At 29.5% G+C, this 136,378-nt stretch overlaps 2 protein-coding genes and 1 long non-coding RNA gene across 4 annotated transcripts; 1 reads left to right on the top strand and 2 right to left on the bottom strand.

The window, feature by feature from the left end:
- The first annotated feature begins 33,062 nt into the window (after positions 1-33,062).
- Positions 33,063-114,720, top strand: LOC136980364 (sodium-driven chloride bicarbonate exchanger-like). The gene is given in 26 exon segments (XM_067276463.1): positions 33,063-33,458; positions 39,951-40,057; positions 41,315-41,467; positions 44,410-44,545; positions 44,630-44,790; positions 47,033-47,233; positions 49,097-49,204; positions 71,190-71,344; positions 71,475-71,720; positions 75,474-75,620; positions 78,386-78,480; positions 78,564-78,738; positions 79,985-80,118; positions 80,265-80,442; positions 82,639-82,941; positions 83,017-83,130; positions 84,379-84,540; positions 84,626-84,804; positions 84,889-84,961; positions 85,506-85,556; positions 85,558-85,575; positions 85,833-86,009; positions 90,240-90,380; positions 96,893-96,982; positions 110,842-111,071; positions 114,447-114,720. Coding segments are annotated over 25 exon segments (3,711 nt in total). The 5' UTR covers positions 33,063-33,458; positions 39,951-39,972; the 3' UTR covers positions 114,646-114,720.
- A 1,022-nt stretch (positions 114,721-115,742) lies between these two features.
- On the bottom strand, positions 115,743-116,380 carry LOC136980390 (uncharacterized). Its single transcript, XR_010881550.1, has 2 exons — positions 116,055-116,380; positions 115,743-116,015 (listed from the first exon to the last, which is right to left on the bottom strand). It is a non-coding gene; the product is annotated as an uncharacterized lncRNA (long non-coding RNA).
- Positions 116,381-120,145: 3,765 nt separating this feature from the next.
- LOC136980379 (patched domain-containing protein 3-like) lies at positions 120,146-134,996 on the bottom strand. 2 transcript variants are annotated; one of them, XM_067276490.1, is made up of 6 exons: positions 134,813-134,996; positions 128,269-128,988; positions 124,712-125,009; positions 124,251-124,584; positions 123,767-124,187; positions 120,146-121,330 (listed from the first exon to the last, which is right to left on the bottom strand). In XM_067276490.1, exons 2-4 carry the CDS (start codon positions 128,974-128,976, stop codon positions 124,319-124,321), a joined length of 1,272 nt encoding a protein of 423 aa, XP_067132591.1. In that variant the 5' UTR covers positions 128,977-128,988; positions 134,813-134,996; the 3' UTR covers positions 120,146-121,330; positions 123,767-124,187; positions 124,251-124,318. The 2 variants fall into 2 exon arrangements, with proteins under 2 accessions (XP_067132591.1, XP_067132584.1); XM_067276483.1 differs by having other exon boundaries at positions 134,813-134,988.
- Between the last annotated feature and the right edge of the window lie 1,382 nt (positions 134,997-136,378).

The raw sequence follows: 136,378 nt of genomic DNA, 5'->3' as shown, positions 1-136,378 counted from the left end.
ATACCGTTTCTTATAAATCCAAATGTCGTAATTTTTATATCAAAAATTCAAAATTTGTTGAAAATCTAAAGAAAAGTAAAAGGCAACCGGAAAAAATTGCGCCATAATGCAATTGGGTTCTGTTTGAACGTTCGCTTTTAGGTTAATGTCACACAACTCTCGAGCACGTTGAAGCCATCCTAATGCTCGGATCGATACATATTTGGAAGAGAACTATTAAAAATAGGACGATATGAATATATTTAAAAACAGTATTATATGATGAAAATATCAATCTGTTTCTTTTTTTTTTTCACAATTGTAAGAATACTGTCTAAAATATAACTTATTGTTCAGTATACAGACGAAGGCATTTTCTATCTTTGAGAGTTAACGATGGATGTTTTAATTCTTCAAATACAGTAGAGAACCGAAAATCGGATTCAATTGGGGACTGGGGTTATTCCGATTACGGATTATGTACTAAAAAATATATTAACCTGTCCGATGTTCAAATTTTTCTCCGTTGCGTGTCGCTTCGTGTTGAATTTTCGTCGATTTTAAGCCTAACGAAAATTTTTATAATAATCATCGAGGCTATCGTATCGTTAAAAATTATTTCTGCATTTTGTACAAACAAAATAAATATATTGAAGAATATAAAAACATGAAAATTATACTTTAGAAGTAAATTTAGTATCAAAAACGTTCGATTCGGCACGACACAGTCCGACTGAAAATCGTTCCGATTTCCGGCGATTCCGATCACCGGGGTTCCGATTAACGAGTCTCTACTGTATTTAAAATGAAAACAAGCATGTTCATAAAGAAAACGGATAAAAGAACGGTAGTAAGTCTCGTGAAAAGGGGGAGAAAAGCTACGAATTAGACAATTTTTTTATTAAAAGTCAAAAAATGCGTAACTTTGTGAGGTTTTATTTTTAAAATAACTTATCAGTCAATAAGAGATGGCGGCATACACAATTATTTATGAGATTTTGTTATAAACTATAGTATATGTAAATGAGGATGTTTGTTCGCTATACACTCCTAGACCGTTCGGCCAATTGCTACGAAATTCGGCAGTTGCGTTAACACACTTTTAACGTACGTAATGTCGTACGTACCACCCCATAATATTGATTTAATTTCTATATATCGATTAATTTCTGTCTGCATTTTATTGCTGGCTTTACATGTAACGCCATCTATTAGAAAAAATTAACAAAATAATTAAATTTAATTATGAATATATTTAATATATATTATAACATTAATATATATATATCTTATGGACAAAGTGATTAATATGGGCATTATGAATATTGAACAACAAAATCGGGCTTTGTAATAAATTTGAATAATGTATCAAATTGACCGGTCATTGTGAATACTGTACTGCTATCACCTAGTCGGGAAAAGTGATGATTATCCGACATACGCTAGCCAATTGGCACTCCCATCTGAGTTGCACGTGCGTATTGCGTTTAGTACCGAATTTGGCGGCGGTCGCGATTGTTTGTGCTCTGGATGGATTCCTTCCGGAGGGGAGCCGCCGGCCTCCGATTGTTTAACGTCACTAGTTATTTATTCACGGTAGTTCTTGAACTCACGTATCAATATCTAGTGACGTTAAAACAATCGGCGGCCGGCAGCTCCCTCCGGGAGGAATCCGTCGGGAGCACAAACAGTCGCGACCACCTATTTACCTATGTGCACCATCATGGCGATGGTGCACATAGGTAAATTTTTGCCATTTAATTAATATAGTTAATACTTAGTTTTAAAAGATTACATGTTCTTTTTAAAATACTTTGAAATAATTCACAAAAAGTAAATATTTCTAAATGAAATAAGTGGAGATTTTTAATCAAATTAAAATGTCGCACACAATTTAAAATTCGGTACTAAACGCGATACGCACTCAACGCGATACAATCGGCAACTCGGAGTGTCGATTGGCTAGCGTATGTCCAATGATCACTGCTCAACGTATTATTATCACTTTGCCCGACTAGGTGATAGCAGTATTCATAACGACCGGTCAATTTGATAAATTAATATCACACTGCGCGCCTTCTTTGTCATTACGAATAATGCCTGTTAATCACTTTGTTCATAACATATACACTTGATTACTGCCACAATGATATAGCGCGTCTATTTCGCGCTACATCATCAATGCGACCGGTAGCACGTGCGTCCAGTCGAAAGTGTTACGCAGTGAAAACTACGTAAGTACAGTAAAAACTGCTTAGGCGACCACTTGCATTCGACGGGCACCTGTCAAAACGAGCAAAAATTTCTGGCACGGAATAGTTTATACGTAGAGTCTTCGTATCAGTTATTTGTATTAAACGACTACCTGTGTAACGCGGGCATCGCTTTTTGGTCCGAAACAACGTACAACTGTAATAAGCGACCACTTTCCGCGTCTAAACTCTTGTTCGAACACACTTCGGGCACTTCTCCCACCCTCGAAATTAGGTGTAGGTGTTAATGAATTTGTCTAGCAACAAAGGAAATTCATTTCACTTTGTTCGAAATTGTCCGAGAAATGAAAGAAATGCAAAGCGCTGTCGTTAAAAGATCGGGTTATCAGAGAAAGTGAAAATGGTTTATTACAGCGACAATTGCCGCGAAGTTTAACTGTGGGAAAACGAAATTTATTTTACCGTAGACGGGACCACTTTTTGAAGGAACCGTGGGTGGTCGCCATAGACAGGTTTTACTGTATTTGGTTTTCCACATCTAAAAACTTGGGTATTTTCATTTCTGAATAATACTTTGTCTAATATTTTTTCTCTAAAACTCGCTATTTACGAGGATATACTTCCCACGTAGTCTACAGGCTTACTGATAATGTTCTTAAAATGGGTTTTACCACATACCAGTATATTTTTGAAATTTACGAACGATGATAATCGGGTGTAACAATTACTGTAGCGGGTTCTTTTATAAACCGGGCAACGCCAAGTGTAACAAGCTAGTTGTTTATAAAATAGCAAAAAGCTTAATTTTGAGGGATGTGATGAGGGTTTTTTATAAATTGTAAATGCTAATAACTGTAAAATCTTCATTCAATCCGAGATACGAGGCGTGGAATCTGTTTCTCCCCGCTCCCTTGACCCGTAACCATCAAAATAGCATTAATGCCCCTTACGAACAATCTACAATGCCAAGTTTTGTTTGGCTCCAAATTTACCCCATCCTGTGATATTAAACAAAATAAACACTAATACACACACACATCCATGAAATTTTTTCCCTTTCTTTTTACTTTTTTGAATTTAGGATATCTCGGGACACGGAGATATGCAAAATACTCGGAGGGTCAAATTTGACACGATTGCAATACTTTCCCTTCTTACGCAGACTATAGAGAAAGTAAAATTAAAGTTTTATTTGTTGAATATTTATCAAGTTTTGTTTGAATAAAAGTTAGGCAATGTAAAGAGAATTCGCACTAATGCAGTAGTGTGCTGCAGTTTTTATGATATTAATACACACATCTTTGAAATCAATTAATTATTTTAAACCCTGCCCCGCGCGTACTAAGAGGCCTTTTTTCTCTAATCCTGGTTCGACCAGCACCACGGTGCAACTGCTTATGGGCGAAAACGTTCGGCCTATTGGAGACGTAAAAAATTTCACGAGGTTCCCGATTCGATTTTCAAAATGCCCTCGGCCATCTACCGTTAAAACATATTAGTGCAGTGTTCACAATCACTGACAGCGGACGGCTGCAGTTCACTATGAATTATTAACAGTTCGTGAATATTACATCCCAAGAAACTGTTTGAACCCTAAATTTTAAGAAAGATTAAAGCGAAACATTTTACAAAACAGGTGATATTGAGGTAAAAGTATCAGCAAACGTCGATACCGATGTCTACCAGTAAATTTATATGATTTAATTAGTACTACAATTTGAAATAAAAGTTCATTATCATTATTATTACTACTACTTCTATTTCACTAAAATTACAAACAGGTTGAATAATTAAAAACAGGGATCGATAGGTCCACGAACTCGTATATTGGTCATTTTTGTCACGTTTCTATAATAGTTAACCGTCAACCACATAAAAATTCTACACGCGAAACCTTCAATTCATTCTGGCATTGTAGTGATCGTGACGATAAAAATTCTACTCAAACATTCGAAGAAAACAATTGTCGTTGGATCACTGCGTTTTATAAAAAAATTTTGCGGGTCAACAAGTTATCATATTTTTCGGTACACGTAAATTTTCGAAACGTATTTGTTAATTCGAGAATATCTTCGTTCGGTTAGCAACAAATAAAAGAAAAGCATTCGGCACGAATAAAGGATCGGACGAGACAGAAAAAAGAGATTTTTCTGCAGAAGAACATATTGATCTTCCCGAGTTCAAGAAGGTAAAATCGAATAGAATTGAGAAGGGAGCCTGTATTTGTAATTTGTAATTTAAATTATTAGAAATTAATAACTTTTACATTATGATTTTTTTTAAAATTTTGACTCCTCTGCCGAAGTAAAGCTGACTTTTTTAAACCGTATCCATCGAGGATTCGGACAATCCTACAATGGGGTCGGTGGATAACGAAGAACGGGGTTCGATATATTCGGGATGGACAATCCACGAAAGATCCTTTGGGTTCTTCTCTGCCATTTGATCCCGTGTCCTCCGGAGCGGCGGGCCGAAGCTTTACCCCACACGCGAAGACAACCCGGACAACTGACAACTAAATACGATGAGTTTCCCGTGAAAAAGTCCTCCGAGAAACACCTCCTGGCAGATCGCCCTCGTATTATTGTCTTATCTCGTACAACAATAGAATTGGGCCACAACAACGCGTGGCCGGGTCAGCTAGTTTCTTATAAATTATTTTCTCTAAACGATAATGAGATAATTTCGTCTTTTACTTTTCCGGCTGTTATGTATGCATAACAAGGGAAGGTATAGGAACCGTATCAAATTTGACCTACAGAGTTTTTTTGCAAATCTCCAGAATCCAAAAATGTCAAAGACTATAGCAAAAAATTCGGTGAATATGTATGTATGTATGTGTTGGCGTCTGTTTCGTATATATCTCAGAAAGGGGTAAAGATTAAGAAACGAAATTTGACACTGTGGACTGTATATGAGGGATATTGATGATATTAAATTTTGGTGGTGAAAGGTGGGGAGATAGAGGAGGTTCGTGTATTTCGAGAGGTGTAAGGCTTAATGAAGATTTTATTGCTTATTAACATTTACATTTATTTAAAAATCTCACCCTTATCGTCAAAATTCAGCTTTTTGGCATTTTATAGTAAATAAAAATATAAAACATTTTATAACAAAATCTGATAACAGATGGCGTCACACACAATTTTATTTTTGTTTAATAACAACAACGTTTTTTTTAAATTAAAACTCGTAACAGCCGGGAAAGTTACGCAACTTTCGTTGCTAGATTCTTTTTGTTATGTATTATACAAAATCAAACCCAACTTGATGGTAACAACCAAAACAATATATCAAGAAATAATCCAAATTAGATATACTTTGTCTTTTTTTTAACTGTTTCCGCCTGTGGACACTAAGACGGCGTTTTTTTTTTCAAGCTTATCGTGGGCAGAACCTTGAAAAAACCCACAACAACGGTGAGTTGAGAAAAAGGGATGCACATATCCACTTCCGAAAATTCCCTAGGGGTTTTAGAGTTTTTTCGACCCATCCAGGTTCGAAGTCGAGATACTAGAGAAGTGGGCTGACACCTTAACCGTAAGAGACATACGGCCGGCAATACGTATTAACCAAGTTAATGGAATGTTTATTATTTTTCAGTTTTATGAAAAAGATAAAAAAAAGGCATTGTGTTAAGAGATAAACGATACTTTAAGAATTTTATCAACAAAAAATAAACTTATCCGAAGCATTTCGACTTCAGTAGGTAGACGAATAACAAACTTCACAAACTTTTCTTGATAAATTGAAATTACTAAATAGATAAGTAAGTTGAATTAGATGTGGTCTTCTTTATTGTTTGAAGTTTGAAAATTAAAGACTGTAAAATAGGAATATAACGAAACTATTTTTTAATATTTAAAAATTCGCCGACAAAGATAAATAATTGCAAAATTTTTAAAAATCTCATTCGGAATATATCAGATAATTTAGAAATGTGTTTAACAGCTATTATAAGGAAAATGGAAATAGATATGGGGATATCTTTTACATTACAAAACCTGTCGATTTTCTATTGCGAAACAATTGCTAAATTTCAAAAATTATTTTAAAATTTTTGTTTGTATTTGTCCTTTTTATCTTTCCGAAGGTCGAGCGATAGCAATTCTACAAAAGACGTTATCGAATCATTTAACAATTTCAATTATTAAGCCGCATACAACTTAACCGCTCTGGAGAACAAGAAACGAATCCAAACGAGTGGATAAACTCCGGGAATTTTTGGGGGATGGTTCTGGATACCGTCCATCGCCATTCCGAGTCTCCATTCTGGGCCTGGCCGAAGTCGCGATAGGCGTGATTGAAAAGGAACTCTTTGTGCCCACAGGATAGAAAGAGTAAAAAAAACCCATTAAAGGTTCTATGAAGTTCATAATGGGCGGTCGAGACGTACGAGGGACGGATCGCCCATTAAAAATTTTGGGGTTGCTCGTCCGAATTTGAGTCTAGAATAGCGGGATGACGCCTTTACCGCCTGGGCTATCTGGTCGTCGCGATTAAAAGATCCAATGAAATTGCGATTTAGTGTTTCCACGGCTAGTTTGATTAGCATAAGATTTGATATAATTATAAATACTAAATTAAATTTATCGCATGATTTTATTTCGACATCTAAATCTGTTAAAACTGTTTTTGGCAGCATTTTAACTGATGAAGTCTTTCAAACATGGTAAATCAATTGTTCCAGAGTTTATGAATCAAGCTGTAATGATTGGTTAATGGAAAAAGGCAACGCAACAGATGAACAATATGCTAGGAAATGGGTAACTGTCCCCTATATAGGATCCCTGTGTTTAACCTAATTACGGGTTAAACACGTGAAGAAAATCCGGAAAACTCTACACAGCCAGTCCGTTGGTGAAGCGCAAACCCACAACTAACTTACCAATGTTCGGTGGTTTTATCCACCGAGCCACAATAAAATTTAAAATTTTACTTTGATGTAAATTTGTAAATATTTTTCGTTTTAGTAAGTGGATGTCTAAATTATCTTAGGTCTTTTTCTTATTTTCTTAATGAATGGGGAAAATTCATTGCCATTGAGATTATTTAAAACACGTGTATCATCCGATCCATCATCAGCAGCAATATTTCTCGTTGGCTTCATCGTACATATATTCAATATTGGATATTTCACGTTTATCGCCTATTTCGTTGTTTTATTTGAACTTTGTACGGGACATCTCCAACTGCCAAGTGAATGCCCTGGGCAAGCCAAGTTACTGTTCTGCATACGTTTTGCCGCATACTTTCATGCACACGAATTGATCCAATGTTATATCGATAAAAGATGCCATTGTCCAAATGGAAATTTATATTAAATAGCCCTTATTTTTATAAAAATTCGCTTATTAAGACAAATAACGTTTTTCCTTCAAGCATTTCCCCATCTTTTAGACGTCAGTATCTATAATATTAGTAGCCTGATGGCCGAGGCGGTGAAGGCCTTGGTCTACTGCTCTAGGGAACCCCGAAACCAATCCATCGGTAGATAAACCTCAGGAATTTTACTTTATCATTTATCATCACTGTTCTAATATGTTTCGGTCAGAGCTGTCAATGTACCAAATTACAAATATTACTAAGGATTCTGCAGGGCTGGATGTTGAAGGGTTGCAGCGGATGCGAGGCACCCAGGTACCAAGCTGTATATAGGGCCCCAGAAAAATGGAAATAAATGAAAACGGAAAGAAAGTGAAAATATCAAATGAAGTTAATTGACTACAATTACTGTAAAGCGGAGCAACTCCAGACACCAGCGGGCGGCACATTATCAGCGCGACATTTTTCCAAAGCATAATTTTATAAAAAAATAAAGAAATTAAAATAAAAATTTGACACGAAAACAGTCAGGTTTCGGGCACTAAATTACTAGCTAAAATAATCAGTTTGCATGCTGCACAATACTTTCTCATAAAATTATAAATCGAGTTATTATAACAATATACATCACAAACAACTACTTACTGACATCGTCACAATGCCGAGCTGCAATTTTTAATCATATTCTTAATTTATTTAATTTAAAATATATGCCCCACACCTCAAATTAATAGTGGCTCGCCCCTGTACATCATACTTTTCCTTTAAGAATAGAGTCATCTATTAACTCCTTTCGGGGGAAATTTTAAAATGAAATAACGTGACTTCCTGTTTGCATCGGAAGTTCGTATAAAGTTAATTCGGGCCTCCTTCTCCTAAGGTTTCTATATCTGGTCTCATCTTTCATCTGCTAATTCCGTTCTCGAGATTAAGGAAAGATAAACGGACGGACAGAGGGACGGACGAACAAAGTCTACATTTTTTTCAAATTGTAGCCCAACCGGGAAACTTATCTTTTATTTTATTATTATTATTATTTGTGGTTATATTTTTAATAAAACTACGTTATCTTTTACTTTCCTGGCTTAAATATATAACAGAGGGAAAGTATGGCGATCGGTCCCCTCAGATTTTTACATTTTTGGACTCGGGGGACCTTAAAGCGTCGAGAAAAAAAATTTGTGAGTAATTTCTGTATGTATGGATGTTAGTGTCTGTGTGTAGGAGGGCACAATTCCGTTCATCCTGTTTGAAGCTTAACTCCTGTGTTTTTTGTCGAAAATTTCTGAAATTTTGCAGGGAGGTACCTTTATTAATGGGATTGATTATATTAAATTTTGGTGAGTTAAGGTCGAAGAGATGGGGAGATAAAGAATCCGTCCATTTGTCTTTTATCCCTTCTTAATCTCGAAAACGGAATTAGATAGATGAAAATCAAGACCAGATATGGAAAGCTTAGGAGTAGGAGGTCCCGATTAACCGTATTCGAACTTTTGGTTTGAACTCGAAGTCACGTTATTTCAATTCAAAAGTTTTCTCCTAAACGAATTTAGCTAGACGATCCGCATAACTCCACGGTTAACAGGGAAAGTGTGATGTACAGGGGCGAGACACCACTAAAATTGAGAGCATTGTGACCATGTCACAATAAGTAATTGCTCGTTTTTGTCGGTAAATGGTTAAAGAAGTCAGAATCAGTTTACCTGACAGATTATCGGTAGATTTAACAAACGAGTCGTCATATTTTTGCTTTACGTTTGCATATTCACAAATGAACTCCTTCCCCGAAAAAACGCCAAATTCAAAATTGATAAAACATTAAAAAAATCATTTATTTTAATTTTTTAAAATGTATTTATGTGAATGATTTAAAATCAATTTATTATAAAGTAATTAATTTGTCCAAACTTTCGACACTCTCGTCCATCTTTTCCCTTTGCTTTTACTTCTTTCTTTCTTGAGTTTTGGGGACTTCAGCCACTCGCTTTTATTAGATCCGTGTACTTACGACTCGCTAAGTTACTAGTGGCAGATTTAGGAGCAAATCTCAAGGATGGACTATTTTTAATTTATTTTATAAATAATATATATGAAAACCCGGATGACCGAGAAGGCCGAAGGACTCGGATTGAATCGGATTGATTGGTATAATGCAATGCACCTCACGGGCGATGTGCCAAGAGGGTAGTGCCTCTCGGAAGAACTTTTATGGGAAACTGGTTCCTAGTTACGTATCAGAACCCGAAGAAAGCACGGAGACTCGAACCCACGATTAACTACATTAGTAGTTTTATCCACTCGGTCTACGGTAGGCAGCTGGTGAACTCGAATGGTCGAAATAGCCACGAATATTTCGGGTTGTGGTTGGTCTCCTAGTGTCCACGGGGCGAAAATATACGAACCTATAAATAAGTTTTATTGCTTTAATTAAAATAATATAATAAAATAAAGTACACAAGCTTATAATCTAAGAATGCGACGAGGTTAAAAATTAATTTTAAAAAAAAATCTAAAATATCAACGTATTTAAGCAATGACTATTATATTAATTGTAAAAAATATCGGGAGGGGCAATCGTCCCTCTCAACTTTCGATCCGCTATTGCCCACCACTGGCGCAAATATCGAGTATAACCTGGTTCAATTTTAAACGTTGCCAAATTCTTCCTACAACTTAACTCAAGGATACAGTAGTTTTATCATTATTATATACACGGTACCAACTAAAATAAGATAGATACTATTACTTTGTCTTTCGTAATCAAATTAAACACAAGATAAAATGTCGGAATTTAGAAACTTTCCACGTTCTTACGAAAACAAATGAAATGTTAAGCGTATTGTGACGAGCGTAATGTATGGAGACTATAAGAAATATTTAAAATTTGTAAAACGGAACTACAGATGGCGCTATATTATACCGTAGTGTTAATAAAACACTTATTTTTTAATATGAAATTATGAATTTACAGATAATAAATTGGGAAAATATAATTTAGAATAATATGTTGTTTATGTTACGCAAATCTCTAAAATAATTGTTTTTTTTTTAATTCTTAAATTAAGATTTCACCTTCGTCGCCGACTAGAGTAATAAATGGATACGAAGAAATGTCAATATTTATTTAGGAGAGTTATCAATGAGGAGGATACGAACGATAACTGGAATTTTCACACCTAATGATAGATGATATAAAGACAAACAACGGATGTGACGTATCGCGGAATTTTTTTTTGGTGTCGAAACGTTCGAAATATCGTTAACTGTGTAAATATCGAATGGAAAAGATTGTGAAATTCTTCCAGTATTTTTCATTCAGTGAATATAATGAAAAATTACCCTACTAACCGCTACTCGAAAAACAAATCTTGTCACCATTATTTGCATTTTTACATTCTTAATTTTTGACGGTGGATTTCGAAATTATAAAAGGAAAACCCATTCTTACTAATAATTTGATTGTTATAAATATAATATATAAAATGATTTACCGTCTATTTTAACTTTTAATTATCTCGGCGAAAACGGTAAACTTTTAGTGGGCGTAAAATATGCCGGCGACGGATTAAATTTTCGGGAGGAAAGGTATAAAATTAAAATATATACGACAAAGCATTTCGGAGATTTTAACGGGAGGTTATAATTTTAAACGTGTTTAAAATTGGGAAAAAGATATGACAATCGTGACCTACATTTGTGATATTCTACAGGTTACGGCTGAAAGATATTTTCGACATTTTAAGATAGAAAAAAGGCGTTTAAATGTACTTTATAATGCCGAATACCGAATATTATACTTAGACGCCTATTGCTTTAAATGCACAGGGTCAAATTATGCAAGGGGGTCGCAATGATCTCGTTGCGTAATCCAATAGGCGAAGGGACAAAACTAAAAACTGTAATTTAATTAATGTTTAATAGAATAATGCGGGTCTTTTAATGTATTTTTTGACTCTTCTCGATCTTTTATTGATCTTTTTATTATTATTATTCTTATTCTTTTTCGGCACACTAAACAATTCCAATATGCGGAACCTTAATGCACCAATAAATTTCTAGCTCAGGCCAAAATAAAACTTACTTTTTAAAAGCACGTTTAAAGTTTGTTAAACTCTATTTTTATTTCGGAATTGTCAAAGTTTTTGATTAACATCGTACAAAGTTACTATTTTAGCGAAATTACAAAATATTTAATGAAAAGCTCTTTATATTTTATAACTAAAATTACATTTATCGAAGTAGATCAAATCATGTCTGGGTAATTCGCGGTTAAATATATTTTTAAGCTTATCAAAAAAAATATAAAAAAATCCACTGTAACGTCTTTACCCTTCTGTTATTACAATCCACGTAATTATTTCGAAATGTTCTATTTATTCTCACCCGATCGCTGTTGTTTGCACCAGTAAAAATACAGCTTAGATTAGATGAAAATAAAGATAATTGTATGGTTACGGCTCTTTTTATTTTTAAATTAGGTAAATTAGAATAGGGATTTATAAATATAACACGTTTGAACGTTTCGATATCCTTTTAAAATAAGGATTTTTGAAATGCGTCGGCATTGACGTCATTAAAACTAGCAATGACGTAAGAACAGAGTAACTGTAAAAAACTCTTCGGTCGATAATTTCGTTAGGCGAATGTTTCAAAAATAACACCGATTATTTCTTCATTTTTTCCCCAAATTCTTGCTTCCCGTTCGATTACTTGTAAAACACCGAAGCTAAAACTCCATTAGTATTGAGGTCTATCGGTAATGTGTTCCACCTATTACTTAAGAATTCATTGATTCGATGGGATTTAGGTCAGCGCGTGTGAAGAAGCATGTATCGAACTTTCTACTGACCTCTTTCTTAATTATACCTTTAAATGATATCTACTTAGATCGGGTATAAGCCTAAACTTACCGTAAGTTTTAATTATTATTTGTTTATTTTATTTACTTATAAACGCGATTCGAACTCCGTAGGGAAAGAGTGTGGTAGAGTTTGTTTACGTTTGGATTAAATAGGGAATTCTATTAACGTTTAAAATGTTTGCCCATCTCTTATGACGGATAGTCTGAATTTCGAGGTATATAAATACAGTTTTTTTAAAAAATCATTCCCTAAGAGTTAGCTCGATACGATTTATCTTCACTATTTTAAAAGGGACGTTCTTTGATTTATGTAATGTACTTATCTTTCCCGGTTCTTTACGTTATTACTATAGATTAGTTTTATAAATACAAATATATATACGTAAATTTATTTGGTTTATTACTCCTCGATTTAAAAAAGAAGGTTAATTTCGGAAATATTTATCCGAAAAACTGCTAGAAAAATTGTATAAGGAGAATGTCAGTTCAACGACACTACTGAATAGAAAATAAGACATAAGTCTATTCGTGTACGACTGTGATTTATTGCTTTATCGTGATGCAATATCTGCTATTCGTCTTATTTAGTTAATAATATTGAGTAGATTTGAAATACGTTTAAATATTCGACATTAAAAAGGGTATTAATGAAATGTTTCCTTCTTCAGTTCGTCATCATTTTATTATTTTATCTTCTCGTTTATTTTCATCCCTTAAAAAAACTATTAATTATTAACAAAATTCTTTAATCGAGTCTTATTAAAGCATTAAAAGTTATTATGCAGAATGTGTTATTTAGTATTGAACTAATTCTTGGCATCCGTCGAGAGGTTGAAGAAATATCGATCAAGTGGAAAATTGATAAATCTCCAGCGTTATATATAACCAATCATATCAATCAATAAAACTGTGTACTGCATAGGGATGACGCAAGCGAGCCATTTTCTAATTTAAAGCAATTCTCCTCATTGCATTAAACAATTTGCATATCCTGGTGAACAGAATAAATTTAATAAAATATGAATACATTAAAAACACATTAGGCTTACATATTCACAAATAAAATCGTGCAGTCTGTTATATTTTATTAGTATTATTGGCTTAACAATAGGTTACGTTTCGTAGAAACTCGCGGAATTTTATCTTCCTTTTAAACGTCGAATATATATATATATATATATAAATATATATATATATATATATATCGCGATTTTTAATTATCAAAAGATAAAAACCAACGTAATTTTACTATCAAATATTATAAATAATGTGATTAATTATAATTTATTGCATAAAATACTTATCTAATTAATACGTAAATGACTTGGTCACCTCGAAGAATTGTATTTCGTAATCGATTTGTATATTCAGACAAATAATCCTCTATTCCGTATTAAATCATTGTATTACGTAGTACACGGCGATTAATATTTATTCTAAAACAGTAAATGTTGTATATATTATATACTTTTATCAGATAATAAACCGTAAAAAGACGTCGATTTAAATACAGAATGTCTCGGTTATAACAATTAAAATATTTAATAAATGAAGTTAATTAATTTTATAAATATTTAGAATGAAAAAATATAAAAATTTTCTTCCTTTTGGATCGTATTTAAATCAAATATTATATTAAAACACGAGTCTTTTAATGTATTTTAACGAATTTAACACTCGTTGTAGTTTTTATATTTAAAAGAAAAATAACAATTTGGGATTTAATTTGGACAAATGTCAACCATTCGGTGCCCGACAATATCAGCACTTTGCCAAAAATTTTTCACCACAAAGTTTTAAAGGTGTGCAGATGTCAAGGCTTTCGCATATTTATAAATTATTCATATTAGAAACGGGCATTTTAATGATAAAAAAGCGCTTCTTATTAAGTACTAGCTTTAATAAATACTTAATAGATGTAATTAAATATTTATTTAAACTAACATTTTAATTATAATTATAATGTTGTAAGAATAAGCATGGAAAAGCGGAACGAGCCGAAAATATTAATACGAACACAAACTTAGGTAAATTATAATTAAATTTGTGAACGAAACGTGTTCTTTCATTAATTTATAGTTTACGAAACGTGTTCGAATGATATATTTTTTGTTAAATAATAAAAGAGTTATATAAGCTTTTATGTTAATTAGAAATGAGAGTGCGAGAAGAATGAAGAACGTGAAAAACAAGAGATTTTTTAACCTTCGATTTTAATTTAGTGAAAAACTCGAATGGAAAAATAAAATAAATATTAGTTTAAAATGTAGAAAAGATCCGAATTACATGTACACACTTCCATCGTACACAACCTAAACGGGTAGATTTTGTAAATATTTCAAAGAAACAAACACGTGTTTTGTAAATTGATCCTCTCTTCAAAAATGTAGTCGTCTACTCGAAAGAAATTTGAATACACTTAAAAATCGATAATTCAGATATTTAAAAACAAATGAAAACTTAAACACCAAAAGCAATTAAGGAATAAACGACGTTAATGCCATCATTTCGGAACAATTAAGGATTAGACGTAAATAATTCGCATTAGACGTAAATAATTAAAATTTTCGAAATCGCTTATTGCAACGTCATTTCAAAATTTTTTGGAAAATAATTTATTTTGTAAATAATTAACAAGCGAAACTTTTCTTATTTAAAAACACGTTCTAAATTCCTAATAAATAGGAGAACGTTGTTATCGATACGTATTGCGCCAATAGATTCTATATGGAAATTCGGTCTCGTAATGAAAAATTTTCACTCATTTTATACGTAAAAAATTCGAAATTTTCATATTCTATCGAATAAATTATATAAATAATATTTTTTTAAATCAAATTAGATCAACATAATTTAGTTTAAGGGAACAATAAAATTAGGATAAATCATTTCGCTCTATATATAGAAAGTCCCACTGACCATGTTTTCTTGACCTATATTGTGCCTGTGTCCAGTTACATTTAAATCCTGCACGCTGTAGAATTTACGAATTCGACTAATATTCACACCGTAAAAAAGCCAAAAATCGGTAGAAACGCCCTTGCCGAATTTAGACTTTAATACATTGTAAAACTGTAGATAAATTTTTTATCGTAGAAATATTAACGGTTTTTTATAGAATTTAATCATAAAACAAAGCGATTAAAAACGTATTCATTTTGGTTAAAATATTTCCTTTATATGCAATATATATATATCAATTTTTATTTCTGACCAGTCATGCAATTTTTGTACCAGATCATTATGGTTTACTCTTATATAATGAGTGCTAGTAACAGAAAGTTCGGTTAATGTTACCCTAGGTATACAAAATGGCGGCTCGTCTTCGACAGGGAACAGTGGGGTCGCACGTTCTAACCTAACCTAACCTATTCTAATAAATTACCATAATTATTAACAACCAAATTATTAGAATAGGTTAGGTTAGAACGTGCGTCCCCACTGTTTCCTGTCTTCTGATTGAGGGAATCGGAGACGAGCAGCCATTTTGTATACCTAGGGTAACATTAACCGAAAGTTCTGTATCTCCATTATATATTATTATTAAGAGGCGTGTAAAAATAATTATACTCATAAGATAATCTTATCTGTTTCCATTTAAAATTTCTTTTAAATTCATTTAACCGGAGAGTTTAAAATCAATACGATAGCTACGTTTTATGTTCCCGTAGGTTTGACTATTATTTTAACTTAAATAATAATAATAATAATTAAGTAAATTTTTTAATACGTAATTTTTGAAATTTAATCATGAATTAAAATACGGTAAAAACCCGTGTAAACCGGAATCCGATTTGGCAGGTTTCCTCTTTACTCGGGTTCCGTTTTAGACAGGTTTTACTGTAATATCAAATGCGTTTATAGTGTAAATCGTTTATAAAATTGGCATTTATTGAAAAATAATTTTTTAAATTTATATTTTTTTCTTGACTTAATTCGAATGTTATGTATAAATATATCTTATCGCTCTGTGGATTTACCTTGGTAATTGTTGTTTTCTTTCTTTCAGATAACAACCGTATTAATGTTTAAATTTATTAGCGGTATTTATTGTTATGACAACATAATCTTCTTGTTTTGATAGACTTCTATTTCCAGATTTTTATTATGGAAGATAATATTTTAAAAATAAATCTCGACTTAAATAATTATAATGTATTATTCATTCTAATTATTAGGAATTATATTCGTTTAACCGTTAATTAGCTTAAGTATGTTGCTAATTTTAGGATTTTATACAATGCATCGGATTTATTTATACGTTAAAAATAATGTAATTGAAAAATATTCAATTGCGGAGCATTAAGAGGGCAGTTTTCCGTCCCCATTGTGGGACTATGACGGGGGCGACTGGGCGGTGAGGAACGGGGCCCCATATAATCGGACCATATCTGAGGTCTCCCCAAGCGATAAGCCGATGTCTTAACGATCTCTGCCAATAATACGATCTTGAAAATAATACATAAACCTTCTTTTAAAGTGAAGACTTAACTTAAAATTGTCACGGGAAATGGCGGCACCGGAATCGATAAATTGTCACGAAATTTTCGTTGCGAATAATCTATATTGGGAATAAGGGGTTTCGCCTCCTTATTCCCAATATATACTAGCGAAGCACGGCAAGCGGAGGTGGACCACCCGCGACTGGGGGGGGACGTAGAAACGATGGCATCGGAAATTCATAAATCGTTAAGAAATTTGGGCGAAGTCCGTGGGGACAAAGCGATCGGGGAAGCCCCTAGTATAAAAGTAATCTAATTTGGATCGCATCATTTATCAAGTCTTAAATATTACTTTTATTGACTGTTCGCCATTATTATTACCTAGTATCAAACCATAATATTTAAAGTAAAAAAAAAATGATAAAAGTAACTTTTCAATGTAAAAACAAAAGAAAAATACCGGAGAAAGCTTTAAAAATTCTATAATCTGGAAATCAATAGGTAAATTAACATGATTTTAGTCGGGTAATTTACTATAAGGTAGGATAATGTTTCTCTACTCTCATAAAACCGTATCACGAGAGTACATTCTACAATTATTTACTCCACAGCTTTAAATACATTTATTTTAAAAAAACTGCTGGTATTTCTTATAATGATTTTTAAATTAAGAAGTTTTGGCAATTAAGTTATATAAGCGGGCACAGTTTATTACTCGGACGAGTACGGGACCAAAAATACCTCTCTTGGGAGTTTCTATGACAACGGCGACGGTCAATCAGACCATACACGTGTCTATCGTGTCAATAGTGAATTTGTTCGGGTAACGGGGACATTCTAGAAAAATCGACGATTAGTAATTACACGAGCACGTGTTTTTTAAGAAAAAATCAATTTTCCAACATTAAGAAGTGTGGCGATCAAAAATAATTTAAAAACTTTCTTTACTCTTTCTGTCACGAGTATACGTTGCCGTATTCCTAATTTAGATTCTGTAAGGGATATCACACCGACTGTCTGCTAGGTTTAGCAGATTTACTCGCGATAAATCTCTTAACTGTTCGACTCATACTATAATCTATTACACACGCTTTCGTACATTGAGTTATATATAGGTAAATATATTCTTCTTTGTCTAATATATACACATTGGCGTAATGAAAATTTATAGGAAGATGCGAATAGATCTACGCATCCTTTTTCTACAGATATTTTACTATTTGAGAATTAAATATTGATTGGAGGTTAAAATTTAATTACCTCGCTTCCTCGGTAGTGAATCTATATATACGTCACGCAACGATTGAGAATTTCACCCCATTATAAGGAACAATAGCCGCTGTTTGATTTACGAAGGTTGAAATTACTCCAAGTGTGATGATATATATATTTTAAATAATTTTTTAAAATATACTTTATTGATGTGTGAAGGACAAGTGTAATGAAAACTCACGCCATCTAGTTAAAACGTCGGTAATTGGTAACCCGGAAGAGGCACGGGATTAAACGGAGAAGAAAAATATTTTTATGTTTACGTTTATAAAATTCCTAATGATTAGTTTACGAATTTATTTAAAATAGAAATTTTTTCCGTCTTGAATTATATTGCGTGATTTATTTGGCAAGTTTGTATTGAATAATTATAGTTCCTATCACGTGCTTCCTCGTGAACAAAAGTACACGTTTTATTGGAATAATGCCACAGCAATGAGCGACTTCATTTTAAATTTAAAAAAATGCCATAAGAAAGAAAGTAAAAAGTGCCAACAAAAGGTAAAAGGAACACACAAGAAACATGTAAACAATAAAAACTTATTTTTCGAAGGACCAATTTTCTTCTTTTACGTCATTATTAATTCTTGAATACGGAAAAATGAATTATTTTATATTTAAATTATCGTACAGAAAAGAAATTGTTTTGGCAAAAATTCAACCATTTTCATTATTTTTTTTTTTTTAAATTAGTGACTAGAAACACGTGCTTTTTTCGGATGTTTTGTTCGGGCTGGGAGTAAAATGTTTACGAAAGTTTTACAATGTATAAATATTTATTTTAATATGTTTTTATTATTTATATACATCGAAGTAGCTGTTTTTGCGAAATAATAATCTTTATTGTAAATATATTCATTAAGTATATGTAAAATAGTGTTTTTTTTTTCAATCAAAACTACTATTAAATTTTTAAATTGGATGATATAAATAGTTATAAACTATAAATATATATTTATATTTAATATTAAAAATTTTTTAAATATATCAATGTAGTATTGAATGAAAAATAATTAAATTGTGTCTTTTTACCTCGACCCGTAGGTTAGTACATAAATTTAAGAATGTTTACCTATAATTTATGTTAATTTATGTTAAATCTTTAAATTTTGTACGATTTTATTATAATTGAAGTCCTTGACTCGAATCTATAGCATAATTTTGCTTCTCACACTTTTAGTAATGCTTGATTGGAATTATTGCGAATTATATACGGTGGTCAAACTGCAGTTTAATTACAATAATTAAATATACGGGAATACGTATCCATTATATAAAATACAACGTCAATAGAGAATGCGGCTCTTGTATTTCTGATAGGATATAACCTAACCTATTCTAATAAATTACCATAATTATTAGCAACTAAATTATTAGAATAGGTTAGGTTAGAACGTGTGTCCCCACTGTTTCCTTTCTTCTGTTTGCTGGAATCAGAGACGAGCCGCCATTTTGGAACCGTAGGTAACATTAACCCATTTGTTATATACATACGTTTGTAGACTTATTATTTTGTAATTGAAAATAAAAATTTAAATATATCTATATATTAAAATTCAACTACCGTACTTGTTTACTTTAAAACTTGCATAAATTACAAACGTAATATTTAAAGTATTAATTATTCTGTATATCGATGTGTCACGTTTTCATAATCGTCATTTTAAATGTTTTCGTGATGACTTAAATATACGATAAAATAAACGTTATTAAATCAAAAATAATAGATTTGAACCTATTATTTTTGATTCGAAGAAGAACGAGACAATACATTGCAATTTAAAAATTTGACATAAATCTGCAAAGAATGGCGAATCAATAGCCGAAATGACTTAGAGGAAAAGATAAAAATTATGGCTTCAATCAACAGAAGGCAGAAAACATTTATAAATTGAAGTATAAAATTGCATTAATATAACTATTAAATCCCGCTTTACGAATAATTAATTCCTCCCGGCGTAAAATCACTAAAAGGATCTTTATTTCCTACTCATTATAGTAGTGAAGAACGGGATTAATATTATAGGGCCGCATTACCACCAAGACTGGGATTAGAGCTCGAGTCTGTCTTACCTCTTCGGCCATCCGGTTGCCCAATCATTAAGTAATTTAAAAATATCTGCAAGAAGACAAAAGTTTGAACCTATAAATAAATCGACGAGACAAGAAAAAAGCGTCATTCTAATCATATAAAATATAAATACGACTACGCGAAATGCGCTTTATAAATGTAATTACATCGATTGATAAAACAGATTATAATATATTTTCATTATTTAAAACCATAAAAATGCGCTGGGTGGAAACAAGAATTTATTAAAAGTTCCTTACGTATTTTATTAGATTAATACGTTTGGGATATTAATGTCAACACGGAGAATACATTTACGCGAAAGAAAATGAATTAGGGACGAAGGTGTTAAAAGAATCAATTTTTTGTGTTCGCAAACTACAGAATAATTGTGATCGTTATATTCTCTTCATTAAATTTCACAACAAAATCAGTCTGTTATTCCGTCTGAAGGACTTTAACCCCAGACACGATGTTTAGACGAATATTCTGTCATTACTTGAAGTATAGCTTATCTTCGCAGGTGGAGAAAATACAGAGAAATTTATTCTCATTAATACTCTTTATCTTTATAACAATTTTAACATAGATTTAACTGTTAATACATTTCCACTAATACAGCAATTACAACAAATAACCATTTAGAATTAATTAAAAAAAAAAGAAGAAAAGTATTTCAAATTTAACGAAGTGCGCAGAATATTTAACAAAACACGTGCTATTTGTTAATTCTTTTAAATAATATCCTGTTAATGTACGTTACAAATACGTCACACGTTAATAAACAAGATTAAAGTGACGTCGTTTCGAAATTACGATTTAGGTCTACTTAAATTTAAAAAACTGTAGTATCAGTTAATTAGTTTATTAGCTGGGATTATTAATAATTCTTTATTTTTAAAAATGAGTTTTCTTCCCTCGAATCAATTTTTTTTTCTTTAATTTTAAAATGCGATTTTTCAAATTTATACGCTGCAGATTTAACAAATTTCATATCACTTGGCAACTGAACTTTTATACTTTAAATTGATTTTATCTATCGACGTCACCGAGTTTACCAATATTCTCGAGTGTAATATTTTTTCTTACAGGAGACGTTACCAAGTTTTAATAATACTCTCAGGTGGCAGACTACATGCTAAAGTACTTTTTAACAGCGAAGATCAGATTAAACATGTAAAAATATATATATATATATATATTATAAAATCAACTTTAGGGGAATAATTTTGAATTTCTGATAATCAACGGCTCTTTAATTTTAATATAAATTTCGAAAAAAACAAGGTTTTATTCTCGTTATACGATGTAATTAGTAAATTAAATACGATTTTTATAGCGTATTAACTGATAAATTTGCTTTTTGCATTACTTAATTAATGGCTTTAATGATTACATCGATAATACTTAAAAATAAAATACGGTTCGACACGAAATAAGATGTAAATTGTAAAAAGCAAGCGCGCAAACTATTAATTATTTTTTTATATTTTCCTTTAATTTATCTATCTTCTGCCTATAATAAAATTATAAGTTAGAAATTTTATGTTTCCAACAACTCGCAATAAGGAGTTTATGAGAATAGAAGCTCTGTTCGTAATCATTTATTATATTATATAACCCAAGAGCACACCTCATAATACCTTTTATTAGTGCAGACTTCATTTTGGGTTAACAGTTGTAGGTCAACGAAAGCTTCCTGGAGAACCGTGACCAATTAATTTGGCGATAAACTTCCTACTGTAACGTAGGTATTTATTGTAAAAGACTAATTACAAAGATTTAATGCGTAGTCCTACGCTATTTTGTAAATTACTTTTAAAATGAATTAGGACACGGCGTAAATTGAAAATTTATATTTATACACGTTATATTGCTTTTATTTATCTATTTATTTGCCTATTTAACATTTTAAAACAAAAGAGAAACTTAATGCTTTTTAAATTGAAACATATATTTAAAAAAAAGGTTTAGTATAAAGAACAATTGTTTTATTTCCGAATTATTTAATAAAATAAATTCAGTTTTCACGTCTTACTAGTCAATAAAATGTGATGAGAAGGACAAAGAGATTCGCTCGCATTTGCGAGAGATTAAGGACAGATGTCCGCTACGAAAGAATTTCCTCGCCTAAGGCTTCTTATTAATAACCTTGAAATTATTTTATGTTAGACGAAAGAATGAATAATAGCCTATCACATTTTACTGAGAAACAAAGAAATACAGTAGAGGGAAAGTCGATATTCGAAAACGTTATTTACACAGCCGTATATTGATTTCTACCGCCTTTTAATGCGTAATCCAGATTTTATTTATACGACTTCTTTTAATGTTATTATGCCTACGACTTTCTAGAAATATCGACTCAATTCCAATATTTGTTATCAAATATAATTATCTCCGAGAAAAAAAAGATTCTACACTTTATAATTAATTTGCCAATAAAATACATCATTTATTATCTTTTGTAATATTACACCGACTTTATAATCGATTCTAGTAACCTATTTTTATTTAAAATATTTATTTATCATTCTTACGTACAGAAACTTTAAACTACTAAGGCCAAAACTTCGTTAGTCATCGTCATCACCGGGAAAAATATTTCCTAATAATTGAATATTGTTTGTTATATTATTAAAAACCGATGATTCCGAGCCGAGCGATAACAAAACAAACGTATAATACGGTGATTATTACGGGTGTTTTCTTCTTAATACAGTATAATAATTTATATATATTTGACGAGGCATTAAGGGTGAAATATTTTCCGTTCGACAGTCGAAACTTTTTCCTTTATATCACTTTCGACAGGGCTATAATTTATTTAGCAACTTATCAATTAATGCTAAGATAATGAAAGCACGCATTAAAAAAATATTTACTTTGGTGTTTGGCTTCATTTATCCTCCAAATAAGATAAGAATTATTTCTTTACTTCACTCTAACGATAAAATTTGTAGAAAATGTACAGTTTTAATGCCATAAAATTTGAATAATAATACGTTAAAATGGCGCATTTTCTCGTACGTATGCCGAGAAGTTAAATTAATATTTAGATTTATATCACCTCATTTATTATTTTTAAAATGATTCGCTTCCTTTTGTGTTTGCGTAATCTTTCTATCAGTTGTATTGACGCAATAATGTGAACGGAAAAATATTTCGTGTTATGGAAGCATTACGTAATTACAACCGATTGTAAAATGCCAAATGACTTCAAAATTCAACAGATGGCATTCATAATTAATGATTATAAAAGAATTTTTAATAAATTCGTTTGTAGGTATAAGTATTTAACAGCGCGAGGAAACAGTCTCGGGCAGTTTACTGTGTGTAAGAAGTAAAAATGATGTAAAATTGCGATAATTATTATAAATAGACTTTTGAAACCATTGCCAAAGCCATATACTATAAAATAAGAATGGCTAATACACGCGGGTCTATTGGATTTCGGCACAGTTTGAAAAACAAACAAGGTAAGGCTCGTACTGTTCGATTTGAATTAACAGTTAGATGTGTTAGTTCTTTAGTTTTGATCTCGTTAAAGAAAATTTACTTGTTTTTTACAATGGCGAATACAGTAGATTTAAATTTCAAGGTAATAATAATTTATTATTTTTAGAAAGTAAGTGCGTAAATCTATAAATGAAAAAGAATTGAATAATTTAGCCCAAAGCGTAAATGATGAAAATAAATATTTAAAACACGTAAAATTTTCTCGCTCGATATTATATTAATTCTAACTTAAATTACGAAAATAAAAGCTATTTTATTATTTTAATATACGATTATTTATATTCTTCTAAAATATTAACACAGAAAGGCAATTTAAATTCATTACCGATACTATTACGTACCAGAAACAAATAGCTAATGTGTTTTATAACTAAATTTTAAAGTTCGGCCGTACAGATATATTTTATCTAATATAAACTTTCTTTTTGGGAAGTTCTAAAGTTAAATTTTGATCAAATCGCATTATTTTTATCGGAGAAATCGATAAAAAACCATTGGTGAAAAGAGGTAAACGACTAAATTGTTTCGAGAACTCGGAATTTAAAATGAACTTCACAATGCAATTTGCGTGGATTGTGCGAGGAAAAAGAATCTCCCGTTCTTAAATTTTAAAAGCTGATAGAAATTCGATTATCAGTTTGTATTTTATCATCGTAAAAAAATTTTTTGTATAAAAATGATTATCAGATTAGAACAGAGAATGGAAAAAAAAATACTAGGCGATTGCCGTTTTACTGTTTAAAATCCATATTTTTCTGTAAAGATGCGACTATCAAATTATTATTTTTATTTATTGTTTTAGAAATCGAATTTGCTCTATGATAACCCATATACCGATATCAATCGATGATGGTTCTATTTTTAATTTTATGCCGTTAATTGAACCTTGTTTGATTATTTCGCCGATTAAAATCTTGTTTAGTTTTCATCTAGTGAAATAAACTTGCGGACTTACCACGAGACAAAATAGTTTCGAGTTATACATTCAAAATCCTGTTTTTACGCCTTTTTTTACCCCGAGAAATACATTTTACTTTTAAAAGATTCGTATTATAAGACAATACGATATAAACATTAATTACGTCTATGTATAGACGTGATTTTGGTCTTACAGAGGGATTTAATCGTACATTATATATAAATTTATAAATCTAAGAAATACGCGCATAGATTAAACGAAATTCTATTTAAATTATGTGATATCAACACTACACGAGCCATTTTAGAACACACAATAGAGAAATACAATGCGTTAAAGATATCTATTTCCATTCTATGCCATTGAATACGTCTGTTACCGCTAAATTACGAATATCATAATAATTTTGTCTGCGGTATTATACATATTTAAAATATATTATGTAAGAGAACTTGTAAAATAATGCGCCTTTGTATAACAGAATAAAAATTAATATTGAACACTAAGGAATTAGCCTTAATATTAATTGCTATATTAACTGATAAATATAGTCACTCTTTTACTACATAAATTTACTTTAATTTTCTTTGTTTATTATTTTATATTTTGAATATTGTGATTACAAAAGCGTAAATCACAGCTTTATATAATAAATGTTTTCCCAAAAATGCACTTGTTGCTTACTTACAACTTGTTAGTCTGACAGTGTCCAGCTGTATAATGAATCGTCGATTCTTGTTCTAATGCAACGAATTCGGATGAAAATGCAAATTTCATCAGAAAATACGACATAATTTCAACAGGTTGAATAAAAATCTTATTATATTTTACATCGATTTAAACTCGATAAATCAATCACTAGAATTGATTTATACTTAATAAATCATTCGAATTTCATTTATTTACACGAATTAAAATTTATAGTATTAATTCGTTGTAATAAAATTTCTGGTTAATGTAACCCTTGGTGCCAAGATGGCGGCTCGTCTCTGATTCCAGCCGGGAAACAGTGAGATGCACGTTCTAACCTAACCTAACCTATTCTAATAATTTGGTTGCTAATAATTATGGTAATTTATTAGAATAGGATAGGTTAAGTTAGAACATGCGTCCCCCTGTTTCCTGGCTGGAATCAGAGGCGAGCCGCCATCTTGGCACCGAGAGTTACATTAACTAAATTTCTCTGTAAGTAAATTAGATTGATTTAGGGGACATCTTAGTTAAGGGGGTTAATTTACCCAAAATTTTACAAAAATAAAACACAAGAGCCAAGTTTTAATTTGCCATCACCGGTAATTTATTAGTTAGTTTGACTTGTCCTTTCTTTGCCCGCACTTTGACCACTGTTTTGCCCAAATTTGGGAAATCAGTCGTTTTCTTTTTCTCCCGTACGAACTATTATAATAAATTGAATCTACCTTTATAAACAACTATTACTATTTATTTATGTTTTTATATCGACCTAAATATTAAATGTTACCTAGAATAAATCTACACCGTGTTTATATAATAATAATAAATTTAAAACTTAACGTCGAATCATAGTAATTAAGTTGGCTATTTATGTCAAAAACACGTAACAATATATTTTTCTCTGGCGTGTTTCTTTATTCGGTAGTTAATCCCCTATTGTATTTACGAGTTATAACGAGAATAAATGATGGATGAAAAGTTTCTAAAGTTAAAATTTGAACACAAGAAAGAGGAAAATAAATTTTATCGTTTCTTATATAAATAAAATATCGTAGAATTTCGACATAATTATACACTATTACAAAATGAAAATGTACCGTATTCACTTTGAATATTGTTTAGTATTTAAATTGAAAAATCATTGGCTCGGCATGAAATTATTCACGATTTAATACCCGTAACATCACAATTGCACGGTCATTTTGTCACCTTCTATACCACAATACGGTAATTATTAATTTTTCTTTCGTGTATATATCTGTTAATGTTACCTTAGGTGCCAAGATGGCGGCTCGTCTCTGATTCCAGCCAGGAAACAGGGGGACGCACATTCTAACCTAACCTAACCTAATAAATTACCGTAAGTATTAGCAACCAAATTATTAGAATAGGTTAGGTTAGGTTAGAACGTTCGTCCCACTGTTTTCTCGCTGGAATCAGAGACGAGCCGCCATCTTGGCACCTAAGGTAACATTAACCTCTGTTTCTAATAGATATATATTTTGCTATACGAAGCTATTAAACTATTATTCAGTATGCTCTTTCATCGATATGATTTTAATGACAGCATAACTCTTTCGTGTATTATTTATTGATACTGAAATTTTCTATCGATAAAAATTAATGTTTATGTGACGGATATAATATCGAAATCTGACCCGGTATCCACATTTCTCTTAAATCAATCAATAAAAAATGATAACTGTTACCATTCCTGCAGTAAACATTCGACAGTTTCGTACCATCACGTGATTCTCATGTAACATTCGACAGGCACGTGTTCTGCAATTCCTTCTGAAACACTTGCTGGATGCATTGCACCTTATTTTACTTGTAAAGGTTCATTTTTAAGTATAAAAAAAGGGATTAATTTATTTTTAAAATAAGGTAAGTTTAACGTTCAGTATTTTTAAAAAATTTAAACTTTTTCTAATAATATAATCGCGTAATTACATTTTATACCGACTTTCTGTTATAAGTATTAAGTAACTTCTTTATACTTATTGAATGATTTACATAATTGAAATAATATTTAATAAAATTTTGTATTAATTTAAATAAAGTATTATTTAAAATCAATAAATTAATATTTTTAGACTTTTTAGGTCGTCCTTGAAAAATAATAAATAATTAATTTAGACTACAGATATCATTTTCATGTAGAAAAACAATAAAAATCATTACTTTTTTCCCGTAATATAATGATTACATTTAGTATCCACTCGCAAATTAATTAAAAATACTAAAAATTAATAAATTTGACACGTACTTATTATCTTAAGCGTGGTAATTGTACTTCCTTTAAATCACGTGTTATATAAAAATATAATAATTTTTATATTCTAAGGATTGCTGATGATAAACTTTCGAAATATTGAATACGTCAGCTCATTTTTACCTTCGAAATTGAAAGTAAAATGCAAGAAATAAATTAATATTCACTCGAATGTTGTAGCAATGATAATTCATCGACAAATAAATTTCTTACGAAGATTATAATTATAATATTTATTTATAAACGTGATTACGAACAAGAGCCGAACATCACTCGAGTCTATATTAAAAAAAATTTTAAATAATTATACATTTTTTAATTTGTTATTTTAAACACCTGACCCGTTTTATAATACGGTACTAGACCTACTAATAGTATAGAATTTATGTTGTTTGTAATAACAATTGTTATGCAATGGAAGTTTGTAAAGTACGGTTCGTGTTTAACGTTTCATTATCATATTACTTTGTATTATTTATCAATAAATAGATTTAAAATTTACATGCTTTTATTTCGATTTTTTAAAAAAACGGTTAATGTTACCTATGGTTTCAAAATGGCGACTCGTCTCTGATTCCAGCAAACAGAAGAAAGGAAACAGCGGGGACACACGTTCTAACCTAACTTATTCTAATAAATTACCATAATTATTACCAGCCAAATTATTAGAATAGCTTAGGTTAGAACGTGTGTCCCCGCTGTTTCCTTTCTTCTGTTTGCTGGAATCAGAGACGAGCCGCCATTTTGGAACCGTAGGTAACATTAACCAAAAAATCCAATAAAATTTAGTTACTTTACTGTTTTAATAATGTATATGCTTGCGTGAAGTTACGTTATCTGAAAAGTTTTTAAAGTGTCTGTACATCTTTTACAGTATAATTTATGTTCATCAAATTAGGTTAACGTAGATACACCAATTAAATTACTCTGCGAGAGTTAGATCCTTTTTTTTTTATCGCTAATACATGTATATTTATATGAATGATTTTTCGTAATTCGAATTTTTAATCAAATAACTATTGCAGAGCGTTGAGTAAACCTTCTGGTATCGAATTTTACTCTGCAGATACATGATTTGTAAGATAATTCATTCAGAATATAGGTCATTTAAAATTTCGATGGAGTATCGAATCGCTCCAATATAATAATCTTCTGAAGTTTTTATAAATAAGCTGAGATTTTACTAATAGAAAGGAATAAAAAAGGGGCTAAGTTCTCTTCTAAGATGATCATCTTTTATGCCAATTATAAAAATATTTCCTCTGGTTTTGGTTTGTTGAAAAAATACCAGACTAAACATTTATATTTGAAAACTTGGGTGGTTTTCTAACTTATTATTAACGGAAATTTGTGATAGTAATTTACAAATTGACTTGGAAAATAATGTATATTATTAGAATGCGTGTTTTAAATCTTTAATATATTTATAAAAATTAAATTACCAACAGGATTTAACAAAGGTTGTCGTTCGAACAGCCAATAGAGGTTAAATCTTTGTTTTTCTGTCAACGTTGTAATTAGTTTTATTTAAACTTACGAGAAGCAATTTCGATTATTTTTCATACAAAAGAAATCAAAATATCGTTTGTTTACGTATGCTAATATTTATATTAATATCTTTTTTGGTTTATGAATATAATAGCCTAATAATAATAACAATCATAAACTTATCTGAAGCCGAAGATACGTACAATCAATTTATAAGGGATTTTAGGAGGCTTATCCGTATAACAGAACGTGAACTAAGCATTTTTGCATCCCTCGAAAAGATTAAATCGCGGCTTTAACCCCTTTTATTATTCTGAAGTTTGCGGTGCCAACGAACTTATCTCGCTTACCTCATCCTGTTTCCGGTTCTATCTTATGAAACTCTTCAGAATTCCGATATGAAATGTAAACGAGAATTATTAATTGTAATAGTTTATATTATGTTAATAATTAGCAATTTCGTATATTTCAAAATATCGAAAACTTTTTTCGTTCCCGTAAAATTACTTTTACGGTAATATTTTAATTTATTGTACCGCATACCACATACTGTACAGTACAGTACATCGTATGGCAGCATACGAGTTTCAATGTCGGACATGCTTTCTCTCCCTTGTATTTTAAAGTGGGACTTTCCGATAGAAGTTACTCTCTCTCTCTCTCCGAAATAAATTTTTAAGCTATGGCGCCGACGTGATATTACAACTAATTATTAAATCTTTGCGCCAAACTCGAAAGACTTGATTTCGTTTTCTTAGAATTTGTTTTTCTGCAATTTATAGCGAGGTTTTTTATAAATAATTTTCGTCGTCCTTCCTTCTATTCGTCTGTCAACAAAACACGATAAGTTTCCAATCCTCTTTTATGTTAAATAGATCTTTCACTTCGTAATTAAATCTTATGAAATAAATATTGTTACGATACGAATACAATCTGCGAAATTGTATATCTACTATTGCAATATCTTATCATTTATTGAATAAACATCGCCATTGGTTAAATGTTACAAATGATGTTTTCACTTTTTTAAAAAACAAATATTTTCCTTGTAAATGTGACTTATATACTATACACATTATAAAGAATCTCTATAAACACATAAATGGAAATTTTTTCGGAATTAACCCGGGGAAACAAATTAAAAAAGATAAGAATTCGTTATTACGGGGTATAATCCGAAATTGTATGCATTTTGTACACGAAAATGAAATAGAAAAATCATTTCTGTAAATAGCCGATTGCATTATTGCTATTTATAATAATCAACTTCCCTTCCTTAGTTTCTTCCTAACACGCAATATTCGTATAAAAACAGTATTTATACAAATAGGAAATGTTTTACAAAAACAGAGATGTCGAAATTTCGAGTGAAATATTTGTTTCAAAGTACAGTATAATTCTTGTTAAATGTGCTTTGACTGGTTTTGAAATAACATTTCTGTATATGCACCTGTCTATGCCACCGACTCTACGTATAGAACTGATTTAATGCACTCGATTAAAATAACCTTTATACAGAAAAACAATTTTTAAATAAAATTCCCTCATATATTTATCTTCACGCGTAGCACTTATTTAGTTCGAATGACTCGTGTCTTAGTGGCATATAAATCAATATATACAGTCATTCAGTTTAATAAATAAATAAACTAACACAGAGCATAACTGAATAAGTGCATAAGTTATCTCCGCGACTGTATACTTGTCACACTGTTAACAATACAATCGCTGTTAAGTAAATCGTAAAACAATTTATATAATAATGGCACTTACTAGTTTCGTTTATTTTTCATTGTCATATACTTATTGTTAATGTTTTCGTAACAGTAATTTCATTTTAGTGTATTTCTATTCATTTTATTATTAAATGAAAAATTATTTGATAAATATTACCTTAGCTATCGATTACAGATAAATCCTACAATGTATATTATGAATCATTGTATTAATATGAATTATTTTTATCGAGTGACACCGTCAATTTATTATTATTCTGAGACAAATTCGTATATAACGGGTTGGGCGCCAGAATTTTTAAAAACGATCGATTATTTATTGTGACACGTCACAATGCCCGGCTGCAATTTTTAATCATATTTTTTTAAATTTATTTAATTTAAAATATATTCTCTCCACCTCAAATTAGTACTGGCTTGCCCCTGTACATCATACTTTTCCTGTTAGCAATAGAGTCGTGCCGGTCATCTATCTAACTCCTTTCAAAGAGAAACATTTGAATTAAAATAACGCAATTTTGAGTCAAACTCGAACATTTCTATATAGTTGATCGGATCCTTCTACCTCTAAGCTTTCCATATCTGGTCTCAAGTTTCATCTCTCTAACTTCTTTCTGAAATTAAGGAAGGACGGACAGACGACAGTGGGAATGTGTCTACAATTTTTTCAAATTGCAGTCCAATCATTTCTCTTAATTGATAGTGTCTGTGATACACTCTATGTAGAAATTTTCGAACTTAATTTACTAATAAACTCTAATTTAGAAATCTTTTATAAATTGAAGCATTGTTTTATCAAATATAAAATTCTTAAACACTAATGAATGTATACAACAATCGTAACTAAATTTGTAACGCTCACTTCTAATTATTATTATTAAAATAATACATTTTGAATGTTACTATAACTATTATTATTATTTTTTTTAACTGAACAACTATTATTCCTAGTAGTTACAAAAGTATGTTATTAACCAATTCCTGTTGAGCTTTTCGATAAGTTTGACTAGTATAACCTGTTTTCAAGTTCGTTTTTAAAAAAATTTTGCCGGGATTTAATCCTATTTTATACCGAATTATTTTGAAACTTTCCTTCTTGTTTTCGTAGAAAAATATTAAAATTCCACATCTTATTTTAAATTTCTAAAAAGTGGGGGAAAAGAATAGACTATTTGCTACATTAAAGCGATCGAGAATTACGAATTATCGAGCCGCTTGCTTTTAAATAATTTAAGAACGAACAACACACGAAACCTGTATAAACCGCTTGCAAAGAGCACGCAGTATATTGACAATTAAGCTTATAATTTATGAATAATACTGCAACGTTCGGTAGTAAATGAGAACATAATTCGTAATGTGTAGTATATTATATTTATGTATAAATAATTTATGATATTAAATACTCTTATCTGTTTCATGTGAAGTAACGAAAGAACAAGTATATCAGTTTGGTATACTGCAGTTATACGGACACATCCTTCGGGGAAGGAATGGAAGATTTTGACGTTTATCTCGTGTATCATAATTGACCGTTAAACTGATTATTTGAGATTTAATAATCTCGAATAAATTGAGATTGTTATGAAAACTGTATTATCGTGTAAAGATAAAAAATAAAAATCTAAAAATATTCTCTCGTCTCTCCATTAAATCATTTTGTTTTCAACGTACTCTACCTTATCAAAAAAATAAAAAAAAGCCGTTGTAATATCTACAGATTATGAAATAATTACGTATTATTTCTATCTGTTTTATATACTTTCCATTTAAGATAAAGAATTAATTTAAATGAAAACAAAGAGGGAGCATTTTCCAAAAATGTTAAAGACGTAAGCATTAATCCCATTGGAGAATGGAAGGATAATTAATTAAAAATTATTTTTTCGTAGCCATTTTATAGAAAATAAATTATACGGTGGAGTTTCCGTTCTATATAATATATACCCGCTGTTAAACGGGACAGTAAAGGATTTTTATAACGTCCCGATTTTAAATTCATTTAAAATTTATATAATATATTTAATACATGGAATTAAGAACCGGTAGCTGTTTTCCGGTTCTATCGAGTAATTCGGGATTGTTCTCCTCTACAGCTGGCGAGTCTCTACATCCGGGCAGAAGTGACATTATAGTGTGACGCGTGCGACACGTCGATTTTGGATTGGACGCGATGTGGCGTCATACTTGGCTCGTTGCCACGGACCAATGGAAAGACACTGCAGTGGAAAGGTAATCGTTGGTGTGCGCGCACAAGTGCCTGGGTGCATGCGCCGAGTCTATAACTAGATAATACCGTTATGCAGTCTACAACCGGTAAAGGAAGCTACGACACGCGTCTGTGTCAAATGCCGTTCGTTATAGTGTTAATACAAAAGCAATAATAATAATAATAATAATACCGTTCTGTCGAGTGGATAACAGACCGGAAGTGTCTTTTTAAACATGTGGATACGAATAAGATCGTCGGTGATCGTGGTAGACGACAGTCTGTCGAATTAAGCCTAACCGCATCACCGAGTCCTCTAATGAAAATCCAAGAACGAACATTATGGTGGAGTGGATAGACTTTTGTGCCATTTCTCATTAACACAATCATTTGTTTTTTCTTTCAAATTTTTTAAAACATCTCATCTATACATCGTCGACTGAGCTAGGTTTCCTTGTGAGTATCCGTTTGTTTCCTCTATTTTCCGGTTTTATCCCTATGTCTTCCTCTCTCTCTACTTTCTACTCACTGGAATACGTCAAAATTTATATAATTTCGCGTGCCATTTTTTATATGGGATAATATCAATTTTCGCTATTTTTTTTACCGGAAGGATACAAACAATTTTTAAGATCTTTGGGTCAGTGGATCGACCGTATTCTTATCGATCTTCAATACTTTTTGGCTATTTGCCACAGACAGAGAGAGTGAGACATCTTCAAGGTCCTCGACGATTTTTATTTTAATTGAAAGCAAATAAATAAATAATAATAATTGGTTCCAATTACGTTTATCCGCGCTTTTAGTGCTAGATTAGTATTCTCTGTAATGATTAATTAAAATAACACATAACAAACAATACACTAAAAGAGAATAACACGATAATACATTTACACACGTGGATAAATGGAAAAACATACCGGCCATATTTTAAACAAGCAATAATAGAGTGACATTAATGACACCCAATCGGGTCGATTATCAAAAAATGTATTCGTATTCACAAACTTATGTTATTGTATAAGCACATATTATCTATAAATGAATGATAAATAGTTCTCGGATATATCGATAAAGATATATGGGTAATGAATAAATACAACGATCAATACATCGAACAGATAGATATAATACTTACAATATATAATTGATTTGTATAGTTCATAAAACAGGTGCTCTATGAACTATACAACTATGTTGTATAGTTTATAAAGCCCAATTAAAATGGGTGGTAAAATACTTTGAGAAGTCGTAATCCGAGTTTGTATCTAATGGGATCAGAAAATGTCATCAAAACATCTCTCTCAATATTTATGTAACGAAACAAACAGTTAAGTAAATATAAATACGACAATCAATTTATTGAGTCACTTAATATTGGAGGTCAGACTAAATAAATTTTGGTACGGTTTTGATTACGAAAAGATGTCGAGTAATTAATTAAATGAAAAAATTTATTAGCATCCACAAAGTAGGTAATCATTAGCTAGGAATTTCATAAAATAAAGTAATATTCTGGTTGTATAACATTATTAAAACTTTTATTTTTGACATTCACTCGAACTCGCACTATCTGACTTTTGCTTTTCATGCCATTTTGACTGAAATAACTTCCTGGCTATCTGCCAGTACGATGTCTGCTGCTATTTTATGAATGGTTGGCTCCGAATACGTACAACCTTTCTATTGGTCGACTAATATTTATGCCAGCTGTCAAATTACACACCGAATATTGTTATATATTTTAGCAGTTGTATTGATCTACTAAGTTTTTATCCACCATCTAATGGAACTTTTCCCTACTTTTTACACTTAAGAATATTATACTAAAACAGTTAAAGTTAACCAGATTTCAAGTTTATGAAATATGGCAATATTAACAGCGATGTAACTGTTAATAGCGACGAACACAAATTTAGTCTTCCATTTTATATTTTACTTCCTAGTATATTAACATATAAATAATACAGTAATTGTAATTAGCGAAAAAAAATATATCACTAGGCCTATATATTAAAGTCGGATATTTTTTATATTATTGCCAATAACTTCTTCTCATTTAAAAAATAAACATATTATTATTATTATTATTTGAATTTAATTTGATTAAAATAAATGAATAAATCAAAATTTCAACGCTGTTTTCTGTTGTTAATTTTAGAAGGCATTAAATTTTCCAAAATGTTCTTTACAGCAAACAAACAAAAATGAAGTAAATCTATGCTATTTTTGGAAGACATATTCCTCTAAAATAATCAAGAATATGTATATTTAATTTCGCTTTTTAAGAACTATATTTAGTCGTTGACAGATCTTTTTGTATTGTTCTATTGTAAAAATACAAATCACTATACGTTGTAAGTTTTGATATGCCCGATTCTCGTCTTTTAATTTTTAAATATAATAACTAGACTTTTAAGAGTGTCTTTGTTTCTGCCGAATGATATAATACGGATGTTTTAAAGGCTTTTACGACCAGCCACATCGAGAAGGGTCATCGCGTCCAATTACGGTTGTTTAAAGTCTTTAAATTATACCGATGAAATTGTTATTTATAGCTCTGTTTCTTTTCCAAGCTCCAGTTTAGATTCGTTGCTTCCACCCTTTCGTATATTTTTAACAATTTTTGAAATTTTTACAAGAAATATTTTCATTATTTATTTTTTTAATATATTCAAATTCTACTAAGATGATATATTTATTAGTATATTTATTTAATTTTGTCGAGTTGTATATATATTTAAAAGACGAATTAATAATAATTTAAAGTAGGCTTTAAATGACTACGTTCTCATTGTCAGTCAGTCACGTGATTTGACGGCTTAACAGTGATGTCATTCGTCTTACATACTCGAATGTTAATCATTGTTCTCGCGTGTATAAACGAGATGATCTACATTCGTAGACTTCGACGTCATTGCAAAAACGAAAGAGAACGTTGTAAAAAAATCTTTTTAATGGTCCTATTTGGATATTTAATCCAATTAAAATTTTTAATCTTCTTACTCGACAAGATTATTCTAAATATTCCTTCTCGCACGAGATTATTTGCAGATTTATTTGTATTATTTCTAATTTGCATATTAATTTTCATTTAGTTTAAAATCGATACTTTTAGATGACGTAGTAAGTTAAACGTGCATTAAATTGTGAAGCTGTACGAAACTTGCTCTCAATTCGATCGCTATCTCCCCCACTCCATTTATTTGACCCTATAACCCGAGATACGTGTGATTTGCTATTATTGAAGAAAGTATTTTGGGAAAGTCACTTTTTATATCAGTAAAAGGAAGAAAAATTTCAAATTATCAATGAATTATATGGCATTTCTCTATGTATTTACTGTAATTCTACCATATTCAAATCTACTTATTTTGCTACAATACGTTTTATGCGAGAAATTTTTATATAATCCCGTATAAAATGTATTATACTAATTTAAGTATGCATTATTCAATTTTATTCCGTACGAACTATAAAATAAAATCGTATAATGAAATACAGGATCGAATTTATTACTTTAAAATAATTGTAAATAATATGCTTAACGTTTATATATATATATATGTATATAACCACAATACATATGAGGAAGTGTCGTTTATTTTTCGTGTTTGTGTAGAGTTGTCTGCTTACACGTTGATGAAATATTTACAAGAATAATTGCCAGTGACTTATTTGATTTTTCATATAGTTTTACGTAGGAAACATAACAGGCAAATAGAAAAAATGATCGAGAGATATCGATAAATCTAACATAATTGTTTTCTGTAAAATCTTTAACGGTTTCCGCCGACGTCGATTATAGAAAATCACGTGACTATGCCGCAGTAGTTTGTGATCGATGGATATACGGATCATGCGCACTACTTTCGAAACGTCCGCATAGGACACCGTCACCTTCAGTTTTACAAAAGTCGGATTATTTTCTATTGTAAAGGATATGCAATATCTAAATAAAAGTCATTTCAAAGTCGAAACGTATGATTTAACTTCCCCATTTAAGTGTTAATATTAACGTTGAATTAATTCCTTAATTTGGAGAAGCTCTGGAAAAAAAGAAAAATAAATTACGCTAGCATTGGTAACAATGGGTCAAACGTTATTGAGACCACGGTCACAACCCAATTTTAGCGGTATTAAACGAATGCGGATAACCGAAAGGAGGCCGCGACATTAATGACCAAGATAAAAAATACAAATTTTCTTTATTATCTAACGTTTTTATTTTACGATTGCCAGATTCTGCTTAAGTATTAATCTCGTATTATTATACTTAAAAATTTTTATTGGAAAATATAATAAAAAAAAAAACAAAAAGGTCTTTTCCTCAATGCATGGCTGCAAGCGGTGAAGTGCATTTATACTATAACTTCGAGTCAGATCAACAAATAGGTTTGTAAAAAGTTAGCGATCTTGGAACCGTTTGAAGATTCGTTCTTAGAATCGCTGGGATGGATTGTAACGAGACAAACGCCAGGTGGAATGTTTGGCAGGAGGTCTGGCAGACGACCTTGAACTCAATGAACACGTCCCTCTCGGTTCAATCTGTTACAATGGATGAAACCTGTCGTTATAGGTAATTTTCTGATTGGTCGATAGATAACAAAACATTTGTCGGTTTTATAAATCACTTGCCAGGACTTACTAGGAAGTGGACGGAAGTTATCGATCTTTGTAGTCGAACACAACAATGGATCGATATGGTACGAGACGCATTTACAAAACCGAACTGTCTTCCGGTATAAAGTCTCCCCATTTATAAGATGGCCTAGAGTCGCCTACGCCGCAGTTAGTGTTTCTATGGTAACTTTCGCCCTCTCGGATGTCTCTCTCTCTTTCTCTCTCAATGCGACAAGTGCCGTTCACACATGTTAACGTCACATCGACGTCAAGTTAGTAGCCCTTTGTGACGTCATACTTATACCGTCCATTTTTACGTTCGAATAATAGGTTTTTCTCTGCAATTACGAAATCGTGTGCTTTCCAGAAAAAGAAATATATTGAATCCGTCTTCAAATAATTGTCGTTATTGTGTTTTGAATGGGAAGGTTCTTTGTGTCGTTCTATAAAAAAATCTTTTAATAACGACAAAATACTTTCGAAATTTCAAACTCGTTGGATTGAATATGAAACTATTTAAAGAAGTATTATATACAGACTTCGCAGTTTATTTAAGAAGAATTTTATTGAATATTGACTGTGGAAAAAATAAACACTGTATTTTTTATGAACGTAAATTATTCACTACAATATTAATTTCAGACTGTCAGTAATGACTAACAGCGAGCGATAAACTGATAGTGAATGGGGACGTACTTCGATATTATATAATACGAAATCGTACTTTGATATGTTTTAAACTTTCGTCATCGAGACAAATTTCCCCCTCTTTCTTTAACGTCATTAATGAAACTTTCGTCATATCAATAACTGATAAGATTTTACTCTGAAATATCTGAATGAGTAATTTCATAGAAATAGTTAATAGGAAAGACTCTCATTCATTACAATTTCTTAGAGATGAAAACAGGAAATGAGATTAGAACAGGAAATGACGTTGTGCTACTTCTAAGGAACGGTGCGTGAAAAAGAGGGAATATCTTATATTTCGATTATTAACGTTCGTCATTAATTTATTAAGCGTCGTTATCGACGTGGAAAAAGTAGGTTCGTTTATGGGATAATTACACCGATTTAAATATAATAGTTAACAATAGTAACTATACGTTTAATTTACATATTTTCGACCTTGAGTGACGTTACGCACCTGTTGTATAGTAGTATTTGATATTTGTGAGTTGTACGACGAATATAAGTTACACGAGTGTTTCCATACGGAAGAACATCCGATATCGAGTAAAAATACTAATCGAGTATTTTAATTTAAAAATGTTTTACAAGTTTGTGGCCACACAAAATAGCATATTTATATCTTTTTATGTATAGTTATCAATTAAATATTCGCTAATCTTTACGCTACTACTGTATATCGTGCCATTAGCTTTAACAATATTTTATTTTTATGTTTTATGTTCGATTGTGTTCTCCCACAATACTTCCACTCGGCCGAAATGGGGCATTCCGGTAGTTTTCTCGTAATTCCCGGCCAATTGAATCGGTTCCAAAGGAAGAAAATTTTTTTTCCTCATTCGTGTATATTAATATGACTTTACTTTGTAAAGTTCAATTACAAAATATCCTTTTTCTTTATAAAATTTATTAAATGATTTTTAAACACAGTCGAGAAGTACAAAAATGAAATGAAAGATGGAGAATATAACGACTTTCCTTATTTTATTTACCGAACGACTTTTTAAAACTTATTTTATTATATTAATTACTTAGATTTTAGAATCGATAATTTTAAAATAATAATTAATATTTTCGTTTGGAATAATTTTTTTTTTTTTAAACAAAATTTTTAGAACGAAAGAGCGCCACTCTGTATCGATTTTTGCATTTAAGAACTCGGAGTTTCGGCTTGTAGAAATGTATCGAACGAAAGGGCAGCATATTTTGACGACATCGCTTATGCGTGGGTACGATTTGAAAATATATTAACACCTTATTGGTTAAAAAAAAGACGACAAGAAATACGTCGAATATATACAGTATTCTTAATTTGAAACGTACGACTATTTTGTTATTGAAAGTGGTGGAAATGTTTATTTTTAATGCATTATTTTCATAAAGCACGTAAAGTAGGGACGGTTGCCAGGAATTCCGACAGTCGTGGCAAGTGTACGTAACGTGTAAAATGTTCCGCTACCTGCTTATGTATTGCGTGATGGCCGTCTATCACTGCCTCGACTTAAACTTCTGTATCCGAAGAAGTGACGCAATCTTCTTTCCAGGACGTGACGTCGTCAGTCCCTCTGGCGGCGTAATGTCCATGTGCTCATCTACGTATTCTTAATTGACTATTTCTTCTGGTTTCCTTGGCAGGCCAGGTCACAATTCCCAAGTGATGGAACCTTCTGCGCCAGACGAAGCGCCTAGAGATCCCGGAGCTTTGATTACCCATCCTAGTTACACAGACCAGGATTTCGAGGGTAAGTTCTTTGTTTTAATTTATATTCCTGTGTTTATTACGCGTTTCGTACACGTGGTTTTATCGGAAGCTAATCATTTTTTTTTACATCAATACTTTCTTTAATGTAATATATATATTTATATATAATAACAATTAATTTTTTTTTCATACTTCCTTTTATTATTTTAAGGAAGTCGCGACTTTTTTTTCTTTTTTCTTTTTTAAATTTTGAAATAGAAACGGGAATTCACTGCGATGACTTATTATTTCGGTTTCTGTTTTATGTAAAAATTTTATGACAATTAACAAAAAGCCCTGGAAAATTTGGATATATTTTAAAATGAATCTTGGAAATATTAATACCTAATGTATTTATATTTATTTGATTTTAAAGGTTTTGAGGGTCTTGACATAAAAAAAAACAAAAAATTAAATGAAAATGAATTGGATCCTTTAATTATTCATATATGGCTATAATAGACAAATGCTTATTACTGTATTTGAACTGTTGACTAGCTACAATGTTTTGAATTAAATTTAAAATATATTTTAATTTTTAACAGTTAAATTTATTACAATTTAAGTTAATTGAAAAATTTTTATAAATTATTTTTAAATCATTATGTATAGAAAAATAAAAAAAAAATTTTTTTTCTTTTTACTTGTTAATGAATTTTCTAAGATTTAATTTTTATAAAATATATTATTAGAACTGTTTTAGTTTTAAAAAAATTACATTCAATATTCTTTATATAAAAAAAACTATTTTATTTAATCTTTTTGATCCAATTATATTAAATTTATTAAGGTAAAATAGTATTAATTTTAACATTATCTAAATATTTCAACAATTTTTAGTAAGAAAAGTTTCAGCAGTTTTTCAGTATCAATAGTATCTTGTATTTCTTTTAAATTTATCTTTTCATAAAGATGGAGAATTCAAGAATTTCAGGAATTATCTTTAGAAAACTTCGATTGTTGATCTATTAGTTTATTTACTTGAATCTTAAAATAATAATGTTCTTAAGTTAGATATAAATAATTTATATTTTTGGTTGTTGTTTTTATTTAAATTCCTGTGAAAAATAAATTAAACAAAAACAAATTTGTTTTCCAAATTTTAAATATTTTGATATATTAAATAAAAATCAAATATATGTAAGCAAATATTATATTTATGAATCTGTATATTTTATTTCTATTTAGACAAAATTAAATGAGAAATCAATATTTAGATGGGATGCAGTGTTTACTAATATTTATCGTAATTTTGTAGGTCACAGAGCTCACACCGTATACGTAGGCTTGCACGTTCCCGGTTATCGTAGGAGGAGTCATCATCGTCGCCATCATCGTCACCATAAAAATGGTCAAAAGAAACGAGAAGATGGGACTACCGCAGATTACAACAATGAATTCCATAAGCCAGGTTAGATTTTATTTGAAGAATAATTATTTATTGTTGATAACTTTTCCTAAATAACTAAAAGTTGTAAATAAGAAGATTGGTATTGAAATTAAATACTGTTTATTTCATTACCTGTTTAAATTGTTAGAATAGTCATTAAGATAAGAAGTATATTAAGTTTTTGATAATTTCATAAAATACTATATAATAGTGGAATCCACTTACTGATACTGTACTAATAACTGTACTGATAAATGATTGACAAAAATTTTTGTAATAAGTGGCTTCTAGTGTGTAATGTTTATCTTTATTTTTATTTCTTTCAATGAAAATTACATTAGATTTAAAATGTGGTCAAAATCATAATATTAAATTTAATTTCTTATGGAAACATTCAATGTTTATAATTTAAAAATTACGTGAATATAATATTTCGGAAAAATGTGTATTTTAGCAGAATAGTAAATTATAAAAGGATAAAAACATTTCTAAACATTTTTCTAAATAAAAATGAGACAGTAATTTAAATTTTCTGTTAATAGATTCAGTAATATTTTATTACTGAATCTATTAATTTATTCATGCAAATTAATCCTATGACAATTCAAGCATAAGACATTATGAATAATAAGAATAATAAATTTTTATTATAGAACTTACTAAAAATTCTTTAAAGATTAACCAATAGATTAACTTAAAGTTTAAATACAAATCTACTTTTAAGTTGCTTCTGTAAATCAAAATAAACAGTAATTTTATTATTTGGCAAGAAACCATTTTAAAATGTAAGAACACATTATATTAGTATTACTAGCAAATTTTAATTCAAATTTATATCATAAAGCAATAGTCTCAGTTTTTATTGAGTGGCAGAACATTTTGTAAATTTTTTATTAGCTTTTCTTTTCACACAGTTGTAAATGTGTAAAGTAAATTTTTGATTAATTTTTTATGTATATATGGATATTTTACATATCTACATACATAAAGCCCAATTTTTATAAAAAAAATTATATCTAAATTTGTCAAAACAAAAATTATGTATTGCTCAAATAGACTGGTTCCAGAAATAAATTTGATGTCAATACAAAGCGGTCTGATTTGTGAAAGTTGTTGTCAAATCCATTAAATATATTTGTTGATTTATTATGTGCTTTTACCCTAATAGTGAGGAAAAACATAGATAAACTGGATATTTAGAATCAGGAATAATCAGTGAAGAAAATAGAAATAAGTTGATGACCTAATTCAACACAAAACATAGATTATACTATAAAATTATTACAAAAAGCTTCAAAATTTAAATTTGTATAGAATTTAATTTATAAGTATACTGTACTTACTAATGTTATATTTAAAAGGTTTATAGGTTTAAATAATATTTTCTGAGACTTCTCATAGAACAGTGATTCTGAATTTATGTACTTTAACTATTCAACAGCATATCTAATTCAATTAACAGTTTATTGGAAATGCTGTCTAAGTTTGGTAATAATAAAATTAACAGTTTATTGGAAATGCTATCTTTTGGATAATTTGAATTTTTGTATTGTGTACTACAACTTTAAGATAGAATATATTTTATTTAGAAAAATTTTTACGAAAATCGGAATTTATAATGCGTTCCTTAATTCTGTTTTCTCGTTCGTGCAAATTATCTGTCTTAAAGATTAAGATGTAAAAATTTCCATTAAATTCTAGTACTTTTAAGCTTTCAAATTCATTCTTAGGGGTATCAACAGATAGCTATATAAACATACATCAGTTAGATAGCTGTAAGTGTTTGAGGAATTTGGCAAAATAAATTTGTGTGGTATTCTTTAAAGAATTTATTTTGGAATATTTAAAATAAATTTAATATTTGATTTAGAATAATAATAAACAGTTTAAATTCAAATGAAAATCTTATATTGTATAAAATAGTTTAATTCAAAATAAAAATATATTTTTCTAATGCAGTTCATTTTGGAACTAGATAACTTGTATTTTGTTTATGTTGATATTAATAACGTAACTACATTTATTAATATGTCAAATTTCAGTTTCAAATTCTAATATAAAATAATTTTAAAATATTGAATGTTTTCAATTAAACATTATGCTTGTTATATTTTGTATGATATAATTCAGTGAAAATAATTAATGTGGTTGAGGCCAAAGTTTTAAACACGAAAACGTGCACGTCAAATGTTCGGCGCCGCTTTCCTGTAAGCCTAGAAGTTTGACAATGACGTTTGGAAAGTCAGTGGAATCATGCTCGACATTCCAAACACCATTGTCAAACTTCTAGGCTTACAGGAAAGTGGTGCCGAACATCCGACGTACACGTTTTCGCATTTAAAACTTCGGCCTCAACCTCGCTATTATCTTCCAAATAGTTATTAGAATAAATGCTTATATGTAATGTATTTATTAAAATTTATTAATGTAATAATGAATTGTTAATTTAATTGTATAGAACCTTATATATTTTTAAGTTTTTGTTTTATAAAATAGCAATCAATAGAAAAACTAAAACTTCATTTTGAAGTCCAAAATTTTTTATTTTATTATTTGTATAATTTAAAATACAAATATTTTAAACTTTTTAAATGAGCAATGCTTGTATTAAAACAAACTTACATTTTAAATATTTTGAAAACTAAGTATTAAAAATTTTAAAAGTTTTCTTTTTCTTTAAGAGATAGACTATATTACAGACAAATACTGAAAAGTAAAGGTTACACATTACTTAAAAGAAAGGAATTTTATTAATTTTGATGCTTTCTTTATTCAGAAACTAATTCTGAAAGAAATTTTAAAATTAGCAGTATTAATGCTAATGTAGTTATTGTAATTTAGATTACTAGAAAACAAGTACATTTTGTTAAATTGAATTAGATGAAAAATTGAAAGCAAAATTAAAGAAACTGATTGGAAGTTCTTCAATTAGAAAAATTTTAATAAATATAAATTTTTATTAGTTACACCACCAGCAGAGCGTGTTCATTTTATTCTTGGAGAAGACGAAGATGGTACACACGAAGCTCATCCACTATTCAGTGAGATGGAAGAATTACATGGAGATGGAGATGATATGGAATGGAGAGAAACAGCAAGGTTTGTAGATGTAATTTGAAAAAGTTGTAATAATTTATAGTTTTCTATTTAACTGCTGATTTTATATAATTTTTAAATTATTAGATGGATTAAGTTTGAAGAGGACGTCGAAGAAGGCGGTAATCGATGGTCCAAACCACACGTTGCTACCATATCTTTACATTCCTTATTTGAACTCCGAAGTTGTATTTTAAATGGCACAGTTATGTTAGATATGGAAGCACAAAATTTAGAACAAATTGCTGGTAAAGTTTAATTTTATTTAGAAAATTCTTCCAAAAAATTAATAATTGATATAATTTTGCAATATGTAAATTTACAAATTCTAAATTCTAAAAAATTTTGTTCAAACATGATTTTATGAAAAATAGATTTAACATGTAATTGTAATATAGTTTATATACCATGTAAAATAAATTTAAAATGTAATAATGTCTTGGAGTACAAAAACAAATGCTAATAAATTTACACTTCATTGCTGAAATGCCTGTGGCAACTTCACAAATAATTTAGCAAGTTTTGTTATATTATTTGATTTTTTAATATTATGTTTTAGTCTTTGTTTTATTTTTAAGGAATTATTTGTGATTTTATAAAATATATATCACTTGATCAGAGTTTGAAGGAGAGAATTTTTATATGGAATGATCATCAGTTTTACTTGAAGACCTTGTACAGTACTTTAGTTATTAGTCAGTCATTTTTAAGATCTGATATTTAAGTTATATGTTCATTTGAAAAGATGCTCAAGCAGATATATATTTTTATTTAGTTGAGAATTGAATCTATTATCAATATGTACTTCATGTATTATAATTTATAATATATGACTTATTACTTATTAATTTCAAATACACATACACTCACTCATTTGCTATTGCTTTGATTTCAATATGCTGTTGACTACATTATACTATCAATTTAAAGTTGAAAATGCGCACACTTTTTTATTAACCTAAAATAATAAAAATTTATCTTTTATTGCAAATTTTATTATGATTTAAAATGTTAAAATAAGTGAAAACTATATACTTATTTATGCCTCCAGCATTCTTTCTACAATCTTTGAAATAAAAATGAATCATGTATTCAACTGTTGCATTATAAAATAATTCTGTCAAAAAATTTAAAATGTCTGGCAAATAGTCTGACTTTTAATTATATTATCATCTATAACATTATTAATGCATAAAACTGAAATAAGAACAGGATGAACAGATACGATGAAGTTTGCATATTTTGATATAAAGTATTAATATACAATGTATTATGATTTTGGAGACCTTAATAAAATGTGTCTCTTAGGGTAAAGGAAATATGATAACAGTTATTTTCTTTTATAAATAATTCTAAATAATAATATAGATAAGAAAATTGTTTTCATTTATGGAATTATCTTAACAATTATAAGATAAGATCAACCAAAACTTGCATCATGATGATGATGATGATGATAATATAATTACAATAGTATCATTGTTACAAACAGTAGTTAACAGCAAAATGGAAATTGACATATGAACATTATAGCCTATGAGGCAACTTTCATTTAGATGCTTTATCTTGTTTGATATTTATCATATATATAATAATGTGTTGCATTTTTGAGTAAATTGATGCTATCACTACACAATTTTTTAATGCATCTGTTTTTCAATAAGTAGATGCAAAGATATAGCATTTTAATTGGAAATAAAGTAGTTTGATTAAGCAAATTTGAAAGTTAAGGATAATATTCTAATTGGCCTATTTTTGTCATCATATAGTAAATCTTTAGTATTCAAATAGAAATTTTTAAAAACTCATTATTTATTGAGTCAATACTAAATAAAAAACACCTAGTTAAATTATCTTTCCATATCGTGTATAATTTATCATTTAATAACATATTATTTTTCAATCATAAATTTTATATTTGAAAATATATCTTGACATTTGGCTTGTTCTCAATGAAACTGTCAAGGTGAATTGTTATTGTTTGTTAATAAGTTTTGAGAATAATGTCTGAATTTGGTTATTTTAATTTTTAAATAATTTAACAAGTAAGATAATTATAGTGAATTACTTGTGACTTTTTAAACTTAATTATAAGGATAGTTTGTTTAATCATTTGCATTTGAAATATTTTATTAAAATTTTATTATTATACTTGCAAACAATAATAATAAATACCTGTAAATAATAATAATAATAAATACCCGTTTTATTTTAGATAACCACCGATAGACTATTTTATAAATATTTTCATAAAATACAATTCTTGCTAAACTAAAGCAGTTATGATATTGCTAGTAGTAAAGTGAAGTAAATCTTCAATGATTTTAAGACTCGTATTTTGCTTTTTGTTGAAAATGAAAAGTCACGACAAAAGTATTATGAAAAAATTTTGACTATTTTATTTATCAGTAAAAAAAATTTGATTATTTTATATTTTAATCTGTTTTTAAGTTTTTAAATTCTGAAAGTATTATTTTTATTTTTTTGCAGATCTTGTCTTAGAAAATATGGTCAATTCTGGTCAGTTACAAGCCGACTTTAGGGATCGGGTCAAGGAAGCTTTGTTAAGAAGGCATAGACATCAGCACGAAAGGAGGCACGAATGGAGTGAGAAAAGTTCTAGATTACCACTTATTCGCTCATTAGCTGAAATTGGAAGAAATTCTAGTAAAAGCATGTTTGGTTCACATAGTGAGTAAAAACTAACATTCAAACATTAAAAATTTTTTAATGTAAATAAGATATTTTTATCTAAATCTTTAAATAATTATATTAGTTTTTATTTTTTAAATATAATTTTAATACGGTTAAATTGCAAATTTAAATTTACTTTAACGTATTTTGCTTTTAGCAATATGAGCAGTTTAAATTTTTTAATAGCACTCAAGCTCATAATTTGTAATAAAAATTTAATTATTATTTAAAAAATTTAATAATCACAAAGTTGAATTGGCAAATATTTGAAACAGCTTTAAATTAATATAAAAATGGTTGGAGAAAGTTTAAAAATAGTATGTTTTTATGGGAATGATGTAAATTTTAAATTCAATATATTGATAACTTAATTTTTAAAACAAATTTAAATAATAAAAATATTTTTGTTTAGTCTAAATTACATGAAGAATTTAAGTGTAAAAATATTTCACTTAACTCTTGATTGTTTTCTTTTTGGAATCTCTACCATTAATTGAAATTATTTGAAAATATTTTTAATAGTAAAACAAAAAATATATAATTTTTATACACAAATTTATTTTAGTAGAGTGATTACTGATTAAAATATGTTTTAAAATATTGAATTCTCTATAATTAAATAACTTAAATATTATATTTCAAACACCTACATCTACATTTAATAAAAATATATATTATTATTTTTTCTGAAATAATAATAATACTCATTTATTATTATTATGTGTTTCATAGATTTTTGAAAATTTGTTTTAATGAAAAGTTTAGATTAGTCATGCACAATTAATTGTCAAATGGTTTTTGGAAATTCTTGATTTTTATGTTCTGAGAAATGTCTTAATGTGGGGATGTGAAATCTGTCCTTAAACTTTCTCTTTCCATTCTGCATGTTTTATGAATATCTTTTTTGCTATACTCTATAATTGTACATGTTTGTACATTCAGCCAATTTCTTCTTTCACTTTTGTTTATATGTAGGGTCTCCTTCCAATATTTATATAAACATGTATGTTAATATGTATAATGAAAATATCATTTTATTAACTGTTAAAGAAAAGTTAATTTTATCATTCTTATTCATTATTTTAATTGTATGATTATACAAACTCAATATCCTTTCATTTTAAATAATACTATTTCATTATAATCATTATTATTAAAATTTTAAAATTTTATTCACTAAATACTTTCATGATTATTATTAAACATAAATTTATTTATAAATAGGCACAAAAAATTTAAATATGTATTAAAGAAGTTAAAACATTAAGAAATAATTCATCATATATATATATATATATTTCTTTAAAACATTAAAAGAAAAATCACTAAAATTTAAAGTAATTTTTTATATTCAGTATTATATGTATGAAAATAAGTATTGTTTTAACAAACATTTTAAAATTGAAAAATTTGTAACAATGCATAATATATATTATCAATGTAAAATAATTTTAATGCCAATGTAAAAATTGTAATTTTATGCAACATTAAGACATAAAAAAAACAAAAACAAAAATTGACATTCATAATACTGTAGCTATTTCTGATTATTTTCATGGCAATGATTAACACTGCATATTATCTTCTGTTAAATAAGAGAGAATTGGTATTGCAGATATTAACAGAGGATTGCAATACATATGAAAGGTTTTTTTTTTTTTTTTTTTTTTTTTAAATCTTTATACAACACGAAGAATGAAGATCATTGATCCTTCCAATAATTCTTGTGTATTTAAAATAGCTATTTCTAAAACTTTATTTTGTATATATTATTATTGGAAGGAGGCCTTACTTAACAGGTAGGTTTTTCTATTTCCTTTTCCTGCTTATGCTTTGCCTTATTCTGTCCCTTGCCCACAGATTTTTTGGACATAATTGGTGGTGGGGCATCACCCCCTACCACACCCAACGCCCCATCGGCACAAGGGGAATGGAAACCACACTTCAGCAAGTACCTGGCTCTACCTGGTAATCAACCTGCAGATAGGCAGGTTTGCTAGGGAGTCCTTCCTGCTTGTCATTTGTCTTACCCCTTTGGTTAGGGTGCATGTGATTGTAATTCAATTAACAAAGCATGCTGAGGTCAAGTATATTAATATTTATTATTAAGACTGTGTTACCATCAGTGATTACCACTTTATAATAAAATGAGTTTATTTGAAATTCTGTTGAAATCAGAAAGAAGGTATTATTTAGGTTTTAAATTCTTATAAAAATATACTACAGATAAGATTCTCTTTATAAATATATTCACAAATATAAAAACAACAATAATTAACATAAGACTTGAATATAATTAATTCCATAAATTTTAAGGAATTTACTTTTACAAGAACTATCCTATTTTTATCTTTTAAAGGGAATTTTTATAGTTTTATATTTGTGATTTCTAAATTAATTTTTATACCTTCTATCATAAATTAGAAATTTTATTACAAAATTATTATTTTATTTGTAAAACAACATTTAAATATATATTTTGAGTAATTTATGAATAATAATAGGATTCATTTACTGAAGAAACCTTTATATCTGATTTCAAAATTTTTATATATTCATTATAATGTAAATATGTTTAGATTTTGTAAGAAATTATAGTTTAGACGTTTTAAATAATTGATTTAGCATGGTTTTCTTTATTTTAAATTTTTAATTATGTTCATTTTAGATAAATTTATTTTGTGCTTGATATTGTGACAAAATTATTTCCTTGCATGGTTGTTTCTTTTGTCTATCTGGATGTCAAATCTTTCAAATATTTAATGTAATTGAAAATAATAAAGCATGTATTGTTTAGTACAAATTGCATCAGTGGCGGAATTACCAGTAAGAATTATATAAAATGACGATTTGTTTCGTTCCGATACTAAAAAATAGGAGTCGTTTTAATTTTGAATTTTATTTCCGTTATATTTTCCTAATTTTAATTTAAGTAAATGTTTTGAATGTACTGTATATAATATAAGATCATTTAAACAATTTTTATTATGTACATATTTGACAAATAAATTTCTAGTGAAATAATTATGATTTTATAAGATGAAAATAATCATTTAAGTGTTAACAACTTTAAGTTAAGTTATTTATTATTACCAGAATGAGAAGAAAGAAATTTATAAGGAGAAAAAATCGATGCACTTTTATGATTTTTGTTATAAATCTGATGAATGTAATTAAAATTTTATAATTTTAGAATGAATACTAATGTTTAAAGTGTTCTTAATTCAGGAAATCACAATGGTATATTCTAATTAGCTGAATTTGAGATCATTCTTATTTATCAGTATTTTATTGTAAGTCAAGATGTCTGTGCAAAAAATAACTTTAATAGCTAATTTATATTGTTTCTATATAAATATAAATTTTACAATCTGAATCATGTATTAAATTTCTTTCATATAAATTGCTAAAAATGTAGATTTTTAAAATTTATTTTAATTTTGTAAAATGAATTTACTCAAAGTTGAATTATGAAAAACAAAGTTTTTTTAATGATTATATTATTTCAGTTTTTTCAAAAATAAACATAATTGATTTCAAATTAAGAAACTACTTAGTTATTTTAATCACATATTTCTATTAAAATTTTATTACTTATTAAAATTAAGATGGGATATAGAATAATAATAGATAGCTATGATGATGGCAACAATGTCATAGATATATTAATAGTAATAATAAGCTGTGAATGTCATGCTCATCTGGTACTGGTGTCAAGTGCTATGCTGGACTAAAGTCAAAGCATAACTACCAAAACAAGTGTAACATTAATATGTGTTATTGGTATATGCATCAACATCTAGAAACTTCCTAACAATGTGACATGTGTTCAATATTGCTGCTTTCTGTAGTGCCATGTGTGTGTTTTTATTAAGGTTTAATATTCCTTGACTTTTGTGTAGCGTGTGTGGTGCAACACGAGTAGAAGAGAGACAACAGATACAATAAATACCTTATCCATCCTCCACATTTGTCTTCTCTCTTGAGCGAGTGGAGTGTACTTGTTAATTTTCTCAGTGTGAGCAATTTTTATGTTATGAGCATTTGGAAGAGATGTCTATTACATAAGTGATCTTACTGCATTTCTCAATGAGAGTGATGTCAGTTCTATTGTGAAGAATTGTTTTATCTGTAATTTTGGCTTGTCATAGTATATTTTCTGTGTGTCATTTTTTAATACTGCCTGTGGACTATATTTGTAGGGTACTTGGGTGTTTAATAATCTCTTTATGTGAAAGCTCTTAGGCATAAGCAAATAATAAATATAATACACTATATAAATAGTCTGTTTATGCTAAGAGCTTACAACCAGAAGTTATATGTTGTTTTGTTTCTGGCAGTATGTGGCATTTTCTGCAAGAGTCATTTGTTAATGATGTATCCTTCAGGATGTGTTTTCTATAGTTTTTATGTTTATGATCTGATCTTGAATGACAATCATAAACCCCTCAGTCTCTCCAGACAACCCATAGTCATCCAATAGTTTGATGCAGTTTTGTCAAAATGGTCCTGAACCAGATCATAAGTATGCCTATTATGAAATGCCTTTTGGGCCCATGACTGCTTAATGGTGTCTGTTGTTTATGTGTTGAGCAATGTCCATGTGCTCAGAGTGTAAGTTTAAAGGTATGTGGTTACTGTCTGCCAGAGCTATAGTTTTATGTGATCTTGATGTTTTTTGTGGAAAATTCCCAGTGTCAGAATTTGTTTGTAATGCAGGCTGTAACTATATTAGTCAGGCCATGGCCACCTTCTTTATGAGAAAGAGTTAGTCTTTTTACAGATGATTTTGAATGATATTGTTTATGTTTAGTAGTGTTGTTGTTGTTTTCCTTTGGAGTTGCTTGAGATCGGTGTGTCCAGCATATAACTCTAAAATGGGTGTCCAAACTTTTTGCCGCAAGGGCCAGATTGAGATTTAAATACATTTGCGGCGGGCCACATGAATATGTGAATTAAAAAATCTCACTATGACTAAGGTAGCACTGAATTTTATTTTTTACAGTTAATTACAGATACACCAATACTAAACAAACATGGCTAAATTATACATAATTAGAAAATTATTGAAACACCAATTATAAGCAATGATTACAAATGATCATCTGATAAATTTGCCCTGTACTTTGATTTCAGGTACTTTATCCTGGAAAAAGTTTGTTTGCACATATAGGTAGTCCCAAACATAGAAATAAATTTACAAGCAAATTGCTTTAAATTTGGAAACTCTTTTGCATTCAAAAATTTGTAAAAATCGACTAAGTTCTTCCTTGTATTTATCTGTGATTTGATCATTAGCTTGAAGATTAATAATTTCCACTTGAAGCTGACTTGAAACGTCGGTAACGTTGCAGTCAAATGGATTTTGAAACAGCCAAATTTCCTTTGAATTTGTGTCAAGATCAGAAAAATCTCTTTTGAAATTCTTGTTTAAATCCGCGATGACTTACTGCAAATCTGGTTGGAAGTTGTTCATCAGTTTCTGTATTCAATTCTTCACAGCATGGGGAAATAGGTAAAATAATATTCATTCGTTCATCTGACTTTCGAGTAATATCAGCTTTGCCCTGAATGCTTTGATTTGCACGAATAAATCACAAATTAAGTCGTTTTTACCTTGGAGCTTTAAGTTCAAGTTATTCATGTGTGTCACAATATCTGCAAAAAAAGTCAACTTCCAGAGCTACTCGGCAGCCGATAAAAGTGGTTCAAGGTGATTTTTCTCCACAAGAAATACATTAATTTCATTTCTAAGCTTAAAGAACAGCAATAGCACTTTCCACAGCTAAGACATCAAACTGCAGTATAATACAAAAAGTCAGTGGACTCGGATTCAATTTGTTGGAGAAAAGATCGAAAATGGCGATGATTGAGTGCATGTGATCAAATAAAATTTATGATAGAAACAACTGGTTTCAAAATGCAGCTCATATCGACATGTTTTACACATAGTGCTTGTCGATGGATAATACAGTGCAGAAAAAATGGTACTGATGCTCTTGCACCTTCACAAGCTTTTCTAATTTGCCTAACCACACCGATGTTTGCACCAGACATGTTTCTTCCTCCATCAATTGTCACACCTTGGAACCGATTCCAGTCCAAGTTATACTTTGTCAACGTTTTGTGTACTTCTTTGAAGATATCTTCTCTAGTTGTAGTGCTGTGCATGCTGTTAACTGAGGCTAATTCTTGTGTGACATTAAGTTCATCATCAACTTCGCAAACAAAAACTAAAAGTTGTGAGGTGTCACTAACATCAGTTGATTCATCCATCGTGAGAGAATACCGAGTGAAATGCTGTGCTATACCAGTAATCTGGTGGAGAATATGTTTCCAATATCGTCAATTCGACGAGCAACAGTATTACGGGAAAGACTGATCATTTTGAAAAGTTTCAACTTTTCTGTGCACAACTCACCAACAGCTTCCATCATACACTCTTTAACGATGTTTCCATCCATAAAGGGTTTTCCTTCTTTCGCCAATAAATAAGCAATTTTCATGCTAAGGTCAATGCTTCATTTTATGATTTTTGCCTTCCTAAATAAAATTTGCTGAGTACACAAACTACGACACATTGTTTCAAATTTTTCAGTATGCTGCTTGTCCTTAAATTGTGAGCAGGTTGAAGCATGTTTTGTTTCATAATTTCGACATAAATTATATTCCTTCATTACAGCAACAGGGTCATTGCAAATTACACATACAGCTTTGCCATTCTTTGATTGTGATTGCACAAAGTATTTTATTCCCCATTCTTCATTAAAAACGCGGCACTCGTCATCAACTTTTCTTTTTCTTCTTTTCATGTTTAAACCTTAAAATAATATTAAACTTCAAAATAATTAATTTATAATACATTAAATATGAATTTACACATACCAATTTACAAATGAGTCATGCAACAGAACAGATGGCAATTCCGAGGTCAACTACAGAGATGCCACATACAATGCTCTCGATTCTTTCTTTTTTCCCCTCTATTCACTAATACAAAGACAGCCCACAGAATCTGTGTATACGTGTACCTTCGCTATTCGCCTGCCTTCATACCAGTTTGGAAGTTACCAAACAATAGCTCAAAACAATATTTTTACGACTAAATTTAAGTAAAATTTTATATATATATATATTTTTTATTTTTATTATTTTTAAAAATTAAAAATCCTTTTTTTATCAAATATTATTTTTGCATTTTTTTTCAATTTTTCGATATACATTTTTGAAAATCAAATGGGATTTGCATGAAAAAATCAGTATTTTTCAAAATCCTTGATGGGCCAGATAAAATCACCTGCTGGGCCGGGTCTGCCCTGTGGGCTGTAGTTTGGACACCTCTGCTCTAAAAGAATAAGTGAGTATGGACAATATATGTATTAATAGCTTTAATAGTATGTTTTTCATTTAAGTGTGTTCTTAGTACTGCGTGTAATCTGTTCTGGGATTCGAGTGTTAATCTTTTTTTATTTGTGCATGTTCTGTAAGTTTGGCCTGTTTGGAATCCTAAATATTTGTAAAATATTTAAGATTCCAACAGCCCTCTTCCATGGATTTGATATCTCCACTTCTGAGTACAAAGTTTACTTTCCTCAGGACTGCTTTTTCAATGTGGAGTGTTTTGCATTTGTCTAGACCAGTGGTTTTCAACCTTTTTTATCTCACGGCACACTTGAACCTATAATTAAATTTCTGCAGTAAAATTTTCCTCGGAATAAATCACGTGATTTAAAGTTTTGTTTGTAAACATTCTGTTGTCACATTACTTGCCACAACCTAATTCTTTTTGTCTATATTTTTGAGAATTACATAAAACAGTATTGTTGTTCCTTAAAATAGCAGCAGGTTACAACAATAGTTATTTAAATTAATAATTTTCATTTACATAAGAAAAGCAATTAACGTTAAGTCTTAATTTGCATTTAAAAGTGACATGATAATTGCCTTTATAAACTTGCCCAGCGTTCCGCTATTTTCTAAGTTAAAATAATTTGAAGTAAATATGGACAATTATAGATATGTTTTTGATTAAAAGAAAATTTTCATTTTAAATGAAATAAACTAATGTTATGCACATATAATTTTGCTTATGAATATATATTTTCTACTACATTATGTATACATTTATTTATTATAATAATGAAAAATTTGTATAATCAATTTAAAAGAGGTTTTAATTTTGACATGTACACACACTTATTGTTCTTTGGGCTTCTTTCGAAAATAGTTTGTTTAATAACCTTCAAAAATTTTTGCAGCACACCTACGATCCTCATGTGGCACACTGGTTGAAAATCACCAGTCTAGACAAACTCCATTTGTCTAGATTGTATAGTGTGTGTATGTGTGTAGATTGTAAGTGATGATAAAGCTGATTTATTATTATTATTTTAAACTACTTTAAATAGTGTAGAATATTTATTATTAGAATTCACATAATATTAAATTTGATTATAATAATAGATATAGTTATCAATGCTGTTATTATGCACAAGAAATTTACATATATTTGAGATTTATGACAAATTGAAAACTATATAAAGTTGATCTGTATAGTATAGTAGTTGGTATATTTATATACAGTAGTTGGTTTATATTTGAAGACATGTAAAGAAAAATTCATTGGCTTTTGAGATCAAAGTACAGCATTGATTTTAAATAAATTATTGTATCTTTATTATCACTGAATACATTCAATATTTTTGAGAGTTTATTTCATATTCCTATATGAAAATATAGATTCTTGATAATGCTCAGTGAACAAACAAAAGGAGTTTACACCTTTTTTAAAGTTCAACAAAGTCTATTCACCATACGGATAAATTAGTCTTAGTCTTTACTGTTTAAATTCCAAAATTTGAATAAGACACGAAGAAGGATGTTGACCATGTCTGAAAATGTTAGTCTGTATGGTGAATAGATTTTTGCTGAACTTTAAGATGTAATAGTTGTTTTTCAAAAGAAATTTTATTTTCAAATATGTGGATATAAGAATATAGCATTAATAAATCGTTTGTAAATATAGTAATTTGGCGCTAGAGGTAGGCATTAGGCACCATTTCTTTAATCTGGTAATTGTTTGGCTTTAATATAATCATTAGGTTTTGAGATGTTTATATATGTAAATGTACAGGGTGTTTACTTAAACATTTATTCAGATGCAAAAGTGATGTTTCCAATTTTGAATGAGACATCCAACAGCCTCTCTCCAGCATCCAGAGACATAAGAATGCATAAGTTGAGAACTGGGTATAGTCCCATACAATCGCAAGGTGATTTGTATAAATAGGAATGCATCTACAAGCCCCTTATGCTAGCTACTATTAACACAAGACAACTGCATTATACTTGCATTTTTTCTTTCTACATAGTTAAAATCTGTCTATCTCAAACATGTTTATCTCTTTATCTTGAAATTTATTTTTTCTCCTTGTATTTTCGGTTTAAATTTAATATATATATTCCATGTTTATCTCAAATAATTTTCTCCCAAAACCTCTATATCGCAAATTATGGACTGAAGTGTCAATTAAAAATTTAAAGTTCAGTGACTATATTTTGATAGTATGAACCATAGTTCATACTATCAAAATATAGTCACTGAACTTTGAATCATCTCTTGAAATAGATTACATACTAAAATTGCAATTAAAGCCACTTTTCTCTGATTGGCTATGAGTTTGGCTTGCATCTTATTCATTGAAGAAAGTCTATCATGAGAAACTGACAAACTGTTTCTATTAAGCTATGTCAAAATTATTTTATTTATATCTAATACATATGATAATACTATTAAATATGAATATTCTATAATTGAAATAATAAGTACAAATGTTCAAATTATTAAGAATATGGTAGAATTTTCTTGTGATCATTTTGGGACTCACTTATACTAATAACATTAAACAGAGTGACTAAATAAGACTACAATTAGTAGAAACTCTAGGTTTATTAGTTCTGATTGATAATATATGTTAAAACTATTTAAAAAAGGTATGCAGGAATTTGGATACAGTTTGCACTGGATTTTTTTTTATTGCTATCTAGTGGCATAAGGTAAGGACTTTATTGTAGGAACAGTTTTTTTGAATAAAATATCTTTTTCTTTTTCCACATTTCAAATGTATATTTTTACATGGCCAAAGAAATACATCTATTGCATGTCCTGGAATTGAAGCATCCCATTAGCTTTCAGGAGTAATTCATTTTATCTGAAAGTATCTGGCAATTCTAAGTATGTGATAAGTTTGTCCACGTCATATGTTCCCAGTGTATCATCTATGTTACAACAGCATGTTTGACATCTTTATTGGTGATAAAATGATGCTATGATAAGTACTCTTTCAAAGAAGGAAACAAATGAAAATTTATAATCAGATTATATCTTTAATGGACTTTTTTGATACTTGGTATTTATAACAACATTCAAATGAGCTAAAGTGCTGGAAAGTTTGCTTTAACAGTATTCAGGATATGCTTACTTAACAAAAATCTATATATTTTAAAATATCAAATTTAAATAAAGGTTTTAGTTTGAAGTTTGAAAGCACTTAGAATTTTTTAGTATTAAAAGAAAAAAAAGAAACTCCAACAAAAGATATAAATTAAGTTACTTATTTTTATATTACTTATATTATTTTATATGAAATGAAAATCTCTAAATGTCAAATCTGGATAATATATAGAATGGTCCAATGTCTTCCAAAAGAACTTTTGCAACAAATTCTGAATCTACCATTGCATAGAACCATGCATTGTAGCAGAGATAAATCACATACTGCAAAGACAAATTTACTTTCTGCTGATAGCCTTTTGGAGAACCTGTTTAGTTTGATGTAGTATATGTGACATTAATTGTGTATTCATATTTCAGCAATTACATAAATGAGATAACAAAGTTTCAGATGCTAACTAGAACTTTACTAATGGATAATGCCTCATTTATTCATCTATGATAAAGAAGTTTAATATTTTATTACTTGGTATGTTTCATTAGTGAGAAAGTGATATAAAAAGTTGCTTTTCCCTATTTGACAATATTATAGAAAACTGAGACATTATTCTTGTTGCTTTGTTGTTGTCTATTAATATGAAAAACACTCACCTGGCACAGATTTTAAGATGTTATAATGTACTGTGGACTAATACTTTAATGTGAGGATTTATTGAAAAAACTGATACTAATAATAATAGACAGGAAAAAATATAACTGAAGCATAGCAAACTTCTACAATAAATTTCCAAAAAATATATCCATTTGTTTTTATGGTTGATCCTTTACGATTATTGACTGACAGTTTATTAACATGATCTATAGTGCTTATCCTGACCCAATAAAAATAAAACTTTAAGGAAGGAAAAAATTATAAAGATAGAATTGTAGTCTACAGAATGAATGAGATTGGTTGGCCACTTGTATCTGATTTCAGTTTTCCATTACTTCTCAACAGATGTCTACTTTGTTGCATGCCATTGTGAGAGCAACAAAAGTGTCTTCTCTTGGATATTTGTTTTCATATATGGAAGTTCATCAAGGATCAAATACAAAGCAAAAAAAGGAGGCCCCCATATTTTTGCTTTGTATTTCCTCTCCATTTCCTCTCTACTCAAAGCAAAATGCAAAAAAATATCCACTCTGTTCCTCTCTATCAACTCTCTTTTTCTATCTACAGAGCCAAAAAAAAGCTTGATGACTAAAGGTTGTTGTTACACACAGTCCCCAAGAGGAATAACCTGTATGGCTTGTCCTCTTGGTGGAGCAAGAAAACCCTTCTGCAGTAAACTATGTATCGCCTCTTCTCATTTTTTTCACATTCTTCTAATTAAAATGTGTCACCACTAATCTTGTTGCTTTTTTTTCTGTCATAGATAGTTGGACAGTTAATCCATGACAATCAATCTAGCATTTAACCTTATGACAAAGCAAAGGCAAAAAAATAGAAGACAGGTAGAGGGGGAAAAACAGCAAAACGGCCACAATACTGCAATAGGAGTAAAAAAACTATCTTTTTGGTGTTGAGAGATTAAATAAAGACAATATTAAATTTAAAATCAATTATAAGTACTGTACTTTGATGTTTTCATGATAACTCACAACCATATCCTTCAGTAAAAGCAGAAAAAGAATGAAGGAAAAGAATATTTAATGTATGCCTTAGTTTATTGCATTTTATAATATACTGCACAATTCTACAGAAAAAATCAAGGCTAGAAATCAAATGCTTGAAAATACACATCTGAATTATGCATCCATTGGAATAACATCTTCAACAAATGTAGGCCTATTGATTTCATTATTGAAGAGTTGGACTATGTATGAGTACTTCAATCTCCTCCATTACATTGTTTCTATCAGATGTAAATGTTTGCATTATTTAGTATCTTATCTGTGTGTCACACCTTCATTGTATACATCCAAAAATCATTTATGAATATTAGCTGTTAATACTGTATGTCCTTAACCTTTTAAGCTTTTGTGTGAAACCAGTTTTCCAAATGAGTTATCTTGTCGAATTAGTACGGCTATGATCTTTTATGTTAATATTTCCATTCAATTATCAATATTGTAAATTGTGTTAAAATATGTTTTTGTAGGAAGCATTAAATTTGCATCTTACTGTATCATTACTGTATTTATATCAGTGTTAGTCAATTTAACTATAATATTGATAAATTTCAGTGTCTGATTTTTTTCTTTGTTTTTTAGATAGTAAGTGTTGTTAGTTGAATATAAGAATTTATATTCTGAAAATAATATTGATTACTTTTTCAATATATTGCATGCTTATTTTTGTTCTCATTTAAATTATCAATATTGTATTATAAATATATTTTCAATTAAGAAAACAAAATATTTATTATGAAGTCTGTTTTCAAAATGATTCAGATTTTAAAATTTACACTTTGTGGAGATTTGATCTGATATTCCGCCACTGATTTTATATATATAAAAGTTTTCAATTTGCATGATGGTGATAAATGTTTTTTCATTTAAAAAATTCATTTCTCAGAGAATTTTAAATTAATATAGGTGTTTGAAAATAATTTAACTTACATTATTTATATATTTATATATATATTTTTATGTATTCTTTAATTTATTCTTCATAAATTAGTTATAAATACATAAAAGTACTTTTTCTTTTAATTTTATATAAATAAAATATGTGATTTATTATTTATTTATATAAAAATCAAAATTATATTTTCCATGTATTATCTATTATTGTTTAAATATACAATCAATCTGATAAATTCTACTAATCAAATGATACAGGTGGATTCATATTGGACTACAATCAACTAATTAATTAATAAGACATATTAAGTAATTTAGACTAGAGGCAGGTGGATAAGCTGTTATCTTGTGTTAAATGTAAATAATTAGTAATACATAAAGTTAATTTAGAATATTCTAGAAGAAAAGTTAGTTCTCTAGTCCATACTACTTAATACTGTACTATATTAATTAATTAGCCTTATTGTAGCCCAATATGAATCCGGATGTATTGTTTGATCAGTTATTGTTCTTTATTACATCCGAGTTTAATATTTTAAATATGGTTATAATTTATACATCAATTAGTGGAAGTTAGTAACATTAATTTCCATCATAAACTTATTTATATGTCTATCGGAAGCTTAGTATATTTCTTTATACAGCAAAACCTGTAAAAGCTAGAATTGCACGGGACTTTGTCTTAGGCAAGCCAGAAAAAGAAAATGATCATTTCTTCAAAATGTAAACATATTTTATGCAAAGTTTCAATCTATATACAGTATTTGCAATATTTAGATTTGAACTAATAGGATATTATTGTTAATTGTCTACTTGGACTTTACTTATTAATAGGACTTTATACTGATACAGATGATATAATAAAGAAATTTTGTTCTTTCCTGAACTAACTCTCATTACTGTGCCAGTCATTAAACACCAGTATAAAGTCCTATTAATAAGTAAAGTCCAAGTAGACAATTAACAATAACATTAGAATTTAAGGACAGTAAGGCTTTTACAATGAACTAATAGGAATTTATGGCAAAGAATTATAACAGATAGAACCTATGAGACACGTTATAGTGGTGTTATATCTTAGACGGCATATTTTATGGGAGAAAATTAGACAGTAATGATAAAAATAACTACAGTTTTCTGACTTTTGTAACTTAGAACCTTCCTAAGACAATTTTTCACAGGTTTCACTGCAATTTAAATATTCATAATAATTAATGAAATAAATTAATGCAAGATTTATGCTGCATAAAATTATAAATAGGTTACTATTACATTGTACTAATTCAAAAGAAATACTTCCTACATTATTACTGTCAGTTAATTTATAAAAATAATAACGATAATACTAATAAAAACATTTACAAGTAAAATCTATTTATAATTTTAAAAACTCATGTTAAACATTACATTAGTTTAAATTTAACATTTTAACAAAACTGTAATGATGAAAAAAACAAATTTCTTGTTTTTAATTTTGTAATAATGATTCTGATTTTGCATTGTTTTTTCCTAAGATGTTTTAACATAGTACACAAATAACATTACATTAATAATTTTAAAATGCAATTTTAAAGAAAGGTTTATTGTCCATTTTATATATGTATATAATTAGTGTTACCACCCGTCCGGTTTTCACCCGGACAGTCCAGAAATTGACTCACTGTCCGGGTGAACTATTAATTTTGTCCGGGAATTTCGTAGAAATTGTGAAATTACAATGAAACAAAGTTCTTGCAAATATTTTTATAAACTTACACCATTTGAACAACGAAAGACCTCACACTCACTGAAACTCATCTGCCATTCCTCCATGTTACTCTGTTTATGCTGACTTGTGACGCGCAACCTGCCTCTCCACCTTTTTTTTTTTGCTTGTATGTTACTCCTACGCAAGTCCCTAGTCCCTAACTGTAACTGATTTAGAACCGGCATGCACGTTATTCTTCGCATTGTAAAATGACATTGCGCATGCGTCAGGAACTTCTGTTTGAACAAACCTGACCTGCCGTTTGGGTCGGGGATTTTGTAAAGGTGGCAACACTATATATAATTGTCCTGTAAATGTGGATAGTTTTTATTTTGGTTGAAAACTTAGATAAAATATTTGTAGAAACTTTGTTTTAATTAGTTTTTTTATGGCACACAATTTCAAACATGCAGAAATTTAATACATAATTAAATCTAAAACATTAAGAAATTTAATTTAAACATATAGAAATGCATTTAGAATATTTATTATAATATACTTAAATTATAATTATTAAAAAAGGAATACACTAAAAGAAAGAATGACAAGAATGGTATATGCACACAAAATACAGAGTATTAAATACATGAGTAATATCTAAAATTGAACTTATATTTAGAATTTTGAGTAATTATAAGAACAGTAAAGAAAGTTATTAAAATTTCAGTAGTTAAACAAAAAATGTAAATCTAATGATAATTTAAAAAATTCAGATATTATGTCTTTGATAAAATTAATGATTTCAGTAATAACCAAAAGGCAAACCTTTGATTTTAATAAGTATGAATTAACATGAAATAACAAAGATAAATTTTCATTTGTATTAGAACCTCTCTCTAGAAATATATTCTTTCATAAAATTTATATTTGTTCATCATAATCTATGAAGAATAACTGTAGTCATTTATTTATTTAAATAATTCTTAATCACAGTTTTATAAGTATTATTAAATACTATATAAAAATGTCTTTCTTTTTTTATTATAATTTAATTTTTAAACAATGCTTTTTGGATGTATTCTGTTTAGCTATTCAAGTGTGAAGTGAATCAGCATGCTACATTGTGTACGATCTGAGCGAGTGTTGTGCCATTTGGCCAACTGTCAGAAAACATTTTCTGTAAGTGGAGACATTTAGATGCAACCCGAACGTGTGCATTTCTGTTCGGCAGCATGCCGTCTTTAACGGTCAATGTTCTAGGGATGCAAACAATAGTTTCTTCGCTCCTCTTAAATTGCATTGTTGTCCATTATGTCATATTTCTAATTACCACAAAGTGTTATCATTTTTCTCTCACGTATTTAAAATAATGACACTTACTTTCCTAGCTGTTATGTATACATAACAAGTGAAAGTATTAGAATTGTGTCAAATTTGACCATCTGGGAATTTTGCAAATCTCTACATTTTGAGATCCCCGAACACAAAAAAGTCAAAAAACAAATTTCATGCACGTATCTATTTTGTTTAATATCTGAGGATTGGTAAATGATGGATGCTGTTATATTTTAATGGTTAAAGGTTTAGGGCTGAAGAGATAGAGGAGTCATGTGTCATATCTTGAGAGGGATCAGACTTAATGAAGATGTTATTTGTAATTAGCATTTACAGTTTTTTCTTTTTATAAAACTCGTCACTACCCTGAAAATTAAGCTTTTTGCCATTTTATAATAATTAATAATATAGAAAGTTTTTATAATAAAATTTCATAACAGTTGGTGCTACACAATTTTATTTATTATGATTAATAATATAAAAGTTATTTTTTAAACAAAATCACATAACAGCTGGGTAAGTTATACAACTTGTTCTGGATTTTTTAAATTTAAAAAATGCCCATTCCACTTTCATGTGCCAGCAGCATATCAGAAAATCACACCTTGTATCATAATTATACTTAATCTTATTACAGTCCTGAAAAATTTAGTAACAGCATTGCAATGCATTACAAACAGAAAAAAGAAAACGTAGAAGCGGCTTTAAGCCATTTAATATTTAGAGACATTTGAACAAGCCAGCAGCCATCACATTCTGACAGAAACTCAGATTCCATTGTACCTCTGGAAAATCAAAAAAATTACATTCATAAAACAGCACGAATCATCACCACCATGCTCTGGGAAAGATCCAAGCCAGGGAAAGGTACGCTATAAGTAAATAAAGGAAAAATATAGCAATTACCAAGTAGAACTGTATCAGGAAGAATATGCTATACCACTAGCAAATTTACATAGTGTGGTGAAAAAATAGAATTAGGATTATCAAACAGTCACATAGTAAATCTATCATGCAATTTGTTTTGATAATTTTGAGGGTATTCAGTACAGATAACAGCAGACAGGGATCTCCAAGCAGTTTCTATCACATGATCCAAATCATAAAGTTTGTGGATTCCAAAATGGCATGGCATAATGATTGGTTAATTTAAAACAATAAAACTTTTATTTTGTATTCTTTTTTTGCCCTTGTTGCTTTTTAAAAATGCCCTGAAAGATTTATTCCCTCTTCTAATTAGTGCCCTGTTTATAGCTCTCACAAGATTCATGGATATAACATTTCACTTGTTTTCCTCCCAATTTAAAAAGAATTAGAAGAATGCTTTCAAATTCTTTCAATTCACCATGAATCTCCAAACTTACATGTGATACAAATTAAAAGTAATGCAGAAGTAAATAACTGCAATGAGCTGCGGGATGAAGTACAGTACTGCACATGGATCTGTGAACAGAATACATGCTGCTTTTTAGTTAAAATGTTGGAATATCTGAAGTTGTTAATCTTGAGCAATAAAAATCAGCTATGATAAAATTTTCAATTTTATTTGCAAAGAGAATCTTTGGTTTCAAATTTCTAGAAATGGAATTAAAAATTTGAAATCTACTGTTGATTTCAAATAACATATTTTTTTTTTTTTTTGTTTCTGTAGTTTTTACTATCGGAAAAACTTTCCACGACAATGCATTAACGATACGATTAATCACACAAGTAACAGTAAATTAATGAACTTATGCCTGTAATAAAAATTTCATTATGCAAGACTGTTAAAATTTAAATAAAATCCAGCAGGAAAAACCCAAACTCTGATTTTATTTTCGAGTAAAAGATTAAAAATAAAAGTAATAATTATATAGACAAAAGTAATTGTTAATTTTGAATTTATAGCTTCATCCTTTACAACTGGTACATTTTTATTTATGTTGCAATTATTCTTTTGAAGTTAGAGTTAAAACTTTAGCTGTTTCCAAAAATTTAGTTTTGCATAATTTTTGACATGCAGCACAAATTCTAAAAAATGATTTTAAAATTGATGAATTGAAAATGCCGTGATACCAGAAATCTATAGAATATTATTTTGTCAAAAAATTTGACATAATTTCTATGTGATATTATGCTATAATGCAGCGTGTTCACTTTGATTATGCACAGGGATTACTGTGAATGAAAGAAAAACAATTACTGGCAAATCATTTATTTGCTAGTATTACTGCTTAAAAGTAATTTCATTATTTTTTTGTTTTGGTAGTTTTTTTATTTACGAATATAGCATACAAAAATAATCAGCTATTTACTGTAACAAACAAATTATCTAAAAAAAATTAGAAAATAAATAATTACTATTCTAGCATCAAAATATTGTAAAAAAATAATGATGATAATTTTTCATGATTTGTATGTTTCTCATCAAATGAATATGTGCACTATTATGGTGTATTCTGTAATATACTGAAATTAAAGTTTTATAAGCCAAATGATTGCTGTAATGGACATTAGGCATCATCTCTTATTAAATTTAATTAGAATTATTTTATTTAGTAACCCAATTCATTATGGCGATTGGCTTATTGTTAAAGACATCAGGCTTTGAGATGTTCATAGATGTAAATATAATTTTAAATCAGAATATTTAATAGAATTAAAGCTGAAAGAGTTTAAATTACGTGAAAAACTTCTTCGAGCACTCTTCCGGCAATGGGTTTCACTTATGATAAATGTTTTCGGCTTCCTTGAAAGGCCTGCCTCGGGTCTATCAAAGATTCCAAATTTCCTTGTTCTAAATTGGAATGTTAGTTTGTGTGATGATGTGTCTTCTAAAGATTTAAATATTTTAAATCTATAGAAGGCATCAATTTTGCATCATTCAGATATGCAAACAGCCCAGGGTGATGGTAAATTGGAACAATGCCAAATTGGAAAAAGTCCATGAACAATACCTAAGAAGTTTGGAAACCATGGAGGTAGACAAAGCCTGTTTTAAAAGGAATTTTCATAAACCAAAAAGACTGAATCTTTATCTGCTGCCTGGAAATTGTTTTGAAAATCTGAATAAGAATTCTCAACTAAGTATTTTTCATATGCTATCCCTATCAGAAGCATTGAGTCACAATATAAATTATCCTATACACTGACAGAAAATATGTAGTCACAGAAAACTTGGTAGTTACATTGGGTAAAAGTTTACTTAGGTAGTCCCTATTGAGGCACTTACGATCACTTCATCTGAATGAGGAGTTTCACACCACCCCAGAATTGTTGACCCTTTGCACGATATTTGTCTCCGAAGGTCAGTTTTTAACACGTATCAGTCTACTGCCTATTCTACATGCTTTGCATGTAGACGTGCACCTCGGTGCCCAGGTGGGGGCGAGCCCCACACCCCCCTAAAACTAAGTACTATAACATCGACTACTCCACGAACAGTCGAGTGGGATACTCGAAGCCAGCATAGTCACGTAGGCCAAATAATTAAATGCCACAGTCTTGGAAGTACCGCCATAGGGACTACCTTAGTAAACTTCTACCTTAAATTGTTTTCAAAATTTAAAATTTTAAAATCTGTAGAATGCATGTCATCACACAAGCTAACATTCTAATGTAGAACTAGGAAATTTGGAATTTTTGACAGACCTGAGATGGGACAAGGGAGATAAAAATGCTTGTTGTAAGTGAAAAACATTGCTGGAAAGAGCTCAAAAGTGTTTATGCTATTTAATTAGAATTATGAAATTGAACTTAGTGAATGGTAATTATAAAATATTGTTAGTTTGGAATATGAAATATAACATGAATTTATAATTATGAAATTTAAATTTTAAAATGTTTTGATTTTTTACAAAAAGTACTTTAAATTTAAAATTTATATTCAATGTAAATTTTTAATTAAGTAAAGTTGTTTATATTGCTAATTTCTCATGATAGTGAGAATTATATATACATGTTAAATTTGCTGTATCAGAGTCAAGATGTCAGAAAAATCAATAGCAAGAGAAAATGCATATTATTATTAAGTGAACATTTTCAATTTTTTAATAGTGTATTATTTAAATTCCATACTTTTATAGATATAACTCATGGTATATAACCTGTTAACCCACAGAAAATAGATAGAACAGAAATAAAACCTTTTACCTAATCCATCTGATTGTATTATTCTATATGTACAGTATATTGGAATAATAACTAAAAATAAATTGGTTGAGAATAAAATTAAACTATACAAAAATGATATATTTTTGGCATTAAACAATTAATGATTTTATTTTATGCCTATTTTTACACTAGTATACATTTGTTAACAAAAAGTTATGCACCAAGAAGGAGGTGCTGGAATCAAGTGAAACTTTATTAATCTGAATGTAATGATGACGATAAGTGATTACAACATCATAGCAAAACAAAAAACTATTTCCTGTGGAACACTAGTACAATTTAAAGGAACTTTTAATACCTTATAGGACCACCTCTTGCCTGACACTTGTAGCAATATATTGGGAATGGAGGTAATACACTACTGTATGCTATTCTGTTTCAAATTTGCCCACGTGAAATGGCTACTCCAGACTCTTCACACTAACCGGTGGCTGAAACAAATGTCCGATCTGTTCCCACAAATGCTCAATGTACAACAAATCTAGAGACCGGGCATGTCAATGAAGTATGGTGACATGATGGAGATATTCCTAAAAAACTTAGTTGTATGTTACACGATGGAACAGTGTGCTACCCAACAGTAAAGATGGGATTGAAGTGGTCCTCCACACTCTGACACAGAGGTTGTCCATTTTCAAACAGAACCAGAATTCATTGCTAAAGATAGATGTGCTGCTAGTTTGTAGCAGTTTATGCTTCTATGTCATAGCATCACTATAAATGAAGCTGACAATGTTGGAGTACTAATGGCATAATGTATAGCAGTTGCCATGCATGCAAATTTGCCTCTGCTAAATTTTTGTCAATGATATCAGAAGAGACAGAGTTTTATAGGGATACTTCCACTTGTTTTTAGATACTGGATAAAGATGCTGTTACAGTTGTTCATGCTTGTCTCACAAGCAAATGATTAACTCTGCTAGTGGTCTATCTGGAATGTCTAGAACCATCTAGCCACATGTGTGTCTTGACATATCCAATGTTTCAACACCTTAGTCAGGTTAAAACAGCCTAGATGGTGGCCAATTCAGAAAAACATCCATTCTGCTCTATTCTGCTTGATGATACAACTTTTCTTAAACTCTATCAGTTGCACATAATGTTTTGATTGCATCTTACAATCAATGCCTGGCATTTGAAGGCACATAAACAACACATAGACTGAAATTTCTGAACATAGTGAATTTGTAAACCTTTTTAAAGGATACTGAGATAGCCTTTTAAGGCACTCTTGTGGCATTACTTGGTGTGCAATTGGACAACTGTGATCCTATATATATCTGAGACATAACTGTATTCAGTTTTGCAGTAATTGAACGGTTCTCTCTAGATACATAACTTTTTAACCAATGAATGTTCTTTTGTTGGAATTATAATCATACAATATTCAGTATTTTTTAACACTATACAACATAAGGCACAGAGTATCTATCTTAAAATTGGCCTGACTGAGATGATGAACCATTACTAATGTAAATTTTATAGAGGATACTTAAAAGGGATAGTGTATCAGATTATTCCTAGAACTACATGCAAATTGAAGGAAAGCATTTGCAGAAGCTTTAATTAAAGTTATCTGCATCAGTATTTTACATAAGGTTAGTCCAAACATGATTGTAAACACATAAAAGTACATAAATGCACAAGGACACAACTTTCAATATCTTATGATATTTCTGTACATTTAATTGATGTTAAAATAAAGTTTCTAATGAGTATCCTTTGTCTAAATTGATGCTGTTGATGAATTGATAAATGAACGCCTGGGTAAAATTGGCCTAACATTTTAAGGCCAATTTTACCCAGGGCGTTCATTTATCAATTCATCAACAGGAGAGTGATTATAATTAAGTATCTTTGTTCAAAGTTACCTACAGAGATATCTAGTGGTTGACTTTTTTAAAGCAGTGGCTAACTAATGGACCAAACTTCATAAAGATAAAGTTCAGACCTTGGGATAATTTGTATGGAGTAATAGTTTCAAAAATCATCACCAGATGATTTAACACTACAAATGAAGAGAAAGTATATGATACAAATATTATGTGCCATTGATGAGTATAAAGAAAGATATAAAATTTTACATATTTGCAGATAGTGAAAATACAGTAGTTCTTTGCCTGAACATGATTTTCTTGTGAAAAATTTTGTGTGAAGTTATTGTATTTTTACAAGATGGACTTTATCCAAGTTGTGATGAAAAGTTTTGACATTTTCCCCCCTCAAATGTAAGTGAATGATAGAAAGATAAGACTTGTTTTCACTTTAAAAGAACTGTAAATACCAGTGGTGTAGCAAACATAACTGGCGCCCGACACTTTATTGGCACCCCTCTCCCTCTCCAGAAACACATAGTTTCTCTTGGAGACCATTTGAGTGCCCTCTGCGAGTGGCGCCCGGTGCATGATACACCCCCTTGCACCCCCCTCACTATGCCACTGGTAAATACCCATAATTTTCATAATTAATGTGAGTAAAATCTCTGTAAAATTTCTTTGTTCTTGTCAAAAATCTGTTGTATTTCAAAGAAAATTGTCAAAATCTGTTGTTGCTCAGAGATATTGAGAGATAATGAACTGGTCTATTGTCCTGTTATTGCAGCAGTGAAGATATATTGATTTGATCATTTTTTATGCAAGATGGAGAACCTTTTCATATTGAATGTTCTGTACAGCAAAAGCTGCTGCAATATTTTATTAAAGATAGTGATTAATTGCTCTTTTCTAACTTAAAGATTACTTATTTGATAATCTCGTGACTTTTGATTACGGGAACATCTCTAAAGTGTGATTTTTCAGGGATATGTTTCTTTGTAGTAGCCTTGAAAGTTAAAATAATACTGATTGTGCAAAAAGTCATTAGATCAATTGTAATTTACTGTAGAGTGTGTGCTTTTTATTGGATGCAGAATTATCTAGAAATATCAGAATAGACAAAGCTGATGCAATTTCTATTCTAACCTCTATTAATTTTGGCATTTGGTATAATAATTCTTTTACATCAACGGCAAACAAGGACTTTGAATAGTTGATGATTACGTTATATTTCAAATTAAAAAAACTTTGCTTCTGTAAATCAACTTTTTAAAAATAACTTTAAACTTTCTTTGTTGTGAGTAAAATATTACTTTTTTATTTTTTTATTTAAATCATTTATCTTTGCAGTAGAACTCCATTCGATTTAGTTTTAGTAAATATTAAAGTTTTAAAGGGACCAAAATTATTGAGTACAAAAATAAATTTTTATCACTATATAAAAATGTAAGCAAGCTGCTAATTAAGGCAATGGAATGGAAAAGTTTATTGAAAAAACAAATTTGTTCATTATTTGAATCAAAGCTGAAGATGGCTAAATATAAGCCAAAAACATTTTTTTTCAAGAAATTTATTCCATTCACTTGCTTTCGTTAGCAGTTTATTTGCATTTTTATCGTAGATGAACAAAGCTGAAACTATGAATACCATAAAAAAATTTCGGTACCATCCATACGATCCCAGCAACCTAATTTATACGTAAACCTGATTCAGACTTACAAAATAGACTGAAAACATTTGTGTTCTTAATGAATTTGGATGGTGTTGAGATTTTTCATGTCATGCATTTTTATTGTATTATTCTTGAAAGTACATCAATAAATTGTTTTCTTTTCTTATTCTGAAATTCCTAATTAAATGCTTTAATTAGAATGCTTTATGTCAGAATTTTAATATATACAAATTTCTATATATGGTTTTTATATTTATAAAAAAAATCTATACTAGGTTCACCTGCTAATAACAACCATGATGTAATACCAAAAAGTCCAAGTTCTAATTCTCTTCAGATGCACGTTCCGCATCCCCAATTAGCACAAGCAGGTTCGACTCTTGCAGATTCTTCTGCTGGTAATACAAGTTCTGCAGATCTACAACACAGGGTATGAATATATTTAAAATAGTAATATAAATAATTGTTTAAATAAAAAATTATTTATTGGCATACTGTAATTTTTGGTAGAATTGGTAGAATTTTATAATTTTCTTATTTCATTTCAATCATCTTTTTAGCTAAATCAAGGTTTTATGAGGAAAATTCCACCTGGTTCAGAGGCTTCTAATATATTAGTTGGGGAAGTAAATTTTTTAGATCGTGCAATAATAGCCTTTGTACGTCTCAGTCAGGCTTGTCACCTTGGAGATTTAACAGAAGTTCCAGTTCCTACACGTTTCTTATTCATGTTATTAGGACCTCAGGGGAATCTTACACGCTATCATGAAATAGGAAGGGCAATAGCAACATTAATGTCTGATGAAGTAAGTCATATACATATACTTTATTTAATATTTATTTAAAACGTATTACATATTATTTTGAGTTAAAAATAAACTTTTAACTTGAACAAAATGATTTATAGAAATTACTATTATTTATATATTTTAATGCAATTGTAATGTAATTAACATTATTTATATGAAAGTGATGAATAAAGTTGGAACTATGATTAACCTGATAATCTGAACTCCATTCTTGCAATTTCAGCAAAAACATTTATTAAGAATGCAAACACTGCATATATATAAATATGATTATAAATTTATGAAGATTAGTCCATTAATAAATCATACTAATAAAGTGTCATTGTAGTTTATACAATCATACAATCACACTTCCATTCAAAAAATCACCATCAATTATCAAAATTATTTTTACTTCTGGTTAACATTGCATTGTTTGAGACTCTTTTTCATTCTCTGGGCAAGACAAAATTTTTCCACTCATCTGAAAAATGAATCTTGTAGAATACAACTACTGGTTGCAACCTTTTCAGCAATAGCTGGATCAGACACTCTGGGGAACGAGCAGGCAGGTCACCTTGCCCTCACTGCTGCTGACTGACATATGCAGGAGTGACAAAGGCACATTCTTCCTGCCTTAATTAAGGCTCAAGCATCTTCTATGGTGGGATGCCCTTGCTGCCTGGCAACAGGATTTGGACCAGGCTCTAATGGGACATATTACAAGTTGGTTTTTCCTGGATGTGAGCACCTTTTGCAGTCAGTGGATCTGCCCTGATCACACTCTTTCAGTTCCTGTCCAAACATGGGCCTTCCAACATCTACTTACAAAGGTTCTATGGACACAGCTGCAGCGAATGTCCAATTTGAGATGTAGAGGATAGAGTGCTCCACTGTGTGTACAGTTGCCCCATGCTTGAGGACATTTGACACCAAATGCATCAGATTGTTGCTGCAGTGGATACTGTTCGGCCATGTGAGCCAAGCTTTTTTTCATGGAAGACCATTGTAAATACAAGCACCTCATCAAATACGTTCAACTTTAGGTGCACAAAGATACACTGAAGTCACAACTGATATGGACTTTTGTAGCTTTGTTCCATCCTTTTGGGCTTGTCTCAGTTTCCCACCATCCACTCCAGTCTCTCCATGCAATTAATTTTGTATTCATAATAAACAACTTTCTGTTAATTGCTGTTATGTTAGTTCTTTTCCATTTGTTATCTTGTGTGATTAATTTTGTACTCTTAATAAGCCACTTTATTAGTCTCCCGTGATGTTTGTGTTACAATAGTTCTACAATGTCATATTACATGACATAATTTATTGTTCATGATACAAACTGTAATTTATTATTTCAGTATTATTTATTTTTATGCATTTTGTATCAGGTAGTTTGTATTTTATTTTTATTTTTTCAATTATTTTTCTTTTATTTTATTTTCTTTATTTTTCATTATTGTATTATTGTATTAGTTTAAATTCACTTTATGCACCTGATCATTGTAAAGCTTATACAAATCTGTGTTTGAAATGATACATAAAAGATATAATCTGATTTTGCTAGGTATAATCGGGCAATGACTAAAGATTATTTTGACTGACTGACAATAACCCACTTATATCATACCTCAAAGCAAGCATGTCAGTGACTCATGTGCCACCTGTTTGCTTGCCTGGATGAGTGGATGTTACAAAGTCTAGACTAGTGTAGTTCTTAAAAAAAATCATGCTGAATATAATGAACATGAAAGGATCTGGCTTTTGAAGTGAATTTCTATTATAAGAATGTAATCAGCTGGGCAATGTATTGACTGATTTTTCAATCTCTTCTCAATGTAGACAGAATTTACTTCCATTTGTGTATGGCCTTTCACAAGGTACTTCTATTCAATGCTCACATTATTCATGCTAGCAAATAGCAAAAGTGATGTTGCTGAAGTAGCATTTGTTTTGATTTGCACAACCATTGCTTCATAAGATTATCTTTTTTTGGAAGTGGGAATCAAATACTTGGAAATGCAGTCTACAACAATAGATGAGTCTTCATTGCTAGACACTCCACCTTGATCTTTGTACCATAAGTAGTAGTCAACTTCTTGTGTAATGATATTGTAAAAGGAAAATTTTGGCATTGCAGTTTCATTTTATAATATTGCCCTGAAGCCTTTGATAATGGTGCCAGTAAAATGAGAATACATGAGTATTGTGCCTAAACAAAAGGTTGCCAGGTGGTTTGTTTTTACCTTTCTAAAATCAAACACACCAGAAACATAAGGCTTATGATCACACAGAAGGTTTGTCATGCCATTTTGATTATGTTGCTACAATAATCTCAAATACATGGAATTTGGAGATAAAAGGTTTGTGAATTAGGCCAACAATATGCATACGAGCATGGAAACAGAGCTACCAAACATTATCTATTCATGTCCGTTGTATTGTTTTTCTAACTTGTTATTTAACAGAATTTAATAATCTATTATTTTAAATTTTTCTCATAAAAATATCTTAAAATTCAATTTTTAAAGTCAGAATCAAAGAAACATGTTATTTAAATTAAAAAATAGTAAAATTTACCATCAAAATCTGTGAATGTACAGTAGACCCCTCTATAACATGGTAGATTCGTTCTGTGTTGTATGAATTCCATGTTGTACGAGTCACTTAGATTTTACAAATACATGAGCCATTCACAGCCTGGCACTTGTGCAGTTTAGGGGGTACGGCTGTTTGAAAGGTTTTTCTTCCATAAAATTAATCGATTCTAGACTAATTTGACTCGAACATTTTCAAATTACGTATAATTTTTTGGGAATAATCCATATAAACTATGCTATAAACAAAAAATTGTAGGAATACTTACCGAGTGCGCACCATTCAAAGACGCCATTGCTTAAGCTAATTTTTGTTGCAGAGTGGCTCGTCGAACGGCGGACACATTTCCCGATAAGTTATTCTTTCTGCAAAAAATTCATTGAACTTTGGAGACATCATTAATAGAAATATAATTTTTATGGCCGTTGAATAATAAATGTTTTTTAGTAGGTCCGTTGCTCGTTTAAACTCAACGGTTTGTGCAATGTCCACTATTTGTCCAGATTCAACCAATCCTGTCGAGACACGAGTCGGACACGACAATCTGTCTCATTCTTTTACCATGTTATACGAGTCTCTTTTAGCACGTTATATGAACACGATCACAATTTTTCCGCCGTGTTATACAAATCTGTCTTATAGGAACCCGTGTTATGGGGGGGTCTACTGTATAATTTATTTTTTATACAACAACTATCCTATTAATCTTTTCTTTCACTTAGAATAAAGAGGAAAATGATAGTTTTGTTGATTAACTTTCCTAATTGAAAATTTTAACTGTATGATTATAAGGAGTTTGACTTATTATTATAATAAAGTATCTATTTTTATATAGATAATTTTCAGTTAGTTTTATTTTGCAAATTATATTTATGTTGAAATTGATCTTTAGATATATAAAATATTAAGCAATTTTTTAAAAGTTAATTATAAATGTAAATTTTTTTTAAAATAAATATTGAAATAAAGGTAAAGTTTAACAAAATTTTACTTGTTATTAACAGCTGTTTAATGTTTTTGAATTTTTACAGTGAATTTTTTTAATTTAAAAATACTTTACTAATTTTTAAATTTAAAAATACTTTACTCTAAAATTAATAATTTAATTGATATTTTTAATATATTATTCCATAAATATAATATCAGTAAATTTTGTTTATATATATTTCATAGGTTTTTCATGATGTAGCATATAAAGCAAAAAGTAGACAAGATTTATTGGCAGGCGTAGATGAGTTTTTAGATGCTGTAACAGTTTTGCCACCCGGTGCTTGGGATCCAAGTATTCGTATTGAACCTCCAAATCAGTTGCCTTCGGGGGTAAGAATATCTGTCTAATGAAAATTGATTTTTATAAGTATATTCTTCTGAAATAATAAACTATTTTTTCTTTTTCATACGACAGAATATTCTAGTAATCATTTCTTTTTTGTAGAATTAAATATCTGTTTCCTTTATATTCTTCCTTTTAATTATACTGTAATATGCTAAAAAAATTATTAGAATTTAAATTTTTAAGTTGTTGTTATAAAAGATCAAGTTAATTTATTTTTATTTTTTCAATTATTTTCTTTATTTTTCATTATTTTATTATTGTATTAGTTTAAATTCACTTTATGCACTTGATCATTGTAAAGCTTATGCAAAGTTGTGTTTGAAATGATACATATAAGATATAATCTGATTTTGCTGGGACAGGACGTTTTGAACATTTTAAATGGAAACCCCAATTTTTTTTATATTTTTAGATTTTTTATTAAAAAAATATTCTTTTATTGAGAATGTATTTTTCAAAAGAAATGATAGTATCAAAAGTTATGAGCATATAACTATTTGAAAGATAACAGTCTAATAAAAATGCAACGTTTTTAATGAGCTAGTTAATTTCTATTCTTTTATTTTTTCAATTATTTAACAAATTTTTAAACATAAGTCAATTTTCTTCTTCAGTAAAGTTTCGCTGAATGGACTGTAACATTTCTGGTGTTATTTTAGCACTTTCATTGCATTATATCTTGAATCGTGGTTGATTGTTGAAACAGAACTTATGAAACCTCAGGAAATAATCAATTAGTGTCAGGTCTAGTGACATAGCTGGCCAAGAAATTGATCTTCCACATCCAATCCATCATTCTCCATATATGTCATCATGCCTATCAGTATTACTTTTACAGTAAATTTAATATTAAAATATGAAATTCAATGCACATGATATTTTATTAATGTGAGACAAATTAAAATAATATAAAAATAATTTTTTATTCTGATTTCTGAATGAAACTCTACATGTAGAATTTAAAAATCAATTTGAAAAAGAATGCTAATTTTGAACTTCAATAATCAAGAATTTATTTAAAAAATTAACAATTTTGAAATCTGTTTTAATTAATTAATGACCTCATAAAAAGGAAAGTTTTTATCTTTCAGAATGTATGACAAGATATCTTCATAACTTATTGACAGTTATTGACTGTAACACCTCAGCTTGTATATATAATCAGTTTCACTGATACATTACTTTCAACACTCAATGAAGAAAAACATTGATAAACCTGATGTAAAAGCCAGTTTAATTATTAATGCTTTTTCTGACATTCAGAGAATAGTTCTACATCTCTAGTGACTTCTGTTCAATAATTTTTTCTGAATTTAAATTTTTTATTTTAATTTTATTTTAAATTTATATTAAATAGTTTTAAATTTAATTTTTACTTTTAGTTTTAATTGGTTACCTAGTTACATATAAATACAGACAAATACCCAGTGCACTAATCCTCCTCCAAAGGTGAGCTAATGGAATTTTGTTGTATTAACATTGGATAATAGAATATTGAAATAAAGTACACGTACAGTGAATGTACGGCAGTTTTCAGTAGAATTCATTCAAAATACAGTATTTAAATAAAACCCTTTAGTACACATAGACAGAATCAATATGTTTATAAAATGATAGTAAACAATTTAGTTTAGTAGACTGCAAACATAGGCTGTTTGAATGAATTCTACTGCAAACTGCCGTACATTCACTGTACATGTACTTTATTTCAATATTCTATTATTCAATGTTAATACAATGAAATTCAATTAGCTCATCTTTAGAGGAGGATTAGTGCACTGGTATTCGTCCGTATTTATATGTAACTAGGTAGACAATTAATTAAAACTAAAAGTAATAATAATTAAATTTAAAACTAATATAAATTTAAAATAAAATTAAAATAAAAAATTTAAAACTCTGGCATTTATATCAAAACAAAAATTGAAACTAAAATTAAAAATAAAATTAACAGGATTTGGTACAGTACTCTAACTATAGTTTTGCATATAATTTTTTTTTTATAATTCCACTTAGGTAACTATGTTGATAGTATATGGCTTATACTACACAGAAGAGAAATAAAAGCCAAACAAATTGCAATATACAAAACTTTGTTAATAATAAGGCTATGTAATTAATTAAACACTAAATAATTTGTCTAGAGGTAGTTAGTTATGCTGTCATCTTGTGCTAGATTTAATAATTATAATAAATATAAATATCTATAAACTATGCTAACTGGCTGAGCACTATGGAGGAAAGCCATGGGCACTTAATTCATTTCCAGTCAGTGCTGTGAGTGACCAGTATGGTAATATCTAAACGATAAGTTCTGAAAGCAAAGATCATTCAGAAGTCCAAGTAGCAGAACTGGCAATGCAACAGCGCAGTGTGCAGGAGTTGCAGGTTCGAGTCCAGCTACAGGCCACTTTAATTAGTTACATAGCTATGTTATAGCTTAACATATGTCCTAGTAGAAGTTTACATAATAAATTACATAGCTTAACAATTTGATAGTTTGTTTGGCTTTAACTATAAATTTGGGTTTTTGAGTTGATGTTCATGTATCATCCTAATATTGTTTACAGGTGATTACCTCACTTATGTGACCAGAAATTGTACACTCCAAAAGTGGCCACTTCAGTGAGGTTTTACTGTTATGTATTGTATGTTATTTATAAGCATGTATGTAAATAAATATGATGATTATTATATTCAACTCTTGTCTCTTATTTATTGTTAATGGTTATATTATTTTTAAATGAAGGATGGAAGGAAAAAGAATGAACCTGAACATAAAATAGATACAGAAGAAGAAGAAGAAAAAGAAAGAGAAGAAAGTGGATTAAAGAGAACTGGAAGGTTTATATTATTCAAAGAAAATATTTTATTTTTAAACGTTTTTTTTTTTATCATAATACCAATATTAATTATAAACTCTTCAGATTGTTTGGAGGTCTTATTAATGATGTGAAACGTAAATTACCATGGTATTTGAGTGATTTTAAAGATGCCTTGGCTCTTCAGTCTGTAGCATCAGTATTTTTTCTATATTTTGCCTGTCTTACTCCAATCATTACTTTTGGTGGATTATTAGGTGAAGCAACTAAGAAACGGATAGTAAGTATTTATAATATAAAATATCAAATTTTTAAAACTATTTATTATAAAAAGATCTCTATAAATTAATTAATATAATTATTTTATATGCCTATATTTCATTATGATTTATTACAATTGTGTTAAAATTTGTTAGTGTTAAATGTGTTAGATTGGTTACTTAGTGTGATAAACCCTTACGTAAGATAATCTTTATATTGAGTTGTTCGGAAAGTAATTTCATTTTTTTCTCCATAAAACAAAAAACAAAAAACAATTTTTTTATAATATATAAATATTTTATTTAATTATATATTGACCATTTTGGACCAATACCTGTTGCCATCTTTCTGGTAGTAGCATGATTCCTCATTTATAAGTTTTGATCTTTGTTTACGAAAATTTCCACTGTTGTTCATCTGTCTTTCCTTGATCTCAAGAATGGAGTTAGATAGATGAAAGTTGAGACCATGTACAGAAACCTTTGGAGCAGGAGGCCCCAATTAACTATATAAGAACTTTAATGCAAACCAGAAGTTATGTTATTTCAATTCAAGAATTTTTTCCTGAAGAGTGTTAGATAGATGACCAGCATGACTCTATTGTTAAAGGAAAAGTGTGATGTACAGGGGCAAGCTACTACTAATTTGAAGTGGAGAGCACACATTTTAAATTAAAGTTGAAATATGATTGAAAATTGCAGCCCGTCATTGTGATGTCACAATAAATAATTGCTCATTATCATTTTACTTCATTTCTGTCTTATCAAATAATGTTTATAATAATAAATTCTAAAATAATTATGACCCAAAGAAAATGAGAAAAAGATTTTAATGTTGATAAATGCATACTATACTTGAATTATCCCATGTTGAGACAAGTCGGTGTGCGATGCTGCCCTCGTTGAAATGATCATTCTACCAGATATAAAGTAAATTAATTTCGGTTAGTGTTGTTGACTTATTAAGAAAGTTTCATACAGGCTATACAACATCCAATGACAGGCTTGAGAATCAATTGCATAGTTCTTACTTGCTATAAAGAACTAATATGTGATAAAATTGAAAACCGTTTCTAAATAGTTTTCTGATAATTAGTATATAGAGAGGGGAGAATTATTGAAAATTTATCAACTTTTAAGATACAAGTGCAAGTAGGAATGCTTTAATAATATATTAGTTAAAATAAAGCTGTTATATATCTATATCAGATAATAATATTTTAAAAATATTTCTATTACATTTAAAGTCTTAAAATTCTATTTTAGGCAGCAATGGAAAGTTTACTATCTGGTGCAATATGTGGTATTGTTTATGGTCTTTTTAGTGGACAGCCTTTAACTATTCTTGGAAGTACGGGACCAGTTTTAGTGTTTGAAACAATTTTATTTGATATCTGCAAGTAAGTTTTAAATACAATCTGCTAATAAATATTTATCTTTTGTATTTAATATCTATTTTAAATTAATATAATAAAATTATAAATTTCATTAATTTTTAGTAATTACTAGAAGAAATTATTTAAAATTTTAACTTATTTTTAAACAGAGAATATAATTTACAATATTTATCACTTCGTTTATGGATTGGAATATGGACTTCTTTTATTTTGTTTTTATTGGTGGCATTTGATGCAAGTGCTCTTGTATGTTATATTACTCGATTTACAGAAGAAAATTTTGCTACTCTTATATCTCTGATTTTTATTTACAAAGCTATCGAAAAGGTATTGATATGAATTTATATTTATAATTTTTATTAGTATATTTTTGTAACGAAGTTCCGCAGTTTGATAGCGTCTTTCATTTAAAATCAATTCGTGTTTGTTATTAATATTTTACAAACACATACCATTCTTTTTTATTGCATATATTATTAAAATATGTCTAGTTTTTAACTATTAAATTAAAAAAATTTTTAATACTGCTTGATTAATTTTCAGATTTAATTATATTTTTTTCTTATTTACAAATGTTTGTTTTAATTTAATAATTTATATAAACTGGTTGGTATATTATTAATTTTCAATTGAATGTAGTCAAAATTTATATGATATACAAAAATTTTAAAAATGCAAACTATATTTTTTTAAGCTGAAAAAATGGCTTAGCAATTTTTAAAATGAATGTATATATTATAGTGAAGATCCTTACGTAATCCGTTACGATCTTTACGATGATCCGTCTCAAGTTGGTTTTTACGACTCGAGAATGTCCATACTATGGTTCGAGGAAAGCTACACCTCCACACTCAGCAAGTGAATATTTACAGTTTATTTACACAACAAATATTTACAGGATGTACAAGTTCGACAACATTACATACACTATGCAACAAGGATGTGGTATCTCACGTCGGCTTGTCTATTGGGGACTGTTAGACTTCGGGGAATTCAGGCCACTTTTCGGAGTTGGCTCAACTGCGTGGCTGTCCGATCTCTGCACTAACCCTTCTCAGAGGACTTTCTAAGAGGAGAACGCTCTCTCTACACCTCAAGGCTTCTCTAGTGTCAGAGACTACCGTGTATCCGGTCTCTCGCCCTTCTCCCCGTTTCTCTTGCCACCCTTCCAATTTAAGGGATTCTATGGCGACCACTTGCGGCCAATCAGGTCCTTCTTTTCCCCTGGGAGCTTCCAAAGACGTCCGCCCTCCTCCGGACGACGTAGCTTACAATCGCGTCCGTCCCTTGTTTACGTTTTTCAAGTCGACCAACACGTGGCAAACACATTGACGTGTACTCATAAACGGGGACGCTACTCCCTTTGTTCTTTCCGGCCATTTATAACCCCAACGCCAGGTGGGACTAATTATCTCGGTTGCGTGGCTTTTCGACCTACGATGCTAAAAGCGGACCTTTACATATTATATAACTAATATAATTATCTGATATAATTAAACCTGCTTATAAATAAAATTCATTTGAATTGAAATTGATTTTGATATTTTAATTCTTCAAAATTAAATATACAAGCAGTCTTTGACTTTTAGATATAATGACACTTAAAATTGTGTTTGAAAGTCAAACATTTCAAAGTAAAGGAGCAGTTGCATGTTATAAAGACATCTGTTGTAGAGAGACAAAAGAAAGCTTATAAAATCTCTCTTCTTAATAAATGCTTTACTTTTTTACTGTGAATATGTAACAATACATAAAACATCATTAAACCACAGATCAAAAAGACAATAAAAATTTTAGGAATGATTTTGATGCTATTGAAACTAAAATTGGAAGATAGTGCCATCATACAACAGTTTGAAATTGTTTATTAGCCGAAAATGTACAATAATAGAATTTGGTATAAGAAAAGCAATTTAGGAATATCAAAATGTTTAAAAGTGTGAATTGCCAAAGGTGAAATGTCTGAAATTTCTTAGCCAAATTTTAATTTTAAAATTTAATAAAAATATTTATTGAAAATTGAATAAATATAATATTAATTTTTATGTGTTTAATGTATTTATATTATCGTATTTTAAACTTGATTAATTTTAAAATAATTATTAAATTTCTGTATAAATTTAAAAATACTAAATTTACATAATTTATAATGTAAATTTATTAAAATACACTCGTTGACCAAAAAAAAAATGTTACACATCAAAATATAATTGGCTGACTACTGCAAAACTCAGCATATAGCTATACCTTAGATAGGTATGTAAATGATTACAGTTGGGAAGGTGTATAATTAGTGATCCAAGACATACTGTTATGAGTTATTGATCTTGGTTACTGTGGAAAACTTGTTAATTTGGCAACACTTTGGAACCAAGTGTGTTGGAAAATCTGTGGTCAGCTGCATTATAAAAGCATTATAAATAATTTTTATTTTGTTTATATTTAGATTCATTTTATGTTGTTAATGTTTATAATTAATTTTCAAAATTAAAATTATATAATAACAATAATTTTATCTTTCAGGTACTTCATATAGGTGATAAATATCCTATGGAGAGCTCACTTCCTGTAATACTAAATAATAATACTAACTGTTTTTGTGAATTGTCAAATAATACAACAACATTATCAATTGGAAATTATAATCTGGTTTCTGCATTCAAAAAAGAATGTATTAATTTAAATGGGACATTAGTGGGTGATGCATGTAAAGCACCTGAATCAGTTCCTAATGTCTTCCTTTTCTCAGTTATTTTATTTGCTTCCACATTTGCAGTTTCTATATGTTTGAAAGATTTCAGGTTTACTCCCTTTTTTCCAACTAAGGTAAATTTATATGTTTTATATTTACCACGATAGAAGAATTTTTATCATCGTAAATTATTAAATTTTTTTCTTAAGATTCGTCTTGTCATCAGTGACTTTTCGGTAGTGATAGCAATTTTAATGATGACGGTAATAGATTTGTGTGTTGGACTCAATACACCAAAATTAGAAGTTCCACAAGAGTTTAAGGTAAAAAGTGATATATAAATATATAATAATAATATATATTTTTAATTTGTACATTTAAAATTTTTATAAAATAACAAATTCACTATATTAAAAAAATATACCTGAAATATTCTAAAAATATAATTTTAAAAATATTCAGATCTGAATAAAAACAAATGTCAAAATATCAAATACAGTACTATAAACATCACAAAACCTGATGATATTAATCAAAGCCAAATGATTACCATAATGTATCTGGCTATTTCTTGCTACAATCAATAATTATATTTTAAATAATTTGGAGTAGACCATCTTATTGAAATTAATAATAATAATAATTTAATAACAAAGTAAATGCCATTCCTGAGCACTGTTAACTGGAAATTAATAGGATTGGCAGTGTTTGATGAAAAATCTGTAGTTTCACATAATAGTTTTTATTTTTAATTGCTTTAATAATGGAAATAACAAAACAACTGAACTAGAATGTTAAGTACTGTAATTAGTTCTTAATTTAAAAAATTAAAAACAAATTTTTTCCATTGAAATTTAACTAAATAAGTTATTTTTAAAGTTAAGATTTCTTATTTGCTTCTTTTATTATGCTGAGAAGTTTAGTACAGTACTGTACTGTACTGTAATTAAACAATAATGAAGATCGGTCGTTAACAAGAGGAAACAGTTAGTCTATAAATGAAGTAAAATGTACCAGAAATTGAAATCTAAACTGTTTTACTGTATACAGTGTCAAGTGCAAGATTGAAGTGAATGTTTAACATATTAAGAGTAAACATCTTATATGATTGGATGATTACGACCATTTTTCTGATGTTTTTATTGGCATGACTTATGACTGTTACTGTCTGTTTTATCAGTTGGTGTTCTGAACTGTTTAAGTAAATTCAAACTTATCATTTCTAATGATGATGATTACAAGTAAATTTCTGATTAAATAACATTACAAAACTTTTGTATACTGTAATTTATATGTTTTGGACATATTGGTTCTGATGATAATAGATGACCTTGTAACAACATCCACGATTACAATATTACCTAGTGTATTTTGTGTTGAAATATATATATATATCTTTAAATATTTCTAAATATCCATTAAAACATTCAATGAGAAATAATTTGCTTGAGGATTTAAATATTTATCTTTCTTTCCAACATAATATTTTGTAGAAAGTAAATTATATTGTTCTTTATTACTTTTTTCAAAATAATCTTGAATACTTAATTTTTTATTATCTTCTTAAATAGCCAACATGGCCAAAAAGAGATTGGTTAATACCGTGGTTTGGAACAAATCCCTGGTGGACATCATTAGTTGCAATATTACCTGCTCTACTATGTACAATTTTAATATTTATGGATCAGCAAATAACTGCTGTAATAATAAATCGAAAAGAAAACAAATTAAAGGTAAACATTTGAGGTGTATCTTTTAAAAGGAACATTTAATTTAAAACTACATATTTAACTTCAAAATTTTAAAAATCTTTTCTAGAAAGGCTGTGGATATCACCTTGATCTGTTTGTTTTAGCTGTATTAATTGCAATCTGTTCTATTTTGGGTCTGCCATGGTTTGTTGCTGCAACTGTCTTAGCTATGACACATGTGAATTCATTAAGAATGGAATCTGAATGTTCTGCACCTGGTGAAAAACCACAATTTTTGGGAGTTAGGTTAGTTAATCTATTATATATAATTAAGAGCTTTTTACATTCTAATGTATATTAAAATTTTACAATGTATGTATTGCATTTCAGAGAACAGCGTGTTACTCAACTATGCATATTTACTCTTGTAGGTTTATCAGTATTTTTTACACCTGTTTTAAAGGTAAAGTTTTAATTGTAATAATTATGAAGATTAAATAAATTCTTATATTTTGATATATAAATATTTTAATCATTTTTATTTTAAAAATTAGTCATTTTAATATAATTTGTAAAAATGAATCTTAAAGAATAGCATAGTCATCACTAATTAAGAGGTGGACTACCATATTTTTCTGAATGAAAGCATACTCTTCTTGAAAATATTTGAAAATTAAATGCTTATTTTCTATAATACTTTTATAATTTTTACTTAAAATGAGTCTGAATTTGTATTATCTATTTGTAATGTATTATGTTATATAATATTTAATTAAAATTTTAAGTTTAATAAATAAATAAATAATTTTTTAAAGTTAAGTATGAAAGGTTTGCTTGTTTTTTACTCAGGAAAAAATATTCTGGGAAAATGTAATGAATAGTCTCTTAAATTTTAGAAATTGTTATCAATTTCTAATTGATTCTATATTATTTTAAATATATTTTTAATCTTTAAAAATAAAAATTTAGAAAAATTGTGCTAAATATATTTTATATTTATTGACCAGTTAATACCAATGCCAGTTTTATTTGGTGTATTTCTTTATATGGGCTTTTCATTCACTTAAAGGATCTCAGGTATATATTTACAATGAATATGTATATATTTTAGGATTTCGCTAATGATTTACTTTAATAAATCTAAAATAGAAAGTTAATTTAGGTTAAATTCGTAATAAATTAGTCATTCTCTAATTTAAGTCAAGTAGAAAATAATGATTGATACTACTAGGAAATAAATATTGATTTTTGTTTTTGTTAGAATTATTATAAAATATTAATTCTGTCTGTAATATTATTTTGAAAATTGAAAGAATGCATTTCTTTATTTACAGTTATACGATCGTATATTAATTTTATTTATGCCACAAAAATACCAACCGGATCTTACATTTTTGCGACACGTACCTACTACTCGAGTTCATCTGTTCACTTTAGTACAACTGGTTTGTCTTATTTTACTATGGGTTATTAAATCCTATAAGCCAACTTCAATTGCCTTTCCACTGATGGTAAATATATAATATCTTAAATTGGAGGTTTAAACAAATAATAATTTTAATTTTAATAATACAATAATAATAATAATAATAATAATAATATTTTAATTACTTTATTCTGTGTATTAAAGTGTAAATTTATTTTCAATAAATCAATTTTGGCTCTATTATTAGTTTTCTGTAATATTAACTTTACCAACACTTCATCAGGATACACCTCACTGGAGAAACTGGGATGTATCAAGGAATTTTGCAATAGTCATTCTTATGTTTGGTGTAAAGTCAGGGAATTCATCCATTTTTCTGAAAATTTACAAATACTAGATTTGTAATTTGAAAGAAAAGAATTTTTAAAGCTTAAAAGTGTTTTAAATCATAATGTGTTTTTCAATGTTATGTGCATGTACAGTACACCCAATATAGTGTCTAACTAATGATATTGTTTTATGTAAGTATGGAATGTGAAAATAAAATTTAATTGATTTAATTTAATGGATATATACAGTTTTTGTTAGAATATTATTTTATAGTTTTTCTAAAAAATTTTAACTCAAAGCATATTAAAATAAGTAGATTATTCAGTTTAGAATATTACATGATGACATGTATATTGATAATTCCTGAATAATAATTTGTTTCTCTTGCTAACTCTACTTACCTTAACATTTCAAATGTATATTAAAATTATATACAGAACTTAAATATCTAAAATGTGGTAAGTTACTTTTTATAACATAATGTTTTGATTAATCTTAATATAAAAGAAACATTTAAAAAAAAAACCTTTGCCATTTCATATTAAATGCTAATTTGTGTATTTGGTCAGGCTCATATTGGAGTGGCCAGATAGTGAGACAGAGCCTAACATATTGGGACAGACTGCCTATAAGAAATTTCTGGGTCTTTGGGTAAACGACAACTTGGTGACCATCTGGGTGACAGAAACTTAAAAATTTTTGCATGTGTTGCAAGCATATGATTTCACAAATATTATTTATTTATTTATTTATTTATTTTAAATATTGGTAAAATGTAAGTTATATAAATATAAATATGGCTAAGACTTACAAGGTACAAGTTATAAATTATGAACTATGAATTAAGAGTTATTTCCAACTTGGGAAAAGGAAATATTTTCACATAATGTACTGTAGCCTTGTTAATTGTTTTATGTCCGAATGGTCAACAAAGCACATTAAAAAAAAAAAAAAACAATTCTTTGGAAACATTCTTTTGAAGAACTTTTATACTTTTTTCTTTTAATTTACATTGTATTTAATGTATAATGTAATGATTTTTAATTGTATGTAATTGTCTTTATTTTTACATTTATTTGTTAATTTTGTGGGTAGATATCAACTATCCTTTTCTATTTACTTGTAAAAATAAATAAATAAATAAATAAATAAATAAATAAGGTATGTAATATGTATAAATATGTTTGTTAGTTACAAAGTCATTCTTTTAACTCATTCAACTCGTCTCTTAAAAAATATTATTTAAAATTTACCAAATAATAGATCAATAGAAAAGAATGGTGATTTTTATAAAGAAAACCAAAAAAATATTTGTATTTGTCTATTGTTCGTCTCTTATTTTGTTGCCCGGATTTCCGTTATCCAGTTAACGGCAGCCCAGTTGTCCATCACCAAGTTGACAGTGTTTCCCGGGTCTTTCCACTTGGATTTGATTTAGGGTTTTTCAGAGTGGTAGGCTGCCATCTTGGCCATCCAGTCATCTATTTCATCTATTCACAAGGATCAAAAATTAATACAAAATTAAATAAATTTGGAATAACAGAAGTAAATATTATAAGTTGATCATTTCAAATTATAATGTTTTTTCCAGAAATGAATAAAATTTATAAATAAACTACATTTATTTTATAGATAAACAATGACTATAAAAATTTTCCTAATAAAAACACTAACAGTTTCAGGTCATTATTAAAAATGTCCATATAGATTGGTAAAAGTAATCAGATAATATACTTTATTATTCATTGATTGGGAAAAAGGAAATCTAAATTAATAGAAACAGCAAATAAAAACCAAAAACATTGATAGATATATTAAGAAAGTATAATTAATTTTCATTAAAATGTACTTTTTTTAAGAAGATATGTTTGATAATTATAAAATTATTTCTCAGAATCTTCAATATATATAAATTTAGAAAATAAAGATCTGCCTGTATTCATTTACTTGAAAATCTTATAATAAATTTAATTAAAATAGAAATGAAACCATCCATTTTATATGCATGTAAGTAATTAATGTAAAATAATAATACGTGTTCCGGTTTTCTGTAAAAATTTACTATTTGATCTAAAAGCCAAGAATAAGAGAATTTTGTTGTAATTTAAAATAGCAATTCAAATATCAGATATCTTTTTAAGAGTTAAATTTTATGTAAGATAATTTGTTTTCCACTTAATATAAGACACTGTTGGTTTATAAAAACTAAAATAGTAAAAGTTTACTTGAAAATATATTGGGAAAGTCAGAAAACCTGGAAAAATCAGAGAATTTAAGAGTTGAGTAAAAAGGAGAACCCAATATTAATCACAGCAGTATTATGTCAATTCTTTGACTAAACAAATTCAATTTTGTAAATTTCAAATTGAATTTGTTTAAGCAAGGAATTGATATAATATTGCTGGGTTTGTAAATTTTTTATTTTATCCCAAAAAATTATTTTGAGTCAAAATTCACTTTATTTCTATTTTACATAACTTATATGTACATAAATAAGTTACATTAGTATGCAAAAGTGTTTTATGTTTATGTTGTCAGGGAATGAAATTTTTGAAAAGCAAACAATTCTGAGTTATTTAGCCATTAAACTTTTAATTGATGATTTTATATCATAATTTTTGAATAGAAAGAGTAATTTATTTATCTATACTTAATTGCAATTCTACAGAATAGTTAAAATTAAAAAGATTAGACTTGAAATAGTAATTATTTTTTAAAGAGATTCATAAAAAATTATGTAAGATATCAGTTAAATATTAATTATATATATAATTAATTAAGATACTATTTATTATATTTATTAACTTGGTACCAAGTTAATATTTAGAGCAGTTGCAAAAATAACAACTCAGATTTGTAGATGATATCTTGCCAAATTATTCAAAGAAATGATAAAATAAATTAATGAATACTTTCTTTTTTATTAATTAAAACATCTTATGACCCAAGTTTGAAAATATAATCAAATGCATTTAAAATTAAAGTATAAAATTACATGGGGGAAAAGAATTGAAACTTTAAAATTTCACCTTAAAAACAATAGATTAATATATGTAAAAAAATTTCAAGTTTCTGATGGGTTTTACGTTCGTACGGTACGTGATTTTCTTAATTTAATTAAAATAGTTTTGCCAAGAATAGGATTTTATTGTCTTGCGGTAAAAATATAATGTTAAAAATAAAGTTTTGGCCAGATTGGAGGAGAGTCAAGTTTATGTTTTTATCGGGTGACAATAAAATGCAATTCTTAGTGTAAATTATGTGATCTACAGAAAAATCACATATTGCTTATTTTTCTCAGTAGCACGGAGAAAGCATTACAAATATTTTCTTTTGCTCCTTTGATAAATCTTCTTTAGGTTGTTTTTTAGATTGAATTTTGTTGAAGCTTTTGAATTTTTATAAAATTTCAAAGGCAATTCTATTTTAGAATGCTTTGAAAATTCTTCTGGAGAATCTTTATTGGAGAAAATAACCATGTTAGTTATCTTAAAACTACCACTATTATTTTCTCCAATAAAGTTTTTAGATAGTCCGAGCACGTGCTATATTCTCCGGTATAAGAAAACGTCGGGGCATAGAAAAATTTCGAAGCATCCCAAGATAGAATTGCCTTTGAAATTTTATAAAACTTTGAAGACTTCAACAAAATTTGATCTAAAGAACAACCGAAGAAGGCTTATTAAAGAGCTTTTATAATTGTTTTTTAACATGTCAATCTGTTGTTTTAAAAGATGATTTAAAACATTGTAATTCTTTACCCTCATGTATCTTTTTAATTTGAATTTTAAATATATTTAATTTGTTTTATTTTTATACAATAGTTTTTATTTCAAAGAATAAATTTAAATAATTTTAACTTGTAATAATAATAAAAGAACATCTTTTATAAATTTTTATGTATTAAAACTAATATATTAACAAATATGAATATATAATAAACTTGACATTTAAATAAATTTTTAAAATATTATTTTTTTCAAAGCTGGTAGTAATGATTGGAGTTCGAAAATTACTCGACTTTGTATTTACGCAAAGAGAACTAAAAATTCTAGACGACGTTATTCCCGAACACACAAAAAAAAAGAGAGAAGAAGATGTGCGTAAACAACAAGAAGAGAAAAAGGTAATATAAATCCGCTATACGATATTTCATCTCGTTTTATATTTTTTTTAAATTCATCAATTTGACAATAGAGATAGAGACATTAAACTGGTTAATTTTATGATTTATTTCATTATGTTATAATTATCAATTCAGTTATTGTTAAAATCACAGTAAAATCATTTTAATTTATATTTAATAAAGCTGTTTTTTATTGGAAGGTAAATTTCAATACATTTAAGATATATTATTTAGTTATGTTTTTTTTTTAATTTAAAAAATATTTATTTTTGAGATAAAACAGTTTAAATTTTAAAAAGAAAACACTGTTTAATTAGTAAGATAACTGTCGATTAATTCGTGCTTATTTATTACACTATTTTGTAATTCTTCGATTACATAATGAAGTAAATTGTAAAACTTTTAATTTAGAATATTTAAGAAAGTAAGTAATACAATGAGGACTTAGATAATTTATAAAATAATCAATAATAATAATAATAATAAAATTCAACTTTTTTCAAAATTATTTTTATCACTTGTTTTTTTCTGTTTTTAAAAATTTCAATTTTTTAATTGGTTTTAATGTTTTAAATATTAAATAGTCCTAATTAAAACTTCTTTATGAAATAAGCTAAAAAGAAAAAAAGTAATTTATGTAAGGAACTCGAAAACTATATTGAAATTGTTTTAATTATGCAAAAAAGAAAGATTATTATAATTTGGTATGTGTTATAGAATTAAATTTATAACTCAAACCTGTTTATAAATAAAACTGCCTTTTTATTTTTTTTAAATAATAATAATAATTGATTCTTCCGTCATTCTTAATTTTAAATCCGTCGAAGATAATGCTTTAATCACATTTTGTTATTTTTAAATGCAGTTTATAGAATATATGATATTTTTATATAAAATTTTTCAAGTTTTTCTTTCTCGACATTTTCCGTGATTTTATAATTGAAGAAAGAATTGTAAAGCTTTTTATAAAAATCCAGCAATGAGTTGCATAACTTTCCTGGCTGTCATGAGATTTTATTTAGAAAATAAATTTTATATTATTAAACCTAATAAATAAAATTGTATGTGGTACCATCTGTTATCAGATTTTATTATACAAAATGACAAAGCTTAATTTTGAAGACAGTTTTAATGAGTTTTATAAAAAAAAAAAATTACTGCAAGTGCTAAAAGCAAGTAAAATCTTTAAGTTTAACCCCTCTTGAGATACGACACAAGATATTCCTCTCTCCCTCCATTCCCTTGACTTTTAACCACCAAAATTTAATAGCGTCAATGCCTCTTATACACAGGCCACCATGCCAAGTTTCTTAATCTTTACATTTACACTTATGCAGATTAAAAATAATTAAAATAAATATATTTTATTTAAAAAATATACAGAAAAAGAATATTAAAATTCTAATATGAATAATATATTAAAATGTCATGGAATAAACTTATAAGGTCATCTGTTATAAGCTTGTTCAGATATATAGGACCCCCATTTTTCCTTATATTTGTCTGATCATCTATTATACTGTATTTGGTGTGAATGTATGAAATATAACAAACAGGCCTAAATTTTTACACATATTTATTTTAAACAGGTTTGATTTATATTAAAAATTTTTTCGTAATTAATATATTGAAAATTTATTATAATGGACCTTATTCTTTTTTTTTTTTTTAAATTTTTGCTCCAAAAATTTTATTGAGAGTTGCACTGCTAAATATTTTATTTATTATTATTAGTTGCAACTTGTAGAATATAGAAATTATTTTAAAATGATTGTTTTTAACGAATATTAATGAAATTGTAAAAATATTAATTTTGAAATTGTACTTTGTGAATTTTCTATTTTTTAGTTTGCAAGTTTACTATTTATTTATTTTTTTTTAATTAAGACATTTTCATTGTGCCACAAGCATATGTGACTTTTAGCCAGCAGAATTATGCAGAAATCTACCCTTTTTTTAATTTAACTTTGATTTTTTTTCATATTACTTTCTTATATATTTAGAAATAGTTAATCAGCTTAATATTGCATTTGCTAGAATTTTCACATTTCAATTTTTGTTTTTCATTGCAAATGTTTTAGGTATGCAAAAATTATGTTTATTAAATTTGAATAAAAACATAACAGATTTTTTTCTTTGTATATATTATTTAAGTCAATTTAATAGTGCTTTTTAGATTAGTTTATTTTGATTTTTGCATTTATTTCTTCAAATATAGCTTATAAAATCATGAAAAATACTAAAGAAATGAAATTTAAAAAATATTTTTTAATATAATTTATTTTATGATAACATTATTTAATATATAGTTATTTGTAATAACATTTCCTTCTTAATAAAAATTTATTTTTTTATTGCATCGACACGATGGTATTTGAAATATTTATTATTATAAAATTATTGTTAACATTTAAGAAGAATAACACTTACAGTTTGTTTTATTTTAGTATCTTCTAAATTAAAAATTAATATTATAATTTTACTTAATATATTAAATTGATGTTAATCGTATAATTTAACTGATAAATGAAAAAAGAACTGGTGAAAAAATTTGAAAATGGAAAGGATGTAAGTGCTATTCTTTCTGTATAAAATGGAATATAACTTTATAGATAAGTTGACTAAGTTAGAAAATCTCATTAATTTGATCATTTCAGAATTAACTAAGATAGTGTTTTTCAAAAGAGTTTAAATAAAAGAATAATCAACTTATTAAAATTACAGAAAAAAAGAATATGGTACCAAAAAGTAACTATTTTTCAATTTAATCATAACCTTTTATGTATTAAAATGTCACTTTTGACAAGATTACAGAATGCAAATTCTTTATCTCGTAAGACTTAAAACCTATAAACATTAAAACAACAATAAAAATGAAATTTAGACATTATTGCTAAATTAAGATTGCCTTTTTCAATTATTAACATTTAAAATTCCTGTGTTTGCCAGATTAGTTTACCAAATTACCAAAGGTGGTGTTGAATTTAGTGCATGTTTACTTGAATTGCCTCCACTACAGTTGATGATTCATCTATTTTGTGCAGTTTTTGGCTCATTGAGAAACTATAGCTAAGATTAAATGGAACAAAGATTTAAGTGTTAGTGTATCAAGTATGACCAATTCATATTTAATATAGGCCTAATTCAAGTTTCTAGCAGTCCATAATTCTTTATAAATGTGCAGGCTGATTGAGAGCTTGTATGGAGTTTAGGGTAGAGTGGTCCCTATTCTTAGGCTCCCATGAGCATTGTTTTTTAAAACAAATGAAATATATAGAGTGTTTCTTTAATAAAAAGTAGTCTTAAAGATTTTATTTTTGTTAGAAAAATAACATTAATATTTTTAGAAGTAGGAACCACTAAGGGCACTTAAGTTTTCTCCAAGCCTGGAGAAAAATCTCTGATTCCTCTGTCTTAATGGTCTGGAAACATTGAAGGCAGGCTATACTGATTTCAATTCATGTAACCTTAGTTAGTCTGGCAAAATTGTTGGTCTAGCAAGGCTTTGGAACTGACTGTGCTGAAAATTCATAGTAAAACTGTATATATAGATGATGATTTAAAAAAGCATTTGATATTTATGTGGTGAATAGTATGTGTCATACTGAGTATAAAAATCTTAATAAACATAGGTCGAAAACTCAATTGTTTTTGAGATGCTTTTTAATAATTTTCTATATTAGTATTATGACTGACTTATTGACTTCTGTGTGTCACATGCAACATGAAAAGAGAATAATCTTTCCAAATCTTTACCTCAGTATTTCAATATCTGGTGTACAGAAGTGTTTGACATGTCGTACTTCTATTTTCATGTACACTAGGCATTATTGTCATAGTTGCAAACTCTCTCAAAACTTCAATATTTTTGTTAGATTATTTATTTCAGTAATGGCTGAGTTTTTGACCTATGTTTACTAAGGTTTTTGTACTCAGTATGATGTGTAATTATCTATCACATAAATTCTGAATTCTTTATTTTAACATTCTGCATAATTTATTTTGTTGCATAATATCAGGAAAAGGTAGATAATGTAATGAAATTTGTTACAAATTTTGAATATTTTGCTAACAAAAAGCTTAGATAATTCAAAATATTAGGGCGAAATATAGGGCAACAATATGGCATTATTGTTTAGACCAGCAGTTTCTAAAGTGTGCACCGAAACATCAATTTGCAGCTTTCTCACAGGGGAGCCACAAAATGTTATAAAATTTTTATAATGTTAGAATTTAATGTACTTGTTAGAGTTTGACACGGGCACCTTGGGAAAATCTGCATTTAGCAAGGGCACCTAGTATCAAAAAAGTTTGGGAACCACTTGTTTAGACCATTTAACATCTAAGATGGAAAAAACAATAACCGATGGCAAAGCTTTTCAGCCTGGTCAAATCAGATTGTCAATTTGACAGTCTGATTCAACCAGGTTCAGATAGAGGAAAGTTAGCAGGATCATTTGGTCTTGGTCTTGGGCACAAAGGGGCATTCAAAATTTAATTTTTTATATAAAAAGTGAGGAAAATGATGAAAAAGTTTTTGTGACCTTCCCAGGCTTAATATTCCATCTCTCGGGTTCGACGGTTACCGACGAGTTTGGAATATTTAATTAATGACAACATTGGAACTGTGTATATTCATATATTGATGAATATATACAATATTAGTCAGGTTGACTTAGCTGTCAGAATATTAAATATTTTTAAAGACAGTTTGAATTTATGTTTTGACAGTTGCCATTTTTATTGTCTTAGATAGATTGGCATTATTATATAGATTTGTTAAAATAATTAAGCATCATGTATTTTATAATCATAGCCAATAATGACTAACCCAATGGAAAATTTCTGTTGAAAACAAACAATTATAGATAATAATATCGTCATATCTTAATGTTATTTAATGAAAGCATATCAAATCATTTTATAAATTTATACAGAAATTTATAGTTTACTGGCATTACAAATAAAATAGGATGAGAAACTGAGAATTTTGTTTAATAAATATAAACATTTTTTGCTTGATATATTTCAAGTTTCTTCGTATCGTCTTTGTGTTTGAATTAACAGTATTTTTTTCTGATTAATAATCGTAGCTATTTTTAGAATTTTCCTAATTAAAGACTTCACACAGAAAAATATTTATATTATTGATAATAGATTATAAATAAGGTTTAAAATTAATATCAAAATCAATATTAGTAAAATATTGTCTGTTATTGAAATACCAACTTTTTTCAATCATCAAGTCTGTTTATATTGTGGATTAAATATGCTAGATCACAATTTAAAAGCAAAAATACTACATTAATGATGAAATAAAAATTATTTTAATTCAAAGATAAGTCTATATTTGAACTTTCTCAAATGCCGTACGATAAAAATTCGACATACACTAGACCTATTTGATCTGTAAACAGTATTTTTTGAAATAAATCTGTTGGTTTCCTTAACTTAGCAGTGTATGTGTGTTGAATTTTAACATGGTGTCAAGTTTTAGACAATTCTTTGTTATGATGTGATATTAAATGTTTTTTAAACTTATTAATTTGAAATATTTAAGTTTCTTTTACATCAATTTTTTTCTAAAATAATTGTTGCACTGGATAAATCTGATGATTAAAATTATTGAGATTTTCAAATTTAAACAAAATGTTATCCATCATAATCTTGTAAAATGTATTATTGTTATTTTATAAGATTATGATAGTTGTAGAAAATATAAATTTATGAAATTATTTTTATATAATATATTATAAAAAAGTCTTCAACTTAACATTTTTATTTATAGAGATATCACCATAAGTTAAAAAATCTTTGAAGTTCCATATCTGTAAAACAATTCAGATATTTTTCTTACTAACATCTGTAATTTTCCTGGGAATAAATGACATTAAAATTTGAACAAATTACTATATCATTTGATTTCAATGACTTTCTGATCTTGTCTAGATCTGTTTCTATACAGTGCCGGATCAAATATCTGGCAATCTGGTTATTACTGACATTAAAAATGTGAAATATTAACCACTATAATTATAGCTAATTATTAGCTGGCTGTAATATATTGTAAATGTTTCAATTTAATATAACTGTAAAGAACAACCTATTCTACTCTTATATATATTTATTTTGGAGTTTATTGTTGATATTTCTATAAATAAAAATATTAAGTCATGAACATATATAATCTATTATACTTATGCATGATCTGCAGCTGTAGAGTATATACTGTATTTATTGAAATATAGTGTGCATGCTAAAATGAAAATCCTATTAAATATGCTGTATTTAGTGGGATTTTTTAAATTCAGGTAAATACATATTTTTTTTAATAATTTATAATTTTTCACTTCATAATTCTCTTTATTTTGACATTATATACAAATTGACAAATCTAGACTGATGGTTTTCCAGTTTTGTTTATCATCAAGACTGGTGCCAGAGGCTCCCTATGGTGGTCTTTGTACTCCACCAGAATATTTTGAATTTCAAAGCCTGTACTTATTTTTCAGGGTGCTTTTACAGAGCCTCTGGCGAACGCATTAGAGTTTTCCTGTACTTATGGGTCTCCAAATGAGACATCTTACTGGAATCAGTATCAGGTAATAGAAATGCAAAATAACATCATTTATACTTCTTTTTCTTTCTGCTATGTATCTGGAAGGATTAAATTACTTCTCAGATTTCATTATTTAGCATTTACGCTAAATAAACACAGTGATAACTTATTAAATTGAATAAAGGTAATTTAAATTTAATTTTGCCACAAAAAGTATTTTTCAAAAATTTGATTATGTATTATTTAATAGAGAACAATAATATAACTTGATAATATTATATTTATATTTTAAACATTCATTAGACCAAAAATAGATATTAATTTTTCAGTCTGAAAGAATTGATAAATTATAATTATAATGAATTATTTCTTTCTCGTGAATAAACAAAAGTCTAACCTTGTTTCTATATTAGTTTCATATTAAAAAAGAAATAAAATAGTTTGTTAAAATTTGAATGTTTTTAATTGTCAAATATGAATTGAATTAAGATTGATTTTTACCAAACTCATAATTTATGTATAGAATTTTTCAGTTTGGAAATTATTGCAAATTTTTATTTTATAGTACAGTACATACAAAATATATCTATTTACACAGGGTGTAACATAACTCCATGCCAATATTTTAGGGATAGATTCTAGGTCAAAAATAAGCTTAAAATACTCTGTAAACATTTTTGAAATGATATTGGAAACCAATTTTAAATTTCTGCCAAAATGATATTGTTGTTTTGAATACATGGAAGTTTGAACTGCTCAGAATTTCCTCTGTTGACATGGAGGACATTTTGAGTTTTTGTAAAGTATTCTGTTTAATTTTGTAAAATACAAAATGTTATTCAAAGCAAATTTACATTTAAAAACTTGCTTTTCAACTATTTTTTAGCGTGAAGTGGATGGATAGTGCAAAATCTTAAAGTGGATAAGGCTTTTTTTCACATTTATTATAGTCAGGTCTACTTGGGCAAAATTTACTTGTAGTTACTTCAATCCATTGATAAAATCATTAAAAAAATATAAAATTAAAGAGTTGATAATGCTAATGTTAGTACTCTGGTGAGAAATTTGAAAAGAACTTTCTTTTTTTGGCAGATCTCAAAAACAAAGCAGATTTTGGAAAAAGTTTATAGAGGATTTTAAGCTTATTTTTTGACTATAGAATCTATCCCTAAAATATTGGCTTGGAGTTTCATTACACTCTGTACATATAGTATTTCATAGAATGAAATATACTGTACATTTAAAAATATTATTAAATACTGTGACTAATTTTAATTTTGTTATTTAATTATAATAAATGTATGAAATAATTTTATGGAAGATTGATTAAAAATAGTATAAAGGAATATAAATTTAAAATTTTATTTTAAAAAGTGTTTTTATATAATATAGAATAAAATAAAATAAACAATTTTTTTTTAATGAAAATTATTATTCATTTAATAAAGTTTTTTCTCTTACTCAAAAACCATCAAATGTGTAAAATGTTGGCTTATAATTATTTTTCTCCAGTTCACGAATTAACTGATACATATGAAATTCAAAAATTGAATTTTGTGTGTCAGTTAATTTAGATTTAGGATAGGATAGTCAACAAAAATCATTTTAGAAATTGCTGGAAAGTCTGTAAACTAGATGACCATATTATTAAAGAATAAAAATGAATAAAAAAACAACTATTATATGAATGGGAATAGCTTGCTTTATTCTGATTAAATGATATTTTATATGGGTGAACTATTTTGAAATAAATGCTAGGCAGTTTTATAAAAGAAATTTTTATTTTAAGTCGCTAGATACTTCAATATCGGAATGTCATTAGAACATCTAATAATTAAAATTATGCCACTAAGGGATAATATTCTGAATTACTGGTTAAATATGCTTCTTTTGTTGAAAATTTGAATTAAAATGAAGTATTCACTTTTAAAATTAGATCTCAGAAAGTTAGTTAAATTTCACAAAGAATGAAACAACTCTAATAGACAGTTTGCCATCACAGTTCACTGTCAAAACAAAAACTCTGCATTCTTTTGATAAAATCAAATGATCTACCTTATTCTATTTGAATGTAGAAATGATGATTTTTCTATTGGGGCATTAATTCTTTACTTCCAGATTGTAACGATAAATATATTTTTGACCATCACTGAATAGACCAAACAATCACAGTAATTAATCAGGCTATTATTAATAGTTAGATATTAAGTAATTTGATAGACGTTAGGTGCCATCTCTTATCTAAATTAATAATTAAAATAATTTAATTAAATAATTTGGTTTAGTATCAATGCATCAGGCTTCAGAATGTTTATTATATTTACACATCACTAAGTATTTAGAACAAATGTTGTATCAGATTGTACGTTCAAATTTTTAGTTAAAATACATCAGAAACCAAATGTTAGATCATTCACTACAGCAAAAACTGGTCAAACTTTTAATACAAATAACACCAAAACACCCAAAAACCATGAAATAAACATTGAAAATGATTTCATTTAAATATTCATTTGCTGGTTTTTTGGGTGTTTTGATATTATTTGTACCAAATGATAAATCTAAAAACTATGAAGGTTTTTGAATTGAGGATTGTCTAATATATGCTTTTCCTCTTTCTGTCTAATGTATTCGTAGTCAATTAGAATATTGGGAAATTTCATTTGAGATCTGTTTGAAACAGGAAAATCAACTGAAGTATTGAAGTATATTGAAAAATGAAGTATATTCATTGCTTCATTTTTGAAAGATTGTTTATGTATTGCATTTGTTTTGAACAGTTTTATCTAAACTAAAACAAAATTAGGGGAATGCTTACTCTGTTTCTTCATGTTAACTATTTTAAAACTATTTGAAATTTTCTAAATACTTTATCAAAAAATGATTACAATGAAATGATTTTTAAAAAGAAAATTTTAATTCAATAACTGTTTGAAAAAATAAAAATAAGCTAAACATTCAATTTAGTGAAAACTCAAAATAAAATATCTGACACTATCAAATGATATCCGATAGTAGCGTGTAATATTAGCATTAATTACAATTAGTAAGGAAAATGAGTTTACAAATCTTAATAATTAATTAATCAATCATATTATTAAAAAATAATTTTATATTTTTAAAAGCTATTAACTTAAAAATGGAAATCAGCATTCATTCAGTATAATATTGAAAATATTTGGGTATCTGTTCTCATTTGATAAATTTCGTATTTTTAAGATTTGGTACTTAAAATTTTAAAGAAATGGTTTTATAAAAAATAATTTAAATATTATCATTTATTTCATATATTGTTTATTTATCATGAAATTTTGCTTAATTAATCATACGTATGTTTTAAATATGTTAGAATTAGAACAATTCTAATGTATTTATTATCAATGTTTATACTATACTCTTAGCATATAATTAATTAATTTTATTACAGCAATAGTCTAATTTATATTTTAAGTTGATCATACATTTCTAATAATATTTTTAAACATTCTTGTTTGTTTTGCTACATTTAGCTATAACAGTTTAATTACAGAATAATATGATGATGATTTATATATTATTATTGTTGTACAGTGCATGTGGGACCTATAGGCCAAACATGCTCTGCCCTAAAAGGTCCATTGAGCACCCAAGAAAGATTGCTTCAGAAGTCTGACCTCTTTATAAAATAGACATCAGACTTCTGAAGGAAAGCTGAGAGACTTCACCAGTGCTCGGCGAAATAGAACCCAGATGAACGAGACTATCTGTTCATCAGAAATGAGATGTCGAGGAGGAAAGTTTTAGTTGGCACAGATGTATACGAAAGTGACCAAAGCCAGTTGTAACACCAACCAAAAAGTGAATATGATTCCTGTTAAAAAACAGAAAATCTTTAGTTTTCCCAGAGAGCAGGCTAGGTAAAAAAACCTTGTTCTAATTTAAACTAGGAATTAACCTCCACTGCTTATAATGATTGGGAGTTGTCCAATCTTTAACAGCTGTAAAGAAAGTATTATAAGAAACACCAAAAGCTGGTTTTGGCCCTACAAAGGTATATGAAGCATCCTGTTTGGCCAGTAAATTAGTACTTATATTGCCAGCAATATCTTATCCTGATACTAACAAAAGAAAGATCCTGTTATGGATAGCCAACTCTGAAGTCACCCAACAAGAGTCAAGTGCCTTTAAGACAGTCTGACTGTCAGAAACAATGTAGTTAGTCATATTAAGAGGATTTCTTGTGAAAACACACCAAATAACTTGCTAGCTAGCAACTCTGTTTGAAATACAATGAGAAATCTACCCAGTGAAACAAAAAAGCCCCTATTTGACTACCTGGCACGAATGACACTTGTGCCTCTATCAGTTTTGATCTCTCTGTAAACCAGACTGTCTTGTGAACAGAGGTCACTATATACATATGCCAGTCAAGTGGAAAAAGTGATTAGATAGTATGTGTCAAGCATAAATCTAAGAAACATTCTGTCAGAATGCATCAAAAAGATGCCTTCTTTCATAATGTCCCCCAGTAGAGCAATGTGTCTGATAGTACTTGGTCTAGAAATAAGTTGACCAGTACATTTGAGCATATAAAGATTTCTCACCTTAGCTTGAATGAACTGGTGCAGAGGAGAAAGATGCAATAGAACCTTGCAAACTATTTGGGATCATAGACATACTCTCCTAGTAAAAACAAGACATGCAGTACGCTACAAACTTTGCAGCTTAGACACAATCCTTGCAATGTACTCTAGGCCACGAAACTAAGGCAGCATAAGCTATTGTGGGTTGAGCACCATGGTCAAAATCCAAAATATCGTATGGATGTATAGTTACAGACCCCAAGTTTTGCCAAGAGTATATCTACATACCTGGCCTTGTCTAATACCATTTTAAGGTGTAAAATCCATAACAGACTAGAGTCATGTAAACTCCAAAGTTTTTACTTGACTGTAACCTCTGTCACTACACACTGTAGAAGCTACCCAGCAATGTTGGAAATTGATTTAGATAAATTTTAACAATGATTTACCCCTAATGGGATCACCATATGTTATGGAGTCAGTGGCAGTGGATCTGTTGTTAGATCTTGAAACTACTGACCATGAGCCAGCAGCAGCAGGCTTGCTACTAATCTCTGAAGCTGTCAATCTTGAACTAGCCTTAGCAGGTATATTACTAGATCCAGAAACAGCCAGTTGTGCTGTTGGAGATTCTCCAACAGACATACCCTCACACACATCTTTTTAGAATCAAAAATCACGCATGGGTTGTAACTTATGGGAAATACACGGTTGACGTCTGCAGAGCCCCTAATGCAGATACAAGATTGAATACAATGGAGTGTTGCCTGGTGACCCAATTTGGACCCCATTATATAGCTTGGTATTGGTGGGTGTCACTCTTATTTGGACCTGGCCATGGTACTCAGATGAGAGCAACCCCACTAAGATACTAACAAACAAAGTAGACACACAACAGGGAGCTCTATATTATTAAAAATATAATAGATTATGTAGATAATCATCAACTTATCCTAAATCTATCATCTAATTTCAATCAATATTTAAAAATTTTTATAGTTTATCTCTGATTATACAGGTATTGTTTTCAAATTGTATATTTGAAAATATATTTAAAGTCAGAATTAAATAACATCAGGTTTTCCTTCAATTTTTGAAACTTAACAAAAATATAAAATTATTTACATATATTCTACTGTAATTTCATTGTGAAAGTTATATTTTAGAAATAATTACTTACATAAATTATTTGTATTAAATAATAATAATTTTAGATTTTTGCTCAATTTTTTTAAACGTATATTTAAATATACAAAGAAATTATTTCTAAATTTTAAAATATACAATAAGGAATGCTTACTGGAACTAAGTATCAGAATTAAATATATTCCCACCTTTAACATGTCCAGCATAACGTTAATTTCCATAAAAACGTTTTCGATCCCTTTCAGAGATCTTCATCAGTTAAAGATTACCAAGAAACGAACAAAAAATTCGAATTTGAAAAGAACGAATATTTCAAAAATTGGTGTGCATCTAATGGTGAAAAACATAAATGCGTTCCTAATGACGTCACCACTAACGTGAAATTTAAACATCCAAAATAATTCTAGTCCCCGTATATAAATTACCCAATGGTAAAAACAATATTAGACAGGAATGAAGTGAAGCGGCTTCTGCGGAGACTTAAAATTACGTCATATCCGTTTTATGGAAAGACTTCCAGGCGATTGATAAACTGTCAGAGTCTCTATGATTGATGCAGTGTTTGCTGAGATGCGCCTTGTGTATCTCCATTTTTTCTATGTGTTTCACCGCTTGTGCTGATCTGGTAGGTTTAATAATCTCCGCCTTGTCCCAATAAACCGTGACGTCCTGCTCCTTGGCGAATGCAGCAAGTACCGTACTATCAATGTTTTTATTGGCCGCGTATTTATGTTCCTCGATCCTTTTTTTCAAATTCCTCGTGGTAGCGCCTACGTAAACTAGGTCGGAGTTGAATCTATTATCTCTCAACGGTATCGAGTAAACTCCTGTGAGGGTATCGTATCTATATCTTTCCTTATCATTTCTCAAAAGCCTGTAGACCGTGGGATTAAGTCTATAAACTATGTGGATATTCCTTTTCTGGCCACTTTCTTAGTAACTTGGTTTAAAAGCGGTATGTAACTAAGGACAATCCTTTCTTTCTGCTCGTTCTCCTTTATACGTCAGTTGTGTGGCTGGAAGGTCTTAAGAACAAGAAAGTGAGCGACAGGTTAATTTCCTTGACTTGGAGATTATATGTAGAGAGGGTCACATAGTAACGAAAGTATACCACAAGCCGGCTTAACAACCTTACATCATTCCCAGGAATTCATCAGACCCGCAACACCTAAAATTAATGGCTTTTAAATCATGGATAAAGAGAGCTCACACGCACTGTACCAGCATATATGATACGTACAGAGAGTTAGATTACATACACGAAATAGCGCTCCAACATGGTTACAGAAGACAAACGGTGGATACCCTTATTAAGACCTTCCAGCCACACAACCGACATATAAAGGAGAACGAGCAGAAAGAAAGGATTGTCCTTAGTTACATACTGTTTTTTAAACCAAGTTACTAAGAAAGTGGCCAGAAAAAGGAATATCTACATAGTTTATAGACTTAATCCCACGGTCTACAGGCTTTTGAGAAATGATAAGGAAAGATATAGATACGATACCCTCACAGGAGTTTACTCGATACCGTTGAGAGATAATAGATTCAACTCCGACCTAGTTTACGTAGGCGCTACCACGAGGAATTTGAAAAAAAGGATCGAGGAACATAAATACGCGGCCAATAAAAACATTGATAGTACGGTACTTGCTGCATTCGCCAAGGAGCAGGACGTCACGGTTTATTGGGACAAGGCGGAGATTATTAAACCTACCAGATCAGCACAAGCGGTGAAACACATAGAAAAAATGGAGATACACAAGGCGCATCTCAGCAAACACTGCATCAATCATAGAGACTCTGACAGTTTATCAATCGCCTGGAAGTCTTTCCATAAAACGGATATGACGTAATTTTACGTCTCCGCAGAAGCCGCTTCACTTCATTCCTGTCTAATATTGTTTTTACCATTGGGTAATTTATATACGGGGACTAGAATTATTTTGGATGTTTAAATTTCACGTTAGTGGTGACGTCATTAGGAACGCATTTATGTTTTTCACCGTTAGATGCACGACCAATTTTTGAAATATTCGTTCTTTTCAAATTCGAATTTTTTGTTCGTTTCTTGGTAATCTTTAACTGATGAAGATCTCTGAAAGGGATCGAAAACGTTTTTATGGAAATTAACGTTATGCTGGACATGTTAAAGGTGGGAATATATTTAATTTAAAATATACATTAATATTTAATTTATTTATTAATTATAACTGTTAAAATATAGTTTACGCTGTTTTGGTGTTGTTGTTGTTGTTGTTAAAATAATTAATTTTAGAAAAATTATAGGATTTCTATTGATAATTCTACAATCATATATAAATGAAATTATATTAGAAAGGATATGTTATAACAGAAAGAAAACATTTAATTTTTTAGTTAAACTTTTATTATAATTATTGTAATATATAAATAAAAGATTTGATAAGATTTCTTTTAGTTTTTAATCACAAAATACATCATACATCAAAATAAATTTTGAGAATCTTGTTCATCTGGGAGTCATTATACATATCTTTATTAAAACTCTGCAACTCTCCCACTCTTGAAATCCTGATATATGGATAACATGTTATAAAAACTTAAGGTTTTAAGTTTTAATCTAGATTTATTTTCATTTTAACTGCATTTAAACTTAATTTTACTTAGCCTTATTTTAGCTATCCATTTTCATATTTTATTTATTTCTTATTCACATTTGATATTTCAATAACACTTTCTGTATTTGTTTTAAATTTAAAATGAAAATCTCTATTGCACACGTGCAGAAACTAGCACATTTAGGTTAAAAATGTTCTCATGTTCACATAATGTAAGGAGATTTTATAATTAGTATTTTAATTTTATGTATTATTTTTTTCACCCGAGGAAGATATTTTGAAATGTTGAAAGTACTTGTATTTAATTCATCAAGCAAATAAATTTAATGCCAAAAGACAGTACAATTTCTTATATATGGGATTTACTCCTCACAACAATCCTAAAATCAGTACGGCATTGATACAATGCCCTGGAGCTAGTACATTTCTTTTGCTGCTACTCTCTTCCGTTGTCTTTGACAGAGCCACCTACATTTGAAAGACGAGTGCCCATGGGTATCCCAATGGCTGGTCAGTCTAATATGTGAGCTAGTAATGAGGAAACTTGAATTCAACTTTATACCTAAATATATCAACAACATATTATATTATGTAAGATATATGGATGATATCTTTATCATCTGGAAAGATAAACTAAATGCTAATGCGTTTCTTGATATCATAAACAATGATTCTTATTGTCTTATCTTCAATTGAACAAGAAAGCATGTCATCAGCTTACTTCCTGGATATAAAAGTCATGGTGAGTGATGGAGTTTTAAAAACTGAGATGTACTACATCAAACCAACTTCTTCACCTCTCTATATTCCATTTGTATAGGCAGATCTTATAAGCTTTCATCTTTTTGAGCCCTAATCAGAAAGGTTTTCATGCACTCTTTTGCAGTTTTAGAATGACATCATGGCTACTGTGGTATATATTCTGTTATGCACTTTATTCTATCCAACTCCTTGTGTAAAGACTTTGATAGAATAAAGTCCATAGTGGCCAATCATGGCTTCTCCAACTGAATGGTTATGAAGATTATTTCGCCCTACAAACTTACATACTCTAACATATTATCACTGCAATAACCTTAACAATAAACTTGCAAAAGTATGCAGGAAGTAGCAAAAATAGAAAATTTTAACATCACATTCAAGTGCAAGCTTCCTATGTATTGTTAAAAGCTGGTCTACTTGCAATGTTTTGCCTATTCAGTCAAAATGTATCAGCTAAAACTTTATGTGTAGATTGTAAAATGAAAAATCTTACTTGAACTGAACAAAGATCCAGTAGAAGACATACAATACACCTTATCGCTGAGAACAAACAATTTATTACATAAAACTAACGTTTTCGGCCCAATTTATGGGCCATCTTCAGGTAACAGCTGTTCGATTCCGATACAAAATCGAACACATTCAAAATAAAACCAAAATAGAACATACGTTTAAATTAAACCAATAGAACAAGCATAGTACAAAATAATAAATAACAAAAATTAAAATAACACGAAAAATGTAAATGAAATTAAATAATAAATAACAAAAATTAAAATAACACGAAAAATGTAAATGAAATTAAAATACATATAAAATAAAGGAGGATAAAGGAGCATCGGTACGATGTCACAAAAAACAGGTGCACAACAGCGTTATCCAAAATGGCGCAAGCAGATGGTTCAGTGGTAGAATGGGAAAATGCCAAAATTCTTGTAAAAGTACACTCGCCAACGCTGTCGTCCATAACTGAGAAATGTGAAATCTACAGAGCGAGTTTGGCTGGCAGATGTTTAAATTATAAGGATGCGACGGTGTTACCGTCATCCTGGAAATACATAGTAAGACGTAACACTCGTGATAATGAGTCTGCCGTCACTCAATAGGCTTCTGGGTTAATGCAAAACGAATGGTCCAGTCACAGTATTTTATATGTATTTTAATTTCATTTACATTTTTCGTGTTATTTTAATTTTTGTTATTTATTATTTAATTTCATTTACATTTTTTGTGTTATTTTAATTTTTGTTATTTATTATTTTGTACTATGCTTGTTCTATTGGTTTAATTTAAACGTATGTTCTATTTTGGTTTTATTTTGAATGTGTTCGATTTTGTATGCAGGAAGTAGCAAAAATAGAAAATTTTAACATCACATTCAAGTGCAAGCTTCCTATGTATTGTTAAAAGCTGGTCTACTTGCAATGTTTTGCCTATTCAGTCAAAATGTATCAGCTAAAACTTTATGTGTAGATTGTAAAATGAAAAATTTACTTGAACTGAACAAAGATCCTTTCAGAAGAAGGATGAGAAGAGCATTCTTTTCTACATCATACATGTAGATGCTTATTACATTTTGTTGCAGTTCTTGACCCAGAATTTCCACTAGTATGGTACAATTTACAAAGTGCTGTTGTCAAAATTATCAGATTTTACCTAAAATGAGCAATTATTTATTATGACATCATCACAATACTGGGCTGCAACTTTTTAGATCTCAATGCCCAAACAATGCTCTTGATTTTAGTATTGTCTTGCTGCCATACACGATACTTTTTCAGTTAACAAGAGAGTTATGCCAGTCATCTATCTAACTCTGTTCAGGAAAGAATTTCTTAATTGAAATAATGTGTCTTCCAATCCAAACCAGAAGTTTGTATGTAGTTAATTGGTTCTCTGGCTCCTAAGCTTTCCATTTCTGGTCTAAACTTTCATCTATCTAGTTCTATTCTTAAGGTTAAGGAAAAACAGACAGACAGCTTCCAATGGAAATTAATAGGTCTGCAATTTTAAAGTTATAGCTCAGTTATGTCAAAATTTTTTCTTGGGAGTTGGAGTAAAAAATATTGTTATACATTGTAACAATATTTTCATACATTTTTTCTGTAAAAAGAAAAAGATTTACACAAAGTACAGATGTAATTTAATAACGTAATAAAAATATTCTCTACTTTTATTGTGAAATTATCTGTCTGTTTTAAGTAACCCTTTCTCCGTCATCATTTGCATAAAACATGGAATGTTTTAATTTTTTATCCTCACAAAGCACACTGCAAAGATAACTAAAAGTATCTTCATACTATTGAATCTTGGGAGGGTCAGGGAGAACTGAGGGTCAGCATTCATAAAAAGTATAGCCATATGTAGACCTGAGAGTTTGTAATGTCTTGACTGACAAATGTTTGATTAAAGAGTTGATGTAGACCAGCCTTAAGGAAGATGTGGACATCTTCCAAACATTAGGAGTCTATATAATTCCTTTGTAGGACAGGCATTTTGGAATGTAGAATATACAGCATCTACATACGATATACTTCTTGCCTTCTAGTTGTAAGAGTCAAGGAACATCAATAAGATTCTAACAAAGGGTGCTACTTGACTTTTTTTATTATTTGCCACGCAACCATGTCAGAGAAAAATACAAACTGATGAACCTTATAAATGAAATCCCAGTATAATTTAATGCAGATAAAATTTTTCGATCTACTTAGTCTTCTTCAGGCTAACGTGTTTCAAAATGGAATGTGAGGAAAGGAACATCTTAAAATTATTTGAATAGCCCAAATACATAAATAATGCACAAGTGTATGTACATAATGTGATACAAAATAACAAATTCTGTAACATGCAACCACATAGACATTCGGAAGCATGCCGCTTTAGTTAGGAGAGTGCCCAGCTCTAGCCAAATTTCTGGAAATGCTGGAGATATGTAAACACAGCGTTAAAAGTCTGCATAAACTATAGAACACCTATGAACATGGCATCTTCTATACTTCTAGGTTATCTTACTGTCATTATTCCACAGTATATCACACTGTAATATATTTGTATAACTTTGATGTTTCACTATTTTTTAAGTTATTATTAGTACAGTTTTAAATGTTATTTTCATGGTTATTCATTTATTTTAATTAATTAAATTAATGATGTCATTTTGTAATAAGACATTTCAAATGGAATGTGTATGTTCAAATTATTTTGAACTATCATTCTGGAACCCCTTTATGTGTAGTTAAAACCTGAAGATGGCTTGTTAAATTAGCCAAGAACATTTGGTTTTTCAAAATTAAATGCTGAATTTCAAAGGTTATTTATTTATTTATTTTATTTTTTCTGATCAGATTGTCCAATTGGATATTCCTTTTTGCTTTACATATTCCCTTTTTATTATTGAAATTTTATTAGTTATTAAATTTCTATTGATTTAATTGCTTGTGCATTTTTTATTGTTTTTAATACAGTCATAAGTTTTTGTAAATTTAGTTGCAAAGAACATACAAATTCTTTCTTTTCTTATACATTAAATATTAATATCTTGACTAATGTCTTTCAGATGTACTAATAAATATGAATTTTCCAAATATTTATTGAGTGAAGAAATACATAACTAAGTTTTTTATTATTTTTATTAATATTTTTTAATATATAAGAAAATGCTACATATTTTGGCATCAAATAACTAGATGAATTACAAGTTGATATATTAGTCATACTTTCTGAAATGATAGCAAAAAGGTTTACTTTTTTTAAGTAGGGCAAACAATTAGAATACTGTGTTCTGAATTTCATTTAATTTTTGTTTATAGCAATTAAAGTGTAACTTAACTTTATTTTCATCATAATTTATGTATTTAAAATATAATTTTTTAAAAATATTTTAATAGCAGTCAGCTTCAAATTTTTTCATTAATACTATCCGGAACCTATAACCGGTGCGTAACACGTATATACTCTATATATATAGTGCGGTCGACAAACGTTTTCGAGCTATCCCTTCGCTCTTCCTCGGGTCGACCGGTTTCCCGGTCGGAGTGTACGTCGATTAGTGGGATCGACGTACACTCCGACCGGGAAACCGGTCGACCCGAGGAAGAGCGAAGGGATAGCTCGAAAACGTTTGTCGACCGCACTATATATATAGAGTATATACGTGTTACGCACCGGTTATAGGTTCCGGATAGTATTAATTTTCACCCCGGTGCTGGAATCGGAAGAATTTACTATTTTTTTGTCATTCTAGAAATATTTATTAGTTTTGGAATTTTGATAAACAAATTTGATATTAAACAAAATTTTAAAAATTCATCATTAAACATTCTCTAAGAAATTGTACAAACTCAGAAATGAATAAGTCTAAGGGGAAAATTATTATAAATTAAGTTTTTTAATTTTGAAAATATTTAATATATCAATTATTGGTATTACATCTTTTTAATGTCAAAATTCTTATTCCTTTTGTTCATAAAAATTTCTAGTATTCTCTGTGATCCTTAACATAATAATTTTCACATAGAATAAGTTAACCAAATTATTTGTACATTAGTCATTATTGAATTTTTTTTTGTAATTTAATTATAAAATTTGTTTTGTCTTAAATATTCATAACAATAACATTTTAAATAAGATTTAAATTTTTATTTTAATTCTGAAAATTTATTTTAACAAAACATATAATATAATCTTCTTTCATATTATTGTAAAAATTATTATATTATTATTACTTTCACATACAATTTGGCACAATGAAAATCTATATGAAAATATCCAAAATATTAATCAAATTTTATTAAAAGAGAAATTTTAATAAATTAATTTGAAAATTACTGTAGGGAATGTTACTACCAAATGCTAGTTCGGGAAATGTTGCAATTCCTCTTGCAAACGGTAACATCTTAAAGGTACCCGTGGAAAAATTTAAAGGAGAAAACGAATCCGGCGACCAGTCGGCCATTAACATATCAGAACAACTAGCACAAACTGGACTTTGGCAAAGTATTGATCAGCAAGTTCAGAAGACACCACAACTCCAGCCAAAATCGGTCTTTGTTAATGCTGTCAGGTGAGGAATGTTGAAAAGCTTGCTTTTTTAATTACATATTTAATTTTAATTGATCAAGAATTCTTAATTATTATTTTTTAAAATTTTAATTAACAAACTTAGTTTATTTTCAAATTATTGTTCTCAAAAGAGATTAATTTTGGATTTTGATAAGATTTTATGTCGGACTACTCGAAGAAACGACTTCGGTACTCTAGATAGTCGATAGTATTTGGAACTTTACGATAGTAAAAAGTAAACTTAGTTATAACGGCATTAAATTTTAAATAAGAAATTTTATAATTCCCGTATTAAATCCGACGTTCGCACAAATTTTCTCTATAAAATATTAACACACTAAAAATGTAATAAAGCCAAAATAGTCTCATCTGGTTGCTATATATTATTTTCTATGGCTAAGCTTTAAGTAAATGCACATTAATTTGCTGAAGTTTAGTTGACTTTGCTTTTCTGTTTGTTTAACTAGAATTTCTTTTCCTGTTTGGTCATCAATGGACATTAAGAACTAATTGATAATGTGAAACCAAATATTGTTTGTTAGAAACCTGTTTATTTAAAACAGATGATTTCTTATTTCTCTTAATGTTATTTTATCTATTGTAAAATATTATATATACTAATAAATACATATTTGCTAATACATGTACATTTGTAGATATTTACAAATGTATTTAACATATTAACAGTATGCAAAGTTAAATACATCTTTGTTGACTTAAAAAAATTAATTGCTTACGGGGTGGATATAGTGAAAAAAAATTATTTAGTAAAGATTTTAAATTTCAAATTACTGTATACATTTTGCAAAACGAATAGGATTCTAGCATACAAAATTTTTTCATTTAACATAAATATGTATTAAATATATTATTTTTATTTATAAAATGAAAAATGTTTTCACTATGATGATGATGATTATAAATTACTAAAAGCTAACTGTTTTATAAACAAAGTTAATTACTATGAAGTGTGTGAAATAATTTGTATATTGTTTAAAATACAAACTAATAATGTTCATTATTTAAGTCATTTGTTATTCAGTAAAGTGATTCAATGCACAATTTTCAATTGTATACAAATTTATTTATTAATATACAAGGATATTTCTAGAGTTAAAAATTTTTCTATTTACTTTAAAACAACTCTAATAGCTCACTATGAGAGATTTTATATTCATTTGGAAGTATCCAGTTTTCAATTGAAATTTCTATTAATGTTTCATCAAGTGCACCATACAAGAATTAATATGTTTTTATTATATAATAATAACAACTCTCCTGTGGTCACCATCTGGTTGTGGTGGGAGAGCCCAGTAATTTTACTGATCCATAGGGCAATGCAAGCTGGAGTGCAAGCTGGAGCACAAGCTCCTGGTAGGGACACCCATGCCAGTAAGGTCTATGGTGAGAAATGAAGCTAAGAGTGACCGCACCCACATTCTGTGGAGATATTTATCATGGTAGTAACCAGATCTAAGTTTGATACCGGCTCGGACGTCTCCCGGGTTAACGAAGTCTGTGTGCGTGGGTTAGGCAGAGGCTCACGTTCGAAAAATATGCCACAGTCTCCCTTGGTTACCGGTGGCAAAAGCAATGTTGGCCCAAGCATAGTTACTGGAATTACCTCAACAGATGTGAGGAACCAATCTAGCCTTGGTGTTTCTGTGGCAATGCATCCACAGACCACAAAGGCTGGAAAACCACACCAACGGATGAAATGGACATTAGAAATGAACGAGTTTATCATCTGTACTTATTACACCATCACAAAACTCTAAACAAACACGACAGTATACAGACAACAACTACACCATAGGTTCACACAACAATATCCTCATCTCAGAAGGCTACTATATTGAATACATGCCATATTGTTAGGAAATTTCTGAATACAGACACTGACACTGATACACTTGTTTAATTTTAGTTTTGTTTTGGTTGCTATGCCTCGACTCTGGTTCGGCATAGTACACAGCCACCGGTGTCATCCGAGTATAACCCGCTAAACCCAACATAATAATAATAATATACAGTAACAAAATCTCTTTGTCAAAGTAGTTCTTGCAGTTGAAGTAATTCTGTTATGAAACTGAGCCAAAGTTATATATAAATATCATTTATTCATTCGAAATTTAATTTAAAGACAAATTTTAATGATTAACTAACTATAGTATATTTAGTAAAAATCTTTGAAAGATGTAAAAATTTTGGTTTACACTTCTTTAAATATAAATTTCAGTACAAAATTTATGTATAAATGATTAGATGAAAAATTATTGATTATAATTAATAAGTTTTAAATACAATAATTGTAATAATTACATAAAAATGCATATAAAAATATTAATCAACAACCATTTAAATGTAAAAGTTTTCACATCAAAGTGTGATTATTAGTATTCTTATTAGACTACATGTTTATAATTGCTCAACCTATACCTTATACAACAAAAGTATGAAAGTATTTAGAGTTGTGTTTATATAAAATTATTTTAATCTAAAGTAGTGTCATGATTAATATTACATTGTATATTAATGAGAGGGATAGTCATGATTAAATATTTGTTTTTATTCAGTAAATATAAATTAATCTGTGTGATAAAAAAACTAATATAAAGAAATTTTAATTACCGTAATTTTGTAATAAGGGTGTATATAACATATTTTAATGAATGTACTAATAATCTGATCTGTCAGAATTAAATTATAATTAAATATATGTAGGCAAAAACAAAATTATACTTAGTAGCCTGAGGTATTACCTTTTTGCATAATTATATTAATTAATTACTTTTTGCTTTTAATAAATAATGATGATATTTGTTTTATCTTCATTATTGTAGAGGGTTTCAGTAATTTATTAACTTAGATTGTTTTAAAATAATTTATATCATCTTATTATAGTGTACATATGTATTTCAATAAAATAGGTTTTTTTTTTTTACAGTAATAAGTCCATTATATTCAGTAGCTTAATCTATCATTAATGATTTTGTTAAAATATAATTAATAAAAAGCATCATGATTTTGATAATTGTTTTTATAATTAATAAGAATTATATAAAATATATTATAACAATATAGACAAGATTCTAAATAAAATACAATGTCTATTGATGATCATAACAAAGCATGCTCTTAAAGAATTGGCACATGCTAGATCACCAGTAATATAGTTGGACATTAGTAGCACATGCTACAGCAACTCCTAAACCAATCTTATTCCTTTTTTTTCTCCACATTGCATTCCTTTGTTTTCTCATCTGCCCTGCAAAAAAAAGCCAGGTAGGTATTTTGAAATTACTTGCTTCTGCATCGTACTAAATATTTTATTTATTGTTTATACGACAGATTATAATTTATTTTATAATTACAGCAGGAAGAAGAAGAGGGGGAGAGCAAAGAAAGATGCAAAGAATGAAGAAGAACGTAGACGATTGTCTACCATGGCTGAAGAAGACGACGAGGACGACTGCGGAATAACCATCAAGATAGATGCTCCCACTCCGTGCCCTTCAAATGGTCCCTCCCTGCACAATTCCCCAACAGATAAGCACAACGAGACTTCTGTTTGATCAATGTATTAATTAGAAAAAAATTAGTTCAATTCATAATATCTAAATGATTAAAATAGAATTTGTATTGCCTTACTTACATATCTATTTAATCATTGAAGTGAGTGAGGTGCAGTACAATTCTGGAAGAGAAATAAGGTAGCTATTTGTAATGACAATGTGAAGAAAATTTAATACATTACCACTAATTATATGAGACATTCAAACATAGAATTAAATAGATCTGTAAATAGCATCATCTGAATGTCACTAGGATACATGAACTTGCAAAATGGTGAAAATATTTGTATTAGCACATCGGAAAAACTGCTGTCAAAAGTTGCATCTTACGAATTGCAATTGACAAACTCGAAAAACCAAAGCTGTCGATTCGTACGTCGTCACGAACGTTTTAGTATTAATCGGCAAACGGTCGGTCGGACTGTGACGAAAATAATAATTTCCGACCGTTTTGCACCTTGCTTTGGGAGTGACGGTTGGTGATGGAAGCTAACTGCTTTACGTAATAGGTTTTTGATGCCTTTATTTCAATTTTTGTTTATGAAATAATTTGTGGGTTACAATTTATGAAGAAACTGTAGTAAAACATTGCTAGTCTCTTAAGTGTTTGTTGGTGTAATTAGAAACATCTATCTATATTTGTCACTATCAAGAATTACTGGAAATAGAGAATTAAAAAGCAAAGTAGTTTGTTGTATCAAATAGATAGATGCCTTTCTTTTCCTGTGATGGGTGGTTTCCAGTTTGTTCTGAAATTACTTCAGATAGCTAGAACATCACCATTTTATTTTTAATCACGAGGAAGAAGAATAAGACGAAATGTGTAAATTTTTAATATAGTTTAATTTCAAAAATTTTGGAAATGAATTATTCTGTGTGCCTGGCAATAGAAGAATCTTTTATTTCATTTAAAGTGATACATGTATTCAAGATATTGTAATGCAGGGTTTCCCAAATTGAATTCACAGAATCCCGGGGTCCACAGAATCTCAATTTTTATTCTGTAGACATTCCAGGATTCTAAAAAGTAAAAACTAAAGTTCTGTGAGAAAATTTCCATAAGCAAAAGATGATGATGTGATTTTTTTTGCAAAAAAATTTTCTGAAATTCTGCAAGAATTATTTAAATATAGATGATCTGTTGCCAAATTAAATTGGGAAACACTGCTGTAAGGAGAAGCAATTGTTTTTTAGGCTACAGAAAGACAATATGCAAGATGTGTATCAAACTTAAGTTTATGCATATTTATAGTTCACTCAGGCTTTTTATTACTTTTTTAATTTAAATATTAAAATTAGTGGCAGCATTTCTACAAAACCAGAATTTAAATTTGAATGATTATTTGGAGAAGATAAAGATAATGAAATGCCTTTATATAGAGGCGTATAAATTAATTATAATGAAATGCCAATCAGGATATATCTAATACACAATTGCCCTGCCAGAATGTATATTATAGTTAAATTTATTAAAGATTAATTTTTTTAATATCGTATTTAAGTACTCGAATAGTTTGCTTTTACGATTCTACTTTAAATCGGTGATATCTTTGACAGTGCCAAAATTATCTCGTCCCAGAAAATCAAAGGAAACCGCAGACACAATCATCAGATCACTGGTATGCTATATGCATAAATTTAAAGAAATCTATTTCAATTATAATATAATGATTGTATGTAGGAGATAGGAGAAAATGTTTTAATATTTTCTTTCTTCTTTCATAATTTTTGCAAGCAATAGTCTTCATATCATTCACAAGTAAAAGATTTTTAGCAATAAGTCACAATGATAGCAGGTAGTTTATATGGGTGTATAATACTTCTATGTTAATCAAAACCAATGTAAAAATTATGTACTTGTACTCTATTCTATATCCATCTTAACCTATCTCCCACTGGCAGGGCTGTAAAAATTTAAAAAAGAAAAAAATTATTTATTAAAAATATTTAAGTGCTGATACTGTGTACTGTTTTATTATTATTAATTTACACTACCTCTTGTTTTAAAAAAACTGATAAATCACATTCTAATACACAATTCGTATTGCAACGAACGCTTTGAATTCGAGGTAAGCGTCGCGTATTTTTATACCTAAAACATTTCACTAATTCCAGACGTAGAGTTCAATTCGAAAGTGAACGATTTGAAATTTAAAAAGTAACGTGTTTATTATAGAATACCACAGTTCATCAAAAGCCCCGAAATTTTCAGAAACTTTTACATTTACATCAAAAATATGAATTTGGGAAAATTATGGATAATTCGTGAAAATTTCTGCGGATGGAGATTTCTCCAATAAATGCATATTAATAAAATTTGGATTATATCTTGAAGAATCAAATATATTCTATTTAATTAAATTTTTGCGTAAAAATAAATTGGTTACAGTAGATTCCCCTATAGCACGGTAGATACGTTCCGTGTTGTACGAGTCACTTAAATACATGAGCCAATCACAACCCGTAAGGGTATAACACGGAACGTATCTACCGTGTTATAGGGGGGTCTACTGTAATATGATGAGAATTTTTGTAATTTTGAGCTGTCAAATTGTAATCCACCACCTTAAAATTGTGATAAAATAAGGCCCATACATAAGACGTCCAAAATATGCTGGAGATGAACAAATCTCAGTATATTTCAATGGCAGTTAATATTGAAATCTAATCAAAAACACTGACGATGTAAAGGAATGAGACAAGGTGACAGAACATTTTTTTTTTATTAAATAACTGATATGTTAGACAATTATTAGCCTTGTCTCATTTTAATTTATCCTTATATGGTGGGTAAAATTATTGAAGTGAGTTCACACAAATGTCTAAACCCTCGACGACCATTAGTTCTAAATTATGCCGCTGCGGCAAACAGCGCCAATAGCCAGAACTCGATTTGTGGTATTTTCTGGTCATAATTACAAATTATGATTGCTTTATTCGTAATTACTATTAGTTGATAATGAAAATAAGTTATTGTCCTTTAAAAGAATACGTTCTGAAACTAAAAACGTCAAATGAAACAAAACGCATAAACATAACATTCGGACTTGTCTTGAGAAAGTAGTCCATCATGCTTGGCAGTAGAATTTCTAGTATTAAAATAATAAATTATATTTTAATTTTATTTTTAAAGTGCACTATCAGCCGCCCTAGGATTTTGGCTGCCTGCGAGTACGCACGTGCTGCACACTTATCAGAATTCAGGGAATGATTAAAGGTGGTCTGTTTATGTTTTGGGATTTGGAACATTTCGTCCCGATTGGAAAATTTTTTCGGGAACGTCCCAATTTATCCATTTTCACCCAAAACTGTTTCTATATGTATTAAAAATAGTCAAATAAAGAATTATAGGCGGCAGGTATACACCATTTGTCCTCAAACGCGTATGCCTTTAGTTATCTGTGACACGTGTATTGTAGTCTGCGTAATGAGTGCTACGCCATGGCTTCAAAATTATTGAAAGTTTCGTGCAATCATCGGTGATGAATCGATGGTTACGTCGGGCCATAGTCTAACACGCATTCATTTATTTTTGTTGTGTTCCATCCTATGAGACTAAGAGAATCTTCATTTTTAATCGTGTCCATCATGAGTTCGGCCGTGTCCACAATGGAAACAGCTGGGTTTCTAACTAAAATTTTGTTGAATATGTAAACAAACAAGAACGATTAGTTCAACAAATAATAAAAAATGTTCAATAATTGATCATGTGACTGCAGGGTCGGCACCACGTCACAATGCCACGTCAGGATGACACCACTATGTAAACAATGAGTGTCAGAACAGACTCCAACACGTGTGTAAAAAAAATAAAAAAAACGATCTGTCAACGTCAAACCGAAGGGTAGAATTCTGACTCCAGTGCTCGTAAATAGTCAATCTAGGAAAACAATTTCGGAATGGGGGAAAGATTTAATGGATAGAAAAACATCGCGAATGATCATAAAAGTTCCTAGACGACAGAAATCGCAATTAACGGACTAAATTATGAGCTCGAGTCTTGTGGTTCTATCAACGATCTCCGAGCACAATAGACAAAAGGGCGCCGGATGGACACCCCGAATCGGACCTTTCCCGTGACCCGAGTCGGTCCCGGTTTTCGCCTGAAAACAAAGGAGAGACCGATCGGAAAGCGGGGAAGGGGACGAGGGGCCAAACGGAAATAGGAATAATGAGAGAAAAACTATAAAAATGGGAATTTCAAGGTCGGAAGAAGAGTCTCCTCTGAATGAAGCCAAAAGACGTGCTCTGTATATTGTGTTGCGCTACCGCCGATCACCTAGAACGCCGCAGCACCATCTCGTACGCCCCGGGGCTGCGACCAAGTTTGAAGTTCTCTCTTCGCGGAAGGACTGTAAAGAAGCGGAACGGCCAATTGTCGACGTAAGCACGAACGTTACCAAATAAACGGTTTTCATTTTGTAAAACACTGGTCATCGATTGCCTCCTCCGTCACACGCACACGCAAACTTCTCTTAGGTCCATCCTGATGCGGGATTAACTGATCCCCACCTAAAAGACGGCAATCTTATATTGGTGCCGAGGAATGGGCTTTCAAGTTCCTTATCTCTACCAGTCGGAGTCCTCACAGTATTAAAGGCTTAGTATATTATATTTAACTATCCTCGCGGGTCCCAGTCTTGAGAGAGAGAGAGAGAGTTTACATAAATCCGCGGGCGGATAAATACTTGTAGAGGATCCGAGGATGCGCTTCGTTGCCGATCACGTTGAGGACTTGAATTGACGACACGATGAATTGATGATTTGGAAGTTTCGATGGCTGGCTCTGGAAAGTCTTGCTATATTTGGCCAGGTCTTGATATTTTGATATTCGGACTATTCGGGCGACGGGAGAGTCGTCGGAGGAAGGAAAGTCACTTAGGTTGGAATCTTCGATGTCGGTAGGGTATCCGAGCGCTAGAACAACTCCGGAGAGGGCGAACTTACGAGGACGACGAGCCACGATCGTCATCGTAAGTTCGTAATTTAACGCTTCTGGTATCAAATTATACAGGGTGTATCGGCGTTCATCTACCGTTTTGAAACATACATCGCGTGTTCAATTATCGTTCGTATTTGTTGACAAAAACGATAACGGAAGAATACACGTCTGCCATGTTGTTACAACACAAATAATAATATTTCTTGAAAATAACTCCACTTAGAACTCAGTCATTACAATATATGCAGATACCGAGTAGGTGTTTCCTGCCACCCTACGAGGATATCGCTGGGCAATCAGTGGATACTTTAAGAACAAAGTTTTAGCATCTGATTATTTATGAAAACTAAAGTTATTCTTATTATTATTATAAAAGCGCGTTTATTATATAAAACAGAATAAATCACACATTATTATTGCATAAAGTGGTTATGAATTATTATAGGCACGATTTAAAAAATATTATTACGAGGTATCAATATAACCATTACCCACAAATCGTAACCGTAAGAATTTATGAATATGATTCGTGGGCTGAATATTAAATTCAACTAAAAATTATTTAAAAATTGTTTTATTAATAACTTGTAAATGTACTGTTTGTAAATATCTTATTTAAGTACTTTTTAACTGGTATGAAACCATTATATAATATTTTCAATCGGGCATTCACAATTGGTAAACACAGAGTATATCAAAATATCGCATATAAAATCATTGTTCTTAGATCTATAGATTTTGCCGAAAGTCGTATCACAGGAATGTAAAAATATATGGCCCGCATTTTCTTTTATAGATGCTTGATACGAACTTTATGTATCTTCATTATTTTGAATAGTGTCTTTGCTTTCGAGTTCACTTTCAGTTTTTCTTAACGAGTTCAATTCTTCCGACTCTTCTAATGTGTTTAGATCCGTCACTGTAGGCTTATTTTTGGCCCTAAAATAGTATAAATTGTCCGTAAAACTTAATAAAATCGGCAAAACAACCAACGCGTGAATGGATGCCAAAATCATCACTATAAAAATTATTTTAAAGAAAATAATAAAGGAATAAGATTTGGCAAATATCAAAAAGAATACTCCCAGTATAGTACTTGTGGCACCTTGTACGACGGGCATTCCAACAGAAAAGAGCGAATAACGTATTTTCTCTTTACTGGTTGCGTAATCGCAAGATAAATACGCGTAGGATATATGCGAAACAAAGTCTACGGAAAACCCTACACACGTGATAAGGGTCATAAGGGCTAGAGCGTCCAGATTTACATTCCAGTAGCTCATTAAACCGATAACACCCACTTCGATGGACACAACCGAAAAAGAAACGAACACGGCACATTTTATATTCGGTATGAAGGCGAAGAAAGTGATCACCATGATGGCTGCCGCCGATGCCACCGTCTGAATGCAAATGTCTCTGACATATAGAAGTTGTTCTATTATAGGGAACAACAGACTGTATATCGTCACAGGGAATTCGCTTTCGTCGGCAATTTTATACAGCTCGATTAACATATTCTTTTCTTGAATGGAGTTACGTATATTTTTCGAATGGACGATAAATCTAGTTGCTACTATATCGGTGTGATTTTCGTTAAATATCACATCGGTAGATAATTTTTCAAATACATTAAACCGAAAAAATATCTTCAGTCCTTCCACGAAATCTTCTTTATTCGATATATTATAACCTCTAAACGATAACCATCCTTGAGGTGACTTTACTGCCGTTTTGTAGATTCTGGAAAAAAATAAAATACAAATATTGCTGATGTATAATATCAATTGCTACAGAATCGGTCGTGTACGGGCAGTGCCGTAACTAGGGCGGTGCCTGCGGTGCCCAGGCACGGGTCGCAGACGCTAGGGGAGCAGAAATGACCCGGACCAAGTTTTGGGGCGTAGTTACAGAAGCTCGCACCGGGCGCATAAAAGGCTAGTTACGGCGCTGTGTACAGGGTAACCCTAAAGTCCACGCGAAGTTCTTTAATTCAATGAGTAAAGATGCGCGATACAAATGCTAAAACGATTCTATAACTTATATTTTGAAGATTTTTATCTGTTAATTTTATCAATGTAGAACGAATTTATTTTATTTACAGATCTCGTTAGTCGCTTTAAATGGTGACAATCGAAACGGAATAAACCGCGTGTTTTGTATAAATAAACTGTATGTTCTCGACACGTCTAACGCATAAATGGGTTTATTTCATATAGAAAGTTCTCACGGAAGGCACCTGTCCCGCGGCAGATCGCCCACGTTGGCGTTACCATATCCCTTCGCGGCAAACCATTCTTCCAAATTTCCAACCGTGTGGTGTAACAACCCAGTAACAAACTTCGACAAAGTTCTTCCATACTTCCGATGTCTTTGGCCATTCCGAGAAAGGGCTTTTTGCTCAGATTTTCATAGCGGCTGGATGCAGTTGCGTAAGCAATCGGCGTTTTTAGAAGGACGATTTCGTCTTTGAATCTGTCTTACTGCTAACAAAGAAGTTTTACTTTATATAATAATACTCCACTCCTTTATCGAGTGTCGGTATTTGTATAAATTATATATATAAAGCGGTCGTAAATCGCTTACTTTGTAATTGTTAAAACATCGTGTCTGATACCCCCTTCGCTGTACACGCTCGCCTACACGCGCAAACTTGTCACGTTTGTTTTTATACTGTATTACTGTACACATTTTATCTCGTAACTGTATTTTTACTTGTTGGACAATTATGATACAGACGCCCTTCAATCTTTCTCTCCTATTTTCTTTCTTTCCCTCCCTACTTACTATCACTTTCTCTTCTAATTTCAATTTCATCGCTTCTAATTTCTTAGAGGTAAAGTCCGCGCGCATACAGACAACCTCTCTACTCTTTTAATGTAATGTAATGTAATGTAACGAAGAAGTTTTAGGCCCTACATCTAGAATCGTTTCGTCGTGCAATCCCCAAAATGAATCCTGCCGGTGCCACCGAATATAACGATCGGCGTATGTAAAATTTTAGAAAAAAGAAACTTTTTAGTGAAGTTTGTATTTAAAAAAGAAACTCTTGTAGAAATTAACACATCGAAACTGGGTTATTTACTGTTTTCAAAGATAAGTTTACCGGAATCGAGTCTTCCATAGTTTGTGTGTTGAACTAACTTTGCCAAGTGTTTGAAACAAAATGAACGTATTTAGCCAGCTTTTATATTGTATTATTTTATAGAACAGAAATGCATTTTGGCAAAACTTCTTAATAAATAAAACAAATGCCGAGGGAAAATTTTCCATATCCTTCGCATACAGTAAGTTTAATTGTCACTTCGTGTGTACAGTCAAACCTGTTTTTATGCGGTCTTTTTTGTGCGATTTTTTATTTGTGCGGTATTAGTTTGGCGACTAGTCTCGTGCGTTTTGTCATGTCTCACGTTGACTTATTATAGCTAAATAAACTTATTATAGCATAAATGAACTTATTGTAGTAATATTATTGCACGAATATGCGAAAAATGAAATAATTTATTTTTTAAGTCAACAAAACACCACCTGGACAAAAATATGTAAAACAGACGACAGACGAGACGATGCAGTCAAGTGCTGACATCTGTTGTCAATAAATTCTACGTGTGTTTTAATTACGTTAATTAAACCTTTCAAATGCTTTCACATTCCTGGACCATTAAGATAAGATTCGTTTCAAAGCGTAAATCGAAGGTAAATGTACTGTATTATTTTTTCTATTTAGATATAAAATTTTAGGATTTTTATTTTATGTTTAGACATAATCTTTGAAAATGAATAAGAGCAAAAACAAAGCGAAGAGGAAGGTAATTTCCTTAGAGACTAAGACTACGATTTTAAAACGAGTTATTTTGTATGTGAGACTTTTTTTATGCGATCCCTATTCACCGCATAAAAACAGGTTTGACTGTACTGTACTTTTTCCTATCTGGATGAATTTTTTCAGTAGTACCGTTACAAGTACTTCTTTTTTCAATACTTCCTTTGTCATTTTTGCTGCTAATTAAAGCGAGGGATTTCGAGTCGGACGTCACTTTTATAGAGGAATGTAACATTAAGTAAATCATTGAAATAATCTGCCGATAAGTTTAGCATATTGAAAATGCATTTCCGTATTAATAGAAAAAAATAATAATTTAAAATTACGTCATCAGATATTATTTTATTTGTATTTACCTGAGCCACGATTCCGTAAATTCTCTTCCGGCAGAAAATGAAGTGTTTTCGAATTTTTGCAATAGATTTTCTACTTTCTCTTGAATAACGGGATTAGAATAATCTAATGTTTTGTTTATGATAATTTGAATTCGATGAGGATAATCCGAGAAATAACGATAATGCCAATCCATATATTTCCAACCGTAAGATTCGTACTGAAAGATGTTTCTGTAATCCATTCCTTCTTTGATGCTGTAACATCCGTAAATAGAACATCCCAAATAGGTAAAAAACACGAACAGCACAATACTCTTGGAATGTTTATCGGTCAATAGCTTAGAGAAATAATCACGGAAAAATATCATCGGCCATACTATCTCGCTTCTGTTGTCCGAGTCGTCGCCGTAACAAAATAACGTATAAAGGCGATTCTTGCTGTCTGAAAGAAAGTATACCGTAAGTTTATCACATTTTGCGGATGTTTAGTTAATGAAAATCATACCCGCTTCTGTCTTAGAAACAGTTGGCTGAAATGTTAACGGATGCAATTTTTTCTTTTCTCTGTAACCGCTAAGGGCGAGGCAAGCGCCGAAGAAAGTTATCTCGTAAAGATAACAAAATAAAACGGAAGTTAAGGCATAAATAGAATAAATTTGAGTAATTTTGAATGGTGTAGCTATGCCCACGCAGAATGATAAAAAAATTAGTCACAGAAGTGAGAGTTATAGAGACAGCGGCTTCGGAGAACGTTTCACCCATTCTCTGTTCTACGGAACTCTTCGAATTTGTTCTCCTCCAACAAGCGATCAAGACAAACGAATCATCGATTCCAATTCCTAAAAATAAAGTGAAAATACTGCAATATTATAATATATATATACAGTATATTTTCAGAAGAAAGAAAATAAAGAAAAACAATGCTGTAAATATATACGAGGATTAATTTTAAAGGCAAAAACTTACCTAACATTAGAAATGGTACGGACAACACAACATCTACGTAGGGCACTCCGCACATCATGACGAAACCAAAAGACGCCACGACACACAAGGAAGCAGAAATACCACTCGCCAGTCCCAACCAGGGTTTACTGACGATCCAATTTGTGCTGAGACACGAAAATATGGAAAAAGAAAACACCATAAACCCCGCACACGCACACAGCGGTAACACGCTTAGGGTGATTTGCGTTAACTCGTCAGCTACCGAGAGCGAAGTGAAGAGAGATAAGTCGATATGTTTAAACTTCATCTTTTTCAGCTAGACAAGAGAAAAACACATATGACGTATTCATTATTTAAAAAATTAATTTTATACGCAAAATTAATAATTGAAATTACGGCGGAAACTCGATTATTCCGACTCGACCGACCAGAAGTCTTTCGAGTAATCGAGAAACTCGTTTGTTTCTGTGTTTTTGCTACATTAAACATTACGAATTTAGCGTTTCGGATCTTACAGTAATAGTGTACGCAATTATTGTATTTAACATTAGTTGCGGAGCGTAATGTAAGCTGATTTCAATTATTCGGAATAGCGTAATTCTTATCGAAGTAAGTATCGATAGAACCAGATATACAAATATTGATTTCGATAATACACAAAAGACAATGCAATTTAAAAATTGCGTCGGACGTTCGTATATAGTCAATCGCCACCTCCAGCCCCTACGGTTTCCGTATTTGCTCTCGTCTTTCATCTACTTAAATCCGTTCTCGAGATTAAGGAAAGACCGACGGACGTCGATTTTATTCAAATTTTAATTTATCGAGCTACAGTTTTTTCAAATTGCAGCCCAATAAATTAAGAATATGATTGAAAATTGCAGCCCGGTATTGTGACCATGTGACAATAAACAATTGCATTTTGGCATTTCCAGAGGGGAGGAATCCTCCATTTTCTCTCCCCTTGTAATTATAATATCTTTTAAATTATTAATAATAATAATTAAAAGCAATTAAAAGTAAAACTAAAAGTAAAATGTAAAGAGCGAAAATTAATAATTAAAGATTTTGAAAAGTATTTAAAAGCGGTATATACTATTTTCCTCGTACACAAAGAATAACAGGAAAGTGAGGGGTATATTTTCAGTAAATGTATTAATAATAGATAATTATATAATTTGTCATCTATTCATTTTGCAATAATTGCTTTAAAATTATATATATTTTTTATACATTATTATCAATAATCATCTATTTAATAAGAACGATAGCTTTTCGCTTCTCTTGTCGTGTAAATAAAAGACAATTAGAAATTTTTCATCGTTTAGATAATTAAATAAGTTCTTTGTAAGTAAACTTTATTCTTAATTTGCGTGTAACGACATCCCAAAATCTTTCGAACTGTAAGACGTTTGATATTTGTAACAAATGTGTTTCGTCTTTATTTTTACTTACCCGGCTGTTATATATAACAGAGGGAAAGTATGGCGAGCGGTCGACAAATGACCCTCCCCACATTCTTACACTTTTGGACTCGGGACACCACGAAACGTGGAGAAATGCCAAAACATTGGGGGCTTTCTTTTTTCTGTATATTTGAATATTAGTGTGTATAGGTGTGTATGTGTGTGCACGATTTTATTCACCCTGTTTGAAGCTTAATAACTCCTTGCTTTTTGTCGAAAATTTCTGAAATTTTGCCGGTAGATTTGTTTACGAGGGGAATTGATGCTGTTAAATTTTGACGGTTAACGGTCGAGGGGGTGGGGAGATAAAGGGAGATCGCTTGTCGTATTCTTCTATTCATAAGTGTATCATGCAATGCATAGATGTTTCTTAGACATTCTAAATAAAGGTATTATTAAATTATAGAAATGTCAACAGGACGAGTAGGAGGAAAAATCAAACAATAATTCGAAGAAATATTGCACGTGTTTGATCATAACTTGCCGAACACGTTTTCATTTTTAGCCAGTATGCCCCACGGCTATAATTATCCTTCGTGTGAATTAAATAGAAGTGAAATTTTAAATTCTCTACAATTTATATAAAAAATAAACTTTTAAAAATGTTAATAAGTAGACGTTAAATCGATGTAATACACGTCGTCTACTTGACAATAATAATTTATGTATTATATATAAACACAAATTAAATATCTAAGCTTACGTATATACGTATAGGTCAAAAAGTGACGATTCGTTGTAACGAAAATATGGTTTTATCAAAATCTACTCTTTAAATAGCCTAATCGTGTATAAAATATTGAGCTTAAAATCGTCATGCAGTGGAGTATTAGAGCTTCGTGGGGCCAGGGAAATTTGTATTAGGGAGCCTCGTGTATAATGTTGACTTCGGAAATTTCTCTTTGGGTGAATGTCCTTATAGAAGATTGGTTTTGGGGCTCCCCAGTTGATGGGGATTCCGGGCGATGCGCTTTTTGCCCATCGAATGGTTGGTTCTCGAAAGCGAATGCAGCTATTCGGATTTTGGATACAATATTTGAATAAATAACAACACTCTGATAAAACTCCCGTATAAACGGAAAGTTCATAAAGTTTTACAATTACCGCTCTTCGAGCGCAATAATTGATCTCACATAAAGAAACAAAATGCAATAGAGTCTCGATAGTTCGAGTTGGTCAGGAATGGGACAAACTCGAAATACAGGCCTACATACAATGGAAAACAATAATAAGTAAAGACGTTTATTAATGTCGTATTTATTTTCTTGTGTTTGTATGACAGTACATAACCACGTGAGAAGTAGCTGTCGAGTGTTTTTTGTTTTTTAAACCGCAACTGTGTTCTGACGGCTACGTCATTTCACAACGCAATAAATTGAAAGCTGATGCGCTTTTGCAATTTCAGTTGATTTGAAGAGTGGCGAAGCCTTCAATTGTTCTGAACCTCGAACTATCGAGACTCTGCCGCACTAAAAACAAATAAACTAACTTACGAAATAGAAAAGTAAAATTGGGAAATAAATCATTAACTAGAATAATTTTGGACACAAAATCATTTGTAATAAATAAAAAGAATAAAAACTGGTTATAGAAGTTTCTAAATGCTTGTCAAAGTATTTCGTGTTAAAATTCTATTGTTATTTTTGTGTTAATCGCCCGGTTGTGGAAACTTACAACTCTAAGACTAATAAGATATAATAATAGTTCTTTAGAAGAAATGCGTGCTCGATTTGAACAACTTTAAACAGCACAATAACCACTATTAAAGTACCAATCTCAACCTTTTATATATATTCATATATTTTCATACTTTTGAGTATGAAAATATATGAATATTTTAAGAAAGCATTTATTGATATTTAAAAAAACATTTAATATAACTAGTTTTATAATCTTTCAATATTTTCCTTTCAATATAATTTAAACCGTACTATAACTATAAAGAAAATGAATCACTAGAGGATATATATAATCAAACTAAGAAGTAAGCTTATAGGATGCACGCAATCAAGAAAATGGGGAATATATTAAAACTAAAATAAAGTTTCATTAAACATCAAACTCTATTAGAAACTAATTAAATACTGTAATTAAAGGGTTATATGTTACCTCATTTAAAAATTTTTCTTCCCAGGCATAATTAATATTCTTCAAAGATGTTTTTCGAAAATCTAGTTGAAACACAAACCTAACCGCTTTAGCCGAAATGATACGGTCGTTCTGGTCCGTTTCGACACCACCGAGATTTGTAGCAGTTATAGCTATAATAGTGTCTTTAAAAGACGTTTTATCGATCGGATAAACGGGTCTAAACACTCCATTCTGAAAATCATTAAGCCTGTCCATGATTTGTAGGGCACTGTTATGGATGCAACTACCAAACCACCATTTTGCACAAAGAGAACTGAAATTCCACGTCTGTCCGTCGAATGACACATTTATTTTATATATTTCATTATCTAAATGAGTGATCTCTCTGGCAATGTCTTCTCTGAAAACGGAACCTCCATCTTTAGCCCGAACCAAGACAACAGCCGCTCTCAAAAGTCGAGTCATTCTTCCCAAGTCCAGGTTTTCAGAATTATTAAAAGGAAATATGTGTTCGATTTTTTCCCGATCTCTGTGCGTTCTGCCTCCTTGGACATAATACAAGTAGTCGAAGTCCTGTAAATGACGGAACTTCAGCCATCCGATGCTCTGAATTCCCGTGAAAATTAATAAGCCGAATAAGAACAGAAAGGGATGTCTCGCTATCATTTGTCCTAATTTGGCTAGCCATCGAGAGAGATGTCTGGCTAAAAATCCCTTGGACTTCATTCTTTAAAATATCTGAAAAATTTGTAAAGTTTAGTCAGAAAGAGTAATATTTAATGCAAAATTTTCATTATTTATCGCCATTACTACTATTGAAATTGCAAAGATAAATAACAATCGAGATACCAATCCGTAATGGGCTGGCTAAACGGGCTTATAAAAATTAATTAATTGTTTGATTAAAAATATCAACATTTTGACACAAAATTGCCTCTTTGTTAAATACTAAGATTTATAAAACTGACGACAAAAACGAAAAAAGAGTCCAATTCTTCCTACAATAGGGAAAAATCTTGCAACAACGGAAAAACGATAGAAATATTTGTACACTTAAAAAACTGTGTTGTTTTATCTTTGAATGCGTGGGTTCTTCTCACACGTAGAATAAAGCGGAATATTGTAAAATCGAAGAGCTCCTTAAAGTTTTAGGACCAGTACGTTTAGCAGTTGATGCCTCGCATCTTGTCGTCCTACTTATTTACAAGCGAAGGCGTATTTGAATTTCTGTTGTGTGAATTTGAAAAATTTGAGGTACGAATTCGAGAGAGAAGACAAACGGGATTAGTAACACTTCTCCTTTATTTACAAAATGCACAGAACGTTTGAACAAAGTCGTCTAGTGTATTTCTTCCTCTAGCTGCAAAATCTACTATTATTAAGTTATCTGGACAAATATTATCGAGATTATATCCAAATTATTCTATAGAAGATGACTGCGATGATGAAAAGTGGCGAAGGAGAAAGAACCCGAAGAAATGACTTTGTCCAGCCCTAAAACACTAGACTTTTTAGTATTAAACAGTACAAACAGAAGAACGAAAAATTTAGATTTATTATCTTTTAATACTTTAACACTTTAAAGACGATTAACCCACCTCAGTTGCGAGAGTTTTTTTTCTATTTCTGTCAATTTTGTTTGCAAAATAAGGACACGGTTGAACAATATGCCTATAGACTTTGCTTTCTAAACTCATATTTTCTTGGGAATAATAAGAAATAAAATAATATTTTGCAGGCATTGTTATTCGTTTTTCTTTATGGTTTTCTATTGAGTATATTCTATAGTTTAATGCGACAACCTAGCAATTTCTTTGTTTTGTTTTGTGTAGACGTCGGTCGATTTTATTTTGTTATATTTTTGAAATTTTTATAAATATTAAATAAATTAAAACGTTTTAATTCTTCTCAGTTGAGCATTTAATTTTATGTATATTGTTCTCTGAGAGATTCAAAAAAAGCTTTAAGTCGTTTAAATTTGATGTAGTCAGTGATTAGTCCTTGGCGATAGAATGCTACCTCGAACACGACAGCTTCTATGGCCTGCAAAATTGCCGATAAGGTAGTGAAGACTAATATCTTTTATGTATATTTTTTATATTTTCTTCAAATTTAAGGTGTGCTTTATCTATGTGGTGGGATAACCGTATTCTTTGTCTTCGCGTTTGTTCCCACGTATAGTACGAAAAACAACGATCGTGTGTTGCGGCGTCGTCTGTTATCAGATTTTATTTACAAATTTTAATTATTCGCCGATTGTCTAAGTACTGTCGTTGACAATACACGTGTGCAAAGGTCAACTAGATGGGAAATTGGGAAGTAGATGAATCGCAACTTCTTACCTGGACAGACACAGAGTAAGCAAATAAAAGATTTTAAGAACGGAATTGTTGAAAACATTTATTATAATTTATCCCGTAATAAAAAACGGCCTTCGTGTTAGCACGAAACATAAACCATGGCATTAAAAATAAAATATATGACAGAAAAAAAAACAGAATGGACTTAAAATAATTTATATTAAAAATAAAGATGTCAAAACTTTATCTCAAACCTAATAATAATTAATTGCTACAAGGATATAATAATAATAAAATGATGCAAATTTCAAAAATAAACGAATACCACCAAGCTATAACACTATACAATATATGTCTCAGAGGAAAAACTGTACTTAGTATCGTGAAAATCAGTGGGACTAAACATAATTGAATCGATACGTAATGAAATTGCTAAGTTATCAGTATTTTTTTTTTTAATTAATTCTCTCCGACTACGGTAGTAATTGTCCAGATCCACAATAGATCAGTGTTGCCGGAAGACTCGACATATCAAGGTTAATTTAAACAAACCAGAAAAATTTCTGAGAATTCCACACGTACCCGCGTCTCTTATTGAGCAGCGTATTGATATCGTCAATAACCTTCAATTTCCAATAGTTATTAAAAGAAAATTATACAGTGTAGTCAAGGCTATGCATAAAATGGTTGTCCCTCCCATTTGGCAATTCAAACGGCTCGGTTCCTCCTTAGTTTACTGTATTGTTACTCTATGTACTCTATATTGTAAAAATCAATAAATTATATCACGAAAAAGTAATGCAAGAATGTTTTTTAAACCCCACTTTTTAAAAATCCTGCCGTCCCGGAGTACAGTGTAGCGATTTAATGTGTGACATTGTAAAATATAAAATTTCGCTTAGATTCTACGCTTTCTCCTATCAAATACTTTCATTATACTGCATTAGCTGTAATAGTCGCTCACGTAAATATCCTTGTAATAACCGTTCATCTAACTTGTATTGTGTGGTAAACTGCACCGGTTGACCTAAATACAGGTACAGTACATACATTAGTGGTGTTCGATATTATCGACCGTAGACACGATATTCTTCAATATCCGAGTCGAAAAACTGATAATGGCTAATATCATTATCGGCAATTAATAACAAAATTTGAGTTAAGGTAATTCAAGTACTTCGTTCAAATTGTTTTATGTATTTGTCACGATATTCCGATTTAACCGGTTTTACGTCTGTTTGGAATCAATAATCGCCATAAAAAATGAAAAAAGTTATATTTACATATAATATATACGGTATGTATAAGTAAATATATTATTATATATTTATAAAATGCATAAATATATGGTAATGCATACCATATTTCCTGTAAACCAGTGTTTACCAAACGTTTCGGACGACCCCCTTTTATCGAACATATTGTATTCCTTATATTATTGTTTGCATTTATATTATATTATATTTTTGTTTGTTTATCCCCCTTGCCTTTCGGCCTTTTCCTTTGGTTCTTTTATCGCCCGCGAGGGGGCATTAGCGCCCATTTTAAGAATCATTGCTGTATAATAATGGCCCACGGACGATTATTACAGGAAATACGGTATAAAATATATTAAAAATTTTTAAATTTTATACAATAAGCGTGTAATATTATATAGATTCTAAATTACAAAAATATTCCTTTAAAACAAACAACAGTTGTAAATGCATTCGAAAAGGTTGCAGCCTACCGCTCTGGGGGACCCGGGATCGAGTCCGAACGGGTCGAATAATCCCCAGGAATTTTTCGGGGGGTGGTCCGTTCGGATATGTCGGTCCCCGTCCCTCACCACCCGGCCGCCCCATTGTGGGCCTGGCCGAACCCATAATGGGCTTGCTGTAAGAGGCCCTCTTAGTGCCCACTGGGCGGAAAGAGTTACAAAAAAAAAAAAAAAAAAAAAAAACAGGAATCATCTGATTTCACTAAAGAAAATGCCCATTTATTCTCAGGTTTTTAACGATCCCCACAAATTAAATTCTTATTTTTATTGTTTGTCAGCTTATTCTTGGAATAAAAAAAATTACTTTGTTATTTATCAAGGTTTTAGAAAGAAATACGTATTTTATTAAAAATTTCCCGGTGAGCTTAAAAAAAGGAATAATAATTTAGAATTATTTATTGCGACGTCGTCATAATGCCGGCTGCAATTTTTAATCCTTTATTTATTTAAAAATTAATCGAGGCCTCGGGCTCAAAACTTAGAAGCCCGAGGCCTCGATTAATTGCAGCTCCAAAAATTGATTTATTGTATTCGCTAAATTTAATAAATTTATCAATAAAGCGCTCAAATGTCAGTAAATCTGACCAGCCAAAAATAAATGCCTTTAGGTCATTTAAAACGATAATATCACAATGTCTGTAACGTTAGAGGTATTATCAGGAAATTATGATTTATGGAGTTACTACAACGTCAAAGGGAAAATTGTTTTTACTTTCCCGTATCTTACCTGGTGTAACAGAGGGAAAGTATGGCGATGGGTCAAAAAGTGACATTCCAATATTTTTACATCTTTGGATTCGGCACCTCGAAAGGTCGAGAAATAAAAAAACTTTGGGATTTTTTTTTTTTTTTTTTTGTATGTATGGATGTTAGTGTGTAGGGAGACACGATTATCCTTATCCAATTTCAAGCTTAATAACTTCTGCGCTTTTCGTCGAAATTTTCTGAAATTTTGCAGGGAGGTTTATATATTAGGGGGATTGATGCTATTCGATTTTCGTGGTTGAAAGTCAAGGGATAGGGAGATAAAGAGGGTCGTGTGTATCTCCGATCGTAAGACTTAATGACGATTTTACTCGTTATTAACATTTATACTTGTTTTAAAAAATAAAACTCATCCCTACTCTCAAAATTAAGCTTTTTGCCATTTTATAATAAATTAATAAAACGAAACATAGCGCCACAGACAATTTTATTTCTTTTTGCCGAGAAAGTTACGCAATTCGCTTTTGAATTTTTTCTGAGCACTGTTACGACGTGTCAAAACTTAACTACCGAAATATACATCATTTGTTGTTATCAGTGTCGTAACTAGCTTTTCATCTACCCCGTGCAAGGTTTTTTGGACCTCTTAATTTTTAGGGGTTAATGTTACCTTAGGTAGCCAAGATGGCGGCTCGTCTCTGATTCCAGCGAGGAAACAGTGGGGCGCACGTTCTAACCTAACCTAACCTAACCTATTCTAATAAATTACCATAATTATTAGCAACCGAATTATTAGAATAAGTTAGGTTAGGTTAGAACGTGCGCCCCACTGTTTCCTCGCTGGAATCAGAGACGAGCCGCCATCTTGGCTACCTAAGGTAATATTAACCTTTTTAGGGAATGATGATAATAATAAAACAAATATGATAAAATATTATTTATAAACAATTGTTTCTCGTACTCAAGAAACGTACAAGAGCACTGACGTGTATTTATAAACGAAAATATTACAGAATAATTGACAATTTTTTGTCAGTTTTATTTCAAGACTCCCCTTCATCGCGGATCCTGTGCTTTCCACTTATTACACCTGCCTAGTTACGGCAAAGTTATTATTATTATTTTCTAAACGGTTGAAATTAATAAAACATAGCACGTATTACACTAGCATTTATAAACAAATCGAGGAAAATGTACTTACATATTTCCTAAAATAATTATTAACTTGTAAGCTGCCCAAAGTTTATAGTGCATTTGCAGTAATAGCAGTTGCTATAAACTTGAAACAGTAAACTGATATCACGCTTTCAAGCTCGAGTAAATGTCGTAATTGAACGGGATGTAAGTTGATTCAGTATTATACTACATGTACAGTAACTCGCTAACTATTTAGAAAACAATTCTTTGTACAAATTATTTATCTGAATTTAAAAAAAAAAATATATATATATATATATTAATTTGCGAAAAGAATTTAATTAATATAATATAAATAAGGCTAATATTTGACTCGAATATATAGACCGTTCGGAATGGCGTAATTAATTGATATATATAACTATAAAATATCGTATTAAATTGATTTCTACTAGTAAAAATAATCATCTCCTATGATATAAACTGTTTAACATATTTAGCCATGCGTATCTACATTTAGATTTTTCACGTTGTTATATGAACTACATGTTGTTATAGTGTAAACAATGGAAAGCTATTATATAAAAATATATATTTGCAAAAATAGCAATATGTAATTTTTACAATAAAGGGTAAAGTTCAATATAAAAGTGGTACTTACAGCAATATTATATATTACTTGCAGCGATATTGTCTTATACTTGTTTAAGTGGTGGGTATTAAAACAAGAGTGACTATCTCAAGAAAAATGCGTACGATGGAAGTGGCTGGCGGTTGCGAGGATAACCTTGAAAATATTGCAGCCAATTGGCATTCTTTTCTCTCAACAAAAATAATCTTTAGAAACGTAAAAATTGTGTTATTAAATAAAAAAAAAATCAAACAAAATTGTAAGCACGCATCCTTTTTACGGGCAACAGTCACTAAAACTATTAAAGTGGATTTTTGATAGCTGCTTCTACAGCTAGTAATTCAATTATTACATTTAGTTACATCCTTATATTTAAAGAATACGACTTACGCAAAATATTGTTTTATTTCTTTTTCTATCCCAAAATTGCGCAATTTTTTTACCATAGAACATTTTATCTGTCAAGTATAAAGGCAAGTTGCTTCAAGGACTTGTCCCAAAAATTACTTATAATAATATAGTTGTTGCCAAAATAATTTTCTTCTTTTTTAAAGTAGAAAGTCAGGTTAAGTAAGAATATATTGTTTACGGCAGAATACGAACAACCGTCCTGTTTATTTTGCAGGGTTTTTTCCCAAGTTTTTGGTGACTTGTAATCTTCGGAGTTATTCGTCGCTGGTTTTAATATTTTAGAATGAATATCCTGTTTGAATCGACCGCATTTTCTTCCTTCTCATTTCTGTGACAAGGACAAAAAAGACGAAAATTCAAATGTTGACAGGAGAATGCGTTTTCAGAAGATAAGACGAGTAATTTTCTGCCTTAGGTTTAACTTTTCTACACCAACTTTATTATATTAACAATAAAATTTTAGATAATTCGTGATTATTTTTTTATTATTTTAAATAAATAACTTATATAAATAAATATATATTTACTTATATAATTGCTAGTTAATAAAGAAAATTGTACGAGAATTACTAAAATCCTCTCGATTATCGGATTTATTTCTTGTAACAAATTATCATATAAAATTACCTTTTCAAAATACTATTTAATATAATAGTAAAGTAAAATACTAATAGTTAATTTGAAATAATAATTTCATTTAATTTATTATTATTATTATTAAAATTTAAGGCAACGATAATAGCTGTAGCCAATTAAAATCAAGGTTATTATATTTACATTTTCACGAGTTGTCTTCATTAGAAAAACTTAATTGTTATATATGTCTCGCCTTATTCACTTTATTGCTGTATGTCATCAAGGTGAGACATACAGCAAAATAACATTCCAGGACAGGACTTGTCAAAAACTTTTCAAGGGCATGGTCAAAGTTTCGACATTTCAGATAATAAGTTATAGTAATTCGTAGGATTCCAAAGTACAAGGTATAAAAACACTGTACGTAAAGTCTATAAAAAGACGTACCTAAGTCTGACGACGATACATTTTAACGATGCTTTATGGGTTGGCCTCACCGTCCTACCCGCCCCGAAACCAATAAACATAACTAATCAAATAAAAAAAACATAGTATACTCCACCTGGCACAGCATAAAGTACAATGCCAAAGCGACTGACGTTACTTACA

The sequence above is a fragment of the Centruroides vittatus genome, unplaced genomic scaffold, assembly GCF_030686945.1.
Source record: "Centruroides vittatus isolate TY-2023 unplaced genomic scaffold, ASM3068694v2 contig_1159, whole genome shotgun sequence".
NCBI lineage: Eukaryota > Metazoa > Arthropoda > Arachnida > Scorpiones > Buthidae > Centruroides > Centruroides vittatus.
Note: the sequence above shows the minus strand (reverse complement) of the source record. Positions and strands in the feature narration are given on the sequence as shown.

What these genes read in the sequence shown, in the direction of transcription:
- LOC136980379 (XM_067276483.1), bottom strand. Translation starts at nt 124,113, where the DNA reads ATGATATTTTTCCGTGATTATTTCTCTAAGCTATTGACCGATAAACAT. An exon ending in TTTACGGAATCGTGGCTCAG is followed by an intron (nt 121,331 to 123,766) that starts GTAAATACAAAT and finishes ATTTTTTTCCAG; the next exon opens with AATCTACAAAACGGCAGTAA.